This window comes from Uloborus diversus, chromosome 3 (assembly GCF_026930045.1).
Source record: "Uloborus diversus isolate 005 chromosome 3, Udiv.v.3.1, whole genome shotgun sequence".
Taxonomy (NCBI): Eukaryota; Metazoa; Arthropoda; class Arachnida; order Araneae; family Uloboridae; genus Uloborus; species Uloborus diversus.
This window is the reverse complement of record NC_072733.1, coordinates 76,404,268-76,530,028: the sequence shown is the minus strand read 5'-3', so window position 1 is coordinate 76,530,028 and position 125,761 is coordinate 76,404,268. Positions and strand designations below refer to the sequence as shown.

General features: G+C 32.8%; 1 protein-coding gene across 1 annotated transcript; it reads left to right on the top strand.

The window, feature by feature from the left end:
* Positions 1-4,933: 4,933 nt before the first annotated feature.
* Positions 4,934-122,209, top strand: LOC129219315 (steroidogenic acute regulatory protein-like; the record flags this gene model as incomplete). Its single annotated transcript, XM_054853663.1, is given in 12 exon segments — positions 4,934-5,017; positions 5,107-5,184; positions 7,717-7,770; positions 17,369-17,495; positions 20,160-20,252; positions 22,117-22,208; positions 107,257-107,406; positions 110,173-110,268; positions 112,424-112,503; positions 115,154-115,258; positions 118,171-118,264; positions 120,233-122,209. Coding segments are annotated over 12 exon segments (1,158 nt in total), but the record flags the coding sequence as incomplete, so codon positions are not given.
* Between the last annotated feature and the right edge of the window lie 3,552 nt (positions 122,210-125,761).

The window sequence follows — 125,761 nt, the reverse complement described above, 5'->3', positions numbered from 1 at the left end:
GGTGAGTAACTTTTCTCTTTCTTCTTTTTTTTTTTTTTATAAAAAGGAAGGAAAATATTACTGTCTTGGAACACACATGTTTGTTTGAAACTTTTATATACTCTTGTTTGTTTAACTACTGGGTTGTCGCATGTCTTGAGAAGGCTTTATTTGCTTTCAAAACGTTGTTTCTTGAAAATGACTTTTTTTTAACTTTAAATCCCTAAAAAGCAGCTTAAATGCTAAAGTTTTGCTCATGCTTCGAGCTTCTTAGTGCTTTACCTTCGTTTTATTTTTACTGTAGACATGTCAGTAAATCTACTGCTGAACAAGATTCTTAATTGTTGCTAAGTGTGAAATGGGGTGAAAATCTCTCCTCTTTTTTTCTCTAATGATAGACAGCCAGTGTAGTAAGAAACGCATGACATACCCCTAGGTACCATAATTTATGTATCTTGTACATATTTGAAGCTTTTTTTACTATAACAACAGAATTGTCATCTAGCCCAGTTTTTAGTGGGAGACTAATCTGTGCGCTTTGAAATTGTTCATTCTAGTTGTCTTACTATGGGGTTGGTGTGAGTTGATGGGATCTAGCGCATAAAAGACACAGGATGTGTGAAAAGGACCTCTGATTTTTGAAACATAACTGTAACATAAATGTAATTAAATTGGTCCTGTTTTGTTACACAACTATTTGGTTATTTTTCAGAAAGCAGCAGTTACTTTTAGCCTATTGATGAAAAGGCTTTACTTTTTATTGCTTTTTGTACATCAAAGAAGGATATCTCGTAATAGTCCAGCAGTGTTTGGCGAGCATTCACTCAGCTCAATGACCCTGATATCTGTGATCCATTGCAGAGACATATCAGTCAAACCTTTTTCCATGCTCATTGCTCACAGCTCCATAGTTTTTAGGAAAAATATCCTAGAGCGGTGAAGGAAATAAGAGTTTTAGAGACGTGCATAACATCAATCGTCACAGAATTTCTGCAGGAGTTATTTGACCAACTGTTTTTAGTTCTTGTATTCTGCTGCTTATAAATACTTGTAACACACTCTTAAAGGCTCCCTTGGTTCTTCCCTTTCATTTTTTTTTTTTCAAAATAATTTTTCATAATTGTACATATTTGTTTTTTTTTTCCATCATTTATTCATTTGTCTTTTGAACATTTGAACTCTTACATGAAAATTTTGACAAATTTTACATTGATAGAATTAAGAGTGCAGTTACAAAGCGTGGGTTTTACCACATTCATTAAGAATTTTAGAAAATAGAAGCCATGCCGAAAACCTTCCTCTTTGGAATACAATGTATTCAGATGAAAGAATATGAATTCTTTGGTTTTTTCTTAGAAACTTTTGATGGAAAAGTTGATTAAACATGATAGAAACATTACATGGAGCAGATTTGAGCGTCTGAAACATCTTTAACGAATATTTGATGTTTAGTTTCTTTATCAATTGAATGCAACAAAGAGCTATTGCACATCTCTCATAATGTGCCGAAAATGCGTAGAAAGAGCAATTGCGCTGTCGTTTATTGCTACGATTTTCACACTGCATAGGCTACAATTTACATCAAGCTTTATTGTTGAAACAGAGAAAAATGGCTAGCAACTAAAAATGGCTAGCAACAGAAAGAATGAAAAAATAAATTACTTTAGAAAACTTTCCTGGGTGAAGCTTCCTCGAGTGTGAAGTTCGCAGCAAAAAAAAAAAAAAAACAGAATTTAACCATACAACCTTAATTTACGCTGTCTGTAAAAAATCAATTCATGAAATTCAAGTTTCTCTTGTAATAAGCGAGTTGAAAAATACTTCTGTTGGTAAAACAGAGGTCTGTCCAGGATTTTTCACAGTCTTTTTTTTTTTTTTTTGTGAAAAATGAAATAATTTTGCAATTTTTTTTTTTGTAAAAAACGAAATTTTAGGATCTTGAGATGGCACTAACTGCATCATTGGCACTTAAAGTTGAGTGTTTTCCCTCTTTTCTGTTGAGAATATCATTTTTGAGTGTTTTTCTAGTATTGGGGGGGGGGGGGGGGGGGGCATCGCTCTGGGAGATGGGCACTTATCAAGTATCAATATTTATCAACCATTCTACATTATGTTAAATTATACTAGAAATGTTATATGTATTATAGTATTTAAAATAATTGTAAGAAAAAAAAATCCGGCAGGGGTTCAGCATTTAACTTTTTGACCCAAGACACTGTTAAAGAGCACAGAATTTCATTTAAAACTTATGAATTTGGTGATTTTTACAAAAAAAAAATATTTGTTTACCTCTTAACAAAGCATACTAAACATCGAAAATTCAAAAAATCCGATTCCCACAGCAGATGCAAAAAGATCGCAATCATCAAAATGAAGGCATCAAAAGTATAAAATCGGCTTCTAAAAGAAATATTTTTGATAAAATCATTTTAGAATTGCATTTTACTGTCATGATAAACATATCAATAATATCTGGAGACAGTTGAAGCAAAAAAAAAAAAAAAAAAAAATGATTCAGCATTTAAAGTTTTGACTCATATAAGAAAATGGAATTTTGCTTTAAAAACTTGAAATAAGCGTTGTTACAAAAATAAAGAGCTTTTCATTTAGTTGTATCCTAATAAAGTTAAGTTAGCTTGAAAAAAGAATAAAATATAATTCTCATATCGGATGTAAAAAGATTGCATTTTTCAAAATTTAGACATCTAAAGAAAAAAAAAGGAAAATAAGAGTTTATTTTTAGTTAATTATCCTCTTTAGCATCGAAAAATCAAACCCATATAACTTTCTCCCAAAATAACAGTTAAACATCACACCACCAGACGCTAAGTGGTGATAAGTTTGAAGTTGGTAACTTTATCTGAAGCGATCACGTTTCCCCCCCCCCCACCCTTACTATCCTTTCCAGTTCTAAGTTCTTCATTTTGTTGTATATTATTGCTTATTAAATCATGAGCGGGGAGAAAAATGCTTACGACACCCTTTCAGAGAAGGTTGATGCTTTTTCAGAGAAGTTTACAAATGCAGACCCAAACCAACCAAACAGACTTTCAGCTGTTAATTTCTTTCAAAGAAACAAACAACAAGCATTATATTTGTTTGGCTGTAATAATTTGTCGCTTGCAGGAGCATCACAAGAGTGCCCTTTTTTTTTTTTTTGCAAAATTAGCAGATTTTGTACAAGCTGATCCCTCTCATTTAACTTTAAAAAAGGTTCCAAAAATTATTGTTTTTATTCACGGAAACATGCATTATTTTGATTTGAGAATTGCTCTTTCAATAAACAATTTGTGAAAGATACGTTTTTGTTTATCAGAGTTTTGTGAAGGGTCCGTTTGGATAATCGGATTTTTGTGAAGGATCTGTTAATGGACCCAAATTTCCTCTGGCCAGACCCCTGTAAAAATTACCTTTTGTGAAATAATTATAGTTCAGTTATAGGCATTTATATTACTTTTTAATATACACATTTTATTCCCCGCATTTAGTACAAAAACATGGAAATTCTTCGGCCCTCAAACGATTAATGTACTCAGTATATCCATCTCGAACAGCTGGACTCGTAGTCTTTTTAAAGAAGAGATAAATTTAATTTCTACTTTTCCAGAAGAAAAAAAAAAACCTTTAGTTATTCTGAGAAAGTTTTTTGTAAGGTATTTTTATAGATCATTCTTTATTTGACTTCTGATTGACTGTTATGCGCATAAATAAAACTGAAACAGTCAGATATTTTAGCAAAAGTTTGAACTTTTTTTGATCCACTAATCCCATTTAAAGAGTTTTTTAAATATTGACTGAAGCTCAACAAAAATTATCAGTTCATTTTTTTTTTTTTTTTTGAATTTGATATGCATTTATTTTTTACCCATCATTTTAGTTTGTAGCGATGTTTGTACTTCTATTTTTTGCAATTTTGTTTTTGTTCCTGTTATGAACTAATGAGTAACATCCAACTTTAAGAAAATCATACACACACATGCACAAAATTTATTATGCATGTGTGTACATGAGTAAAATGCATAGTAAAATTTGTGTTTGTGTGTATGATGGCACGTGTTTTTACTTGTTACTTATCACTTACTGCACAATGGGTTCGCCAGCTTTTTCGAATTTTCGAAGAGGTTTGCAAAGGGAAAAAGGTTGGGATTTGCTGGTTTAGAAGAAGACACTTCATACTTCAAATAACTATTATTTTAGGCTACAGAAACGAACCAGTAAATCTAACATGATACTGAATGTTTTGCACATTTTGCAGTGTTTGAGAACAAATAAGTTAAAAGTAGCATTATGTAAAACCTTGGTTTTCTCCTATGCTGCCCTTGTGTCACTTCTGCTTATAATATTATTTAAAAAACAATTGCTGTTGAAAAATGCTTGAATTTTGTATGCATGTAATATAACAAAAAGAGAAAAAAAAAATTCCTCTCTACTACAAAATTTCTAATCAAAAGTGTCCTTTTAATTGTATTAAAATGCCCTTTTATATGGAAGGCTATTTTTTGGTATGGGGGCTGTTATATATTTCTAAACTGTATTGAAAGTTTTTAAACTGGAAAAATCTTTTTTTTTTTTTGTATTCGAATCACAAAATGTGGCCAAGATATTTCTTCAAATATACACTTGTGTGAAGAAACAGATGGCTCAAGGAAACAAACTCCTTTTATGAGCTGTGAGTTTGTTCAAAAAAAAAAAGTATAATTTGTAAAAAGGGCATGGAAAAAAATTGGTATAGAATCCTGGATGCAGAGAAGTTTTAGGTAATTTGAGAGTTTTTGTGCCGGAACTCGAAATCTTTCCATTATATTTTAATTAATAGAAATTTTTTACAAAAGAAAGAAAAACATAATTTTCACATTTTAAACCATTTACCAGTAATCATAGTTTAAATGATCCTATTTCATATTAAATAGTGAATAATAAATTAAAAAAAAATAAAATGACTTATCTTTTCCAGATTTCTGGAGAAAATACAATCAGTATAGCTTTCAAAAACGAAGTTTTAGACTATCAGATACAATCTTCAATGTTTGATGTTGTTGTAAGTATTATTAAAAAAGTTTTAATCTTTGTTACATATGTGCTTTGAAATATTTTTTTATATTGAAAATAACTTTTTCTTTTTTATAGGTTTTAGCTGTAGCAAGACTTTTTCTGATACTACTTTTTTATGTGTTTATTAGACTATCTCATTGGTGGGTTGTTGCAGTAAGTTATTTTTCAGTACATGAGCATTTTAACTATTTAGTTTTGCATTTATGTAAATGGTACTCAGAGGAACTGTTACTTAATTTGCTCATAGTCTTGAAAAGGAAATTACTGTCCAGAAGTTTATTTGCTCAGGTTATGGTACACATTATTATACTTAAAATTATTTTTCTTTTCCATGATATATTTTTTTTTAAATAAGAGGTTACAAGTTATAATTTGTGCTTAATGAATCGAAAGTATACCTCTGGCTGTGTAGGATTTTTTGTCTAAAAATATGCGCTTCTGTGATTTAAAATTGTAAGTAGCACATACATGTGATTTTTCCACTAATTAGCAATATTCCATGTATTTAATTCTTCAGAAATGTGGAATTCCTGCGATATTTTCATGCTTTTCTCTTTTTGTTGAGATTAAGAGAAGTAGTGGAATTTAACAAATTGTCAGACTCTTGTGGCACAAAAAAAATTGACTGGGTGCAATTTTTCGAAGTATTGTTGTGGGAAATGTCACTTTCAAGCAATTATTAATACTTCACTTTATTTTGTAAATTTGCGTGGAATAGATTAATAAAGTTACTATTTCAATAAGGACATTAAAAAAATGTAAAAAATAACTTGACATTTTTGCTCAGACTTTTTTCTTCTGCTTAAGAAAAATTAATATAGATAACTAACAGTAGATACGTGAAAAGTGCTTCTCATGTGCAACAATGCTTTAAAATTGCAAGTAATATTCAACTGCAAGCAAATATATGTACTTATAGTGCAGTCTTTCTGCATTACTTGCAAGAATCTTTATATTTTCAGTATGGGAGTCCAATATGGAATGTTTGGGACCGCGACTTTTCCGGATTTTGGATTCTGACTCAAAAAATCGTAAAAACTCTCTTGTCGTGAGGTCACATTTTTCCTGGTTTCACTAATGTTGCGCTTGATTTCCTTTATTGTTTTGATCAATATAAATGAAAGTATACTATATACTGCTAAAACAAAAGACTGAGACAATTTGCAGCTGGCCATTCCACGGCCTTTGTGCGGGACAATCAGAAGCTGAAATTTCACCAAATTTTTGTCATTTCTCTTACTATTTTAATTAAACAGGAGTAAGCACATTTTTTAATCTTTGTATTTGATACAAAGATGCTCCTGATATATTTTTATTACATAATTTTTGTTACTTGAAATTTAATTTATTTGCATGCGGGACATCCAAAGTCGACCTCTTGCAACTTGCTGTTATGAATTAGTGAATATTTTTGATCTATTAATTTAGCAATGACAAAATAAATTGTAGGTTTTGAAAGCAAAGGTTCCAATGTAGAAGAAACATATATTGTTTGTTGAGAAACAATATTTTAAACCATTAAAAAAAAAGTAATAGTCTCTTTGTCCCATACATGATAGTGCATAAACGTAATAATTTTAAAAGGTAATGTCGAAATCTTTTTGCTTTAGGAATCACACATACATTTTTAATTTGCTAAGCAACAAAATTTTGTTCATAACCCTTTTAAATTATTACTTTTAATGAAATATATGAGGCATTATGTGTGGGACAAAATTGCTATTTTTTGTAAATTGCCCCCGTGGCGTATAAGGCTAATGTTACTTTTTATTACTATGCAATGACCTGATTGACGCAATAAATAAATCATATTTTTACTAAAAATAATTTTGTTCTTTTGTTCAGTGGGCTTTGTATTGCATACTTATGAGAGGAAAAAAACCCAAAAGCAGACGTTAAAAGATTGCTGTACAATTACAACTCATTGCTTATTTGCGCATAACATGTGGCAGCAAAAAAAAAAACATTTTTAAAAAAGGCTGAGCTGAAAGTACTGTGTTTTCAACAAGCAATTTCTGAACGTCAATTTTTGACCTTTAATGCTGGAAAAAAAATGAAATAATAATAACATTTAAGGAGAAAAGTACTGGTTTCTGGATCTTTCCAATTTCGGGATTCTGAAATTGGGTTATTTAAAAAATATAGATTTGAAGATACAATTGTACAATAACCTATGTTTAGTCATTTAATTATTTCAGCTACTGTTAATAAAAATAATGCTAGTGAAATCAGCTCCTCAATACTTACGCAACATACCAAATGTTCCAATGCCATTTGGGTTTTCAACATGCTCGTCATTTTGCATTGCAAAGAAATAGTGAATGTTGCCATTCGAAAATTTAAAAATTTGGTCCCTGTAGTTCTAACAGTTGATTGTACTGTTTAAAATCATCACAATCTCCAGCACTAAACTGTAAACAATCATGTGTGAAACTTATGTTCGTTTACTTCATTGGATAGCCCGTTAGAGTTTCATCTACAAAAAAAGTTTCTGTCGAACCACCCTGTATGTTTGTGCGTGTCTTAGCAAATTGTATATTGTAAATTTTTGTAAGCAATATTCCTCTTGGGACTACAAATAACAAATTATATTCTTTTGGAAAAGTATTTTTTCATGTTGTATTTCATATAATACATTTGTTTTACACAATAAATTACATTCACAATGTATTTTTTCTCTTTTAGGTCACTACTGCTGGGACTTCAGCATTCATAATTGCTAAGGTGTTTTTGTATTCAGTGAGTATAAAGTACTATGTTTTTATTTTATTATTTTTTGTCTTTTTTGCTAAATTGCATATTGAATTTATGTAGCTTCAAATGTTATACATAAGAAGTGAATCTTGGAGTCATTCTTGCTTAAGATGTTTCATAAAAAAACTTTTTTTTAATGTTGTGGATGAAGTCATTTCATATACTGAGTGACCGCAGTGTGCCCTCCTTTCACATTTCCTTTCTATGCAATTATGCATGACTTTAGCTACACAATTTTGAAATATGTGCAATTTTTGTACAGTCCTATGGATATATTAATTTCTATCAAACCTTAATGCTAAATACCATTTTAATTCTGTTCCTTTTTTATACGTTACATACCTTAATTATTGGTTGTAAAATTATTTTCCTTCATGTAGTAATGAAGCCCTCATCCGACTGTTCAAAAAACAAAGCAATTTTTGGACTAGAATTTTTTGAATTCTTCTTTTGGCAAGGAGAAAAAATTATATATATATATATATATATATATATATATATATATGGAACAAAATTATGAAATGAAGCAGCTGTGGATAAATTTCGTTAGCCATACCTTATTTTTGTCATGCCGTTTTATCTTATACATTTTTATTATTTAATATTGGAGAGTTATTTTACCCAAAGTGATGCATACAATCACTCTAGAAAAATCTAGAATAAAAATAACAATGATACAGGCCCTAGAGTAGACTAGAATTTTGTTGACAATGCCTCAATTTATTTTCTCCTGATTGTGGAAAACTGAAAGTATCATTTCTTTCAGTATGATTCACAGAAAGTAACTTTTTAAATCTAAAATGTTTTGAAATAAATTTACTTCAGAGATTGTTTTTTAGTAAATATACAATTGCTACTTCATTTAGTGGTTTGAAATAGAGTATTTCATGCTAAACAGAGATGTGCTATTAATTTTTTGGAGATCTATTTTTTTATTCAAGGCAGAAAATCTATTTTGATTATCAGCATTTTTTTTCCCTGAGCATCAATTGATTTTTTTTTTTTTTTTTTTTTTTGAGCCACATGAACCTAACAGTTACTTTCAGATGTCACAACATGGGAATTGACAAAATTATTCGTCTTTCTTCGATAATATTTCTAAATTCAGCTGTAAATGAGCTTTTCAGGTTCAAACAAACCTACAGCTACAAAAGAAAAACGAAAGACTTTTTAAGTATGTGCCTGTACAACAATTATTTTATAGTACAGTTTGCAACATTTTTTGATTAATTTTATTAGGCCACTCACCAGTGGCGTATATATGTTTTTATTTTGGAGGAGGCCATATAACCAAGATTAGCTCCCCCCCCCTGCACTTTTTTTGCAATTCCAATTTTTTTTGAGGGGGAGCAACAGTGCCATGATTTTTTTTTTCGAGGTGAGGGAAGGACTTCATACTATCACCCGTTGGTGCAACAAATAGTGTTAAGAGGGCACTCTTAAAAATTCTCACTTTCGGTTTAAGGTGGTGGAGGGAAGTCCTTTGGTGTTCTCCCCCAGAAATTTTTGTGGAATTATAGTCTTAAGAACACAGTTTTAGATGGTTTTGGTAATGCTAAGGAGAAGAAAAATTTGGGGGGGGGGGGGGGGGGGCCTTCTGCAGAAATTTTTAGAAATTGAAATCTTTAAAACACCAATTATAGGCTATATTTTTTGATGTTAGTGTAATGAAAGGAATGGGGGCTTTTTGAAGTTGCCCTCGATTGATTTTTTTTAAAAAATAGAGCAAAATCCATCACCCCTCTGCCCAACTTTTCGAAATGGAAGTTCTAAAAACGCAGTTTCGGAATAACTTCATTAATGTTACGGGCTGGGCGGTTCTGGGGCTCTCCCTAAAAACTATTTTGAAATTAAAGTCCTAAAAAACGAAGTTTTAAAGAGATATTCAGTGATACTAGGTGGAGGGATTAAAACGCTCTTCACCTTAAATTTTTCGAAACTAGTTTTTTTCGCTTTCAGATATCATACAGGAGCAGTGGGACCCTCCATCCAAAATTTTTTCATAATTGAAGTCTTAAAACCGCGATTGTGGACCATATTTGGTAACGTTATAGGGGTTCGGCTATTTTTCAAAATTGAAGCTCCATAAAAACAATCTTAAACGACTTTCGATGCTTTCAGAAGGCAAGGTTTTTGGTATTGTCCCCTGAAAATTTTTTGACATTGAAGCCCTGAAAACGAGGTTTGAGAAGCTCTTTAATGGTTTTGGTGGGTGGAGGGGGCTTGCAAAGTGTAGCATTTTGAAGACTTTCCTATTTTTAGAACGACTAGGGAAAAGAAAAAATAAATAAAAGTGGGGCAAGGGGGGGGGGGAGTGAAAGAGATGAAGTGTTGGACGAAATAACACGATAAATAGTCAGTAACTTATATATATATATATATATATATATTTAAGGTTCTTCTCTTCAAGAATCCTTCTCTGAAAGGTAAAACGCAATTTCAGGTCATCTTTGGAGACGTTTGTAGGAAAGGAGAGGTTTAAGGGATCTCTTCCTCCGAAACTTTTCAAAATTGAAATCTTATAGGCACAATTTCAGACTATTTTTTGTAATAACCTTAGGGAAGAGGTGCTGGTTTGGGGACCCTCCTCCAGAAAAGTTTTGAAATTGATGTCTGAAAAACGCCTAAATGTTTCTTTAGGACGTTACTTTCCATCATTACTCCAACTGAATAACTGAAAATTATTTTCAACTTCTTGCAGGAGACACAAGTAAAGGAGAGAAACATTTTGAAGACCCTTTTTGTCAGACAGACTAAGGAAAAAAAAAGAGGGAGGAGGGAGAAAGAGAGGGGAACTTAATTTGCTAAGCAATAAGCTGCATCTGTTTAAAAAAAATTAAATTTCAAGATTTCTTCTTGGAAGAATTGAGATCTTTTCCCCCAACATAATTTGCTTTTCTTTTTATTGAAACAACCTCGCTTTCCCAAGACACGTTCTTTTCTTGATTAAAGGGTACAGATCCAATGACCCCTTTTGAACACCATTGCCTAGTAGCAACCCAGCTAACACAAGGTTCTCAAACTTTAATGATTCACGCGACACTCTTTGAAGAATTAGAATTTTCTCACAGCATCCTATAGTCTGGTTATATTATTGTTACCGGAAATCTCTGATCTAACTTTTTATTATTTTTACGATCACTATCATAATTATTTCTTCTTTTTTTTTTGGAGCTAAAAGTATGGAAGTTCTTTGTGAGCAACTAAAGCCAAGAATACCTTTGGCAAAAAAAAAAAACCTGACTTTGGAAGGGGCCCGGGCCCCCTCAGCCCCTCCCTTATATACGCCCTTTCCACTCACAAAAGCTAAAACGGCAGCAGGTTGAGTATTTGCTGTGCTTTGTAATTATTGTATCCATCTCTTTGTTTTCATAAAGCTAAATTTAAATAATTTGATTTTGGTGGCACCAAAAGCCAAAGTTTTTGGTTTCAAAGAGCCAAATATACTACATATTTAGTTCTTGCTTTCTCCCCCCCCCCCCCGAGCTCACTAAAGTTTTGCTGTCAAATTAATTTATTTCAGATTTTTGGTTAGTTTTCATTGTTATGAACATAATTAGTTTTTGTATTAGTTACAAGTATACAGCTTAAATTAGTTAAGATACAAGTATAAAAATGAACAATATAATGAATCATTTTTCCCCCTTAAAAAATGTCCTTTTATTTAGAATGTGTAAAAAAATTTCTCAAGTTCTTGTTTCATTCTCTGAAGTAAAATTTCTCTGTATTTTTACAGGGAAATTTTACTTAATTTTTTTTCAGGGAAATTTTTTGCATATAAAGTATAAACATCAATTTGCTTTATTTTTAGTACTTTCATATATATTTTTTTTTTTTTTTGTGTGATGCATAAAGACATTTAAAATGTTTTATAAAAATGTTCAGTGCAACTACTACATTTGCTAGTCTGAATGTGTTAAATGTTAATTATATTGTAAAATTATAAAACATGATGTTAGTAAAGTTTTATTTATTTTGAAGTGTAATGCAAAGAACCCTCTTCCTTCTTTTAAATACCTATCGAACAGAATTTCTCTGCAGTAATTTTTTGCTAACTTGTCCTCGATTAAGTAATTACTCCAAATAGCCTCCTTAATAAACCGGCCACCTTTCTTCTTGCAAAAATTTCTTGATTTTTGTCACTTTGCAATCAAATTGGTTGTTATAATTGCAAAAGCTGTGCATGGTACATTATTAGTTTGTTGTTAAGCAGACTATTACCCTCAGAAACCCATGCACTACCATGCTGGTCATTTTCCAAGAAATTTCTCTTAAATGTTTTTGATCACAAATATTTCATCTCTGCTGTTCTACTAGTTTCTTGAGTGTTCAAAGTCCATGTTTTGGAGCCATATGGTAAGGTTGGCACAACCATACCTTTATAGATCTTCAGTTGTGTTTCCTTCCTCGTTTTTCCTTTTTGGGCTCTTATAAGGGTTCTACATAAGTGTTGAAACCTATGTAGTTAGTTTTGGACATCATTGTCATGGTCAAAGATGATGTCACATCCTAGGTAGTTGAAGTGCTTCACCTGTTCAATAATTCTATTATCAATAACAATTTTACTTCTAATTGGATCTTTCTCCCTAAATGCCATAGTTTTAGTTTTCAGGATTGAGATCTTCACATTATATTCTTGGCATATCTTATGGAGTATATAGGTGGATCTGAAGATTGTCTTCATTTGATTGGATAATAATCTGGTCGTCAGCAAAGAGTAATGTATTAACATAAGTTGACACATTCAGGTTAATACTAGCATTAACTAATGCTTTCCAAGTACACATGATATCATCAATATAAATATTGAAAAGGGTTGGGGATAAACCACAGCCTTGACGTACTCATTGATTAGTTTTGATTTTCTCTGTATCAATGAGTGTCTGTATTTTGATAGAGACTGACAGGCCTGGATTAGATGTTTAGGAACGCCTCTTTTTTCCATTATAGACCACAGTTTCTCTCTATCTGCACGATCAAAAACCTTTTTATAATCAATAAAAATCATATGAGTATCTAGATTAAATTCTCGATGCTTCTCAACTATTTGTTTTACTACAAACACATTATCCATACATGATCTGCCTTGCCTGAAACACAAGTTTTTTGATTCAATATATTCTTAAACTTTTCAAAATTGTTAAAGTAAAAATTACTTTTCGTTACTTAAATGCCATATCAAACATGTTAGGAAGAGAAGTAATATTGTTAAATTTATGTCTATTAAATTAAAAAAAAATTGGATAACCTCTAAAACACCTCTAAAAGTTTGAAAATTTGGTTGCAAAACCTGGAAATATCAAAGAATGGGCATTTATTTCATTTTTGACCATTTTACATTACATGTTCAAGCATGAAATAATTGCAAAAGCTTAGTCTTGCATTGCACACAAGTATGACGCAAAATTTTCACATTTATGAAGTTTTTGAGAGCAATTGTTGTTGAAGCATTTAAAATTAAATTCTCAGTGAGCTAGTTGAATGTCTACTACAGGATGAATGCTGAGGAAGAAAGGAGATTTTCTAATTTTGTGTAAAAGGTAACAAAATGCCAGTAATTATGCAAATTCAAATGGTGTAACTAGGGATCATCTCTGAAATGTGTTTGCTGCAATGTTAAATAGGGTGTCTAAAACATAATCAAGCACTTTGTCTTGAGCTAAAAAGATAAAGTTTCTGAAATTGCTATAAAGCTTAAGGGTTGGGTATCAAAATATAAGAAAGAATCTATGTGGTTCAATAAATCATATTTGTAGCATACTGTACAGATGGCTGCTGAGTTTTTCAGAGACAATGTGATAACATGACTTGGTGGTGCATCACCCTTAAAGTACTTTAAACTGCCACATATTTGGGGTCAAATCTGCCATTGAAGAACTGCAATGTTAAAGGCATTTTGAAGTGAGATCTATATAAAGTATCTTTTTTCATTCTTTTTAAGCCCTGACATTGTTCATCATTATATGCCTTGATATCATTTTATTCAACTGTCATCAGCGGGCTCAGATCTACAATTTTTGTGCCCTGCACTGCAGGGTCTGCAAGTCTATAGATCTGAGCCTGGTTATCAGGCTTTGTAACTGATTTTTTTATTGATACACCTGAAAAAGAGTTAATACATCTTGAAAAAAAAGTTAAATGTACACGGAAAAAAAAAAAAGATAATATGCGAGAACATTAATGAAAGATATAATAAATCAGATTTTTACTTAAAATGTCATATTTTTAATATTATACTAATTTATGGCAACTCTTATGACATTTCATTCCTTTTGTGGTGACAACTTTATATGTAAAATAGCTCTTATGATTCAAAGTTTAAAATTCGACTTCTGTTGGAGATGTAAGGAAAATACTCTCTTAAATAAAAGTTTCTTATCTTTCTTTTTACTTTTTTTTTTGAGTAGTTTTAAGAGGAATTACCCAGTTTATTATGTTGTAAAGATGAATAAATTAAGTTGTAGAAAAGGTAAATATAATGTATGTAAACAAGAAGTTCATTTAAAACCAAACCTTACAAATACAAAACCAAGAAGGAAACTAGCAAAGTATGAGCAAAATATTAAAAAATAAACGTTGACTGTTCGTAAATAATAATAAATGTAGCATATTGTTATTGTTACCTTAAATAATGAAGTTTCAGCATTTCGCTTTGATATTATAATTCTGACTTTTCTGCAGCTGAAACTAAATAAAAGGTTTAAAGTAGCTCAAAAATGCTGCTTCAGTATAAAATTTCAATGTGCACCACTGTTAGAAAAGTATCCAACCTTATTTTTGTGTAAAACTTGATGGATATGAATCAAGAATGCTTACATGTGCCAACTTGAAACCTCTCTGTGCATGTGTGATTTTTTTCCCCGTCTTTCAATACTATCAGTCACTAGCAAACAGTTTGACGGAAAATGCAGTGCCCTCTTCAGGTTTTATAATTGCAAGTACAATGATAAAGCAGTCCTTGCAACACTAATCACTCAATTGCTTATTGAGTTTGTGGAACAGCCAGAAGTTGCAAAGGGCCATATCAAGAGAGTAAGTGTCCTCTTTAGCTATAGTAGTTTGTTTGTTTATTTGCCGAAAAGTTGAAATCAAGTGTGAGAAATGTGCTAGGAAACGTTACTGCCTGCTCTTAAAAGATGCAGAATCTTTATTCAAAAGATGCAGATTCAAAAACCTTCTGCTTCTTTTGAATGGTTTCTACTTGGTTGTGGTCCATTTTCCAAAAACTTGTTGTAGGGTTACTACTCTCATTACTCAGTCTTTTTTTTTTAAACAAAAAATTCCCATGAGATTATTGCACTCTAACTCAGTCAAACTCTGCTTGCCAGTGACTGACACAATTGACAGTTGAGAAAAAAATCCTGCATTTGCATTAAGGTTCAATATCAGCTCATGCAAGCATGCTTGATTCATAGCCATCTGGTTTTCATGAAAAAAAAAAATAAATAAATAAATTCAAAAAAATAAATGGTTGAATACTTTTCTCACAGGGGATGTATATTCTAAAACATTGGAGGCTTCTATACAAACAATTGATTTACACAAATTTTGCAATAGTGAAGTATCAGGGTTCGTGCTTCCTTAAAAAACCCTGAAATTCATCAAGCAAAATTAAGTTCCCAAAAAACCCTTAAAAAGTCCATAATTTTCTAAAAATTTCCTTAATTTTTTAAAAACTATATCAATTTTGGTCCCTGTTTTCTTATTTTTTCTATTGTTACCCCCCCCCCCCCCCGCCGCCCCGCAAATCTTCATCCTCCTCAATATCTGCCAAAAAAGTATGTTTGGGAGACATACTAATGATGTCAAACTCTTGTTTTGCCTAAAATTGCATTCCATGTTTGATATTTCAATGTTTTTGCATCTTGCAATTATTTTAATCATTTTAAATGTTGGAAGGTTTTTTCACCATGTGCTACTTTATAGCTGTTTATTGTATTATTTATTTGAATAATATTTTAATTTCTTAAATTTATTTTTTCAAAAAAGACAAAAGAGAATTTTAAAGTGGTCCAACTCCTAGTCTCGGGGGGGGGGGGGGGTTGTGGCATGGTTATTTTTTTTTTATTTTTTTAATGTATTTAAGAAAGCGTTCAAAATAATTATGGTGAACCTTTAACGGTTTAGGTTAGGCTTTACTGCCTTTAAAATTATTTGGAATTTCCTGATTTAATGAAGCAACTTCAAATTGGTTTTTTGATTCTTAAATAGTATTATGAAGTTTTTAAAACCAAATTATGAGTTCCAATGCAAGAAAAAAGGATAACCAATTATACATTTATTTATTTTCAGTTTTCGCTGTGAATAGTATATTCTACCACATAAGGAAAACTCAGATTTTTCACTCTGTTGTAAAGTTTTACAAACAAACCTAATTTTAAAATTTACGTTCTCATTTTCGATACCTTAAATTAAAATGTTTTTAATTAAAAATTATTAAAAATTGATATTGAGTGATGCTGCTAAGATTGAACTCTGGCTCCCCCAACCCTTTATTAGAAGATTCAGGGATTAGAAATTGCTGCCTTTCTTTCAAAATTTAAATTTATATAGAAATAAAGAAGCTTGCAAGAAATGGTGCAATATAACAAATTTGTACAAAATGGGATTTTAGTAACAATAGCAAATGAAAAGCAATAATAACAAAACCATAGTTTTAACATCTTGATGATAAGAGATTTTAGTTCTTATCTTTTAATTTGCCTCTCACTCCAATAATGTATGCTAAAAAAATAACGCTTTAATATACTACTAATTTTCTACAGCTATCCCCATTTTCCTGATCTTTTTTTTATAACTGAAATTTGAGAAATAAGTACTATACTTTACGAACAATATGTGCCACATATTGTATTAATTGCTACCCAATCATTTCTAGCATATTAATAGGTAAAAAAAATTCTCATTATCTTTGAAACTGGTTAATTAGCCATTTTTTGTTGAATTTCGGAATGTCATGGACTCTGGGGCTATTTTGATCTTATCCCTTTTCTGCTTGATTTTAAGAATTCTTTTTTTTTTTTTTCTTTTTTTTTTTGCTCTTTGACCACACTCATCCCTGTGATGTATGAAATTTTGAAATTTCATTTACTCATAATGGGACATCCTAGTCAATTTTGCCTCTCCCTGCTTTTTGGAAACAATGTTATGCATTTGTGTATGTGTATATATAGTATGCATCCAGTACTTTGCCACCCCCTCCCCCGGAAAACTTTGAAATGGTGTACTTAAAGTTATCTAATCATTTCCTATAAGTCCTGAAAAAATTTTGAGAGTTCTTAAAAAGTCCTTAATTTTCACTTTTAAAAATGAGTATGAACCCTGAATATGTATTTATTTGTACACTGATTTTTCAATGGCTACAAAAAAGGGAGGGGATTCTCATGGCTCTATTTACATACCTTTTACATTTCTTGGTTATGTCTAGTGAGATTTATGTGTGTTGTGAAGAAAGGATTAAAAATGAAGTTAATGAAATTTAATTTGTGCTGCGGTTAAACTTCTCTTTTGTAATGTATGTGAAAATGATTTTTTTTTGTTTGTTTTCTTTTGTTTTTAATGTGGTCCATTTTCTTTTATTTAGTGGGCTAATTCAAACAAGACTGCAGCTGTTGTTTTATTATTATGTTCTTTTGTTTTGTCTTGGGGTGAAGCATGGTTTCTGGACTTCAGAGTTCTTCCAAGTGAATCTAAAGCATTATCATTTTTAGGTATGATTTAAGTACATATGTATTTTCGTTTCCGCATGAATTTACTTTGATACTTATGATATCCTAAACTTTCAGAACTCTCATCAAATTAATAATTTGTTTTACCTTATAAATTATCAGGTTTTAAATATAGAATATTAATTATTGAAACTTTATAGCATGTTGTTCTTCAGGCAGCAGCTGTGCATTATCCCTAATCACTTCTTAATCTTCTCTTTACAATGCCTATTTACACAAACTTGACATTTAAATGATGAAAAAGTTTGAAAATTTTAAAATTAAGTATAGAACTTGGATTTCCGATTCTTTTGTTTGCTTTTAAAAATAATCTTACATCTGCTTTGTTATCTTATACCTCTTCCTTTCATTATAAAAAACAATAAGCAATTAGCTAATTTTTTTAGCAAAAAAAAATAAATGAATGAATCCTGTGATAATATTTTCATGGTAATCATATTAGCAATTGTAATGAATAATGCAATCATAGATCAGCGCCACAATTGCAACCCTATCACAAAGTATACAATCTTAGCACAACAACTAAAAGTCTGTACAAACAATTTGAATCTGCAGGACAGCTGACTGTTTTCTAGATGTCCATTGCTTTGTTTGCCATAGGCCTTATCTCATTGGGCTTGCATTTGCAATGGTGTACTAAAAAGCAGTAAGGAAAATGTTTTTGAATGAATCTCGCTTCTGCCATCAGATGTTCAAGTTAGAGTTTGGAGACACTGTAGAAACACTATTGTGTTAGGCATAACCATAATGGTTCTGCAATTAATTTTATGTCACAAAGTGGTAGGCATTACTGGTAAACTTATTAGCCAGCATTATATCTCTGAGTTTTTTCTACATGTTCTTTTTCCTTACCTTCACAGCTTGCTTGCTGCTAAGTTTCAGCAAGATAATTCATAACCACATGTTGCATGTAATGGTTGAGCTTTTTTCTTAACCCACCATATTGTATTGTTTCCTTGGTGAGTAAGATTTTTAGATATACCGCCCATCATATAAATCTGGTCAATGGTTGGATGACACCTAACCCAGCATGCCGCTCTTAAGTGTACACGAGAAGTACTTAAACTACATGTGAAGGTAACATGGACTGCCTTTCCCCAACAGCACCAGGGTTGCTGACTGCTCTGCATTTTTGCAGATTCGCTCCGCCAAATCGGCAAAACGCTGTGTCTCTTCAAAGAATTAATTTTGCGCCACATTTCCTGGCCAAGCTTTTTCAAATGATCGCACGAATATCCCTTTACCTCCCTCCTGCCACAATCTTCCCGTTAGGATTTTTGCTGACTGTGTCCCCCATGCAGGAACTTCATTTCGTAGGTAGGGAAGGGGAAAGGCTTGAGAGTGACGGAGCACGATGGCATTTACGCATTTCGAAATCAGATTGCATCCACTTTCGTAACACTGGCGTATTTTTGTCTACTATGCCATCCTACCACTTAGACCTTAACTTCTTGTAGTGTTTTTAACTCTTCTTACATTTAGTTTTTTGTTAAATAATTGTATGCTTGTTGTCACACCAAGCACATTTCTTGCCCAAGAGTTTTAAAATGATTGCACGAATACCCTCTCACCTCCCTTCTTCTCATCCGTGTTTTGCTGACATAGATTTTCTTTCTTGGTTAGGAATGAAAAAATGAACTTCTTTCTGTTGGTGGTGAGGGTTAAATAACAGTGGAGAGGGTTTTTTATGCATTTTGAAATCCCATTGCATCCACTTCAATAACTCTCTCATTGTTGTCGACTATGCTATTCTACCACTCAGATATTAATACCTTTTTGTAGACTGATATTTTCAACCCTTCTTACATTTAATTTTTTGCTGAAGACTACTACCTCCACTCAAAAATGTCATCCAGTTCCCAAGTTGATTTTAGCCAACACAATTTGTCAAATTTAAGTCTTATTGCTTACCAAAGTTATGACTCATGAAGCTTTTAACAAAATTAAATTAATTTTGGTTATATATTTTGCTTTTTTATCATGACAAACATGTAAATATGGGAAGTTAAAAATGCTTGTTACCAGTGATTATGAATTTGTACTTAAAGCGGTTTTATTAATTAAAAAAAAACTTTTTATACTTGTGCTTAAAATAATTTTTAAAGCTCAAAAAACAATTTTAGACAAGTCGTTTTAGTTATTTTTCCTGATTTTTACAAAATGCCAAACTGTTCCGAAAAATTTTACATTGCTCCTCAAAATCACCACTGATGCTCCTCAAATTGTTCCTCCAAGGTTGGCAAACCTGAAGCACGTCCAAAAGTTTTGTAACTCAATACCACTGCTTGCAGGAGCAGATATAGAAATACATACAGGCAAAACTAATTACTGATTTTCTTGTCCTCCCCATTTCAAAGAATGCAGTACTTTTAATAATTTCTCATTGTTACTGTATGTAATTTGTTAAATAAATTTGGCTTTGATATCTCATCTGCTTCTTCGTGGTAAGTTTTTGTATTGCCAGCAGTAAGGGGTTTGTTTCCAATTGTTGTTTGTTTATGAACATTTATCTTATTTTAATTTTTTTCATTCTTTTATGAAAGGTAGCCTCAATTTGAGGTGTTAATGCACATAACTATAATAGCTTTAAATATGTCGGAATTTCATTTGTTTTTTCGCAATTTATGTGAAAATTTGATATTGCAGCAAAACAAGACATTGAAAGAGTGCCTGTATTGTCACATCCTGCATTATCTCGATCTCAAAGTGATGAAGGAAGTGCTTTTTATTCACCACCTGGTAATATTTTCTCACATTTTTTTTAGCTTATTAGAAATTTAGCAGTACTTTTCAATCTGATTTTTTAAAAAAAGATTGTTCTTTAAAATTTTATGATAGGATGAAATATATGGTTTTATAAATTTACTTAAACTTTCATTAATTGATTGTCTTCATGAGCAAAATGTTGAAAGTTAGCATGAAAAAATGCATGTATAAAATTTCCTAAATAGAATGGACGTGTTTTTGTTCAATTCCAGAATAGTTAACCCACACAACAAAACTTTATACATGAAAGTATTTTTTTTAATTATTATGTGGACTTAGAATATGTATTGAGAATTTAAAGGATAAAATTTTTTAATGACTAATCACAAGTTTCCTGAATTCCATCAAGCGAACCTAATCCCATCAGTTCATTTAAGCATTTTTTGAAACTTTAATTTTATATTTTAGCCACGTTTTTATGCCTTTAATAAACCTTGATTTGATTTTATATAAAACAAAATTCATCTGTGCAGGTAACAGCTACAAAGGGTATCAAAATATATCTGCAGGAAGTAGAACTTTTAGTGTCCTGCTTAAAAACAGCATATAAAAATATTTTCCTTAAGACTTTCCTAATTTTTAAACAAAAAATAGATATTATTTTCCCTTTGAGTAATATAATTTAAAATATTGTACATTTTTAAAAATACTGTTTTCATTATGTCTGATTCATTATTACTGAAATCATTTATGAAAATGTAAGTAAGACTATATTTGTCGCCTTGCCCAGCTTTTGACCAAACATGAGCGTAAATTTCCTCCCTCTCTCGTTATGTATGTATTTATTAAATATAATATAAGTATTGATTTTGTACTTTTTTGCATCCCTTTCCCTCCTAATTTTTTTTAAATGTATCATGGCTGGATGTTCCTTCTACTACATGCTCATGCAGTACTACCACGTAACATGTTTCCAGAAGCAATATACATACCAATGCCTGAACATATAAAAGCAGCAAATAAACCCTTGATGCATTAATTATTCTGTTAAAATGAACAAAATTAAAAATATATTTGAAAAGCTTATTAGCAATTGAATTTTAGCAACTCATGTCATACTCACTCCTTAGTATTCTTTGTTTGCAATATTTATTGAATGCAAGCATTTTAAATTTGCCCAGGCAAACTGTAGTAGAAATTGTGATGCATTAATTTTATTCAACCCAATAGGGAAGTTGCAACCTATTAAATGTTCATATTTTGACTATTGGATATTGTTCATTGACCCTCAAAACTAAAAAATTCACCATCGCTGAATTTTAAAGCATCGTGATTGATTTTTAATGAATTTTTAAAAATCCACGCGCAAAAGTTCGCTCTTCTGAAACATCACAGGGCATTAATGGGCAGTCTTCCACCGAAGATCCCTTGTTCTCGCTAGGGACATTTTGCTGGGTGTCTTTACATCTAGAAGCTCACACCTTTGAATTGAAAAAGAGGTTCCTTGAAACCTCGAAACACGTGTATTCTGAAATCTGTTTATTTGTGCTAAACAACGTTGGATATTTCCTGTTATCAATGATGATATTCGAATATTTCCGAGAAGATGAGAGGTTTAGTGTTCCAGAAACACGAGGAGTTAAATGCGAGGAGATAAGCCTTTTACATTTCGTCTTCGAAGTCGACTTCGAAGCACTTCCTTCAGCTTCTCCCATATCGGAAGAGCTCATGACATCACTTCCTATGCTATTTGACGTCACAAGCGCTTGAACTTTAAAAATTAATTTTAAAAATACTACTTATCGTATCGCAAAAAATTTTTTCTCCTATGATGTTCATACATGTTACTCTATCATATAAAAATAAAATTGAAAAATCGAAAACTTCCCTATTATAGGCTCTGATGCAGAAGACAATGGAAAAGAAAATGATGGCAGCACAGTTTCTGAAGTTGAATGGTTGTCTCCCAAAAATAGCAAAGAGCTTCCTGTGAGTAATGTTTTTTAATTATTTGATTTCATATTGTATATTTGTTTGTAAAATTTGCATTGCGGTTTTTTATTATTTCTTGTGCAAAATTTTTCGGAGCATCAGTTACTCAATTTTTAAGCAGTTCCAATCATATTATGAATGACAGCATTATTTTTAAGTAGCATTTCTGTTGTCCTAAAAGCTTATTTTTTTTAATATGCATTTGATAAGGGATTAAATACATTGTTTTCTAAGATAAAAATATATTGTTTGAATTTTTTGCTAAAATAAATAAAAATGGCTTGGAAATGAGAATTATTAAATAACAATATGGGAAATGTCTCTAGAGGGTTTCTCATCTGGTATCACGTGTAAAAATAAAACAATCAGCTTAGACAAGTTTGATACATGCTGTTCATATTCATGAAACGAAGATGCAATAGCTGAGCCAAGAATGATATAGAACATATCATTTAAAATTTTGTCATGACATAAACTTTTAGTCAACATAAAAAAAATTATATCTACTAAATTACAAAAAATACGTAATATCCCATCACGAAATATTTGAAAATTCTGTGGGAGAATCATTTTTCTGCATTATCATCAGACTTAGGATTTGTGTTTGCAGAAAGCTTTTCATTTTATCTAACTGAAAAATTTTCTGCAAATAATTATTTTGCCTAATTCACGCTTAATTTATAATAAAATATGAAAAAAGTTTTTTCAAAAAAAGTTAAAAATTTAAATCACTTAAAATTTTTTTTGCACTAACATATAATTTACGCTTACTTTTCATCAACTGAAGAAAACTGCCTTAACTATTATTTTTTGCTCAATATCAATCACATGATCATTGTTATTATTTTCATTTCATAGTGAAAAAGTTTATGTAGATCTGATAAAACATGAGCCACCTGTGTGCTTTTTACTTGAAAATTTTATGAAGATATTTGATTTTGTAAACAAATCAGCAAAAAACTACTTATTTGTTTAAAACTAATTATTTCTGCAAAAAAAATATATTCCTGCATATTATCTGTTTAAAAAGTTTAAAATTAATGAGGTGTGGATTATACTCTGCCCTGGATCATCTGTGTCTTTTTCTCTCTCTCTCTCAACACATTGAAAGTCAATTACAGCAGGATTCACCAATAGAGACTGTTCCATAGACTGTAAAGTTGTTTATTTTACATTTCTTGAATTTTCCTCTTACGCGATTCAGGCTGCGTAAAATAAAAACCATACAGTCATAGTAGAAGCAGTCTCCATTTGCAACCCTTTACTCCTTTGTCTTTAAGTAATTAGCGTACTAAGATCACGATTTCAAGAAGAAATCATCATTTTTTAGTTTAATTTTGCACAAGATTCCGAAGAATCAGAAATAGTTTAAGGGTTTTTTTGTTTTTTTTTTTTTTTTTAAATCAATGTTAGTAGATAAAAAAAAAATTCTACAGAGCCAAAAATTTTCTGCGAACGCCATTCACGTGTTCGTCTATATTATGCAAGACATATTATCATTAGGTTGTGCTATTATATTTGTCTATTATCTTTTTATTATAATGTACCACCATTTTTGTTTATGACAAAGCAAAGATATGTGTGACAAATGTATTATAGCTACTAAATAAAATATAGCTGAAGAAAATTTAATAAATGAAAAGAAAATAATTGCATATTTTAAAGGGTAAAAAAAACTGTTGATTCATATTACTTATTTTTTTCTTCCTTGTGTGTGTAGCAGGCTGCACTTACTATGCTTTCTGTGATATTGCATATTGGTTGAAACAGTACATCCATATGTACTTGTAATATAAAAACAGTACAAGTTTTTGTGGCCAACCCTGTATATATATATTCCCGAATGCTCATCGCTATCCCCGAGATTTGAATTTTCCCATTTTACTAGATCAATACAAAAATTTTGTTGCCGATTGTGTATAATGCTCAAATTACAATATTAAATAGCAATGCAATTTCATACTAAATTTCTGGAATCATAAGCTATCAAATACAGTATTTATAAAGAGAATGTACGATACCTTTTTTGATATTTCGAAAAAAGTGTGTGTGCTTTTTTTAAATGGGTGATAAATGCATTTTTTTTCCTTTATGGTAGAAAAACTAAGCAAGCATTTTTATAGTTGTCTGAACATTGGACAAAAGGTTCAGTGCTATATATATAGGGTGTCTCAGTTAAATGTTTCAGAACTCCTAACAAGGGTAGGATGCATCCTGACTACTCAAAATAATACAGCAATAGGGCGTCAGAAATGATTTCCCTACCCAAGACATGTTTGAGATGCTGGGAGTATTCCAGACTGTTCAAAGATCCATGCGCTAAATATTTGCAGTTGCCGGTGGAAAAGCTTCGAACACTTACTTTGACCCTTGTACCCTTTGCTTTTTATTTTCTTCTATATCTAACAAACAGAAGAAAGTATTGGTTTCATGCAAAATTTGGTCAAATTGGACAGGTTCAAACGTTTTGAGGTGTATTGTGTCCATTTCGACTATTTTTGCAAAATGTCTGTCTGTATGTGTGTGACTGGTTTTTTGTGGCCGCTCTACTGCAAAAACTACTACATGAAATCTTGCGAAATTTGGTACACATATGCTCATGTGAACTTTTGCCCATTAGTTTTTAGCACAAATTCCTCCAAGGAGGTGGAGCAATCAGACGTTTCTTCAGTTATGCATGCCTGCTATTCCACAAGAAGTAACTGACAGAATCGAACAAAATTTGATCCATATGTTGCCCATAATAAGTACAGGGACTGATTCAATTGTGGTGCCAATAGCTTAAAGCGGGGTTCAGCAATCAAATGTTTTTTCTCAATACCTGTGACTGCTATTTCTCTAGAAATAATTAAAGGAACCAAACAAAAATTTATTTACAAAATAGACCTTAGAGGGTACAAGACTTGATTTGATTTTAGTGCCAATATCTGAAAAGGAGGTGGTGAAGTAAAACTTTCTTTCTTATTCATTGGTGAGCTATATCTTGAGAGGCAATGCTACATTTTGATGAAATTTGGGATAAATATGAACCTCCACGTAAACAAACGTTGGTTTAATTTTGGTGTCAATTGCTTCAAGGGGGGCTGATTTCTGCAATTTTTGTCAAATAAAAATAGCTTTATTAAAGCAACAATAAGAGAGGTATATTGCAATAGATTGTCGTTTGCGTATTCCACGTGATTTTAGTTGTTGGAAAATCTCAATGGCTCAAAATTCTTAACTGTTGCCATCAAGTATTGAATATATATATATGTATTTTAATTTCTTGTGTTTACTAACAAATAAAATATTTTTGATTAATTTAAGCAAGGATTTTAAAATAACTTGCAATTTTTGCTCTTTGCTTTGCTTTTGTGATAATTAGGAAATTGGAATGGCGGTCAAGCTTTGTGTGTATGTGTGTGGGTTTTTTTTTGGGGGGGGATATTGATTTCTTGGCAGGCATGGGGATAATTAGAATTCATAAGATGTAGAAGAAAGTTTCATGATGGGGACAGCATTCTTGTTTACATGTAAAATTAAAAAGATTTTTCACTTACACACCCTTTCTTTATGATGCTTCTTTGTACATTACCACTTCAGGAAAGCATTTCTGACCCCGCATTGCTATATAATTTAAAGTCATCAGATGCCACCTACCTCTCTTGGGAGTTCTAAAACGTTTAACTCAGACATCCAGTTTTTGTGATGGAAAATGGGGTACGTGTGAATATTTTTTTCATTCTCTTATTTTCCATTTGTGTAAAGAAGAAACCCTTGGAAACACTAATTTATGCTTTCAGTCATAGATTCCAAAGGAAATACATCAGATTCTGCCTATCTAATAATGTTCTGAAAAAATAATTTTGACTTGTCATGTGAGCTGAAATTTTGATGTGCACCATGGGGATAGTGTGTGAACTATTTTACTATTAAATAGTAATCTGTGAGAATTAGTTAAATGATTAGAAAGGTTTTTTTTTTCACATTTTTAAGCTTCTATGGAGAAAGCAGTTAAATAGATAACTGCAGACACAAGTTTTGTAATTAAGTTTTTATAAAATACTTTACTAACATACTTTACTAACTCACTTTTTCTAGTTAAATACTGTCTGAAACATCAGTATTTAACTAGAAAAAGTGAATTGTATTTTCCATTCCAATTTTTTAAGAAAAAATTTTGTATTCAAGGTTGTAGATAAATATACGTTAAATAAAATCAACAAGAATATTATTGTACAAATTGCCAAGAAATATGCTGTAAACATGTTTCATGGTTAGAAGAATCGCTTTTAATCAATTTCACTCCCCCCCCCAACCAAAAAAAAATGTTTTCGAATATTTTCACTTTGTTAAAAAAAATTTTGACATCTTATCTCTTTATTTTTTCAGTAGTTCATTTTTTCGTAACATATTCATTTTTTGATTTTGCTTCAAATTTGTAGTCATAGCTTTTTTTTATATGGGTGAAATTTCATAGAATTCCAATCAATATTATTATCTTTTGCTAAGTATAAACAATGAATTTCATCTTTCAGGTACATTTTTCTTTCATTTGTCGGGGCTGTTAACTAATGTGTTAAATATGTTTCATAACATCTTAAAATATTCTTATTTAAAAATGCTCCATTTAGCAAAGTAATATTCTTCATAAAAGTTTAATTATACTTACACACTCTAAAATCTAAGAATTTCTGAAACTATTATGCACCTTAAACGAATCCAAGTACTGTTACATAATCGATATTTTATCCATTTTTAAATCTTGTATAAACCTTGCCTTGGTATCTAATTTTCATGTGGTCCATTGTGACGTGCATATAAAATAGGCATATTTAATTACCCTGACATCTTTATACATTCAAAAAATACTTTTATTTTATTTTATTTTTTTTTTTTAATTTTTTTTTTTATTTATTTATTTTTTTTTTTTGTGGTTTACCTGTTCAATTAATAGAACATGCTTTACTGTAGCTAAAAATTTCATTCTTAAGAGTTCATTAATCCTGCCAGTTATTATAATTATTTGTCACAATCAAACATAACTATTTTTACGTCATAATGTTTCGTAAAAATGTTGAAGCGGTTGCGCTGCTTTCAATATAAATAGCTCAAATATACTGTGTTCTTGAGCTTTGCTTAAAAAGAGTCATAGCTTCAAAGTAATTATAGATTTTAAGGTTTTGCATTTCGAAAGCAGTTTACTGGAGTTCATGATCCTGGATACATGTTATCAGCATCATGAAGTATAGCATTAAATGCATAAAAACATCATTAAGTCAACCCTTTGAAATCAAACTGTATTTCCTCTTTTACTTTGAAAAAGTCTTTCAATCTTTGTATTAGCTGAAGCGAATTTTATGTTCAAAACTGTAAAATTTTATTTGCAATGCTGAGAGCACTTTCAATGATATTTAACTTAATATTTTTATGCACTGCATTCCTTGACTCCTAATGTTCTTTTATTCATTGTTATAGTTAAAGCCTTTTGTAGATTTGCTTTTAAAAATAAATTTTACTTGCATTTTTCAGTTCAAATTTCTGGCTATTTGTCTATCAATGATTTTGTCTACAAATTAATTTCTGGTTGTGTAATTCTTTAATCACTATTCTTTGTAAAATTCAAAATGCTTTAAGAGCCTTAAAATCAGGTTATACATGAAGTTTTTCTTTATTAAAGTGAACAATTGCTTCCACAAGAATCATGAAACACAAGGCCTTAGTGGAATTGAGACAGACTTATTATTGTAAAGAAGAGATGAAGCATTCTAAAGATCTAACGATGTTTTGTAAAGAAATGCTTTACAATTACAGCAGCAGTTTGAGTATTGGATTTTCATATCAAATATTGTGTGAATCAAGATATTTATTGAGTGAATAGTTCAAATTCATGCAGTTTATAAACTACATATCTTTCTACCTAAGATAGATTTGAGAAATTGTAATAGGAATATCATCAGCTTGACTATTGTAGAAGATTGATGAACCTTCCTTTTGCTAAGTTTTCATGGAAAACTCCTGTTAAAGATTCTGCATGTTTTGAACTATGTTGAATGCAAATCAAGGTAGGCTGGACACTTTGTGATTCAGTTATTGTTCACCACATTTGCAAATGTGTCTGCTTGCAACTATTTAAACTTTATTTAGTTGACAGTTTTGACAGCTCCTTAAGTAAGGTTTGTTTCTTCCCTTTTCTGCACTTAGTCATTCATCTTTAATTTAACTACTATTTTTTTCAATACATTGCTGTTATAATGTAGAGAATTTCTCTAATGTTTTGAAAGTCTGCTTTAGAAGTGCCTTGTTAAACATCTTAAATATTTAGAACAAAAGTAACTTTAGCTTTTGTTTCAACTTCAGTCTCACTCTTTCTTCTTTGCAAAGTTTAAATCAATGTGATTCTAACTTATTTCATCTACTTAATACTAATGCAGTTTTTATGTAACTAGTTCATAATGTTAACAAAGAAATTCCCTCCTACATTCTTAACCTTTTTGCATTAATGATCTTGCTTTTCATTAAAACTTTACCTACATTTTATTAGGTGCTTTACATTCAAAGGAAAAATATGTCCATTGTATTCCGAGGCTCGCTCATTGCATCATTCTGTGATTTCTTTATTTTATAAACAGGTCATGAACAATGTTTTAGCAGTCATCTGATTTTCCATGTCTGTTTAGATTCATCTTATGCCCTTGTATGTATTTTGTATAAATATTAAGGAAGTATATTTTATTTGAAAGTTTCTTGGTTATGATTTTTATGTTAATTTGTTTTTAATTAAGTAAAGCACATTCCAGAAAGAGTATTTGCATTTTGCAATACAATCTGTTTTGTTCTTATTTTGTAGTAGCATAAAATATTGTCTATATGAGTTGACATTTTTATGAGAGTCATTTGCATTCAAACTTCATTATTAGCAATTCGTTGAAGCAATCATGTTGAGTATATACGAAAGTATATGTAATGTTAAACTTACTGTCACTATGTGCAATTACACTTGTTAAATTTGCTACGGTTGCGACATTATTGAACTTTCCTTTTTCACTGTGTTGAAGTATGTGCCTTAATGACTATAATTGTGTCTGAACTATGCAAATTAGATGCAGTTTTGTATAATTTCATTTATAGCTAAAATTAATTTGAAGTATAATGCTCTTGCTTATATTTGGACTTCTGCTTATCTTTTTATGCTCTTACTTAGCATTGTGTATCCTAGGAGCTTTCTTTTTTATCTTTTCCTATGTTTACTTACTTTTCTATTATGAATAATTTTACCTTCAGTATTTGAAATTATATTAGAATATTAGAACTTACTTAAGTGCATTCCATGTTTATGCTAATTAAATAACTTTTTAACAGCCTTTTTTTCCTTCAAAATACGGAAAATAAATTTTATTTTTTAACTCTAGTTGTTGAAAAAGTGCTCGTACATTGTTTTGGCAGCTGAAGTTAAGAATTAACAATTCAACTTGTGGACAATTTAATCATTTTAATTTTTTCATGATAATATATAGTATAACTTTAATATAAACTTAAATGGTTTTAAAGAATCTTATAGATAAGCATTCAAATAATGATTTCCTTTTCAAAATTTTCTCTTAAGCTTAAAAGGCATATTTATGTTTTATTTAGGAAAAGTATTAAACTATCTTTAATTTTCAAAATTATCATATTTTGTGCCACTTTATATTCTGCTAGTGAGTATCAACAAGTAGATTTAAAACTTTTTTTCAAACTATGTAATTTTGTTTCCATGTTTTTGTGTGTTGTGTTTTATGGTGTATATCAACAAAATTGCTTATCATTTACTGCATTTCAAAATTATATTAGTTATACTTTGTTTTCTGTTTTACTTATTTTTCCATTTTACTGATAAAAAATTCAACTTTTTTTATGCCTAATTTTGTACCTGCTCTACTCTGTATATTTTTCTTGTTATGAAGGAAGAATAATTACTTGTGTGATATATAGACTTTACAGTTTGGTAAATAGCCTTGTATTAAAAGTAATTAAAATATTTATGTATATTTACAATATATATTATGCATTTCGTCTTATTTTCACTGTTTTGCACTTAATCTAGAACGTTCAAAATACTTTAAGTTGGTTTTAATATATTGCATATTTTATAGCCTAAATGTCAACCAGGCAAGGTAAAATTTTCTTAAATGAAATTTTTTTTTTAAATTTTTACACCGCAATTTTAAATCACTGTTTCTCCGCTTGCTACTTACCAGTATTTCTAAAACATTTATTTATGCAGAATAAAAATCTTTCAACTGTCAATCTCAATGTGGCATCAATTGAATATATATATTTTTTAAGTTTGCTTTTTATACATGGCTAACAAAAGTTATATTACAATTTGCTATTACCGCTCAAGATCCTAATTTTGAACTATTTTAGAAAATTTTGATTAATGATCAAATAGTTAATAAATGTTTCTTAAATTAAATTTAAAAGATAAAATCGTTTTCTTTGGAACTTTAATGCATCCTAAAAAATAATCATTTATGTATAATGTGAGTAAAATTGAGTACTTGTAACATATTTTGTAAGTCCCTTTTTTAAAAATAATAAAAAGTGACTTTTCAGTAATCATGGAGGGGTATTTGAGTGCAAAAAAAATGGGGGATGTGAGTAAAACCGAATGCTTGTAACACGTAATTCATAAGTCTCATTGTTTTAAAAAAGAAACTTTTCAGTCATAATAGAGGCATATTTTAGTACAAAAAAGGAGCGGGAGAAATTTTCTGAGTTTATCATCACAGTTAAAAGATTAAGCAGAACTAAAGAAATTCAAAATGCTCAAAAATACACTTGTGGTAATTGGTTGACCTAGAATGTGAGGTTATAGACTAAATGTCAGATTGAGGAATGAAATTTACTTATTTATGATCATTACCTCTTAGTGCAAGCGGTGAATTTTGAAACTTAATTATTCTTGTATGTAAAGTGTGCAAACAAGAAATAATTAAAAAACTAAAAAGCCTAGACATGGGGATCAACAATAACCACACACAAATAACTTTTTTTAATGAATTTACCGTATTACCCCGCATTATCCGGCATGCCGGAAAAAAGCATGGTTGACCAGCATGACGGGAAATTCGACTTTTCCAGCATGCCGGATAATTCCAAGTTTATTTTGCAACAAAACAAATTTACCTATTCAGTTCCAGTCAGAAAACAAACCACTGTAAGAAAAAAAATACATACATTCTGAAAGTAACCTTCTTTTAAAATAATTGTGTATTGCATATAATATGTGCTTGTTATTTATGGTAGGTCATTATTAACGGATTTAATTATATGCCAATAAAGTAATCAATTTAGAAACAATCATTGTTACTGCAATTTGTTCATAATTTTTTTAACTGAATTATTTTAGGTTCCTTTTAGAGAGGCAAGTTTAATTTTTATGTATTGAAGAACTTAGGTAAATTCTTTAGCACTGGTTTAGAGGCGGGTAACTTACTGCTTAAATGTTTGCTTAGTTTTAATTTATTTTTTATAAAATGATCCGTTATTAAATAATATTTTTCTTGTTAAAATAACAAATGACATTGTTAGTAAATATTTTCACAAAATTAAACTGTTTTATTAATACTAATAAGATATGTGTAAGAACTTACATTAATTTTTTTTTTCCTAACCTTGGTTTTTCTGGCATGCCGGTAAGTGTTACTGAAAATCTGGTGACCCCCGAATTTTGCGGCATGCCGAATAATACAGGGTAATAAGGTAATTGTTTCAGAACCCATTAGAGTTACTAGAAGTATCAGTAAATCATTCGTAAAATGACACAATAAAAGTACATGAACAATTCAGCAATTAGTCGAATAATTCTGAGCGGATGATTCTAATATCCATCTGGGCACACATTACTAGTCATTGAAAACAATGAATTGTGAATGCTAGTTGTTAGTTTCTACTAGAACTAAAGTTTAAAAAATGAATTGAGTTTCTCTTGCTACTTTCATATTTGGAAAGGTCAATTGCAGCGGGCTGGTGATCAAAACCTCTCTCAGAATCCTTAGTAGATTGAGAATCCTAACATGGTTATTTATGTACTTGTAAGGACTGTTATGACCCCCTCCCCAAAGTAAATTCTGGTTGTGCATGTGGTCAACCAGTGGCGCCTGAGCCCCCTCGATATTTTTCAGGGGGCAGAGCCCCTCCAATAAATCAAGAAAATTATTAGTTATATTAAGCTTTCTAAACTCACTAATTTATCTTTTATTTTCCTTGTTTGAAGATAGTTTACCTCGTAAAATATGTTCAGTAATCAGTTAAAACAAATTATTACAGTAGTAAGCAGGTTAACTGAAAACGAAGTGGTGTGAATAATGATAGTGTTACAGGTGCTGCAAGCACACTTGTCACAGAAATTAGAATTTGCCACAGTGTGCAAATTTACGGGTTAAGTCTGTTGCCAGTGGGCAGTAGCGATGAGTTCGGGCTCATTTTTGAGAGCCCGGGCCTCAAAATTTGTAAATAAGCCCATGTGATATTGTCTCGGACCAAAATCCGAGCGGGAAGGAAACTTTTTTTCTATCGAAAACGAGCCTTCTACAGTCTGACATGATCTCTCTGTTAATGAAAACTGTTATGTCAAATGTTCTTCCTTAACAGAAGTTTCTAAAATTTCTCAAAATGCTCCACTTCAAATGTATTACTGTATGACATACAGTCGAGTCTCAACTTACGCGAGGGATGTGTTCCAAGACTCCTCACGTAAGTCGAAATTTCACGTTGTGGAAAAATGTAGATACATTTTTTTTAGAAGCATACCAAATTCTTTTAGACACTTACAAACACCCCTCAGACTGCTTTAAAACATTCCTCAACTGTAAATTACAGTTTCTTAATTAAAGAACGAAACTTTTACTGCATTTGAAAAACTAAAAAGAGCTGTTTTATTCAACATGAAATACTTTAAGGTGCAGAAAATGAATGATCAAAGACTTAAACAAAACAACACGGTGCGCACAGTGGATTAGTTATAATAATTATGAGTAAAAAATGAAGATGATGATGATGATTTATGCTCCATGATCAGATTATTATCTAATACATTTTAAAATATGATTGCTTTGCTTTTTCTTTAATACGTTTTTATTTATGGCAACAGTACATCTTCCTATTATCTTTAAACCACAATACAAGAGCAGCTTCCATTTTCATAATATTTTCTTTGCTTAGACATTACTCTGCAAGCTTCAATATTGAAACTAAGTTCTGAACTTTTACTGACATCTTTTTGTTTCGACTTTTTAATTGTATGTATGGTGGATTCACTCATATTTGTGTCGTGCTACTGCTCCCATCTTCACAAACTTTAGATGCGCGTACTAAGATACCATTATATTGTTGGAAAAAATAATTCCTTTCCTGAACTTTCCCAACGTTCTAAACCCATGTAGCAGTTGTTTTTGAAAGAAAAACTAATATTTAAAAACTCGTCGTTCATTTGAACACTCAATCATAACTATTTGCAGGAAAATAAAATAAAAACAGAATCGCTTAAAAACAAAAACGATCTCCATCTATCAAATTGATAGTCACCCTCACTCACTCATTCATTCCAAACAACACCTCATTCCTTCTCAATGCACGTGTCTTATGCACGTCGACTCGGCACTCGCCGATTGGCGATGACGTCAATCGCGTCAGCCCGCACCCAGCCGACGTGCAAGAACAAATTTGCATGGGAATCAATAACTTTTTCAATAGCCAACATCGGCCCCCTTCCCGTGCAAATCACTCTTCAAACATACTATCACTTTCACAACATCAATTGCAAATGTAACTAACATTTCAAAAACACAATACATAAATATCACCAGTATTAAATCAAAAAAAAATTGAAATTTGAAGAAAATCTAATATGCAAAAAGTTCAGCATAACTAAAGTTCAATAAGTTCACTTTGAAATAAAGTCAAAAAGTTCAAAGTCAGTGCATCTCAAAAAGTCACACAGCATCTCGCTGGTCAAAAACTTGAAGTCCGGAAAAGTCATTCTTTCCAAAAGAAAGCACATTCAAACAAATACTTTATCACAAAATTTCTTTAACTCCAATCTAGTAGGTGGCTTCGTAAACAAATCTGCAACATTTTCTTTCCCAGAAACAAATTTCAAACTAAAAATTTCATCATTTACTAAATTGCGAATAAAATGGTATCTAACGTCTATGTTTCGTTCGCGCATTTTCTACACTTGATTTCGTGAAATCAATTGCCGATTTGTTGTCGCAAAATAAAGTACAATCTCCAAGACCGAAGTTCAAATTTTTATCCGCTAGTACATTTTTCAGCCACACAGACTCTTTCGCCGCGTCAGCTAATGCGATATATTCGGATTCCATCGAGGACAAACTCACACATTTTTGCTTTGCTGTTTTCCACACGATAGGAACTTCGTCGATAAAAATTATCATTCCTCCCAATGAAACTCTGTCGTCCCTACTTGCAGCGGAGTCGGCATCTGAAAAACTTTTCATTTCGATGTTTCGTACTTTGGACAAGTTCAGCTTATATTCTTTGGTAGACCTAACGTAACCTAGAAGCTTAAGTAGTATTTCCCAGTGTTTGATTCCGGGATTTTCCTGCACTTGCGATATAACATTTACTGCGTAGGTTATGTCGGGGCGAGTGCGGTTTGCTAAAAATGCTAAACTCCCGAGCAAACTTCGATAGGGAATTCTTTCCATTTCTCCTATTTCGCATTTCGAACTTGGGCAATCTAATTTTGAAATAACAGGGTAAAGAAGTTATCGGGATTTTATATTCTTTATATTTTTTACAAATTTCTTCTATGTAACTTTGTTGATGCAAATACAAATTTTTATGATCTTGACAAACTTCGATCCCTAACAATTTTCTCGTTTCTCCGAGGACTTTCAGATCGAAAATTTTTCGCAGACTCTTTATAACCTCATCTATATATCGATTTTCTTTTCCGAATATTACGATATCATCTACGTAGAGTAATAGATGGTATTTCGTCCTTTAAAAACGCAATTACACCATTCTACTTTAATGAAATTAATATTTTTAATGCTTTCTCGATTTCTATATACCAGTTTCTTCCGCTTTGTTGTGATAAAAGACAAACTTTATTTTTATCTTTACAAAAACCTACGGGTTGGTGCATATAAATACTTTCCTTTAATTCGGCATATAAATAAAAGTTTTTGATGTCTACTTGACAATTTTTCCAACTATAAAAACAAACCAAAATACAAAAAAATAGTCTAATAATTGAAAAATTGACTACTGGGCAAAAAAATAGCGTCAAAATCTTCTCTCCTTTGTTGACAACCTAAAATTACCAACCTCGATTTGAATCTTGAAATTTGATTATTTACATCCCTTTTTACGCTGTACACCCATCTATTTCCTAGTATAGTTTTGTTCGGCGGTCTCTCAACTAACTCAAAAACTTTTCTTTTTTTCATCGTATTTAACTCGTCGTTCATGGATTCGATCCAATCTTGATCATTTTCGGATTCTATAGCGTCCTTGAAACTTGTCGGAATTTTCACCTCAACAATGTTTGCTTCATTTTTTTCAGTTTCGCGTTCCGTATCATTTGCAAATTTAATCTTTCCCGAAAAAACATTCTTCGAACGCCTATAGAGAGATTTCAAAGGTAGTTGGCGTTAGTATTGCACCTGTGAGCCGAATTATAAAACAAAATAGAAAAACAGGATCCATATTTAAAAAATGGAGAGGGAAATGAGGCCGAAAATCGAAATTAACACCAAGAAATAACTCTTTTCTACTTATTCATAACCTCGAAAGACTCTAGCGCAGCATTTAATAGAGATTCAAAAGGGAATGGAATAAATATTAGCCCTTCTACAGTTCGGAGGCGCTTTTTTTGCAGCCCATCGGCCGATGAAGAAACAGCTTCTGACCCAACGAATGAAGAAAAAGCGCTACTTGTACTAGTTAAAATATAAGAATTGGAACTGCTGAATGTTGAAGTACTGTTTAGCAACGAAAGCAATTTCACTGTCAGGCCAAAGAACTCAACAAGTGCAGAGATCTCCAGGCGAAAGAACATGAACCAATTTGTGAAACACACTCAAAAGAATATGTTTTGGGGTTGTTTCGTTTACGATGGGGTTATTTCTTTGCAGATTGTTTAGGGTGTGATGCGTTGTGAGAAATATATTACCATTCTGGAGAAAAAAAAGGTTTTACCAGAGTTGAAAAAACGGTACCTAAATGGAACGGGGATTTTCCGGTAGGATTTAGATCGTTTCCATTCTTCCAAAATCGTCAAGAAATTCATGTCTGAGAACCAAATTGAGACATTGGAATGGTCTGGGAACTTTCCTAATATCAAGCCAGTTGAAAATCTTTGGGATATAGGCAAGAATCGTCTATTACATACGAACTGTTCAACTATGGAGAAGCCAAAAACTGCTCTAATTCATGTTTGGGACAAGGACCAAGACATTAAAAATGATTGTAAAAATATGGTGGATTCCACGCCGAATCGTGTCCAAATGTTAGTAAAAAGTCCTAGACATCATATTATGCACTAAAAACTTCTGATTTTATACACATTTAAATAAAATACCATTTCTTAGTTTTCTCGATTTTTCAAGTTCGTTTCAATTAATTTGCACAAGAGTGTAATAACAAAGGTTTGAAGGATTACCAAATATTTTTTTAGTATTTATAAATGGTTAACGATCGTAACCTAACTGTTAAATGAATTTTGCTTTCATCAGTAAACATTCTGACTTTTCGAAAATGTCACTCAGGTCTCGTTTTTTAAATCAGTTTTTCAGTGCTTCCCCTTAAGGAACAAAATGGCATTTCTTTTGGATACGTTTTGCAACATCTTTTTCAGGGTAAACAAATCTGACATGAATCAGATGTGCGAAAAGTCCTTTTAAAAATTCGTTTACTTTCATGAACAATTAATGTAGTGCAAGAAACTAGATTTGATTGTAAATTTGACTGAAACAAAATGTCCATTTTCAGTTCCAGTTCGTAAGTCGTCAAAATCATATAATATTCGTCATTTGAAACGAGAAAGATTTCTCTTTCAGTTTCATTACCTAAAGATCTTATTTCCCTTTTTGTTTGCTTCTTGCCCTTCTTAATATTTTGAAGAGTTTTTTACCCCCAACTTTGGAACGGCATCTGTAAAAACCCTTGATTTTGTACGATTTCTGCCACACCAAGCCAAAATTTTCTGCAATAAAAAATGTAAGAATTTTTTTTTTTCATGATTTTTTTTTAAATCAAGTCCGTTGTTAAACAACCGCTGAAACTCAAATTAAATAGATCAGCAGAGCTTCGGAGTTTCGTGACCCACCAAAATTTGACTCGTGATCAAGCAAACTTTTCAGTTAAATTCGATAATTTGGATAGAAAAAAAAATGCTTGTACGCTCAATATTTTATATTATTCGAAAACGTTGGTTTTCCTACTTAATACGAATTTTGTTTGAAGCTTTTAAGTTAATCAGAAGTTATTATTGCTTTTGTCATACATTTTGAGGTTTCGTCGCTAGCTCAAGCTAAGTTTTTCACGCTATCATCTGTAATATCCCCATTTCCTTAACGCTCTCGATTGTGTAAGGCGCTATTTTATGTTATTTGAATCAAAGCCATTTTACCTACAAACATTATAAATTGAGGTTTCCACAGCAACACATGATTAACTATTACTTTATCGTACTGTTCACTCTGTATTTTTTAGGAAAATTCATAATTATTTCTTGGGGAAAAAAAGTAATACTTTATCTTACTTTTTTAGAGGATGTTGATCATATTGTTATGAGGATTTTGGGAGAATCATGTTGTAATGAGGGTTTTTGTCCTTGATGTTACTTTGATTTCTAGAGAGACTAATGACAATATATTTAAGAACTGTTGTCTCTGGCCGAGAGGACTATTTAAGGACTGATGTCTTCAATCTAATGCCGACTTTAAGGTACTAGTGTCTTGGTTGTGAAGGGCATTTTCGAGGGAATGTAAACCAGATTTTAGTTGAGATTTTTAGGAACTATTGACATTATTAGGAAATTGTTAATCTTTTTCTAGTGACGATGTTAAGAGACTACTGTCCTTAATTTGGTTGGGGATTTTAAAGACTTGTTATTCTTTTGGGGATTTTTGACTAAATTACCACTTATTTAGGAGAGATTTTTGGATATGTGTCACGTAGCATCATTTCATGCAATAGTTTTGACAATTTTGATGTGTTATTAAAAAAAAAAAAAAAAAAATCTGCTCTCATACAGTTGAACTATCTGTCTTATTCTATGGGGGATACTTCACTTTCCTTAACATTTTTTCCTGCCAAGAAATCATACACTATTGTCTATTCAAAGCTGCCCACTCAGCGCCTTGCAGGTCATCAAGTAATAAAGTATCTCAGCTTCTGGATGAAAGTCCCCCTGGAGCTCACATCATTTGAATTGAAAAGATGGCTCCTTCTTACCCCAAAACACGTGTATGCAATTTATATTTATTTTTTGCACTTAACTGATTTCTGAAAGAAATGATTCTGTTGCAGTAAATTCTTCTCTTTCACTCTCTGTCTCCTTTTTCTATTTATTAGTAATGGTGAATATCTCACACGAAGTATTTCTTTCCCTTCACACTTTTGCCTAGAAATAAATAAATTCATATATAAAAAGCAATTAAGCAAAATATTTGATGAATCGCTGTTATTAATGTAATCTTTGAAACAAAATCTGAACTTTTGCTTGTGAAGCATTTCTGATTAGTAAACATCGTTTTGTTGCGAAACATATTTATTTAAGTTAAGAATAGCAGGTCGTCGAGTGCAGGTCGTCGAGTGCAGAAGCTCTGATGTATTGACATCCTTTCATCCTTTATCAGACTGTCAAATTTAGCTGGTAGATAATGCGAGAGTAGTTATGATTTCGAAGCAATTAAATGGCCATTGACATTGTGATAAACGATGCGACAGAATATGTCTGAGTTCTACATTAGGTCTTAAAGAATAGAGAATTTTATTTCCAGATAATCGAGTTCCGTTTTTTTTTTCATTTATTTTTGCTATTTTTTGTTTGTTATTATTTCACTTTTGGCGTGTAAAGCTAATGTAGAAGAGGAGTTAACAGCAGTTCCTTTTTCTTTTATTAATTTATTTATTTGTAATCTGTTCCATGCGAATTTCTTGTTCCGGTGGTATGATGTTTATTATTTCTAGCGAAATTTCAAAAAAGTAGGAACACGAAACATTTAGTTTATTTAAAATTAAACGAGCTCAATGACAATGCAACTAGGAAGCTTGCCGCAAATAAAACAAACTTTTTCTTTAATGAAATAGATTGACTTAGTCCTTATATACTGTTTTATAATTTCCGAAAACAAGAGAGAAATACTAATTGCAATATACAGGGTGTTCCGTTTTAACCTGCAAGACCTTTATTTTCGCAACCATTAGTCCTTAATGCTACTTCCGATTGCAAAAATGTTCATAAATTACTTATAAATAAAAAAAAACCGTCTTCAAAAAACACAAAGGAACTAAAAAGCAAAAAATAACCGATTACACTTACATTCTATTTCCTACCCACACCTAGAAATGAAATTTATTTTACAATTCCAGTACAAAAATCAATTAAACTAATCATCCAATTATAAAATAAATACTGATTTTAATTACTATACGATGAATTATTTTAAATACCTAGCTAATTATATACGATCTCTTAATTTTTAATAATCTTTTGAAGTCGGGGCCTCCTATAAACTACTACCTAACGTAACTGACAACCCACTGATCCTGAATTAAACATTAATTTAACTGAACACGAAATTAGTCTTTAAAACTAAACCTACTCAGTTACGTTAGGTAGTAAGTTACGAAGTAAGAAAAAAAAAGTATTTATATTTTCTTTTGCTATTCAAAAATAAACGCAAATGTTATGCCATGATATGCAAAAACACACTGCAAATTCTCGAACAATTTGGAAAACCATTCTATGCACACATAATTTTAAATATTTTTTAACCGATATATTTCCCCCAAAAGGTGTTACGGTCTGGGATACAGCCTATTTTTTAATGATTTGCATTTATTTATTTATTTATTTATTTTTTATAGCAATCTTCCAGAAACCCGTGTTTACATGCTTCAAAAATACTTGCAATTTAAAAATATAAATACAAATAGATGCATTATACGAATTTAATCCTTCAGCATAGCATTATTTGTCAAAGTAAATCCTGTCATGAAAGTCGTAAAACTTCTCATCCCAAGCTGTTTGGATTTTCAGCATCCTACTACTTTTACTGCTGTTATAAATGTGATTGACTGCTTAGTTATTTCTAGAGAAACCAAATGTATAAAACGTCTCTTATTTTCTCCAATAAACATTTGCCAGAATTCTTATATCGAGTATTTTTGGTTTTATTTATTATTAAGTGTTCTTTACTTTATTCACTAAAAAACATTTTTGTAACTATAGTTAGACATACTTACGTCAAAAGTCTCTTCAAACAAATTTCCACATTTTAATGAATCTATTTTTGTCATCAATCTCTCGGAAGAAGTTAAAAATGCATACATTTGGGAATCATGTCTATTATCAAATTTGACATTTAAAGGGGGAGGGGGGATTGAAGCTGCAGTAGATCCAGAATTAAGCGTGTGAACCCTGTCTCCAGAGAGCTTTTTTATTTTTTAATGTTTCTTTTTTATTGCTTTAAATTTTAAAAAGGTATAAAAGAAATTAAACTTGAATCTCAACTCATTCTCTGCATTATTATCGTTGATTGACTGAATGTTTGTTTTACAAACTGTATTCGCCTCTATATAATCTTCGTTTGAAATTATGCTTGCGTCATTCAACTTATTTTTCTGAATTTCAGACATTAAGTGGTCATTTAATCATGCAAATACCCATTTTTTCTTTCGTGGATTTTTGCCCCCCAAAAACCGTACTTTAAAGTTTGAAATGTACCTTTGTACGTTCGAGTAGTGTCGCTATCGCTTGCTGCATTGGAAACACAAAAAAAGTTTGAAGTATCGGTAGGGTCTGGTGGGGTAAAGTGGTCATAAAATCGTAGGTTTTCAACTTAGGTGGATAATAAATACAATAAATTCTTTAAACACTTCAACTTTTTTTGTTGTTATTTTACATTTCATTATTAAGGAACCCGGTACATTGCATTTCAGGAAAAAAAATATTGAATTTAAGTAGTTTTATAACACTTTCATTTCCCTTTGTATTTATGACCACTTTACCCCATGGGATGGGGGAAAGTGGTCATAGCATGGGGTAAAGTGGTCATAGTTTAAAAAAACTGCAAAACCTTTTCAAATAACCCTAATTTTTGTATATTTCGGTTATTTTTATAGTTACAAGTATATGTACGAGTATATACGGGTATACACGAGCATACTATACGTGTCGTGTAGACATGAGTAAACATGTTCAAAAACTTGAAGTCCGGAAAAGTCATTCTTTCCAAAAGAAAGCACATTCAAACAAATACTTTATCACAAAATTTCTTTAACTCCAATCTAGTAGGTGGCTTCGTAAACAAATCTGCAACATTTTCTTTCCCAGAAACAAATTTCAAACTAAAAATTTCATCATTTACTAAATTGCGAATAAAATGGTATCTAACGTCTATGTTTCGTTCGCGCATTTTCTACACTTGATTTCGTGAAATCAATTGCCGATTTGTTGTCGCAAAATAAAGTACAATCTCCAAGACCGAAGTTCAAATTTTTATCCGCTAGTACATTTTTCAGCCACACAGACTCTTTCGCCGCGTCAGCTAATGCGATATATTCGGATTCCATCGAGGACAAACTCACACATTTTTGCTTTGCTGTTTTCCACACGATAGGAACTTCGTCGATAAAAATTATCATTCCTCCCAATGAAACTCTGTCGTCCCTACTTGCAGCGGAGTCGGCATCTGAAAAACTTTTCATTTCGATGTTTCGTACTTTGGACAAGTTCAGCTTATATTCTTTGGTAGACCTAACGTAACCTAGAAGCTTAAGTAGTATTTCCCAGTGTTTGATTCCGGGATTTTCCTGCACTTGCGATATAACATTTACTGCGTAGGTTATGTCGGGGCGAGTGCGGTTTGCTAAAAATGCTAAACTCCCGAGCAAACTTCGATAGGGAATTCTTTCCATTTCTCCTATTTCGCATTTCGAACTTGGGCAATCTAATTTTGAAATAACAGGGTAAAGAAGTTATCGGGATTTTATATTCTTTATATTTTTCACAAATTTCTTCTATGTAACTTTGTTGATGCAAATACAAATTTTTATGATCTTGACAAACTTCGATCCCTAACAATTTTCTCGTTTCTCCGAGGACTTTCAGATCGAAAATTTTTCGCAGACTCTTTATAACCTCATCTATATATCGATTTTCTTTTCCGAATATTACGATATCATCTACGTAGAGTAATAGATGGTATTTCGTCCTTTAAAAACGCAATTACACCATTCTACTTTAATGAAATTAATATTTTTAATGCTTTCTCGATTTCTATATACCAGTTTCTTCCGCTTTGATGTAATCCGTAGATTGACTTTTTCAGAAGACAAACTTTATTTTTATCTTTACAAAAACCTACGGGTTGGTGCATATAAATACTTTCCTTTAATTCGGCATATAAATAAAAGTTTTTGATGTCTACTTGACAATTTTTCCAACTATAAAAACAAACCAAAATACAAAAAAATAGTCTAATAATTGAAAAATTGACTACTGGGCAAAAAAATAGCGTCAAAATCTTCTCTCCTTTGTTGACAACCTAAAATTACCAACCTCGATTTGAATCTTGAAATTTGATTATTTACATCCCTTTTTACGCTGTACACCCATCTATTTCCTAGTATAGTTTTGTTCGGCGGTCTCTCAACTAACTCAAAAACTTTTCTTTTTTTCATCGTATTTAACTCGTCGTTCATGGATTCGATCCAATCTTGATCATTTTCGGATTCTATAGCGTCCTTGAAACTTGTCGGAATTTTCACCTCAACAATGTTTGCTTCATTTTTTTCAGTTTCGCGTTCCGTATCATTTGCAAATTTAATCTTTCCCGAAAAAACATTCTTTCCGCTAAAATCAAACAGTTGTTTTTCGAATTTTAAATTTTTACTTTTGCAATATTTTTCTATATCATTACATGATCTAAATCTTTGTTTCGTTCCCTCTAAGAAATAATAAATGTCATTTCGCGTTCCGTCTGGTCTCGGCACTGCATTTCTAACCCAATTCAATAGGGAAGTATCAACCTATCAAATATTCCAATTTTAACTATTGCACAATGTTGACAGGCTTACAAAACACAAAAATTCACCATGGCCGGATTTTTAAAACCAACGATTGATTTTTTATGAATTTTTTAAAGAGCGCTGCGCAAAAAAGAGGTGTGGCCTAAAACGTCAGCAGCTGACGTCATTTCCCTGTTCCGATCAGAGCTCCATTTCCATGCCGTGTTGCGCCTACCAGGAGGTGAATAGCACTGTCTTTTTCAGCCTTTTTAAAGCCTTTTACCAGGAGGTGAATAGCACTGTCTTTTTCAGCCTTTTTAAAGCCTTTTACCAGCATTTTTTCCATCATGGAGCTAGGATTCACGAAAGGTCAATCCAATAACCTTCCTCAAGTAAAGTCATTCATGGTGTTTGACTTTTTTCGAAAGGACGAGAGATTTAATGTCCTAGAAGTACGGGGAGTGAAACAACAAAGTTTCACCATTGTTATTCTTTAAAATTGTACGTACATATCCGTCTATGTTTGCAGTTCATATTATTCGCATTAGTTTCCCTTATCAAGATTGATCATTTCCATTTGTGTGTCGATGGTTTTTTTATTTGAATATATAAATTACAATGTAAGAGCGCTATTCCAGTTCTTACTTGGCGGCTTTTAATGAGGCGCGCATTTTGTAACAACCCTACTGCAAGTGATTCCAGTACTAAGTTTTAGAGCAGTTTTTGCATGAAAATTTTTCGCTTTGTTGGCAATAAAAGTTGATCTGCTTTTTTTTTGTGGAAAATTGTTTTAAATCCATTAATACATGTTAATTACCCTTGAGTTTTTGTGCAACTTAGCAAAAAAAGGAAAAATATATTTTTTTGCTCTTTTGATAAAAATAATAAATTTGAAAATGGTGTTCATTTCATAAAATAAGTACCTTTTTGCATGTGAGAAAGGTCTTGTATATATAGAAACGCTTCTGGTGATAAACTGAAAATGTATTTTTAAATTATCAATTTGTAATAGTTAAAATTTGAAGATAGTTTGAATGTTAAAAAGAAAGTATTAATAGTTTTTGCATTGTTATTAAAATGGAAATAGTAATGCATCTATTACTTTCTATTTAAGTTTATTGTGCAGGGTTTAAATTCCTTTCTTTACTTGCATTTTTTTAAAAATATCTCATATGCTTATTAAACATTTATTTATGAACAGTTGTGAACATATATTTCAAACTGTATTTCTCACTTGACATAGTTTTTAATTAAAATGAAGTGCAAATTTTCATTTTCAAATTTTAATTAATAAACACACTTGAAAACATTTCTTTCGAAGATCCTGCTGGGACGGAACAATAACAAATCGCTTGTGAGGAGTTTTTTTAGATGTAGATACGCATCCAGGAACGAAGCAATACTTGTAATTGATTCTACTAGCCATGACAAAGAAAATCAAATTAAAAACAATCGCAGAATGCATTAAACCCTACAGACAGCAAAGGATTTTCACTAGCCTTTTATGCGCGCTGCTGTTAGAAGGCTCTTGTTTTCCCGCGCCTTCCCCCAAAGATCGCCAAGCACTTCTTTGTCCTATCCAACCCCGCCGCCTCGCAGCGCGGTAGTGACGTCAGTCAAAGGACTTACAAGCAAATGACGTCACTCGCGCGTGAACTTAAAAAAATTATTTAAAAAAAAAGTATTACTCGTATCGTAAAAATTTTTTCGCAGATGATGTTCATGAATGTTACTCTATCATATAAAAATAAAATTAGAAAATCGAATACTTCCCTATTCTGACGCGCTTTTCGCAAATTCAGATCCGTTTTCTTCTTCGGAAACTTTCTCAGTTGAATCTTCACTAGATGTTCCACCTTCATCGCGATTTTGCGCGCTTTCTTCCTCATCTAACTCGTAATGGAATTCCGAGTATTGAGTTCATTTTTTAGGTTTTTCTATTGGGTCCAGGACTTCTTCCACTGCATTCTTATTTTCATTAAACTTAACATTACAAGTTTCAATTACTTTTTGCTCGTTAATTAACCAAATTCTATATCCTCTGGTATTTATCGCATATCCGATCATTATTCCCTCAATTGCACGCATTTCGAATTTATTTCTCCGTTGTTTTGGAACATTAACGAAAACTTTACTTCCGAAAGCTTTTAGGAATACTACAGAGGGTTTTCTGCCGAAAAACATTTCAAAAGGGGTTTTGGTTGTTTTATGACAAATTCGATTCCAAGTGAAAGTGAAACAATATAACGCTTCCGCCCACCATTCATTGTTCATTTTCGCGTCTTTTAGCATTGCTTTTATCCCGTCTAAAGCTGTCTTGTTGAAACGTTCGCAAATCCCGTTTTCCTCTGGTGTATAAGCATTTGTTCTTTGGTCTTGAATACCGTAAGAACTTAAATATCCAGCTTTTACCTGTTCAAACTCTTCATTGCAAAATTCGCCCCCGTTGTCTGTACGAATGCTAACAAGTTTTTTCCCCGTTATTCTTTCCATTTTCTAATGATAGTGGATGAATTTGCTTAAAACTTCATCTTTTCGTTTTAAAGTGTAAACTCACAAAAGGACTAAAATCATCAATTATCGAAAGAAAATATCTACTCCCACTTTTTGATGGCATTGATAGAGGACCACAAACGTCCATAAAAAGTAACTGTAGTGCAAAATTTGAGATCTTAGGATTTGTTTTAAAAGAAATCCTAGTTGACTTAGCTAGAATACAAACTTCACATTTTTCGTCTGGTTTTTCTATTCTTGGAAGACCATTCACGCTTTGATGTCTACTAGTATCTCGGATGTAATCATAATTTATATGACAAAATCTCCTATGCCAAAGGTTAGAGAGTTGATTTTGTTTAACAGTTCCAGCATTTACGTTAAATCCGACTTCCGTTTGTTTATTTTCTACAATTTGCGTTTGTTTAACAGTACCGGCATTTGCGTTGAATCCGCTTTCTACTTGTTTATTTTCTGCAGTATCGTACGCAAACGGTTCTACATAGTATAAACCCTCTTCTCTCCGTGCATAAAATAGCTTTCGCCAATTATTAAAGAACACGCAAATTTTTCCTTTACTTCCAACAAAATGTGCACCGGCTGCTTCTGAACGTGCACCGGAGATTACATTTCTTCTCATGTTTGGGTTGTATAAAACGTTAGTTAACTCTATCCAATTAACTTTCCCGTTCATTTTTACAGCAAATCTCACAGTTCCTCTTCCCAAAACTTTACTATTAGCATTTCCCACTGCCAAAACCATATTTACATCGGAAATTTCTTCGAAATTTTTCATTAAGTTCTTGTTATTACAAAAATGCGTTGTTGCCGCACAGTCAAAAATCCAGTGAAACTGATTTCTATTACAATCTTTACCAGCTCCTGATTCAGAGATCGAAATGTAACTCTCAACTAACATCGAATATTTATCATTGAAGTTCGAAAAGTTATTACGATTTACGTTACTTTTACATTGCGCGATCAAAAATGTCCGTATTGATGACATCTATGACACGGTCCTATTAACTTTCTATCCTTCGTATTTTTAACAAATTTAGCATTTCCTTTGTTTTCTACTACTTTTCCTGTCTTCTTGCTTCTATTAGTAATATTGAAAGCACTCACCTCAGGTTTTTCATTGTCATCTTTTACCTGTTTCAGTCTACTTTCTTCTTTCACCAGCTCCTCAGCAATCTTGTTGATGTCAAAATCTTCATCACTCCAACGGTAAATTAGTTGGATTATACCGGTATATTCCGGCGGTAGATGCCTAATAACTTGGAAGCCTTGAAAAAGCGAATCTAAACTATGGCCCGCGTCATACAATTTCTTCACAGCTAATTTAACTCTAGCTGTAAAAAGACCCATTTCTTCGTTATCTTTATAACGGATGTTAAAGAATTCATCCAAAAGTTGTATAACTCTCGCTCGCGTTTTTGGTTCAAACTGAGCTTGTAGAATCTCCCATGCTTTCTTGCCATCTGCAGTGTCCTGAATAAGTGGTCTGAACTCAGGCTTTGTAGCATAATAAAGTGTGGTGTAAGCGCGATCCTGCAACAGGAGAAATTCGCTACGCTCACGACTAGTTGCCTTTTCATCTAAAGCGACTACTTTCCCTTCAATAAATTTCCAACATCCTTTATCGAGAAGTAAGACTTTAACATCTATTTTCCATCTATCCCAGTTCTTTTTGCTGAGCAGTTCAAAATCTTCGGGGAGCAAAGCCATGGCTGTAAAGCAATGTTCAAAATTTCTAACTTAAACTTGAAAGTCTTCAGACTCTAAAAAGCTCATAAGATTTTTCAATCCTTACGGCCCCCGAAGCCGATATATCTCTCAAAATGAAATAGTGCAACATGGGCATGGCCCATAACCCTTCTGTTGGAAAAAATAATTCCTTTCCTGAACTTTCCCAACGCTCTAAACCCATGTAGCAGTTGTTTTTGAAAGAAAAACTAATGTTTAAAAACTCGTCGTTTATTTGAACACTCAATCATAACTATTTACAGGAAAATAAAATAAAAACAGAATCGCTTAAAAACAAAAACGATCTCCATCTATCAAATTGATAGTCACCCTCACTCACTCATTCATTCCGAACAACACCTCATTCCTTCTCAATGCACGTGTCTTATGCACGTCGACTCGGCACGTGCCGATCGCCGATTGGCGATGACGTCAATCGCGTCAGCCCGCACCCAGCCGACGTGCAAGAACGAATTTGCATGGGAATCAATAACTTTTTCAATAGCCAACATATATTTTATCAACTTTAATATTTAGAATGAAAAAAAGATAAATGAAAGATACTGAGTAGTTATTTGATGCACCAACAGCCAGAGTTGGGCAAATTTTAATTGCATGGACAATTAAAGATTAACAATTAATCAATTGTAATTGTGAAAAATTACAATTAACAATTGATGAATTGTAATTGTGAAAAATTACAATTATCAATTAATTAATTGTTAATTGTAGTTTACTACAGTTAACAATTAATTGTCAATTGTAGTTTACTACAATTAATAATTAATTAATTGTTAATTGTAATTTTTCACAATTACAATTGATCAATTGTTAATCTACAGTTAACAATTAATTAATTGTTAATTGTAATTGTAGTTAACTACAATTTTCAATTGTTTTGTGAATTTTAATTAAAACTAACTTTTAAAAAAATTACTGGTTTTGTATCATATATATATATATATATATATATATATATATATATATATATATATATATATATATATATATATATATAAATATTGTACAGGCGACAGGTCTACCTGGGATGTGGACGCTGGACAGATACCATATTACTATCTAACTATGTGACTACACATTTTAGCAACAAATAAAAGATCAATGAAAATAAATTATCAGTAACTTTAATGAAACTTATTAAAATCGAATTACAACAGTAACTAACTTTAATGAAGCATATTAGATAGACAATGACAATTTATAATTTCTTGTAATAATTTAAGTTACATTTTAATACTACTCTCTTCTCGAACATGCTGTCTGACAATCTGTGACTCTTTGGCATATTTGTCATTGTAGCGAAAGAAAAAAGGCGTTCAACTGCAGCTGACGATGGTAAAGGTGTGTTGTATTTAATAAAAACACTTTTTATCTCAGGATATCTATTGAGCAGTTGCAAATCTTGGCTTTCCTCTGCAAAAAAATGCAGCATCAAAAGTTCTGCTTTAGTCATTGGTGCATCAGAGGAGGGTTTTTTTTTCTGAGAACGAAATATCGGAGTCAGAGTCAGAATCAAAATTGAAAAATAAGTTGTCGTGATTACTTTTTGTTGTTGCTACAGTTGCTACTACATTGTCACTCATTTCTTTGGAAGTGCAGGTCTTGAAAACTTTTAGAACCTTAGTACGATTCGCGGGCTAGAGACAAGTCAACCATTTATTTTTGAATCTTGGGTAAGATAACGCTGCCATAGCCGCATTTTCCGCTTCAAGAGTGGCGAAGTCAAACATTTTTTCAAATCTCTTACCCACACTTTCTCTGTATGTTTTGATCAACGGGCTGCAAAAGGAAAAGTTTTTTTCTTTTCAATTTTTAGCAATTTTTTTCTCAGCGCAAGAAGGCAAGGCAGAGCTATCCCATAATACGCGTTACTCTCACTCTGCATTATGTCGAGGGCTTCTGCCACTGACGAAGTACACGTCAAATACTCTTATGTAATCGAATTCGTTGTCTTTGATAGAATTTTTTGTGTTTAATGATCTATGTAAAAGTAAGCTTTTTTCTTTTATGTTGAAAATTTGCTGGAGGGCATCAAACAAACTATTCCATCTGGTCTCACCAGGTCGGCTTAACGTATGTCCCAACACATCCTGCATTATTTCAGCACTCTTGGGTCGTCCTGCAGCCTTCCACAAAACATTACATTTCTTCATAATTGCAGCATGCATTTGCGACAGTGGTGTGTCTTACTCGCTTAAAAGTTTGTTCGCGTCCGTAGTTGCGCAAAGGCTTAACGTATGTGCACAGCATCGTAAATGAGCAGGAAGGAAATAATTATGTTTAGAATCTTCTAAATTTGATGATTCTTCATCTTCAACATCTGATTCAGAAAAGGCTTCTGTCGGCTGAGAGTCTAGCACAACTGCATCTGTAATATTTATATTGGTCAATTTGACACCGAATATTTTGAAAGCCTTTACAAAATTACTGCCATTATCAGTCACCGATGCAACAATTTTATTCGTATTGAGGCCGAAATCACCGTTAATTTCTTTAATTATATCTGATAGTCGATCGTAGCTGTGGACACCTTTGAATCGTTGACAAGCTAACGCCACAGAAACTCTGCGTAGATCATTTGTGATCCAGTGTGCTGTAACTCCGATGAAACTTCTTTTTTTACTGAACCAAATATCGATTGTTGTGCACACATAGGGAACTTCCTGTAGTTCCGACTTTATCTTAGCTGCTTGCGTTTCGTAGTGTTTTCATATACGACGTCCTAGTGCACGTAGACTCATTACAGTTAGCCCCATTTCTGATATTTTCAAGTCCATAAACATTTTAGAAAAATATGGATCTTCCACTGCACGTAATGGAATCATAGAATGTATAAAATATTTTAAAATATTTTCATCGAATTGTTCTTGTGTAATTGTATTCTTATTTGACTTATTAGTTTTTCCAGTTTTTATTTTAACAATAGTATAATTTTTTTCCCGTACCTCACTTCTCTGTTTTTTTGAATATGTTTTGTACTCTTCGATGCATTCTTGCCCATGTTTTCGCTTCAGGTGACCCATAAAGTTTGACGTGCAATTATGATAACCTTTAACTTTAGTTAATACATCTCTTGGACATTTCATACAAAGCGCTGCGATTTTACCAGTAGACTCTTCGGGCAAGAACTTAAAAAATGCTCCATCAAGTAGGAGAAGTCGCTCAGGCGAAGATGATGAACACTCGGCGGTGTCGGTTGGTGGACTTGGTGGCACTGGCGAAGTTATTTCTAATGACTCATTATTGTCCGAAAACCCGAAAAGTCACTGACATGTTACTGTCTTCGTCCATTTCGTTTATCGACGCCATTTTATTTTATAACTTTAACCCGCAACAGGGGAGAAGACACGTGCGGTCTCACACACCGCTCAAAAGCTTATCCTACCACCCCTATTTCATTTTCAGTCCGATTGAATGGTTTCTCCCAATAGCTTTTTCTTTTTGCTTATCAGCATCTTTTTGTAAAAGCTTCTAGTTTAAATTTCAATTGCATTCTTTAGGCTGTGAGTCCTCACCTCCCCATTCCCTTCAGTGCTACAATTTCCGGCAGTGGTAAACATAGCTTTTAACGTTGGGATGCGGAATAGATGCAAAATTTTCTAGATGAGGTTGAGAGTTGTTCGAAAAGTTCGCACAAAAATTACGCAATGAATGTTCTAAGGACATTTAGGCCGAATGTTTTCCGGAAATACGACGCTATACACTACAAGTTAAGATGCTGTCAAAATTTTCCCTTAATGTGATATAATTAATTGTTGTTGCCGTGAGCCATTTAAGGTGGCAATTTTGGATGCGCTGCTTCACTTTTTCAAAGTCCGACTTCCATAGTACACACATGCAGGGCCTAATTACGTAAAAGGAATTTTCAGAGGCCCTAACATGACTGAAAATATATGCTTAACAATACCAGCTTCTGTGTTTAACAGCAGTTTTAAAGAGATTGCTAACATCAGAGCTTGCCCAAATAAAGATCTTTGGAAGAATTATATAATTAAAAAAGATATATATTTAATTTCATACATTTAAAGACACATTTAATAAAATGTGGTCACAAGTTAAATTTTCAAATGTGGAATTTGGTTCAACTCTGTTTCAATGTATATTTATGCCACTTAGTTTCTTTTGTGAAGTGTTAAATTTGATTCAATTTCTTACTGCCCTTATTCGGCGAGAATTGCAGTACAACAACTGGGGGGGGGGGGGGCGAAATGAGACCGAGCTCCCCCTAATTTCAAAGGTTAATCGGACCCTGCATACATGCCATAAGGACCCGTTTATAGGGTAGGCAACCATTTACAGCACAGAAACACATTCACACAAAGAAAGGACAAGGACAAGAGAGAGAAAGTACATCCATGCCCAAACCGAGATTCAAACCCGGGGCTTCCCAGTCGCAGTCAGACTCCTTTGACCACTAGACAGGACAGGCGACGATAATATCAGTTTTCTAGAATTAAAATGTTCTGTATACATTAAATACCTAAAATAAAATAGTTAATATACAATAGGTTCGGCTTTATTACGAGCAATAAATTATTTACTGCAGCATATGACTTTTCTGAAAAAATCTTATGGCTCCAGCAAAATTTCCTCAGAAAAGGTATAATTCAATTAAAAAAATTTTTTTTCCGTACTAATAAAACTCCAAAGAACATCTGACAGAAGTTACAGAAATGTATTTTAATTACATGATTTTTAAAAAAATGTAAAACAGAGCGGCCTCTGTGACCTCACGTCCCATGATATGTCCTTCTTTCTCACCTCTTCTGTTACGGGTTAAACTAAAAAAACGATTTTTACAAACTTAAAACACTTAATTAAAACAGATACATTTACGTGTGGAAAAAGCTTGCCCAGACGAGACTAGTTCACGCGGCGAGCGAGCAATCAGCACTGAACGAAAATATGAAATTGAATAATACTTGGGACTCTGTACGCTGCACTGTACCTATTGATACATAAAGTTAATTGTTAGTTTTAATTGTTTCATAAAACAATTAAAAAATCAATTGCAATTATTTTAATTGTGAGAAACGATTAACGTACGTTAATTCAATTAAATTAATTGCAAAGTGCAATTAATAGTTTAATTGCAATTAATTTAATTGCAATTAAATTAATTGCAATTAAATTAATTGCAATTAAATTAATTGCAATTAATTTAATTGCAATTACTTTTTTAATCAATTAACTAGGCAATTGAAAAAATAATTGATTAATGCCCAACACTGCCAACAGCGCGATGTGTAGACTTGTTTGGTGTGGGAACTTTCGCTGTGATGCTAAACGTATGTAATAATATTCACGAAATCAGTATTTAGTAGCCGATACTTCCTTCGAAAATTATTCGTGTTGTGGATGAGGAATTCGCGTTAGCTATAAATTCAAAAAATTCGCGTTATAGCCATTTCGCGTAGGTCGAATCGCGTTGTAGCGGGAGTCGACTGTATTGCAATAGTAATTGCAAAAAAAAAAAAACACTATAAATAAGCGTTAATTTCTTTTTCTTTTTTTTTGGTTAAATTTTCACATTGATTGAACTGATTTAAATGTTCCTTTCATTTTCTCACAGTACACAGTAGGAAAATGTTTATTTGCATTGAATTTGTTTGGAGATTGACGATTGAATATTTTTGCTTGAGTCCGAGCCCGCACGAGTCGAAACCTATTTTCAGTTCTAGAGCCCAAGCCCGCTACGGGCTGTTGGGCCCGGGCTGAGCCTGTCTCATCTCTCGTGGGCAGTGCTGGGGCACGCTCATCTAAGTGTTGCTGATCTGGAAAAAATATATGAGGGTTTAATTTGTATATTAAATGGGAGGCGTGATAGTTTTGAATACTTTTGGGGATTGTGTTTAACAGAAAAACTTTCATAAAATGATGATCCTTTGCTTCCTCAGAATCGACATATACCAAAGAGGTATGAAAACAACGAAGCCAGCTCACCGCATACTTTCAAAATCCCAAAGGAATACTACAAGGCACTTTACATTGAGGTTTGTGAAATAGTGTAATCTTGCATTATTGGGCGGTTTACATCAACTGGACTCATACAGGTCATTGCAGTTGAACAAGAATGCTTGCTTTTATTAAAGAGAGGTGAAACAAATTTTGAAAAATCAACTGAGTTTTTCAAAAATGACCTAGACATTGAGAGACTGCGTTTACACTTGAATGTGTTAGCTGATATCAGTAATGAAAAACATGTGTAAATTAAATATCTTTTTACAAAAATACTGTGCATGTTTGTATTTATTTTTTCCTTTTTTCAAAGCCAAAAAATATGTGTCAGGCTTGTCGAATTTTCGTAGTTCTAATGTTGATTATATGACTTTAAAATGCTTAAAAAACTTAAAAACTCACTTTTTTTCATCTCAAATTTAGAAAATTACCTGCGGCAAGATCCCCTCTCCCGGTATATCCTCCCATATATATATATATATATATATATATATATATATATATATATATATATATATATATTAAGTCGGCATCTCTGGAAGTGCTCTGCCTTATATCAATGCCTAGCTACGCACTGCACGGCTCCCCATACTTACTAAGACAAGTGACATGATCTAGTTGTACCAGAAAATTTGTATATACCAATTTTTAGATTGTTTTACTTCGAAAATGCCATGTCACATACTTTTTGTGTTATACACATAAGAAAATGACATTTTCAAGGTACAAAAAATCTGACCTTTATTTGGGGGAAGGGTCCTCCGTGGGATTACATAACCCCCTAACCCCCCGGTGATTTCTGTCGCCTCCCCCCCCCCCCAATAATTTTTGCAAGTCGGCGCCCCTGTAGTCAACAACATTGTTAACTCAGTTCCTCATGAACTCACTAAACAGAATCTAAAAAGTGAACTGAAAGGTTCACTTCTCTGCAATCCTAGGTCAGAAAAGTTTCATTTTTTGAACAGAACTGTGAGCGTTGCTGGAAAATAGATTTTGTACAATTGGATGCAGATGAAGTTGACCCTTCAACATGTCAAAATTAATTCTTCATCCGAAGATGAATGTGACTGTGGGATGAAAAATTCAGACGAGGTATACCTCGTATTATCCTCTTTGCAGTACTAAGTAGATTCACTACTCTTCAAAAACAAAGTATTTTGACATTCAGCATGATTCAGTTCACCCAAAGTTATGGGTTGGAATTAGTGAATAAAAATGAGCTTTTACTGCCCCAAAGATAGTAGGAGACAGCTAATTTGTAAAACAATTCAAAAAATATGTAGTGCCAGCACAAGATTTTTCTCTTGCTTTGCATTCTCTAAAGCAGACTTTTCTGGACCTTTTCGCTGATATGGAACTCCCTTGAATGTCCAAGTTCTAGGGAAGAAATAATAGCTGACTTACGTGTACTATTATTTCTTCACTTTTTTTTTAGAGTTAATACTTATTCTTAAAAATGAGTTCCAAAAATGATCTCGAAACAGTTAGAAAATAGTGTAAGGGTGTCAAAATTCAGGAAAGTATTGGAGTTTAATTAGTTCCCTCATGATTGAATCAATAGTAAGTGTCTCAAATGTGCACAAATAACTGATGAAATCTAACAGTTTTTTTTTTTTTTTAATACCATATCGTCGCCTCAGAGCAACAGTAGTATATCTTAGTGTTATTTCTGGGATTAGATGTCTTAGTGTTGCTCTGAGGCGACGATATGGAAATATAAAAAAGATGCCGAATTATTAACCCCAATGAAAGTTGCCTATGATATTATTTTTTGCTTGGGACTGTTAGTACAGTCAAGACTCTTGATTTCTTGCGGAACACTCGTTGTTATTTTTATTATAGAATGGTGGGATTTGGGGAAATTCTGGTTGAGAAATGCTAGCTACCTTAGAGACTTTTTAAATAGTACTTTAACAGGGAAGAGATTTATTAATGTAAAAGTTGTCAACAATATCCTGTAGCTCTAAAATCTAATGCCTAAGACAGTTCTATATAATTCACTGGCTTAAATCATCTGGTTTCTTAATAAGAGAAATACTGTCGGCCTGCTTAAAAGAATATCGTTCCAAAAAATTTTATTCCATTATGTGGGGGATTTGATTAAGCGGGGAAGTTTTTACCTTTCTAAATTAACAACATTTGTCTTAAATCGTAATAATAATAAATCACTAGCTATAAAAAGGAAATGATTAATGTTATTGGCAAAAAGTTTTTGAAATAAGGTGAATTGAACAACAAAAAAGTTTAATAACACTGTTCGGCAAAAAAAAAAAAAACCTTCAAAATGCTTCAAAAAGTTTTTTGCTGCACAGTGTGTTTGGAGGAGGGGTGCCCCCATGTTTTCCTTTTTGCTACATATGCACAAGATTTTGAGCTTTGCACAGCTCTAGTCATTCAGAATGATGTTTACGGTTATTGTAATGGTCTTTTCCCCCTCCAAATAAAAAAAAGGCTCTGAATCAGAGGAGGGGATGGGTTCTAAAAAGGGGGCGTAATGTGGGAACAGGTGGTCGTATTTGGAAACAAGTGGTCATTTTACATAAGAATCAGTCAGAATGTCTTTTGAATGAAGACCAGCGATTCAACTTGTAGTTTTTTTTTAATTTTTTTTACATCGCGAAAATTTTTTTGGACATAGGAGTCATAGAAGCAAGTCTGATACTCTCATTCTGCACCGAATTTTTTTTTACAAACATCTTTTTTAAAGAAGCAGAATAAAAAGCTCGTTTTTCGTGATTTTTCTAATATTTGGGGGGGGGGGATACCCCCAAGTCCCTATTTTTGCAATCAGTGTCCATGATCTTGCACTTTGAACCTCTCTTGCATACCAAAACTATGTTAGCAGTTAATATAAAGCTCCTTTCACGTCGGAAAAAAAAATAATAATAACTCTAAAACTAAGAAAAATTGAAAAAAAAAAAAAAAAACGTGGGGGCCTTTAAAAAAAATGGTATGCATAGGGGGAAAACGGAGGTCATATTCGGATTCAGGGGGTCATTTTACATAAGAATCAGCCGACAAAGTGTCAGAAGCATTTTGAAGGGATTTTTTTTTTGCCGTACAGTAATTAGTTTATACAGGGTGTTCCGCAAGACCTTTATTTTCGCAACAGCAATAAGTTGCAGCAATAGATTCTAAGGGTATATTTCTAGAATATTAAGAACAATAAAGCTGATGTCCAAACATGTGTCCCACAAGTGACAGAGATACTTTGTTAAAAAAATGACGATCTTGAAAAAAAGGAAATGATTTTTTGATTAACATACTACACAAGTCAAATTCTTTTACCAGGTCAACAAATTTTTAATTTTCAGCCCTCATTATTTTTGAAACAAGGTGTTCCATTTCAACCTGAAAAAAAACCTCTATTTTCGCAACCGTTAGTCCTAGATGCATACTTCTAATTGTAAAATTGTTCAAAATCAGATGCAGAGTTAAAATATTGAAAGTTTGAAGAGAAAATAAAAATGAATCACAAAATACAAAATTTAACTTTTTATACGGGTCCTAGGTCCCCTAACTTATATTTAGGGAAATAATCTCCATTGAAAATTAATACTAACACAAAAGGTTTGACATTAACACAACCAACACTCACCGAGATATGAAACGCAGCGTTTTGTGACTTTAACATTCGCCGTTAATAACTCCTTTTGGGAGAAAATAGAGCTGTTAAGAAGGGATCGAGTATGGTTTTCAAATTTTTCGAGGTTCTGCAATGTGTTTTTGCGTATCATAGCATAGCATTTGCGTCAATTTTTCAATTGCATTGAAAAATGTTAATGCTTTCTTTTATTCCTTCAATAACCTTTCATTGTTCCGAAAGGGCGAAAAAGTCTATCTCATCTTCTGTAGTCCCTTAAAACTTTGAACTCGAATATCTCCTTGAGTTTCGGTCACATAAATGTCGCACAGTTTTTTGTCTTAGTAATATTTTTCAATGGAAATTATTTCCCTAATTCTCAGTTATGGGACTTAAGGCACGTATAAAATGTTAAATTTTGTATTTTTTGACTCATTTTTAATTTTGCTTCAAACTTTCAATATCTTAACAATGCATCTAATTTTAAAACACTTTTGCTATTGGAAGTATGCATCAAGTACTAACGGTTGCCAAAATAGAGGTCTTGCAGGTTGAACCGAAACACCATGCATACAGTAGAACTTCGTTGTAGGTTCCACAAAAAGACCAGCTACATTAAGACCCAATATTAAGGTTAAAATAGGGGTTAGGTTCCATAGGTTAAACAGACTCGAGCGATAGATAAATGTGTAACGCACTGAATGCAATTATTTCATATAGAGTTACTCTTAAAAGTGTATGTGTGTGTACACTTTAAAAATATGTAGTAAATCCAAAATAAAGTGGAACTGAATTCGAATATGAAGTCCAATATTTTTACACATCATCTCTAAGTCAATCTAAACAAAACCCAGTTGGTTTTTCAAAATATTGACCGATTTCCTTCTTTAAATGGGTGAAAAAACGAAGAGATTGAGAAAAAACATGCCACAAAAGTCATTGTACACTGAAATATTTTCGGATAAATTCATGATTAAAACTCATATGCTGTTTTATTATTATTTTTGCATTGTAATGACTCGTAAAAAGTATTAAGCTTAAATTTTTTGTTTATTTACTCAGAAATATTCTGATTACACTAGTCAACAATAAAGAACTTTTGGTCTGCATCCTGGTTTTAAATAGTCAATTTCTACTACTTTTGGGTCGAAAAAAACGAATATGGTACTGGATTTGTTTAATTAAGCTTTTGTTTTCAAGATACATAAAAACCCACTGGAGAAAGATGCACAGCAACTACACATTGATTTAAAGGTAATGTTAAAAAGGAAAAAAAAAAAAAAAAAAATCCGGCGCAATAAATGTTATTAAATAGGTCTTGTTTTATTAAACAATTTATTTTTCGGAAAGCAGTGGTTGCTTTTGGCTTATTGCTGTAAACACTTCATTTTGATTGCTTTTTGTACGTCAAAGAAGGACCATCTCTTATAATAGTTCAGCAGCATTTGTTGAGCATCAATTCATCCCAATGACCCTGATATCCGCGTCCCATTGTAAATATATGTTGCGAAACCTTTTCTCATGCTCACTGCTCATAGCTTTAGTTTTTAAACAAAATATCCTGGAAGAAGTGAACAAAATCGAGTTTCAGATCCACGTCATTCATCAATGATCACAGAACTTCCATAGGGATTGTTTGATCAACTGTTTTTAGTTCTCGTCTTCTCTGTTGCTTAAAAATACTTGTAATACACCGCTGAAGGCTTCTTGTGTGCTTTTTTCACCCCTCGCATTTTTTTTTTTTCAAAAACAGTAATTTTCATAACAGCGCGCATTTGAAGTGCTGTTAAAAATTCTCTCCTTAACCTTAGCAACCTTAGCTTTAATATATCTTGGAAATTTCCCTCTAAGTTATTGGAAAATGGTCTTCGTACAAAGCTTTCACAAAGTTCTTCATCATTATTCCCAGCAGAATGAGCATAAGTGGAATCAGAAATGGGTGGATCTACTAGAGGCTCATTTTGGGCAAATATCGGAAATGGCTATTTTTGAGCCGGATGTATTTTTGGTGTTGACTAATGTTATTATTTTTAAATGTCTGGTATTAATTTAAAAAAAAACCAACAAACACTACTCAAAATATGATTTTTTTTTAAAAAATCATAGTGGCGGTAAATCGGCTAGAAATATCACAACATTACTTAAATTACACCATTCTATAGTGCAGTGCGTGGTAAAATGCTTTAAAGGGGGAAAAAACGGATCTAAAACAAGGTAAGAAACAGTCAACCGACAAAGTTAACAAAACTGAATCAGAGATTTACAATAAGAAAATTTATGAAAAATCACATTTGAGTGCTGTAAAAGTTTCTGCAGAGTTTAATGAAAAATTTTGCGTTTTTATTTCACCTGAAACTGTTTTACGAGTTCTCTGAGGAGCTGGATTGAATGGGAACTCTTCCTGCAGAATTTTTTTTTGTTCAATCGAAAAACTAAAAACTTTGACTTTTTCCTGGCAAAATCAATAATAAAAAAAAAAAAAAAAAAACCCGAAGCGTTTTGGAGTAACGTCTTATTTGAAGATGAAAAGAAATTCAACGGGACATGATTCAGTTGTTTAAATTTATTGAAATGTTACGGGGCTGAAGTTTAGCACTGAAAACAGGACAAGGGGTCATTGTTTTAAGCTATTTAAATTTCAGGCTTACATGGATATTAGGAAAAATTATTATTTTAGCAGGGTAGTGGAACCTTGGAACAGCTAACCGGAAGAGGTGGTAATGAGCAAGGGAGTAAATAGTTTTAAGAGGGCCATTGATCTTCACTGGGGATTGTAAATTGACTAGGACCAGTCTAGCTGGGCCCGGAGTTTGTTGCTGGTCGTCACTTTTGTATTTGTATATTTGGTTTCGATGTTGTGTAATTGTAAGGAGATGAAAAGATGAGGAATTTAATACTTACGTTGGATTGGTCCGAAAATCAGGCGGTGAAGGTGTTCTTTTGTGAGGGTGGAGGGTGCATATCGGCATCAGGATTTAGTAGTTAGGAGTTTATTGATGAAGTAATAAACGATGCTGTTAATTTAAACATTTTAAACTATTAGCCGAAAATTTGGTTGTTGGAAACAATTTTATGTTTTATCAGCCTTGAGTAGATATCCCCCACCCCCAAAAATATATTTGTTTCTTCAAAACCGATTTCGGCCTAAAAACAGAGTAAAGGACTCACTCCTATGAGCCCCATTTCCGAAAAAAAAAATCATGTTGTAAAAGAAAATAATAATAAATTAATATTGGAAGCATTGGCATTTTGCACAGTCAAGAGTCACATCGGCAATCTTCAGTAAAGAACCTTCCCTTATTAGTCAACTTACATTTCCAGATGTAATTAAGATGAAAATGAACTTAAGTATGTTTGTAGTACAGCAACAATGTATATTTATATTTCTGGGGATGCACAGCCTCCATTGTTTTTCACTATATCAGGAAATGATAAACAATGATGCCGGTACATTCCTAAGTATAAATATATACATTAATGCTACTATACAAGCATATCTAAGTTCATTTTTAATCATAATTACATCTGGGTATGTATATCGAATAATATGAAAAGGTTCTTTACATAAGATCTACGATGCAAATACGATGCTTCCAATATACTTTTCTCTTTTTATAACGTGAAAATATTTTCGGACATAGGGCTCATTGAAGTGAGTTCTGTACTCTGGTTTTATGCGGAAAATTAAGTGAAGAAATTGTAAATCAAACCCCTCGGGAAAAAGATTGGTTTTAATGATTTAAAAAATATTTTATGGAAAACACATTCATGAATCTTCCAACTTGCTCCAAATGTTCATGCTTTTGAACTGTGTACCGCTCTAACTCCTCAGAAGGGTGTTAATTGCTAATACATTGCTCTCTTCCCCTTCAAATAAAACTGATGACTATGAAATTGAAAAAAAAATGGACGGGGGGGGGGGCTTCATTTCCAAAAGGTTGAACGTGGTGGGGAAAACGGTGATCATATTTGGATTCTTGATGTCATTTTGCATAAGAATCGGCGAGAATTATGTCAGAAGCTTTTGAAGGTACTTTTTTGCCACGCAGTGGTATTCATTTTTTTTAGTTTAAGAAGAGTGATTGAATAAAATTGCTTTATATTATAATAAATAATTTATATTGCACTAGCCCCAATTGATGGCAAGTGGAGTGGGGCAACTTCCCCCTCACTTTTAAGATTGAATCGACCTTGCCCCTCCACTTTTCAAAGTTCATTATTAACAATCGTTCAAAAAGTGATAGTGTTGATCGATTCACTTATTTAACGAAAGGAGAATTGGCTTAATGAGTGTATGTTTTAAGGTTTTTTTCACGTTTATTTCATAAAAATTATGATTTAACTTTGAATCTGTGGTCATTCGTCCCAAGTTTTAGAGAATGTCATTTATCCAATAATAACGTTAACATCCAATAATATATATAGCTCAATTTCACAAAAAAAAAAAAAAAAAACTTTGGGGGTGCCGCTCACCCAACCTACCCCTCCTCCCTCCCCACCTCTCCTTTGCCCCCACATTTTTTTTATTTATTTTTTATTCTCCATAATATGAGGTGATGATATTATTAGGGTTTTGGGGTGAATTAGAACTATCGACATTCAGGTTTTCGTTCAAAAAGGCGCGTATCCAAAATTAAAGTGGCTATATATCCTTGATTTTTATACGAAAATTTCTTACTCTGAGACATAAAGGTATTGTAAACAAAAGAATATTTTACTGTAATTTTTTTTTCCCTGTAACAAATCCTGTAACTTGAACTGAGGCTGAACTTTCTCCTGGGCCCTACCCAACTGGTAAACCACATCTGTAGTAAGTACGTGGGACCCTAGGGTGTAATGTAATGTAATGTAATGCTTTTGTGCTTAATAATGTACTCAGAAAATGTGATAAAACTATATATTCCTGTTAAACTAATTTGTTTTTTTCACCTCCCATATTAGCAAGGTTAATAATTCTTTTTAAATGGTTTTAGTAACAATTATTTCTTAATTAGGGATAATTGCACATTACTTCAAAGGAGTTTTTCTTTTGTTTTATGGCAATAGATGCAACAATACTGTTAGAATCATCGTGGTACAGTTGAAAGTCGATAAAATGAGGGGCAAAGTTACCCTAAATGAATGTATTTGAAAGTTTTCTTTCATTTTCACTTCAGCTTATCTTCTTGAAGTTAAGAATGATTACTATAGTCTACTAGTATTTTAGTGATAACTTCAAAATGACCTTTATAGTCCGGGAGCAAGGTACAAATTTGTCAATCATTTCCTCTCGAACGATAATTGGTGAGAGGCATCAGGGAGTGGTATCAAAACGCCCCGTGAAAGCCAGCTACTTGTCCGTGGGTGGGATGGGTAGCGGTAGAATCCCAATCACGTAAAAAAAAAAAAAAAAAAAAAAAAAAAAAAAAAAAAAAAAAAGATTAAAAAGTCAATCATTTCCTCCCGGCTGAAACTTCGTCAAATTATAGTTAAGACAATATCTCGAAGGAAAATAAAAAGTCAGCTGGCGTAACGCGGTGAGTTATGAGTCAGCTGGTAGGTCGAACATGTAAAAAAAAAGCTTATATGCAACTATAAATAAATACACAAGTCAGCTGGCTGTACCCCGGTGGAAAAATGGTCAGCTGGCACATAGAAAGTTGAATCAATTACTTCAGAAAGGGCGTAAGTCCAATGGATTCCCGTAGACCTTACGCCCTTTCTGAAATAATCGATTCAGTTATGACGCAGGAGTTAAAGCGGGAGCATCTATCGCCTACTAGAATGCATCAGCTGACGAGTTTTCCCTCGACTTACTGCCAGCTGACTTTATTTATTATTTAGAGAAGTATATTAATAATTAGCTTACAAATTTTCATCTGGGAGGAAGGGACATGTTAAATTATTTTCGTTATTTCTATAGATTGAAAGTAACACATGTTAGCATAGCATGCAATAGTGTTATACAACCTACTGCCTGTAGGCCACATCCGTCCCGTGAATGGATTTGGTCCGGCCAGCGTGAAGCTTACAAACCAAATGACCGTCCTTTAGTTGATAATATATTTTCTTGTTGCTTTCTTTAGAGAAAACTAAGCCCAAAAAATCTCAAAAACCGCACTATTGATCGCTAAATAAGAAACTTTCGAGGGCATACGGCGAGGACCAGGGGTATCACTGATTAGACCAAGGGGTCCCAACCTTTCAGGCTACGGGCCCCCCTTTGAACACTGATGTGAATTCACGCACCTCTCCCCCTACGTACATTACCATAATCGGAATTAGAAACTAACGCTGATTATTAAACGAACATGCGGATAAGTTTGTGCACACAATTTAATATTACAGCACACAATTTAATTTTGTGCATATGACTATAACAGCAATTCAAAAAACTAAACAAATTAATTTGAGGTAATCTAGGGTTCGGTGTGGTTGGCATTTAAGGTTACTTTCATAATATTTAATGGGAGGGGGGATTCATGAATTCACATCAGTGTTCAGAGGGCGCTGAAAGGTTGTGACCCTCTGGTCTAGTCAGTGGTACCCGTGGTCCTCGCCGCACGCCCACGAAATTTTCTTATTTAAGCGATCAATAGTACTATTTTTGAGATTTTTTAGACTTAGTTTTCTCTAAAGAATGCAAAAAGAAAATATATTATCAACTAAAGACCGATCATTTGGTTTGTAAGCTTGCTGCTGGCCAGATCTAATCCATTCACGGGACGAGTGTGACGCTCAGACAGTAGGTTGTTTAAGACTATTGCATGCTATGCTAGCGTGTGTTGCTTCATTCTATATAAATAACGAAAATAATTTAACATCTGTCACTTCCTCTCAGATGAAAATTTGTAAGCTAATTGTTAATATACTTCTCTAAATAATAAATAAAGTCAGCTGGCAGTAAGTCGAGGGAAAACTCGTCAGCTGGTGCATTCTAGTAAGGGGTTAAATGCTCCCGCTTAACTCTTACGCTATAACTGAATCGATTATTTCCGAAAGGGCGTGAGTTATACTGGAATCCATTGGACTTACGCCCTTTCTGAAGTAATCGATTCAACTTTCAATGTACCAGCTGACCATTTTTCCACTGGGGTACAGCCAGCTGACTTGTGTATTTATTCATAGTTGTATATAAGCTGTCATCAGGCAAATGCTTAGCTGAGAGGAAATCATTGATATTTTTTTTTTTACATGTTCGACCTACCAGCTGAGTCATAACCCACCGCGTTACGCCAGCTGACTTTTTATTTTCCTTTGAAATATTGTCTTAACTATAATTTGACAAAATTTCAGCCGGGAGGAAATGACTGACTTTTTAATTTTTTTACATGATTGGAAGGTTACCGCTGCCCATCCCACCCACGGACACGCAGCTGGCTTTCACGGGGCGCTTTGATACCACTCCCTGATGCCTCTCACCAATTATCGTTCGAGAGGAAATGATTGACTAAATTTGTACATGGCTCCCGGACTATTAGTATGTAATCCGAACACGTTTCTTCAAATGTGTCAAGATCGCGGAATGCTGAAACCTTCTGCAGATACTGCGCTTTACCTTCCCACGGTCGAATAGGACTGCTGAATATTTTACAAACCTAGTTAATTTCTTCTTAGTGTATTTCCCAGGGACTAACCTCCATTCTTTCATGTGTACCACTATCGGCGGAGAAAAAATTGCGGGAAATAAAAATTTTTTTTGATTTTTAAAAAAAAAGGTTCTCTCCCCTCTTTCTCCATTTTAAACTTAAAACTAATGTGTTCTATAATCCCAGTGTTTGTTGAGAAACATAAAGTTTTTAAGTTAAATAAAACCTTTAAGTGAAGCTTTATAAAGAGAAAAGAATGAGAAAGTTCCACTTACCTTTAATGTTTTTTTCCATGCTAACGTCTTGAGCATATTTGCTTTGTTTAATGTTTGAATACACTCCTGTTTGTGAAAATTGCCACTCCACGAAGGACTTACGCGAGTGAGCTGAAAATTGCAGGGAATGTAAAGTAGGGCATGATATGCAAATGATTAGCATTGCAGACCGGTAGCGCATGCATATGCTGAGCAGCGCCCTCTGGACGGCGGATCGAATCGAATATAAATAGACGGCTGTAGCGAGGCGTGTATGATTATATGTGGCTATATGCTAGAGTAAACGTTAACTGAATCTTTAACATGCCTCTTCCACGAAAGAAAGCGAAATTTGAACAAATTTCGGAGTTTGAAAGGGGCAAAATCGTCGACCTTCGTGAAGCTGGATTGTCTTATCGTGCAGTAGCCGCTCGTGTGCAGCGTAACAGCAGCACAATCATGCGTGTTTGGAAGCAGGGGACGGACGAGGGTCGGACACAACTCGGAAATCAGAGAGTTGACCCTGAAATGTGACGTCAGCTCGTGATTACAGACACCTGGTGCGTATGGCGCTGACGGACCGCACAGGTTCTTCTAAACAATTGTCAGCACAGTGATCAACAGCTACAGGTGTTCCATTGTGTGCTTCATCAATTCGGAGACGTCTGCTGCAGCGTGGGCTGCGCGCAAGGATTCCTTTATACAGGATTCCTGGCACGCAAAACCATCGCCGACTGCGGCTACAATGGGCCAATGTGCATAGGAGCTGGCGTGCTGATTGGCAGCAAGTCGTCTTTTCTGACGAATAATCCCGCTTCAATTTGTGGCACCATGATGGCCGAATTCGTGTCAGGCGCTATGCTGGTGAACGGCACGTTCCGGAGTGAATTATCGAACGTCACAGTGGACGAACACCCGAACACCGAAACAATGGTTCGGTTCATAAACCGAACCATTGTTTCGGGCACTCGTCTGTTCAGTGCTAATTCTACACTAGCTACCAGTTTGTTTGGCACTCTAGGCTTCCTTAAGTGGTTTTCCACCTCCAGTTCAGTCACTCCTATGCCGTGAAACTGATGTCCTCGGCTGGAATTGACTGAGCTGGCGGTGTATTTCATGCATTTCTGCCTTAACCCTGGCTATAGGGCGGTAACTTACTGAATATAGGAGTGTATATTGCTACGACGAGACATCTCAGCACTCCTACATTCATACTTACTTTCGTATTTACTAGACGATTTCGTATTTTTTATGAAATTCATAGGCCATTTTTAGAAATTTCTATCTTAACTCGTTATTGTAGAGTTCCTAAGTTCATAAAAGGGAGTTAATAGTTTTAGGATTCTATATTACCTTGCCGTAGTAAGCGAGAAGTAAGTACATATCGCACCCCGGCTAGGAAAGTAACAACTCAAAGTTTTGGGGAAAACGTACAAAATTTAATGTTCTTTTTTGCCATAAAACTCTCACAAAGTCAGCTTACATAACTTATGCATGGTGGCAAAAAAACGATAAAACATCAATAGTGAAACATCATTAAAATTTTATAATTTAGAAGAAAAATTTTTGAACTAAGTACGCATCATTAATTTAGACAACAAAAACTAACGAGCAAACATCACTATATATTCTTTTTGAGCGTATTGTAATACTTGAGACTAAATCGCTTAAAACAATTGCAAAAAACCTTCATTTACTCCAATGCTATGTTTTTGAGTTTTGTCACTTTTCTTGCCGGGGTGCAATAGGAAATGAATATGTTTTTTTTTTAATTCGATTCTTTGTATCTGTGTAGCTGTAAGTTAAAGGACACTATGTCCTTTTTTTTCTTCTCAGTTAGGATGTAAGTACTAAGTTACTCAACTTTTTATACACTGTTCACAGTTATCATATTTAGTCCCATTCCTAATAATAAACATAATAGACAATGGAAAACAGTACTCGCTGGTAAAGCTTGACCACGAAGAGATGGCGACTGACCTTGAAGCAGAAAAATCATCTGCATCACTTGTAATGAGTAGAATCAGCCAGAAAGCGCCGAGAAGTAAGAGGGGCGTTCTCGCTGATCCTATCTTACAAAATAATTACAAACAACCTATTATAAATCATACAAATGATGTTACCGCTTCAAGGTCATCCGCCATTTCTCCGTGGTCAAGCTATATTTCTCGTATGCTGGTTTTGAGGTAAAAGGACGCTAAACACACCTGTTAGAAACCTGTTTTTGTGACATAGTGTTATTTACATCTCAAGTACAGATATATTTGATTTAAATTGGAATTTGTTAACTTGTACGAAATTCACAAAAGAACATCAATATTTACGAAGTTTATAATAGGTGAAATAATTTTGCCTTTTTCCCCCCTTCGAATTCGTTAGTTGGAAAAAAAAGTCTGGCTTGAATTTTGAAAAACTGGAATAACTGTTCGCTGAAGGAAAAAAAAGTGCATCATTATTTAACACTCTAATATTTTTTCTCCAACTCATAAGATAGAACTTAAATTTTTGTAATACCGTGGAAATTTATTTCCAAATTTTTCATTTTCCTTGCATTTTTGTCATCTATTGTACTTAATCCTTATTCTATAAGCTTTGCTCATTTGGTTTCCGCTAAAAATAAAGCTCGGAAAAAATGTCGAATTCGAGCATTTCTATATTGATAGTATGAATCCAAAACGTGTTTCTTCAAATATCTCAAAAACTCAGCCCCCGCCCCCAAACTTCATAAGTATGGGGAGAGGAGGTTAAAAAAATTCATTGAACTGTGAAAACAATGCTACATATTATAATATACACTAATAATATCCATTAACATTGCAATAAAATAATTATTTATCAAAAAAACGACTGGAGAAATTAAATGTTTCTAAATTTATGACATTTTCTACGCTACGGCTAATGTTAAATTAAGGGGTCATTGAGCACCCTCTTAAAATTTGAGTAAAAAGCTAAAACTTTTACAGCATAATACTATTAGTAAGTCTAAAAAATAAAAAAAAAATTTAAAAAAAAGCAAAAAAAAAAACAAATAGGAAGTGCCCTAGCTCTAGCTGAAAGTTTTTTCGAATCACCTTAGTGTTGATATTGTTCATAGTTCATCTGAAATTTCCCTGTTATGATATGAATCAGAAAAGTCGTAGATGACCACTTATATTTTTCTCAGTGATGAATGTAAATTGAGTGAATGCTTATATTGTGCGTTCATGAGGAGAAGAGACTTCGGAACGCCTTCCCGAAAGCAAAGCTAAGTTTAGCGCGGGGGTGATCGCTACCGCTTTCAATTGAGACAACCCTAAATTTGGCGGGCATTTAAATCTGTAAAAATGTCTTTGTGTTCTTTCCTTTCGTTTCTAGCTTCGCGTAATTATCGTCTACGGGGAATCTATACTTTTTAAACTGAAAATTTCAGAACAAAAATATTGTATTTACAAAAAAAAGTAAATCATTTTGTTTTCCGAATGAAACATTTCTATTAAGGATAGGCTTTCTGAATTTTGAACGATATCCTTTTAAACACTAACGTCCTATATTCGAAATTGCAAGTGCGCTGATGAAAAAAAAAAAGGGGGGGGGACAGGAAAACTTCATTGCCACACAGACTGTGGCATTGAAATGCTTAAGGGTTGCGTTCGTTTTGAAGACTGAATATCTCTCTCCATTTCCCTCTCCCTTTTCTTGAGGGGGGGGGGGGGTGACTCAGTAGCTCTTACGGGTTGGGTCTTTTTGATGCATCTGTATGGATTGTACAAAATTTCAGATCATATAGAGCGGATATACAGTCAGTAGATCTACAGTAGCAGTTATTTTTGAAAAATGATGAAAACATTATTCGAACAAAAGTTGCCCCCCCTCCCCCCCCAAAAAAAAAACTTGGTTGAACCAAAGGCGGGGACTGGGCAATTGTTCCAGAAAGGATTTACATGTGAGAAATAAAGGTAAATGCGAAAACAATAAAAAATCAATCTGAAATATTTAACTCAATTGACTATTAAAATCAAGGCTATTTCTCTAAGTATTGCATGAATATTAATGTTTAGAAATATGTAATATTTTGCGATGCGTTATAAAAAGTGTCTTTCGTTTGAATACTGTTTTAAAATTATAGGTTCATCGGTTGGGCCGGCTTAAGAGATGACGACTACCCCCAGGGCGAGTATTTTCAAGGCGGGGGGGGGGGGGGGGGGAGATAACCAACTTCGTTTCTGGGGGGGGGGCAGAAACGAATTTAGTTATAACACTTCAGTACACAGTAGCCTAATGTAAACACGGATTGTCCATAAAGGACGTTACACTTCACCTTAGCCTCTCCCCTCGTCACATCTCACGCAATGTTCGATGAACATATTGCTATAACGAACCTCTTTTATTTGGACCAAAATATGTGAAGTCATATTTCTTATAATCCCCTCCTTCCCCCTTGAGACTAACTGTCCGAAGTTCATGAACCCCGAACCCTCTCTCCCTACCCCTTTCAAGCGTGACATCATTTGTGAACGACGCCTTAGGTTTGCTCTAAGTCGCCAAAATCGCAGTAACAATTGTTTTAAGGGAAAAGATCGGCTCCCCCCCCCCCCTCCTTCCTGGATAGCTCTAGTCACAATTTGTTTATGATCATGTATGTTTTTAATAAAGAATCATATCGCACTCCGGCAAGAAAAGTGACACAATTCAAAATCTGAGAAAACCGTACCGGCTATTGATTTAAAATCTAAATTTAGTGCTTTTTCTCGACACAAAAACCGCAAAGTTAGCTCACCTAAATGGTGCGGAGGGGGGGGGGGGCGTAGAAACGATTTCATCAATAATGACACATCATTAAAATTTCATAATTTGGAAGAATATTTTTCGAGCTTAAAGTATGCATTATATGTATCTATACTTCAAAAACTAATTAATAAACATCTCATAATAAGTTGACTGCGCATATTGTAATGTTTGAGACTAAATCACTTAAAATTACTATTGCGTCAAACCTTAATTTTCTCCATTGCTGTTTTTTTTCTTGTGGTTGAGTCAGTTTCCTTGCCAGTGTGGGATATGTTGAACAACTGAATAGGTTGACTATAGCAACGTTTCTTGATAAAAATAACGCACTTTACATTCAGAGCCAAGGACGGATCCAGAAACTATTCAAGGAGGGGGCGATTGATTTCACACCCTTACCCTTTTATAAATTCGCAAACCTCCGCCCCCCCCCCCCTTTCCAAACACCATGAAAGATCGTCTCATTTCAGTTATTTTGGGAAGGGGAGGGACTTCCTTTTCTACAAAATTGCGGAGGAGTGTACCAAACCCCATCCCTTACCTTAACGCCATCAAAGGTGTCCCATTAAAGTTTCTCTTTTTTTTTGGGGGGGGGGGACTTCAATTTTCCAAACTTTCCTGAGAAGAGCCCTTGAGCCCTATAACCCTATTTAATATCATCTAAAATCTTCTAAAATTGAGTTTTTGGAACTTTGAAATACTTCCTATACAAAGTTCAGATCTCTATCAGTAATGTGTTAAGAATAAGATATGTGCTACACATTCATTTTCCAGACAGCAAGAGCTTCGTCAAACTATTGAAGATAGGCTAAAACAATTTCCAACTTCAGTATCAAAGACATGCCGTGGAAGAGTTCTGCATCTCGATTCAAGGAAGGGGCGGTCGCCCCTTCCTCCCCCCTCCCTTCCCCCCAGATCCCTTGTTCGGATCTGTATTAGAATACGGGCAACAAACTTTTGCCTATTTTATGATCCCCACACGTAACGCTGTTCTGTAAAAGTACTGGAAGAACTGAATTACTTTTAGAGTAATCGAAAAAACTTGAATAAAAAAAGCATGTATATTTTTTCGTATTTACAAAAAAAAATAGGTTAAAACAATAACATAAAACGTTGTTTCAGGCACTTATTCAATTATTCTGTAGATAATCATATTGGCATGGGAAAAGCTTTAATTTTTGTTTTGTTCCTTTTTTCATTTCTGAAGAATAAAAGCCATGTTGGAAAAAAAAATAGTACTAAAGTATTGAAATGTGTCACACAGAGTGCAACTTACCTACTGAGGCTTCCAAAATTGTTCGTTGGCTTTAAATGTGTATGGTTAAAAATGAAGTGCCTAGGAATCGAACTAGTAGTTCAATACTTTTTCATACTGTCTCTACATGATTACATCAATTCAACATTTTTTTTAACAAAATATTGATTGTTTGAAATGGGCCAAAAATGAGGTGACAGAGAAATATTTTCAGAAAAATTCGAAATTAAAGTTATCGTCTGTCGTTTTTTTTTTTTTTTTTTTTTTTGTTAATTTTTCAATGCGGTGATAGTTAAAAACTCTTTTGGCATTAATTTTTGCTTGTTCACTTTACAAATCTACGTATTATTTTAAAAATGACTCGTATTCGCAAAGTAACAACAAACAAAATTCGAAAACGCATTATTTCTTCATTATATTCGAAGTAAAACAGTTCGAAATATTGCAAAAATAGTTCATTTATCCCTAAGCACTGTGTAATATTTAATAAACGCTTTAAAAAAGAAAATCGGATCGAAAATAAGGTGAGAAATGGTTGACCAGCAAAGTTGACAATATGCGATTAGAGATTTATAATTAGAATACCTATGAAAAACCCACGTTTGAGAGCTGTGAAAGTTTCAGCAGAATAGAAGGAAAAAATTTCCTTCCAATTTCACCTGCAACTGTTCACCGTGTTTTCAGAAAATGTTTACTTAGCGTGAAAGACAGAAAGTTTAGGATTTCCTTCGCAAAATCAATGATAAATTAACCCAAAACGTATAGAAATACACTGCAAATCTTAAAATACTTTTAGTCGAACAAATGTCTTAGTAGCACACCTTTTTTTCGGGAAAGAAGGTGGGAGGTAATTTCTTAGAAAATTATAGAACACTTGTCTTCTTACAGCGCGATAACAATGGCCAATTGCAACCTTTCTCAGTGTTGGTCTGAAGCCTCATCCCCAAAAGACGCATATAGAATCTTCCGATACCACGTGTTGGGGGCGTGGCCAAGTCTCAACTAGTGAAAAACGGACAATAGATTTAAGCCATGGCGGAAATAAAGAACCTTGACGAAAATAAAGAACGACGTACTTTTAGGAAAAATTGTCCTTGAGATTAATCTGAGACCAAGTAGAGGAAAAAGTAATTTTTTTTTTCTATAAAGAAATGTTTGAAACGGAAATCTCGATCTGTCTTACAAATTGGCATAAACCCAGTTTTTCAGAGATACTTTTTACATGGTCCTTGAGCTGTCGTAAGGTCCCTTAAGTTGAGAAAATTTTAATGTGTATTTATCAAAAAAAAAATAATAATAATATATAAATTTATGCACAGAGGTGTAGGTAGGGTTTTTTTTTTCTATACGTTAAAAGTACTCGAGATTGAAAGGAACATTCATTTTGGAAGAATGAATTGTTCGAAATCATTGAAGACAATAGTTATTAATTTCATTCGAGATTTTTGAAGAATGAGATGGTACAGGACAGAGAAAGAAGACAAGATATGACCAAGCGATGCCAGGTGTTGCTGGGGATAAATCTTGTTGCCCTCAGAAAATGTTGGTCCTTTCCATTATAGAGATACATGCACACATGTAGATACATATCAGGCTGTTTTTTTTTTATTTTAGCTATAGAAATCCTGGTAACATTGACCATTACATATGCTAAGGGGATCCGCCCCCTGCTCGATTCGCTTGCCATGTAATGGCTCAATTTCGTTTGTGGCAGGTGATAATTTATGAGTTTATTTCTTTAACCCCTGGATGTCTGGCCCTTTATCTCCGGCTCATTAAGGTTTAGAGGAGGAAACCGAGTAGTTTTCCCTGGATATCCTGCATCCAACAGTATTAATATTGACCTGGTAGACATTGCCAGTTCGGAGGAGATAAGGTTACAGTCACACACCACAGGTTTTAATAGTATATATATATATATATATATATATATATATATATATATATATAGCTGAATGTTCAAAGTGTTTTAATTTCTTCATGTTACTCTCGGAATATTTTTTATTAATAAGATTTTAATTTTTACAAATAACCTGTACACTGAAATGTATTAATAGAGGAAAAGGTGTAAATATGGGCGTCATCTTTTGTTTTGAATTTAGAGGTACTTTCAATTCAAAAAATTCTTGATTTTTTGTCTTTTATTAACAATTAGAAGAAGTATTCTAAATGTGGGAAGGCAAAGCAATGATTAATATCAGTTATTTCATTTCAAAAACTACGATTTACAAAAGGCTTTTTAAAAAGCAGCAGAGAAAAATGGGGTGTAAGTATGCGCCCTCTTCAAAAAAGTCACCGAAAAAACAGGAAAAAATACTATACAAAATAGTAGAGTATTTATGTATAACAGGAAGAATATATATTTACAGAAATCGCTCACATAACTAGCTCTTTCAGCCTCGTGTGGACCCAAACACATTTCAAACACACCTCTCCCAGAGTGTCTTCAGAAAACTTTCTATCACAAAAGATGCCGGTTGCATCGCTTGAGAAATAGTAAAAAAATAGAGCTGGTATAGTTATGCAATAATAATAATTAATAAAAATCAGAAAAATAGACTGAATGAGATGCTGTCTTGTTTTGCTCCCCCCCCCCTCCACACTCACATACACACAAATTATCTTGTCAAAAGAATGCTTTTGTTTACGTAGCAAGATCAAATAGAATTGAGGCAGTGAGAAGCTAAGAGATGTAAGAAGTTTCAAGTGAAAAGTCAAGTACAGATCCTTAGGTAGGCTTTCATTGAATTATTTTTCTAAATCATGCTATACAGCAGCACCCACCACAACTAGTACTAGTACGCTCTATCTCCATGAAACGGAGGAGAGGTTCGTCTACCATTTGTGCTGATTTTCTCAAAATTTTTAATTTTGGCACTTACATCCCTTTGCTTGTCACTGCCTCAATTGTAATTTCAAATTTGACTTTGCGCCTAAATAACAACCTTAATGCCAAAGCACATAAAACAAAAAAAGAGTTCCTTCACATGTTTAAATTAACGCTTATAATATAAAATTGAATCACAAATGCAACCTAAAACTGAATGTAGTCGATTCGGCTGTAGACAGTTGTCAATGGAAAATAAACGCCTTCAGGAAGCCGGAACAGGCTGATAGCCTAATCCATGAAGATGATGCATTCAAATGTTTGCTAAAAACATTTTTAACTATGCACACAAAGTAATCATGATGACCTTCGAGAAAGGGATTTTTTTTCTTTCCAATGGGGCTGTATAAGAGACCTACCTCAAGAGGCGTCTGGGCCATAACCAGACGTAGTGCGCTCCCCAACAACGCATCAGTTCCTTCGTGTGTACCAATAAGGCGCTGATGCATGACACAGTGTTTTTGACGCCCAATTTCCACCAGATGGAGGCACCTGAGCTGTCATTTGATGCGAAATTGCACTAGGAATTTAATTTAGCCGAGGGATATTCTAAGCCAACCGAATACCCAAGGGATCTTTTACATGCCGCATAATCATACGACATGGGCGCCGAAGATTTTCTGCTTCTCGAAAATCCACCGACTGGCCACCCAGGCCCGAACCTGGGTTCCAGGCGTAGAAGACCAGCGCCTAACCATCACGCCACCAGTCGGCTCGAGAAAGAAATTCATCTTTCCCTCTCTTTTACTTCGTGCTCCGAACCAAGGCGTGTACGGGGGGGGGGACACCTGTTGGCCCGGGCCCGAGCCTGAAGGAGGCCCAATACTTTTAAAACTAGGCGTGAAATATAGGGGTAAACAATATGGAGGGGGGATCGGAAAAGTCATTTGTGACGGGCCCCAAAATTTCTGTGCACGCCCTTGCTCCGAACTCGCCATATAACAATCCTTAAAACTATTCCAACTCCTAGCAAAATAAAAAATGTGTCAATCAATAACTTGGGGTGTCGTACCACTCTCGACGTGGGTCATCTTCTTCTATGAAAAGTAAAAACATAAGGTAACGCGGATGAGACTTCGAAAAAATGAGGGGTGACATAGGAGATTTGACCCACCTTTTATAAAAAGATTTTCCTTTAAACTTAATAAAATATCGATGTGGGTACTATTTGTTTGCCAATGTGTTGGGAATCATTTTACACTTTCTTTTCTTTTTTTTTAAACTTATAAACTGCTCGTTTCATCAGTATAAACTGGGTCAAACGTATATTTTTGTGAGAGGTGTGATCCAACAGAAATTTGAAGTTGTAAAACTGAAACAGCTAAAATGAAGTCCAGGCAATAACGACGTAGTTGATCGTTTTTCATATACACCCTTGTGCAAATTAATTGGAACGATATATTTTTTCCATTGATTTTAAAATCATTCCAGGTATTATTCACCAATCAAACTAAAATTTATAAAAATATTTATAGGATGAATAAATCCTTTACCTGGCATCAATTTACCCCAATCATGGGAGTTCTGAGAGCGCATGCGCAGGAATTTCTGACGAAGAAAGCTGCAGCTATAATCACTTCAGTTGAGTTTTCACTATCTTCTGCGATGGATGTGACACCGAAAGAGCATGCAAAGATTGTTACTCTTTTCGAACGCCTATAGAGAGATTTCAAAGGTAGTTGGCGTTAGTATTGCACCTGTGAGCCGAATTATAAAACAAAATAGAAAAACAGGATCCATATTTAAAAAATGGAGAGGGAAATGAGGCCGAAAATCGAAATTAACACCAAGAAATAACTCTTTTCTACTTATTCATAACCTCGAAAGACTCTAGCGCAGCATTTAATAGAGATTCAAAAGGGAATGGAATAAATATTAGCCCTTCTACAGTTCGGAGGCGCTTTTTTTGCAGCCCATCGGCCGATGAAGAAACAGCTTCTGACCCAACGAATGAAGAAAAAGCGCTACTTGTACTAGTTAAAATATAAGAATTGGAACTGCTGAATGTTGAAGTACTGTTTAGCAACGAAAGCAATTTCACTGTCAGGCCAAAGAACTCAACAAGTGCAGAGATCTCCAGGCGAAAGAACATGAACCAATTTGTGAAACACACTCAAAAGAATATGTTTTGGGGTTGTTTCGTTTACGATGGGGTTATTTCTTTGCAGATTGTTTAGGGTGTGATGCGTTGTGAGAAATATATTACCATTCTGGAGAAAAAAAAGGTTTTACCAGAGTTGAAAAAACGGTACCTAAATGGAACGGGGATTTTCCGGTAGGATTTAGATCGTTTCCATTCTTCCAAAATCGTCAAGAAATTCATGTCTGAGAACCAAATTGAGACATTGGAATGGTCTGGGAACTTTCCTAATATCAAGCCAGTTGAAAATCTTTGGGATATAGGCAAGAATCGTCTATTACATACGAACTGTTCAACTATGGAGAAGCCAAAAACTGCTCTAATTCATGTTTGGGACAAGGACCAAGACATTAAAAATGATTGTAAAAATATGGTGGATTCCACGCCGAATCGTGTCCAAATGTTAGTAAAAAGTCCTAGACATCATATTATGCACTAAAAACTTCTGATTTTATACACATTTAAATAAAATACCATTTCTTAGTTTTCTCGATTTTTCAAGTTCGTTTCAATTAATTTGCACAAGAGTGTAATAACAAAGGTTTGAAGGATTACCAAATATTTTTTTAGTATTTATAAATGGTTAACGATCGTAACCTAACTGTTAAATGAATTTTGCTTTCATCAGTAAACATTCTGACTTTTCGAAAATGTCACTCAGGTCTCGTTTTTTAAATCAGTTTTTCAGTGCTTCCCCTTAAGGAACAAAATGGCATTTCTTTTGGATACGTTTTGCAACATCTTTTTCAGGGTAAACAAATCTGACATGAATCAGATGTGCGAAAAGTCCTTTTAAAAATTCGTTTACTTTCATGAACAATTAATGTAGTGCAAGAAACTAGATTTGATTGTAAATTTGACTGAAACAAAATGTCCATTTTCAGTTCCAGTTCGTAAGTCGTCAAAATCATATAATATTCGTCACTTGAAATGAGAAAGATTTCTCTTTCAGTTTCATTACCTAAAGATCTTATTTCCCTTTTTGTTTGCTTCTTGCCCTTCTTAATATTTTGAAGAGTTTTTTACCCCCAACTTTGGAACGGCATCTGTAAAAACCCTTGATTTTGTACGATTTCTGCCACACCAAGCCAAAATTTTCTGCAATAAAAAATGTAAGAATTTTTTTTTTTTCATGATTTTTTTTTAAATCAAGTCCGTTGTTAAACAACCGCTGAAACTCAAATTAAATAGATCAGCAGAGCTTCGGAGTTTCGTGACCCACCAAAATTTGACTCGTGATCAAGCAAACTTTTCAGTTAAATTCGATAATTTGGATAGAAAAAAAAATGCTTGTACGCTCAATATTTTATATTATTCGAAAACGTTGGTTTTCCTACTTAATACGAATTTTGTTTGAAGCTTTTAAGTTAATCAGAAGTTATTATTGCTTTTGTCATACATTTTGAGGTTTCGTCGCTAGCTCAAGCTAAGTTTTTCACGCTATCATCTGTAATATCCCCATTTCCTTAACGCTCTCGATTGTGTAAGGCGCTATTTTATGTTATTTGAATCAAAGCCATTTTACCTACAAACATTATAAATTGAGGTTTCCACAGCAACACATGATTAACTATTACTTTATCGTACTGTTCACTCTGTATTTTTTAGGAAAATTCATAATTATTTCTTGGGGAAAAAAAGTAATACTTTATCTTACTTTTTTAGAGGATGTTGATCATATTGTTATGAGGATTTTGGGAGAATCATGTTGTAATGAGGGTTTTTGTCCTTGATGTTACTTTGATTTCTAGAGAGACTAATGACAATATATTTAAGAACTGTTGTCTCTGGCCGAGAGGACTATTTAAGGACTGATGTCTTCAATCTAATGCCGACTTTAAGGTACTAGTGTCTTGGTTGTGAAGGGCATTTTCGAGGGAATGTAAACCAGATTTTAGTTGAGATTTTTAGGAACTATTGACATTATTAGGAAATTGTTAATCTTTTTCTAGTGACGATGTTAAGAGACTACTGTCCTTAATTTGGTTGGGGATTTTAAAGACTTGTTATTCTTTTGGGGATTTTTGACTAAATTACCACTTATTTAGGAGAGATTTTTGGATATGTGTCACGTAGCATCATTTCATGCAATAGTTTTGACAATTTTGATGTGTTATTAAAAAAAAAATAAAAAAATCTGCTCTCATACAGTTGAACTATCTGTCTTATTCTATGGGGGATACTTCACTTTCCTTAACATTTTTTCCTGCCAAGAAATCATACACTATTGTCTATTCAAAGCTGCCCACTCAGCGCCTTGCAGGTCATCAAGTAATAAAGTATCTCAGCTTCTGGATGAAAGTCCCCCTGGAGCTCACATCATTTGAATTGAAAAGATGGCTCCTTCTTACCCCAAAACACGTGTATGCAATTTATATTTATTTTTTGCACTTAACTGATTTCTGAAAGAAATGATTCTGTTGCAGTAAATTCTTTCTCTTTCACTCTCTGTCTCCTTTTTCTATTTATTAGTAATGGTGAATATCTCACACGAAGTATTTCTTTCCCTTCACACTTTTGCCTAGAAATAAATAAATTCATATATAAAAAGCAATTTAAGCAAAATATTTGATGAATCGCTGTTATTAATGTAATCTTTGAAACAAAATCTGAACTTTTGCTTGTGAAGCATTTCTGATTAGTAAACATCGTTTTGTTGCGAAACATATTTATTTAAGTTAAGAATAGCAGGTCGTCGAGTGCAGAAGCTCTGATGTATTGACATCCTTTCATCCTTTATCAGACTGTCAAATTTAGCTGGTAGATAATGCGAGAGTAGTTATGATTTCGAAGCAATTAAATGGCCATTGACATTGTGATAAACGATGCGACAGAATATGTCTGAGTTCTACATTAGGTCTTAAAGAATAGAGAATTTTATTTCCAGATAATCGAGTTCCGTTTTTTTTTTTCATTTATTTTTGCTATTTTTTGTTTGTTATTATTTCACTTTTGGCGTGTAAAGCTAATGTAGAAGAGGAGTTAACAGCAGTTCCTTTTTCTTTTATTAATTTATTTATTTGTAATCTGTTCCATGCGAATTTCTTGTTCCGGTGGTATGATGTTTATTATTTCTAGCGAAATTTCAAAAAAGTAGGAACACGAAACATTTAGTTTATTTAAAATTAAACGAGCTCAATGACAATGCAACTAGGAAGCTTGCCGCAAATAAAACAAACTTTTTCTTTAATGAAATAGATTGACTTAGTCCTTATATACTGTTTTATAATTTCCGAAAACAAGAGAGAAATACTAATTGCAATATACAGGGTGTTCCGTTTTAAACCTGCAAGACCTTTATTTTCGCAACCATTAGTCCTTAATGCTACTTCCGATTGCAAAAATGTTCATAAATTACTTATAAATAAAAAAAAACCGTCTTCAAAAAACACAAAGGAACTAAAAAGCAAAAAATAACCGATTACACTTACATTCTATTTCCTACCCACACCTAGAAATGAAATTTATTTTACAATTCCAGTACAAAAATCAATTAAACTAATCATCCAATTATAAAATAAATACTGATTTTAATTACTATACGATGAATTATTTTAAATACCTAGCTAATTATATACGATCTCTTAATTTTTAATAATCTTTTGAAGTCGGGGCCTCCTATAAACTACTACCTAACGTAACTGACAACCCACTGATCCTGAATTAAACATTAATTTAACTGAACACGAAATTAGTCTTTAAAACTAAACCTACTCAGTTACGTTAGGTAGTAAGTTACGAAGTAAGAAAAAAAAAGTATTTATATTTTCTTTTGCTATTCAAAAATAAACGCAAATGTTATGCCATGATATGCAAAAACACACTGCAAATTCTCGAACAATTTGGAAAACCATTCTATGCACACATAATTTTAAATATTTTTTAACCGATATATTTCCCCCAAAAGGTGTTACGGTCTGGGATACAGCCTATTTTTTAATGATTTGCATTTATTTATTTATTTATTTATTTTTTATAGCAATCTTCCAGAAACCCGTGTTTACATGCTTCAAAAATACTTGCAATTTAAAAATATAAATACAAATAGATGCATTATACGAATTTAATCCTTCAGCATAGCATTATTTGTCAAAGTAAATCCTGTCATGAAAGTCGTAAAACTTCTCATCCCAAGCTGTTTGGATTTTCAGCATCCTACTACTTTTACTGCTGTTATAAATGTGATTGACTGCTTAGTTATTTCTAGAGAAACCAAATGTATAAAACGTCTCTTATTTTCTCCAATAAACATTTGCCAGAATTCTTATATCGAGTATTTTTGGTTTTATTTATTATTAAGTGTTCTTTACTTTATTCACTAAAAAACATTTTTGTAACTATAGTTAGACATACTTACGTCAAAAGTCTCTTCAAACAAATTTCCACATTTTAATGAATCTATTTTTGTCATCAATCTCTCGGAAGAAGTTAAAAATGCATACATTTGGGAATCATGTCTATTATCAAATTTGACATTTAAAGGGGGAGGGGGGATTGAAGCTGCAGTAGATCCAGAATTAAGCGTGTGAACCCTGTCTCCAGAGAGCTTTTTTATTTTTTAATGTTTCTTTTTTATTGCTTTAAATTTTAAAAAGGTATAAAAGAAATTAAACTTGAATCTCAACTCATTCTCTGCATTATTATCGTTGATTGACTGAATGTTTGTTTTACAAACTGTATTCGCCTCTATATAATCTTCGTTTGAAATTATGCTTGCGTCATTCAACTTATTTTTCTGAATTTCAGACATTAAGTGGTCATTTAATCATGCAAATACCCATTTTTTCTTTCGTGGATTTTTGCCCCCCAAAAACCGTACTTTAAAGTTTGAAATGTACCTTTGTACGTTCGAGTAGTGTCGCTATCGCTTGCTGCATTGGAAACACAAAAAAAGTTTGAAGTATCGGTAGGGTCTGGTGGGGTAAAGTGGTCATAAAATCGTAGGTTTTCAACTTAGGTGGATAATAAATACAATAAATTCTTTAAACACTTCAACTTTTTTTGTTGTTATTTTACATTTCATTATTAAGGAACCCGGTACATTGCATTTCAGGAAAAAAAATATTGAATTTAAGTAGTTTTATAACACTTTCATTTCCCTTTGTATTTATGACCACTTTACCCCATGGGATGGGGGAAAGTGGTCATAGCATGGGGTAAAGTGGTCATAGTTTAAAAAAACTGCAAAACCTTTTCAAATAACCCTAATTTTTGTATATTTCGGTTATTTTTATAGTTACAAGTATATGTACGAGTATATACGGGTATACACGAGCATACTATACGTGTCGTGTAGACATGAGTAAACATGTTCATTTATGAACAGATACATGTATACATCAGATACATGCATGCACGTGCCTACTCAAGTATATACGTGTATACACGAGTGTATAAGCATGTATACGTGATTACCTACAGGCGTGTATACGTGTATATGCGAGTATATACGCGAATAGACGAACATCATATGCGTGTTTTGCACATGAATCTCGAGTATATGAGTGCATACATGCGTATAAACGAACATCATATGCGTGTTTTGCACTTGTATCTCGAGTATATGCGTGCATACCTGAGTATATACGTGTACAGTCGACGTATTATACGTGTACATACATACTTATACTAGTATACACGAGTTAATTCGTGGATATATCGTGCGTGTTTGTACGTGTCTGCTGCACGAGTATATACGTATGTTTACGTATATTATATACCTGTTTCCACAAGTATATCCGCTAATATAAATGTATGCTTGCAGAATGAATCCAAGATCTTTTGCAAAATCTAAGTGGTGTGAAAGGGGATGATAAGAAGCAAAGAATCATAAGGAACTTATGGTCGCTGACGCGCTACATGCACAAAAGTTCAGAAACTGATGTTAGGAAAACAGATCACAAATTTGTTACACAAAGATGATTTTACCTGACATTTTATTTTTTAAGAAATATTTAGAGCAGTTGTTAAAAGTTGCGGCCTGTCGTAGCTCTAATACAAGTATCGCAACAAAGGCGCAGCGACTGATGAAAGTTTTTCAAAAGTCTCGTAATTTCAACACAGTGATTGCAATGCATGTTTACAGCTGCCTGCCGCAAATTTCATCAATAACTTTAAAACTTTCTTAAAATTTAAAATGTTGCGTAAAATTGTCTTTGTGTAGTAAATTTGTGACCTGTTTTGCATCCATTAGTTTCTGGCTTTGCGTGCATGTAGTGCGTCAGCCTCGAGTTTGATTCCATATGTTTTTTATGATTCTTGCTTCTTATCCTCCCGTCTAACACCTTTTAACAATTTGCTCAAGAGTTTAGACTCACCCTGTATACATGTATATCATATGCTTGTATGCAAGTGTCTACTCGAGTACGTACGCGTATATACGTGTCTCCCTGAGTATATAATTGTTCGTATATATACGAGCATAAGAGCATAAGCGGGAATATTCGTGTATAGTCGAATGCATATCTGTATAGATAAAAAATACTTACACATACCCAAATATGTGTTTATTGGTGCATTTATGTGAATACGTATATATAGGTATGCATACGCATATACTCGTATATTTAACCCTGTTTATTCTAAAAACAATACACATTAAGTGAAATTAATATTTAATTTATATCTGCCTTATACTTTAAGATTAAGTGACTTTAGAAGAACAATATTCGTTTAAGCCTAATATTATGACCACTTTACCCCATCTTACTTAAAGTGTTCTAACAAATTATTCAAAATAGATTCAGCTAACTGCTAATGAGTAAGAGTTCTTAAGACATGTAGGAAGCTTCCTTTGCAGTCAATCTGTTCATAATTCTAACAAACAAAATTTCCCAAAGAAGTTAAAAGAGGTGTTTTGATTTTTAAAATTTTCATATTTACACAAAATATTTATTTTTTTGCTAAATAAAATTTTGCCAGTTCTGAAATTTTGTATTCAAAATGTAGTTTCTAACTCCCCGAACCTAAAATAAAATTTTCACATTCATTCGAACATTTATTTCCAAGCTATAGTCATTTATTTGAATTATGACCACTTTACCCCATTGACCACTTTCCGACACCAGACCCTATACTTTTATTTTATTTAATAAAACTAAAAAGATAAGAGCATTCAGTATAGTTTTTATAATAACATCTGAGGAGCTAGTTTTATGTCAATAGAAATGCTTTTTTAGCTTTCGCATCTATGCAGTAATTTCTTTTAAACGTGAATTTTAATATTAATATTATTGGTACAACTTTTAATACAACAACTATTTACTACAATTAGAGTTGATACTTACCAAGGAACCACATGAATAGAGTAATAATGAAAAAAGTTCTAATAGGTAGCAATTGTAAGAGTACATTGAGACATTTTTGACTCAGAAATAAATTGCCCTCGTACCCTCGTTATCGAGATGTAAGGTCTAAAATTCTGCCGAATTTAAAGACTTGTCGAGAAGTTAAAGGTGCCACGTGATTTAACCGTCTGCTCTACATGTGACATATGACAGGCCATTTATCTGCAAAGCGTGTGGAAAAAATATTTTTCTTTTGTCACCGCAACTCGCTGAATTTGTGTGACTTTTCTTAAAACTTCTACACACTTTAGGACCTCATATTTCGATAACGGGGACACGGGGGAAAATTATTTATCCGTCCAAAGACATGGTTTAACTATACTCTTTTGATTGCTACTTATTTGAGGTTTTTTTCATAATCGCATTTTCGTATGATTTTCCTGTTTAGAATCTTTATAAAACTGAAAAAAAAGTACATGAATGAAAACAACAATGAATTAGTTCTGTATTATTTACTTTCATTTAATTCAATTCATTTCATTAAATATAAGTTATGCAGTGAATAATGTATTTATAAAAACAATTTATGAAATGAAAAAATATAATTTTAAACAAATAGATGCATTTTTAGTGTAAAAAGCCACATATCGCTCACAAGTGACAATAGTGGCACATCTAAAAAAATTGAATTAACATTATATAGCTATTGGTTTCAAATCTATTTAGTGCTCTTTCTTGCCACAATACTGACACAAAGCTGGTTTACGTAACTAGTATGAAGAAGCCTTTTAACGATAACAATAGTCCCAAATTAATAAAATTACACAGCTTAGAAATTGTTTCAATATTATAATTACTTATTCTTCTTTCTGAATTCCTCTGATGATAACTCGATTGAAGGGAGGAAACTAGTCCAGTCAATGAACACATTGTAGCGTGCATAGAATATGCGATAATTTTTGACTTTAGAATATTGTTAGGGGTAGTTAGTAAGTAAATATACTAAAAGGTGGGAGGGAGGGGGGAAGAAAATTTTGGGTTTTTCAAGAAAATATCGGAAACGGTAGAAGAAAGCGCTTAAAATAAAAATTCAAGCTAAATAAACTTACTATGAAACTGTTTCTACACATATTTGTCAAATTTCCAATAATTTTCTGGATATATGTTATGAAAAATGGATGATTTTCGGAAAAATCCTTTCTTTTTGTCAAACATTTGCTCCTAGTGCCTCCCAGGATCAGTATTCATGAAAATTGTCAATTACGCAGTTTTAGAGCTTTAAATTACCTTCAATTTGATATGCTACTTTGTTATATTTTATTCAACCAAACAAAAGTTGCAGAATTTCAAACACGCATTTTCATGGCAAAAAATTGAACATTTGCTATTTACAAATTTCAAACTGACTCGAAAGGATCGCGCACTTCCTCTTTCTTTAATGTATTCGACAATCCTGATGGACAATAAAGAAGTATTTGTGTGTTACTACAACAAAAAAGATGTTAAAGATGTGTGGGGGGAGGGGGGTCGTGAAATTGCGACTTTGTGACAAGGGGGAAGGAAAAAGTAAGAAGTGTGACATGAAGTTTTTTTTTAATACGAATATGTTTATGAAAAGTAGCTTGTAAAACGAAATTTGTGACAAAAGGAAGGGAGGGGGGGGAGGTAGAGGGTTTAAAATGTTGAAAATAAGTGTGACATTATTTATGGACAGCCCTTTACCAAGGAATCGGGCGAAGATTTGCAAAATTACGTATATGCAGTATGAATTGGTGGACTGAAGACGTGCAGAAAGTCAGCACTATACATACTGTTTAAGGAAATTGATGACGACATTGATTTAAATAAATTTGAATTTGTTGTTACTGAGGATACCTATAGTCTACAAAACTGTTAGGCAAAAAGAGATGACTGTATAAATCATATGGACATCGACGTCAGTTAGTCAATTGAAGCGACAGTCAGACAAGAAGGTTTCTGTCAAACTTTCATAATTACAGTCAGCTGACAAATTAGCAAATGATGAAGCTGTTGAAAAATGAGACAAATAACGCTCCGAGCTTTAGGTGATGTTGACGTTGATATTACGAAGACGGATAAGATGGCAAAATTCTTCTGCAGCTATCAATTGAGAGGAAGTCCTCCTGGTTGTCCTCTTGGCAGCCAAATCCCCAACTGATCACAACATTCTGCCAGAAATCTAAAATCATACATCATGTATCTAAGGTACATATCAACAGTTCTTCTTCCCCTGAATCAATTGAGGCTGCTGGGGTCATATGTATATCTCATGGTATGGTGCTCCAGCGACAGAAAAGTCCCTCAATGAGTTCCGTTACAGATCATTTATCAAAGTAGCTGCTAACATCAAGACTGATCTCTAACTCTGCCGTACCACCAAGTTAACCTGTAGCTAGGAACATAATGGTGAAATACCGGATTGGGGGTTTGGGAAAGGAGGAATGACCAACTCGTGCTGAAACTCTCGGAATCGGATGTTGCTCCTGACGGAATCTTGAAGATGATTTTGACAGATTGCTTTTCTACAAGTGAGCAGGAGGTCACTTGTAGAAAATCATTGTTAGACTACCCTATCGCAAGCTTGGATTGCAAGGGCAGTTGCAACAACGGAATCAATATATTTATCCAGGACGAAGGAAACGACGATAACATCAATACATTACCAATTTCTAAGAACACCTTTTCCACTTATGGTAATATGAGCCTTCCGCCTCCGAATAGAACCAAGATGTCACCTTAAAGATGATATTTTCATTTTCTAATTACTGTCAGTTCATATTCCATATAAACACTTTCAAAATATGATTAGTAATAATGTAATAAAAACTATAATTACAAAAAGGTGCTGCCGGTCAGCTACATTTACCTTATTTCTATTATTAAAATTTTCATTATCCTGCTATAGCGTCACGTATTCATTTCAGTAAGAGTAACGAAATTGACTACATGCTAGAACTTCATAGTTTTTGATTGCTTGTCAGCTGGGTGTCGCTCATAGGCTTCGTATTTCTTTGGTATCAGGTTTGAATCTGCAGTTTAAGTGTTCAGCCGGTGGATTTTCAAGACACATAAAACTGTCAGGGTAAATGTCACATGATTGTTGCACAAAATCCCTTGAGCGCCTGCTTGGCACAGACGCTCTGCGACAAAAAGAAGGAGATTTTTTTTTTTCCCGAAAAGTATTGGTTTTCAAGAACGCGTACCTAAAATAACACTGGAAATGTGACATATATGTAGGAAAACAATTTCACAATAAATTTAGCTAACTTTTACTTTTATTCGGAACACATTTTTTCCTGGCGTTTCCGAGATATAATCGAAAACCACAAAATTTGGGTTCCCCTTCCCACCTTTAACTCTACCCCCCCCCCCAGGGTCGGGGACTTTCAGTATATTTACTAATTAATTACTTTTAACAAATTTCTTAATGAGGAAGTGCTGGCTTTCTCCACTTCCTCAATTCATTTTCGGTAAATAATGCAATGGGTATGGAGCTAATTCATACTACATATACGTAGTTGTGCAAATCTCGGTAAGGGGCTGTCCATAAATGATGTTTTTAACATTTTTGACCCCCTCCCCAATTGTCACAAAGTACTTTTCATAAACTTATATAAACATATTCTTATTAAAAAATGCTTGATGTCACACTTCTTAATCTTTCCCTCCCCTTGTCACAAAGTCACAATTTCACGAATCCCCTCCCCCCCCACACACACACCTTAAAGATCTTTTGTGTTGTAGTAACCCACAAATACTTCTTTATTTTCCATCAGGATTGTCGAATTCATTGAAGAAAGATGAAGTGCGCGATCCTTTCGACTCAATTTGAAATTTGTGAATGGCAAGTGTTCTATTTTTTGCCATGAAAGTGCGTGTTTGAAATTCTGTAACTTTTGATTGGTTGAATAAAATATAACAAAGTAGCATATCAAACAGAAGGAAATTTAAAGCTCTACAACTTTGTCATTGACAATTTTCATGAATACTGATCCTGGGAGGCACTAGGAGCAAATGTTTGACAAAAAGAGAGAATTTTTCCGAAAATCATCGATTTTTCATAACATATACCGGGAAAATTATTGGAAAGTTGACAAATATGTGTAGAAACAGTTTTATAGTAAGTTTATTTAGCTTGAATTTTTTTTTTAAACGCATTTTTTCCACCGTTTCCGACATTTCTCGAAAAACCCAAAATTTCCTTCCCCCCTCCCTCCCACCTTTAGCTCACCCCCCAGGGTTGGGGACTTTTAGTATGTTACTTACTAACTATCCCTAACAATATTCTGAAGTCAAAAATTATCGCATATTCCATGCACGCTACACCCCTGTTTTGAGCACTCATTGACTGGACTAAACACTGGCTGAAATTTACGTGACTGAATGACAATACAGTCGTCCCTCGCTACTTCGCGCTTCGACTTTCGCGGCTTCACTACATCGCGGTTTTTTCTAAGTTTTTTTTTTTTTTTTTTCAAATATAGTAATTGGCCTTTTTACTGCGCTCGTGTTAGCTTTTTTCTACAAAAGAATAACAAAGTATATGCCTTTTAAGTAATGTAAGCTTTTAAGTAAGGTCTGAGGGGCTAGTTGTACTAGTTGAGGGAGTGGAGGTATAAAATCGTCGAAGAAAGTAGGGAATCGCAATCTCATTTTAACCGTTAAGCACTAACTGGAAAGTATAAATCACTGTATTATTACTAGGGGATAAATACATCTGTAAATGGTATTTAACAATGTACTAGCTTTTTAAGTTGTATACGAAAATGTAGAGGAAGAACGGGGGTACCTACGGTCACTAACGGGCAATTGATTCATCATCGAATAAGTTGAGGGTTTTTCATAGATTAGTAGTAGTGTGCAGGAACTGCGTGTGTGTGTAGTTTATTCCTCAATAATTAACAATTTGATATCGATTACGTCTAACATATCTAATTTTCTCATATTTTGTGCAATACATTAAGTAATACAAATGTAATGGTGGCTAAGGGTGCTGTTTCATGTCTAGGGGGCTCTAACTATGATAAAAACCTATTTTAAATTGCCGTAAGTAAGTTTTATGGGCTCTAATTAGAAAAATATGTACAGAAGCCTACTTCGCGGAAATTCAGCTATCACGGTAAAGTCTGGAACAAATTAACCGCGATAAACGAGGGATGACTGTAGTGTACTTTTAAAAGACGTTAATAGTCAAAGTAAATCCACCCAGATTCATAGGGTGACTGTGCTCGACCATTTTCATTTATTTTGATTCTCCAATCCTTTATAGCCACGCACGAAAAATGATCAAAACAACTTTTATTCTTTCTTTGCTATTGACCTTTATAGATGTCATCAAATTCGTTCTTGTTATCAAAAATGGGATTGTTAGACTTTTACATTTTGGTAAAAACACATGTACTGCCGTGGGAAGGTAAAGCGCAGTATCTGCACATTCTGCATTTTTTGCATTTGTGTCACCTATTGTACTGTAGCTGTGTTGTACAAGCTTGCTTATTTGTTCCCCGTTGAAAATAAAGCTCGGGGGGGGGGAGAAAAAAATTAAATTACAGCGTTTCCCTATTGTTCAAGTGGAATCCGAAACACGTTTCTTCAAATTCTGCAAATCCTTATTTTTGCAGATACTGCGCGTTACCTTCCCACGGCAGTATGATGTGTCTCACAAGCTAAGTTATATTAATTTAACTAAATAAGTAAAATAAGGGCAACAGGTCAAACTTCCGAAGTTAAAATCAAATTTTTACTTATTACAATAATTGACAACTCTCCTAGGGGACGAAAGCATAAAATAAGATTTCACAAAAGTTAATCATTGTAATCACAATAAGAAAAAAAAAATCTGTAAAATTGTGATTTTTAATCCCTCACATTTCTCAGCCTCTGGAAATAGGAAAAAAAAAGTTGTTAAAAATAAAATTTTTAGACCCCTTTAAAATAAAAGGGGATGAGATTTATATACTGAAAAGACATTTTGATCTCAAAAAAAGGTGTCTATTAAGTCTTGCACTGATAAAGAAACTTCATGAAAACAAACAACTTCAGAGTTAAGCATAATTATTTTTTATTTTGATCGTTATCGCGAAAAATCCTTTACCAAAAATTAATACACTTCTACATGTGTACTTTTCGTAGTTCTTTGAAGATTTAGACGATTTTCAATTTCCGCACCCGACACTAGATCATCCAGAGTTTACCTTTTTCTGAGGGTTTGATCATAACAAGCTAAACGTGGATATTAACTATCCTATTGGTATTGGCAATATGTGTGAAAACCAAAGGTTCTGGGGTGGTTGAACCTCACCTCCCCCTCACAGAGGCCATGGAAGTATTTCTTTCTTAGACGCCATTTTCAGTTTTCTATGTTCGCCCCCCCCCCCTACTTGCCTTTAGCTGAAGCTGTTCCAATGGTGGGGGGGGGGGGGGTACTTGATGAGGTAAGGAGCAAACTATTTTTTAAAAAGGGATAAATCATAAATTATGTTTATTATTATTATTATTATTATTTATGGAATTTGTTCAAGACTTAATAAACACCACGTTGTTTGTATAAAAATTAATGATTTAACTGTAAAAATCTTTTTAATTTCAGTATAAAATTTATAATTTGAATGCATGTAATATGAATTGAAATACATGTAGTTGGACTTGAAATAATTAATAGTTCATAATTATTTTGTAGTTAAGACTAGACTAAAAGCATGTACCGAACATAACAATTTACACAATATGCTAACATATTTTTTATAATAATCAATATAATTTTTGTTTTTTACATAATTTATATTCTATCCTTGTAATAAATTACGAAAATATGTCAAGCTAGCTGTGCATGAACCATTTTACTATATAAGAATGTGCAAGGATTTTTTTCATACTTATTCTCTCTGTTTCAGCATGTGTGAGCTAACTAACAAAATTGCAAATTTCAAGCAACTCTATTTTTTTACTGGTGAGTAGTGCAAAATAATTCAAACAATGTACATAATACTTAAATAGCATAGTAAATTGGCATTTTTTAAAAAATTCCATTCCCTGTTCGTTTAAAGGGCTATAAAAAATATCAAATTTGTAACTTTTCTGATTTTCGAGAAGTTATATAACTCTGAAAGATCAAGGTTAAGAATCACACAACTAGTTAAATTTTCTCCTTTGTGTGATTCTAATGATTATTATTAGGTGTTTTTTTTTTTTTTTTTTTTTTTTTGACATCTCATTTTGTAATTTGGAGGGTTATCAATCGTTGAAATTAGTAAAAATTTGATATCTCACCATGAACTTTGGCCTGTTGCCATTATTTTAACTATTAAGTTACAATAGTATAGCTTAGCATGTGAGACCATTACCTTATGTACTTTGTAAATGTACTTTGTATGAGAGTAAAATGTAAAATTAGCACCAGTTAAGGTATTTCGAATAGATTAGAGCCAAAATGTAACTGTTGAATAATCCCATTTATTAATTGTGAGAACCATATTAGATTTTTTAACTTTAGATTATGTAGTCAATTTTCTTCTTATGCACATAGTTTACAGCAATAAACGCTAAGGAGCCACCTGTTATTCTAGAATTTAAAAAATAGGATAACTTAATAAAATGAAGCATGTGAAATAGCGTACTGCTTGTAGTTAACACGCTGTGTATGTGGTTAAAAATGGTTGATGCATGAATCATTTTGATACTTTCAAGAATCTAAACGGGAAGGGTTCATGCACAATTTTTTTTTTTTCGAAAAAAATTTATTTTTTCAATACACTCATTTCAGATGTATCTTGAATAATGTAGGGGAATGTGGGAAAAGTGAAATGGTTAGGATGACTGAGTTTTTTCAAAATGAACAAATCGGAAATTTGTTTTGAAAATTAGAGTACACAAAGAAAGAACATTGTATTTTATAATAAAACTTGTTTTAAAACAGCAATTTCATTTTTGGCAGTTAATTTGAATCTTCAAAAGAAAAAAAATGGAAAATATTCACTTATTTTTTCATGAGGCAAAGTGAAAAATGAAATATTTTTCTAATGAAATATTTTCGATTCGATTTTAAAACCTATTTTTGAATAAAAAAAATTAGTTAATAAAAGGTCGAATGAATAAATGAAAAGATAATGAAACAATAAACGAATAATTAAATGCATAAATCAATTAATATGTGAAGAAAAAAAATGAGCGAGTAAAAGAATGAATGAATAAGAAAATAAGTGAATAAATGAATAAATAAGTGAATTACTAAATGAAGGAATGTAAATGAATTAATAAATGAATAATACGTGATTTATATTAAATGACTAATGGCCCGTCCCAATCTTGTTCTGGTTAAAAAAAAAAACTAAATAAACTTAAATAAGTATTATGCATGAACTTTTTAGTTTAAAATTTAATAATAAGCAACTATTTTTATTGCGTTTTCACAATATTTGAAACAAATTTATTTACCTCATTTCCTGATCAAGAGAGATGAATATAGAATCCCCAGTGAACAATACAATATATCGTATAGTTGTCGTTTGAACTTCAGATTTGATGATGGTGATGGCATAAGAAATTTTTATTGGAAATTGTGTTCACTTAAATTGGGAAATTAATTATGCAGGGACCATGGAAATGTAAGGAAAATGAGCTAACTCATCTGCTGTAGGGGCTGTAAGAACAATAATCTCAATCATATTATTCCAGTAGTGATTTGAATTGGGGTTCGATTCCATTACGTAGATTATGCAAATTAAAGACGCAAAAAAAATGTATTTGGCTATCGCCTTTAATTTTAATAGCATGAAGAGAAGTGCTGAGGAGTTAATAGAGTTAAGGAATTCATGTGCATAATACAAAACGTTGTTATATCATGCACACAACTTACAATTAAATATTACAATATGAGTACCATTTTTTAAAATTGGTCTACATTACCAAATGCTTTAATTGTCGGTGCTATTTTTTCCCTGACAGGAATAGACAACATATGGTACTACATAGTTAAAATAATATTAGATAGATGGAGCTAAAAGCACAGTAAATATTTCACCATTTCAACTTTTCCCCGCTATTTCACTTTGCCCCATGTTCCCCTACTTTCGACAGATTATAAAATATATAATTCGTTTAAATATTTTCTTTCTTTTGTGTTTTAACGTGAATTATTTGCATTACATTTAAAGTTTTAGTTAAATTAGTTAAATATTAAAAAAATCATTTCATATGAAACGTTTAACTAGGATTGAAGTTATCGAGAACAACAATTTATAGAATTTTTTTTTTCGTGCTTTGTTCGTTGTTTTCAATGCTATTTTTACGCCTTTTGCCTAGTATAAAAATCACTGGGATTTTTAAAAAGATAATAATGATAAACTAAAAAAGATCCCTTTAAAAATAATTTAAATCAATCTCTTAAACGAAGAAGCGAAGTTCGTAAAAAAAGTCAATACAGCTTCGACTCTTATTTCGCCTTTTTGGATAACTCTTATAATTCACCATTTATGTGCCAAAGTATAACAATAACAAATATTAAAATGATTACCAATGTGCAGGGAAAAAATGAATGACAAAATCAATGTAATTAAAGTAGAGAATTTGAAAAATTATTGCATGCAGATATTTCGGGGCGAAAGGAACGCTTTTGATTTTATCATTTATGTTCATTAAAATATGTACCACAAAATACCGGAATAAATTTCTCGCAAAAAAATTATAAATCATATAAATTTCAATTATCAAACAGCAACATATTTATTTTAAAGCCTGTGGTGCCTAACTGTGCGCTGCTGCTGTATGGGAAGTCTTCATTCAACTCATGCGCTGCGAAATTTTGCGATACACCAAGAATTAGAAACTTTTCTCATCAAAGTTTTGCAATATTTTGCGGCACCCCTGCATTTAAAATTAGGGTTATGCAATGTAGATATATTTCATTTTTTCCCCCACTGTTTGTTTTTATTATTCATACTTTTAAACAGGGAAGGATGTCGTGTGAAAATCTTGAAATTCCCAAAAAGGCGCCTGGGGTCAAAAAAAAGTCTAAGAACCACTGGTTAAAGCTGTTTATTAAAAAAATCGTAGGCCTTAACTGTTTTGAAATGCCTTTCCCGTTCACAGATCTAAATTAATTTTATGTAAAAGGAGCGTTTAAAACTTATTTTAATTGTAAATAAATATTTTAGTACTTTTTTTTCTAACAATGCCTAATTTGGGTTCTCGTGTGGAAAGGGTTTACATTAATATACTTACGTTAATATACTTACGTGTTGCAGTTGCAGAAAATTATCTTTCAACGAAGAAGTAGCTCACTCAATCGCAGTCGTCTGTCTTGCTCGGTAGCTTAGAGGGAAAAAACGGTGAATTTTAGCTATGCAGGAAGAGTCCGCAAGTTACCAAACAAGTAGCACCTGTAATAAGCATCACGAAACTTGCATTTCCTTGTTCTGTTGACTGCTTAAACAAAACACAATGCTTCACGACAAAAGTTTTTTTCCGCTCAATGCCGCTTCAAAATTTACAAATTTCAATTTTCGTTTTCTCCAAAATAGATTTCCAGCTCTTTTTGTTTTCGTTCGATATCTTAAAATCGTATCTCTCTTCGTCGAGTTCGATCATTTTATTTCTTCAGGCGATAGAACTCGTTTGAATACTCTTAATAGGCCTCACAGAGTCACTATCAGTGTAACTCTCGAGACGCGCGCAAAGTTCGGCTTAGAATCAAGCGAAAACATTGAAAACTATGCTCACCTTATCAAAATGGAGAATAGCATTTAAACCACCTAGAGAGGCTGTTATTTTCCAAGTAAGATTTTAATTTTTTTCTAAGAATATTACTTAAATTTCATTTTTAATTAAATTGAATAACATATTTCGAATATATTCCGATACCGGTAAAATATGAATTTTTAAATTTTGATTATTAGTTTTAAAAAATAAATGATTAGTTTCTCATTTTGTTTAAATATCGTGGTGCGCTGCTTATCACCGTTTTTCATCTTAATCAAACTATACAAAATACATTAATCGTTATATTGTTTGATGCAAAATGTTTTAATTGTGGGTTTTCTCTGGACTGCGACAGAGAAGTTATTTCCAGGGCGTTTTTCGGAAAAAGAGAATTTGTCAACAATTTGCCCTATGGTAAATTCTGTACCTCAGAGCCAGAAGGACGTAGGTCCAAAAATTGCCCTTTTCTGTTTATAAGTGCATTGTATGTGGAAGCCTATTCCGCATCGAGCCATGCGAACAGATTTCTTTTTAAAAAAATCTTTCTCAATTTTTTACCAGGGTTAAAAGCGTGCGTCCCATCCTTTGCATGGGACAGAAGAAAGTTTTTTCCTCTCTACTGTAAAATTATCATAATGTGACTTACGTTCCTCTAGCTCTGAGGTACAGAATTATTAACAATATGATGCTGAAAATTCTATGACCTTTCAGTTGCTTAAAATACTTTCATATTTCCTTTCTTACTTAGTACATTAGTGTAAAACCTTCATTGTTATAAAAAGAAATATTATTTTCAATCGCTTAAGCTCTCAAATAATAATAAACACAATAATAAAACTGTAATAAACAAAAAAGAAGGAAAGTGGCAGAAAAGACCTTCACTGACTACATGAAAGCTGAAGATAACTACCCCCTTTATACAAATTCAAAAATATGAATTTTGCACCTAATAGTGAAATCACATATTGGGTCAAATTTTTAGCAAAAAGTTTAGAAGGAAGAAAACGATGGGAAACCTATAAGCACTGAAAATGTGCAGGAAAAGAAACCGATTCGTCAATTCTGTGCTAAGCTATGTCGCAAAATCGAAAACAGCTTATAAAAAGCCATATAGTACGTATATGTCCTTACAAAAAAAAATTTTAAAAGGAGAAAAATGGAAGTGCGTACTTGTAACTTAGAAAATGTATCCACATACATATAAATAGATTTAAAAACAAAATAAAATTTTAGTGAAAAATATTTTTTTTTATTCGTAAAAAATAGTTTTTCTAATTTTAAAGCAATGAATAAAAAATCAATGGAAAAAAATATCAGACTCAGTAGATTGAAAAAAAAAAAAAAAATACACAATCCTCGGTAGCTTAGTAAAAATGAAATTTGTAAGAGCTACATTTGCTTCCTACGCTCTGCAAAAATACAGATCGTCACTTAAAGTTCCATTTTTTTCTTTAAAACAAATGTAATGTATATTTAATTACTGTAGTTGTTTTTTGCCCATTGTTTCATATGCATACCGAAGTTCACATGTACTTATCAAATTTAAAATTTATCATTGATAAAAACATGCATGCACCAAGTTATGACAGTTAAAAGCTTATACTTTTGTGGAAATACGAACAATCAACAAAATTTTCCTCAAAATTATTACTTGAGCGCACTGCATAATGCTCCATTGTTCATTCGATGAAAAGAAGTACCAAAATGTTTGTGTAAATTATAACAGATAAATACCTTTGTGCTACAAAGTACACTATAAAAAAACAACGTCAACGTTGTAAAAAAGCAAGAAAATTTTGCAAAAAATAAAAAAAGAAACAGACGAGGGAGAGGAGAGAGAGCTACAAGAGATCCCTTTCTTCAGTACACAGAAATGAATTGATGGATGAAAAAAACATACGATTAAGTCTTTGAAATACATTGACAAGAGCTTATAAGACCGAAACACGGGTCTGCAAAATGTTTTGCAAAGTGTGTCCTTTTATACAATGTTTATATTTATTTCTATTGACATTCAAAAATATTTAAGTATTTTCCTTTTAGTGCTCGTTTGAAAAGGTTTTATTCATTTAAAAACGACGACTGTCATGTAATTATTTCCTATTTCAATTGAATTACTCCATTATTTCTTCATTCTTTCAACACCCTATCATTTCTTTGTCAATGCGTTATCACGCAACGTTATTATTGCGAGTAGTGAAATTGTTGACCGAAAACACTAATTCCAGTCTGAACTGAATGTCCTTTAATTTCGTGATTTCTTTGAATGTGATTGTTTTTATGGTCACATACATCGAGATTTAAAGAAGTTCAAAAACATTAATTTCTGTTGCGATTCGATTAATGTGCCGGGTCTATTTTTAGTATTAAAAATAAACTTTACCCTTTTATGTACTACGAGGTAGTTATAGTTAAATTATGATTTTGAAGCGATATAAGACCACCACTCATTAGATAAACCCAAAACCGGTCATGTAGTTAGTTAATGAAGAAATGGCAAAAATAATTTAGTTATTCGGTGGAATGTCAGTGCGGGTTTCGTTATCTCAAATCTTACAATAGAAGTCACAAGCGTGAAAAAAATCTCATGTGTACTTGGAATAACGGTGGTAACAACGGTGGTATACAGTGGTAACAATGAATAAACTTGTTAAACTACTATGCCCTGTTCTGGCCTAGGCAGATCAATGGCATTGAGAAGAGATAAAATGGAGGGAGTGAAGACTTTCATTCGTAAGGCAAAAATCCCTAGTCACGTGATAGATTTTAAAACAACGCATTGGAAGAAATCAGGTTTCTTTAGCTAGTTTCACGCGAAACATGTCAACCATTCGTCGTTGTTGAGTCAAATGACTTGGCGTCTTTGCCTCAGCTTTTGCTGTCAATGATTGAACTTTGATTTTTTTCCACTTTAAAGAATAATTATTATTCAACCTTCATACGGCTTTATGCAGCTAAATTAAGACTTTTTCATGTATCTTGCGTTACAATATGAGACAGAAATAAAGACTATTTTCAGGTTATATAAAGCAAATAGTTTTCCTTCCGACACCAAACCTTACTTTAGGTGAATCTGTTCCATTAAAAATATGTTTTCGTTCACCCGTTATCTTATTGTTCGTTCGATGACTCGAGGACTAGCACAGAAATTTTGAACCCTTCACAAACAAATTTTTCGAGGACTATTGTTTTTATCAACTAATTTTCTAAAATTTTGGTTCTTTTCAAACTCCGGTCTTGGAAAAATAATAACATTTGCAACAAGATTCCTCCCTCCCTTCCCCCCTGAATTGAATTTCTTAAAACAACAAAATTTGGAATTTACTTTGTTATGGAACTAAACGGAGCTTACAAACAAAACTGCTGAAGAAAAAGTGTACATGCAAGACTATTCATCTAAATATCTTTGATATTTGGCACAAAACTACTTCGAAATATGATGCGAAGCTCTTTGAAATAATTTTCCCTTGTAATTTTGATTTTATGTGTTTTTTTTTTTTTTTCCAAATAAATTCACTTACGGGTGAAGATTTTGCATTTAAAACTATTTTCCCCATTTTTAAGTTTTTAGGATGCTATGCCAGAGACTCAGGGGGGAAAGGGGAATTAAGCACCCTCACCTCGTTTTAAGCCGTAGTGACAGTTCTAAAATGGTAATATCGCTGTATACAATAACTTATAAGTGCAGGAAACAACTCCCCCTGGGGAAAATTCTGGTTGCTCCCTTGTTCAAATCATAATTGAATTTGCTTTTATATCCTAAAACTTGAAAATGATACTTCCTACTCCCTTGAAAAGCATATCACCCCCCCCCCCTCTTAAAAATTGATTTTACAACACCATCTCTGAAAACTGATTTTACAACATTCCCCCTTCCGGCGTTATTATGCATAAAAAAATTTGTACAGCCTTAACCAATATTTTGTGGAATGTTTTGCACTTTACCAATCTTACATTATGCTGCTGGGCAATTCCACGAAAAGTGGTCCTGACCCACCAAATTTTTTTTTTTCATTTAATATAGAAACAAACCTTTTTTTTTTTTTTTTTTGACAACATATCTGCATTTCTCAATTCTAGCATCAATTTTGAGTTTAAAATATTTTTATATCAGATCTTTGCCTTATTTGATAACATTTATACGAAGTAAAAAAACGCATTGTTAGAGAAATAAATGTAAGGGCCATTTTTTTATTTAATCATTCGTTTTTTTGTGAAAAATTATCAAATATCATGAACACAGATGCTTTTTTTTTTATAATTATGTCTCATTTTTTATTAATAAAGATTTTTGATAAGTTTTTAACCCCCCAAAATATGCAGGTCACTTTTCATTGGTCACACACGTAACGCAAAAGGAACAAAAGTTTTCCTCCAAGGTCAAATTGGGGGACTAGAAGAAAAATATCTCGTATCATAAATTAACTTGATACATAATACCTGTAGCCAGACTTTCATCTTCAAACATTCGATAGAAAATTTTTAACGAGGCTTTTTGAAATATGTCACAAACGTAAAGCTCCTGAATGGTTTTCATTATAAAAACATTTTCTCGTACCATTTTTACGGAAAAAAGTACTTTACATAATTCAACTAAAAATATTGTGTGTTAGCACTGAAACAAAGACTCAATGAGTTTTAAAAAATAATTAATAATAATAATATTAATAAAAATAAATTAATAAGCAAGAATTGCTTATTTCATACCCAAAGAGCAATTTAAACTAAGTATTCGCAATCTACATACGTTAAAATCAAAAGTACAATGTTCTATTTACTTTAAATTGTATTAATATGTTTTGATAATTTTTGGTTTTTGAGAAGAGAAGTGAATAAATTCTACAGATGATTTAAAACATTCCAAATAGTTTTAAACCACATAAGTAAGTGTTAGAAGTTCGTGATAGGTTATAAGCTTGACATTACCATTTAATTCGTATACAAATAAAAATTAATTTCATTTCATTCTTTGTTTTGTGAGTATATCCTTTCAGTTTAAGTATTTACTGGCGTCGTTGCCCGGCGTTGCACGGTCCACCTCGAAAACAAGAGTTGTGTCAATTGACGCATTTTCAATGTATAGAAAAGAGCAATTCTATGCCTCGAAATTTAAATTCAGACATCTTAGGCTTTTTTTTTTTCAAAAAATGATATTGTTAATAATAGGCTTAACTATCCCTTTTCACGGATTTTCAGGCAAAAAACCCTAAGGGGGTTCGAATCCTCCCATAGGGGGGGGGGGGCAAAAATACTCCTATGTGAATTCTTGAGCATCAAAGAACCTCTGTGCCAAATTAGGTAAAGATCCGATGTTAACTAAATTTGAATTAGGAAAACCCCCGTTGGGGGAGTCACAACCTGCCTATCCCCAGGCGAACAAAAATCTCCATGTGAGTTCTTGAGCACCAAAGAACTTCTGTGCGCAATTTGGCAAAGATCCGACGTAAACTGGATTTTTATTGGGAAATCCCATTCAACTTCTGCACGTAGTCACACGTAACGCTCTAATGTCACACACGTAATGCTAACAAAATATTTTTTATTGCTATTGTACGAGCTTTAGAAAAAAATATTTATGGAGTACTTACTTGGTTTACTTAGACATATGCACAAAAAATACTGATTCATTTACCTTTCAAAACTTCACAAGAAATTACAAAATAATGTGAGGTACAGCTTATTTTCAGATTTTCTGAGTCACACACGTAACGCTGCATTTAAAAGTCTATAAAAAAATTTAATTATCCTAGGAAAAAAACACTGCCACCTAAAAACTCTTACTTATGTTCTGTAACTCCAATATAAACTATTAAGAGATATTTAAAAAATATTATATTGGTTTTTATTGTTTTTTGTTAAGAAATGGTGTCAAAAAGCCACACACGTAACGCTGGAATGGCCCTGCACTTGATTTAATGTACGTTATCTACGCATCCTTATATATTATTTCTGTAGCCTGTTTTTGGTTTCTACGCCAGATTTTCCTCAATTCTTGATCGATTTCTTTGATTTACGCCTTATTTTAAAGCTTATGGTGCTGGCTACTGACGAAAAATAGACCCACGGTCTAAAAACTGTTTTTTTTCAGCCGAAAAACCTGTTTTAAAGAACCAGAATGAGGTTTTCGGTTAAACTTATAGCTTTAATTTGCGCTATGACCGACAGAGCTGAATAGCTTGATCGGCAGAGCGTTATCTTCGTAACCAGGAGAATGCGTGTTCGGGCCCACGTCCGGACAATCTACAACAAAAGATTAGAGAAATATCGCGCATTACATGAACACTTAATTAAGTGAATAACAACTATGAAGGAATAGAATAAATGAGAAGGAAACGCTCCTTGCTGATATGAAAACTTGAAGTGACTTTGTGCTAAATTACTTCGGAATTGTACGTTTTTTTTTTTTTTTCTTTTTAAGCTTTGGCTCTGGTAAGAAAATTAAAGCATAATGTAAGCGAAAATATAAGTAACAGGTTTAAGATTTCAGACTACAATAGACTTGTTTTTTGTTCAGAAAAAAATAATAAATCGTATATTGAAATATATATTCTTCTAATGAGTTTTTGACTCTTTGTACAAATAAAAAAATTACTACCTCAATTTGAAGGGTAAAATATATATTTTTTCTTCTTTTTGCAAAAAAAACAAATAGCTTATCACATTTTTACTACATTCCAAAACCTACGCTTAAAAAAGAGCATAGTTCAATAAATTTTGTATTTTAACCGTGCTGTTAAATGATGAACACGTGCTGCCATCTAAGTCATAACGGTTCAAGCAGCCTGCGGTAACAAATTGTAAAAACTTTCAAGAATAAAAAAATGTTTCTTCAATATCTTATCTTATATATTATTCCCTTCTCATTTTAAAACTTATCAGGCCGGCTAATGAAGAAAAATAGACTTACGGTCGAAAAATCAAGTTTTCGAAAACGCCCCTTGCTGTTTCAAAACCTTGATGCTGCCTGTAGTTCTTATGCATTTTTTAAAAGCAAAGTTCTAATGCAGTTTTCCATTTTTTACGTCGCTTTCGGCAAAAAAAAAATAGCCTGTGTGTGTATTCATATTTTAATAAAGCTTAAAAGCACTGGATTTAGTTGTTCGGTTAAATTGATAAGCTTTTTTCGGTAGAGCATTCGGCTATAAACTATCTTAACTGCGGGCAAGTTGGGCTGTCCGATACAATATCAAATTTATATTAGTATTACGCATTACATGTACTAATAACATACAAACGTAATAAAATTAATGCAGTGGGAATGCTACTTGGTGTTTCGACTCCTTTATGCAGGCTACAGTTATCATTCGGATAAGTTGACTGTGAATCGAAGAGTGTTCTTCCTTTTTTTTAAGTTTTGACTACATCCAGACCACTCAGCATAATGTAAGCATAAAAAAGTATTAGATTTACTTAAAGGAAATCCTTTTTGTGCAGAAAAACATTATCATTGTATGCTGAAATGTAGATGTTTCTAATAGCAGTGTTCGACCTTTTGTACAAATGAAAAAATACTACGCCAAATTAAAACTACGAGTTTCACCCAGTAAACCTTTAATTTTTTATTCGCGCGAATACTATATAAAGCATTAAAATTATTATCAACTTCATTAGCAAGAAATCATTTTCTACTCCTCTGCTTTCTGCTGAAAAAAAAAAACATTTTGTCTACGTTCGAAAAATTACACTTAAAAAACGGACTCAGTTCAACTGGTTTTGGTTTTGAATTTTAAGTGTTCGATTAAAAGAGAAACATGTGCGGGCATTTAAGACGTAACTGTTAAAACAACCTTCTATGTGAAATAGTTCAATATTCAAAGATAAAAACACTTATTTTCATTCTAATTTATTTTTTCTCTAGAATGTTCGTTTCAATCGCTCATGAGATCTTCGTCATTCTTTAATCAAATTCCATGCTTTTCGAATAATTTTAAATCGTATCATGCTGGTTAATGACAAAACATAGAAGCATGATCTTATTATTATTATTTTTATTTTTTTGGCGAAAAGCTTTTTTGCTGTTTTTTACTACGCATTCCTTCAATGAATAGCTTTCGAAAAGGAAGGCGCAATTGCTAAGTTTGTTGGGGTGTCGGGCTGTTAATCAGAATGGCGCCAATTCGAATCCGTGCCAATAAATATCTCTTTATTGTTTCTTTTTTTCCCGTCAGATGCTCACATGGGCAGGACTGTATTTGCCACAACCTGTTTTTTTACATGCACAATTATTGCTTTTTCAAGAGTCACTACTCAGCCACACTTTTAATGATATTTATGTTTGCATTGAAAATATGTACGACCAAAAGGTGAGCGATGATCAAATTATCACAACGTTGTATTTAACGAGGTTTTGTTACTGATGTCTTTAAATTACATGCCTTCTCTTCTGCGCTCACTTTTTTTCGGTTCTTCTTCATAATGTTCTTCCTTTGAAATTCTTAAAGAGCGAAATACCTTATGAAACGATTCGAAGCACAGTGCGGAGTTCCGTACGGGTCGACTAGTTTCATTTATTTATTTGAAATATTCTACCAGTAAAATCCTCGCTCAGTATTTTTCTACACATTCCAAATTCAAGAATGTTGAACAAGCTTCAAACGTTTGATTCAAGAACTTCCTTAACGTTTAAAACAATTATAAGAAAAATTACATTTAGCTTACTTTGCTACATTATTAATCTTTAAAATGTAACTAGTTATCTTTTTCATCAAAATAAGTAGTGTTCTCTAAATAAAAGTCTTGCCAAATCCGACTTGATTACGGACCCTTGAATAATTATTTCTTAATTAGTATTCTCATTCTTGAATTCTTATCACCCAGGTCAAGATTCCATTTCTTACGTTAGCTTTAATTGTCAGCACTGCAAGATGAGAATATTTGATTAATGTAAAAGTAGAGCGTCATCCTTCTCGTTTACCTTGAAATCGGAAACGTAATAGACTTTTACAACCTCAGGTTCAACGTTTTTTCCCTCTAAATCCCCCATTGATGACAATTTTACAATCAATACTAAATCATGAGTTTAAAACTGGTTCATGGGTTTAATTATTGGCCACTTATTCATGCTAGAATATGATTTAATAATTTCAAAAGTATGTGTTTTGTTTGCCCTGTTTCTTTAATTACAGTCAAGGGTACATATTTGGGACAGTCGGTGTTTCGACATTTTGTTTTGAGAACTAGTACACCGGTTTTTATTCTACAAGTAAGAAATTAACGGTGTAACGGGATATAATAGTTATATTTTTTGATAATGTGAGTTAAATTTTAATGCTTCAGCTTTTGGGTAAGTTTAATTACTTTGAAAATTTCGACAAAATATTAGATTCTGAAGTATGGAAATAACTTTATTTACCTTCCTTAACTATGAGCAGTGTTCCAAGTTTGGGTACAAAGACAAAGAAAAAAGTGTCTACGAGAAATATTGAGTAAACACATTGCATAATTGGATTGAGAACAAAATCTAGTTAAAATATTTGTTAAATGACGACTATTCTTATGACCAATAAATGTTTCATACCATTGTAGAACAGAAAATTTTTCATTGGTAAAAAAAGCGAAATCTATCGATGAACAAAAGACGTTTTACCGAAGTATTACGAATGTTAGTTCTACAAATGAAAATGAGTCTCAAAGTATAGATGAGACCAATTTATTCGTTGTAAATTTCATGTATTATGAAGGAATAAAAATGAATGAGATAAACAGAGGAACATAGAGGTGTAAGATTAAGTCGTATGAGGAATTACTTGGGGTCTTTAAATACTTTTGTGCTTCCAAATGTAGAGGGGAACACGGAAAGATTTTATTCAAAAGAGTTAAGAAGGCTGAGGAGACAATCAATATTTTCAGAGTCAAGTATAGATTCTGAAATATGTAAAAGTTTAAAAGACGGTGTTATTTCTAGTTAATGTTCTTCTTCCTTAATGTAGTTGTAAAATAAACTTCTTTAACATGGTAAGTGGTGTTTCAAGCTGTTTTCTACTATGGCTAGAATGCATAAAAGGAAAATCAAGATGCTAAGTGTCTCAAGTTAGGGAGCCGGATCCCTCAATTGAGAAACTGAATATATTTTGTTTTATTTGTTAAGGGACATGTACCTTATCCTGAGCTAAAGTTCTATCGTTCTTCCAAAAAAATGGAATATTTTTTTTCAACTTGCAAACATATGAGTAATATGCCACTAAAGGTTCAAGTTCAAAACTGTCCCAAGTATGGGCACTTGACTCTTTTGTTGACTTATATATCTTTGATATTTTCATTTATTTCTTACATTATGGATGGAACATCATTTTTGTGATTGAAATAAGAGTCAAAAATGAAAATCTAACTATAGTTATTCCATTGTTCTCCGTGACTATATACTTTAAAGAAAGAAATGTATCTCAAACAGGGTTTTTCTTTTTGGTTATAGGCATTTAAAAACTTGTGTAGCGCTACTTTAGTTTTTTATTTACTTATTTGTTTAATTATTTCACATCTTCCATTAACTGTTTTTTTGTATCAATTTATACTTCCATTATATTCTTATATACAGAAAATGTAATGGGTTTAGTACTATATTGCAAGAAGTCCTTCTTTTTCCCTTCGTAGAAAGGGCGGAGTATGGTGTAGTCTACAATAATGACAATTCACGACATTAAAAATAGTCGTTCTGTTGGACTTTTACAGAAACTCGCTGACGCTTCATTTCACCATTCTGACTAATGCTCTGTTTATTTATTTATTTATTTATTATTTTTTTCTTAAACTATTGTATTCAAACGTTGTGTAATGTTTATATGGCTTAATATATTATGTATATGCAAGTCACTTACAGTACTGGTTCAGTTGTATTTATAGTTGAAACAATAAAGCAAAAACCGTTGGAAATGTTCATACTTTAATTCGCTAAATTTAATAGAATGCACAAGAGGCCGAGGTACAGTGGCGCAGGGAGGGGGAGGTTTTGGGGTCAAAATCTCACCCAGAACCCTTGGTTTTAACTTATATTGCCAATTCTAATACAGCAGTTCATATACATTTAAGAAAGGTTATGATCAAAACCCGACCCAAAAGGTAATTTCTGTTTGCGTTACTGCACATTTAGCCCATGTAAGGTTTAAACTTTTATAAAATGCAATGCGCTACCTCTGAATATAATTTTGGAGTTACACGCACCTTATCACACTACTTATTTTACGAAAAAAAACCTTCATCAATTGAGGGTTAATAAGAAATAATTAAGAAATATGGTAGTCTGAGACAAATAAAAACAATATTTTTTTAAAGTACTCTTTTACAGTTCAAAATCAAGTGTTTTTTTCTTTAAATTCATGCGAGAATGTTACTTCAGTGTATTCCAGCCAGATTTGTTTCTAGTTTATAATTTTCATTTTCTCTTATTTGCCATTTGTCTTAAAGGGTTAATGTAAGGTAGCCCCTTTTGCCATCCGATATACTTTTGCTGTAAAATTGCAGCAAATTACTGGGATACTTCATCTATTGATTGTAATTCTAGTTTTAATTTTATCTCAGTTCTTTCCGCATTCTTTACCGAATGAAACTTGAGTACTAAATAAATCGTATTTGTTTCGTCATCTCGATTTAACAGAGTCAAATGTTAGGGAGGACAATGCTTACAGTTTTCAACAATTCTGTTTGTATTTGTCTGCAAAATATATATTTCACGGAAAACTTCAAAAATAATTGTTTTGTATGAAACGCATGGCTGTAAAAGTAGGTATATCTTTTAAACATTTTTTCATGAAAAATTCAAATGCCTGTCGCTGCAAAATGAATAACAATAACTTTTCTTATTATATCGAAGCCATTTGGAAGACCATTTTGAAAATCTTAGGAAACCATTTTGAAACTTGGAAACCTGACTGTTTCAAGTTGCTGGCCTAAGTATTCACTAAAAAAACTTTGAAATAGAAAACATTTTTAAAAAAACTCATTTTGCGGAAAAATTGAAATTGGAGATACCTACTTTTGCAGCTACACGTTTCATATTTTCATGCACTTTCTTTGTGTTTCTGAAGCACATTTGCGTTTAAAATTTTTACTGTAAATGTCTGGTTTATTTTACTCGCGTAAATCCTCCCTAAGCATTAGTATGAACATTTAACCTTTTTCACACTAACCCTTTTCAAACTTTTGCATGTAACCTTTAAATATTTACATTTTTGGCATTTTAGTTCACCAGAACAATTCGAAACTTTCTATTTGTTATGATTTTTTTCTTTTTAATTAATTGAATTGTTTATTTCAGAAACCAGTCAAACGCCAAAATTTTTAATTTCGAGAAAAAATCCTTACCATTATAATTAGCTGCTCAACAGGGATTACAACGTTTTTTACTTAATGAAGTATATCTAAATGTGAGCCTTTTCTTTTTAAAATGTTGTAATTTTTATCGAAAATAATGTTAATAATGACGGTACAAAAGTGTTTTCGAAATTTTAGAACTTTGCTGTTTACTGTTTTCTGAAATAAACAGTAACTAAACGATTGTGTGTGTGTAATTCGACGACTATTCTGTGCACCATGCTGGTATACTGCCGTGTGCAGGTAAACGGCGGTATCTGCAGAAATGAGTTTTCGAGATATTTGAAGAAATGTGTGGTGGATGCAATACTAACAGTAGGAAAATGTTGGAATTAGACATTTTTTTCGCGCTTTTTTTTCAGCGGAAACCAAATAAGTGAGCTTACACAATAAAGATAACGTACAATAGATGACAAAAATGCAAAATGAAAAATTTGCAGTTACTGCCCTTTACCTGCACACGGCAGTATACTTAATACGAAGGCTTTTTTTTTCCTCCGTTTCTTTTTAAAAAGCAAGATTGTAGTAGTCAAATCGATGCAAAAGAAGAAAAAACGAGGAAAATGCAAGAAAACAATTTGATAATTTTGTTTTCCTTGTTTTTATTCTCGAAATTGATAATTTAGCTATCTTTGTTTAACATTTTAATCGTGTATTCTTTAATCTGTGACACAAATCATTTAGAAGCAAATGTCACCGTATGATAAAGATAGTCACGTGCACACTAACTAAGACGCTTGTTTATTTGTTTTATTTTTAAGAATGCTGAGTAGTATTATAACTTATTTGTGGAGACGAGATAAAAAATTTGAAGAATGTGCCGTTTCTTTACAGGAACAGGAGTACCGAAAATTAGCGGAAGAGGCATTGCAAAATGCTATTTCCATCATTGAATCTAATGGATGGAAGAAAGAAAGATGTGATGGCGATGACATAATCTATTCCAAGACGGTGCCAGTATATGGAAAAGTTTTTAAATTTGAAGTGAGTTGCATTTTGTATTAATTCTGTTAAGTAACACTCAAAAGCAAGGTTTCTTTTCAAGAAATACTAAGTTTTAGGTTAAAATTTTAATCGCGCACTTTGATTTAATTTTTTTTTAGGTTACTTCGTTTCTAAGCCCTGAAGAAAAAAATTGCCCTGATTAACGCGGGGGCCGACTTGGCATATGCCCTGGTACCCCTAAAGTTGAAGTTTGGGACCCGAAAATTTTGTTCGTTTTTTTTTTTTTTAGCTCTGTTTATACTTTTCATTAGTATTTAAAAGTTATTTGACGAATATGTTATGTTTTGTTGTCTAACAAAATAATCATAAAACTTATAATTTCCCTCAATTTTTAATTACCGCACTCCAATTGCAAAGGACATATAGACGAATCCAAGACAAACATATTTAGACCAATCACATCCTTTAAAGCAACCTGCCCTGAGTACGTTTACTGAGTTATTAAAATGTTTCCCTGTAAAACAAAAGCTTCACTTCTATCATGTGTTTTTATTGACAATTTGCAGTTTTTTTAATGACTTAACTCAGTATCTATCTTTCCTTCAAAGCAATAAATTGGACATAAAAAATTTCTCGGTATTTAACTAAGCTTACGTTTTATGAGATGCCTCCTTGTTTGCTTTAAAAAAATATATGAATAAATAAAATTTGATGAACAAACCTGAAGAAAGATAGCAGTTTCAAACCTTGACTCCGCTTCTAAAAAAAATTTAAGATTGTACTTCCCTCTCCAATAACTTCAGATTGCGAAAAGGGTTTTGTGGAGGGGACAATAAGCTTATTCATATTGGCCCCCTCTAAAGTTAAAACATTATATCCGCCACTATCGTTTAGTATCAAAACCAGCTCACTCTATTTTTAAAAATTTTACAAGAGAAACAAAACTATTTCACGCTCTGTCCATTTAATGTTTCCTTTTTTATTTTTTATTTATTTTATTTTTTTTTGTCTGAATAACATTCGGTGTGTGACTTAATTTTTGTTCTTTTTTTTTTAACTCAGCAGTATTTTCTAGTTATTTACGGAGTAAAATGATTGCTTTGAGCTAATCTTGAAGTAAATCGGCCTCTTTTTAAAGACAAAATTCCTTTCAAACTTCAATTAAATTCGTGTAGTATCTTAATTTTACGTCACGTACTAGCCTGTACAATAGGGTGGTTCAAAAATACATGTAAATAAAAAGGTTTCTCCTAGCTACCAAGACACCCTTCAGTATTTTTGGACTTGTGGATAGCAGTATACTGGAAGAATTTTAGCATCCTATTTTAACTGAAAGAGGGTGCTCAACCCCTTCCCCCAAACTTTAAACGTATGGGGAGGAAGGTTAAAAAATACATTGAACTGAAAAAACAATGATACATATTATCACATACACTAATAATACGCATTTACATTGCAATAAAATAATTATTTACAAAAAAAAAAAAAAAAAAAAAACAGCTGGGTAAATTAAATATTCCTTAAATTTTGGCATTTCCTATGCTACGGTTAATGTTAAATTGAGGGGTTATTGAGCACCCTCTTAAATTTTAAGTAAGAAGCTGAAACTTTTGCAGCATAATGCTATTAGTAAGTTTAAAACAAATAGGGGAGGGGGGGGGGGTCCCTGAACTCCAGCCGAAAAAAAGTTTTTTTGAACCACCCTACTGTCTAATAAAAAATGCGAGCTGATTAAGCGCTTTATTGTAATAAATAATGTTGTTGATGTTACCCTTACATTGTTTAGGTACTATTGAGCTGCTTTTGAAGTAAAACCGGTTTTTGGCACCAGTTTTTGACCCGATTGAGAGCGATTCGTTAAAAATTGTGTTGTGGCGTGATAGTATAGACAACGTATCAAAATATAAGAAAGGAAAAAAAATAATTCTGAAAATTCATGGATTGAACCGGTTCTGGTTTTGATCCTTAACTCCTAAATTCTAACATATGAAGAAATAACTACTGAGGATATTTCAGTCTGAAATTAGTGGTACGATACGGATACAAATGAAGTGAACAATCGAAGCGTATAGCTGCAAAAGTAGGTGTGTCCAATTCCAATTTTTGCGCAAATGTATTTTTCAGTTTTTTGAGGGCAATACATAGATAAGCCAGCAACCTGAGACAGTCAGAGGGTGCCGAAATAGTTCCCTAAATGGTCTAGACAAAACAGAAAAACTTATTGTTACTCATATATTTTTGTCGCTACGGATACACGCACATTAATTTTTCCTTTAAAAATATATTTTGGGAGATACCTACTTTTGCAGCTATACGCTTCAATTGAAACACAGGTTAATATTATCGTGAGGTGTTTAATGATCATGAATGTGCGGTGTGTAGAAAGAGGGGAGAAAGGGAGGCCCGCACGAAACTTCAGACCCACGGTCCGAACATGCCCTGATCGAACCCTGTGTATTTATACAATATCGACTGAATACTTCAATCTTAAATGAAATTTTATGCCTGAAATATGCAATGTAATTCCCGTCGTCCAAAAAACATCTAATTCTTGAAAAACTACAAATATAATTTACCCTCACTCATAAAAGTAAATTAAATATTTTTAACTTGGAATTATTGTAGGTACTTCCGTTCTTGTAGCGTTTTTGATTAAAAAACAATTTTAAATCTAATCTATCTTTTCTTTTTTGATAGGGGAGACAAATTTACTCTACGTTAAAGTAGCATTTTTCAGGAACGAATTATTTTTGATCATAAGTAGCCGTTTATTTATTAGTATATTACTTCTTATAATATTTTTAGGGTACCATTCATTTTCCCCCAGAAAAAATTCTAGATGAATTGTATTTCAAAGGAGAAGAAATGCACAAATGGAATCCTACTGTAAAGAAAGTTAAGGTATAATTATTGATTTTTTTCCCGTAGCACTTATGCTTTTCATTAAAATTCAAGAGTTAAAAAATTCCAAGACGACCTAAAAATACAAAAATCGCTCACTCCTTTCAAGAACGTTACATCTCAAAAATTAGCAATTTTGAATTATGCCTGTTTTTAAACTGCCATGATTGAGTTGCATCTCTCTGCAAGACGTGCATTTCTAGAACTCAATATTTTGCCATCAGAGAGCAAAAGCTACCTTTTCAGATAAACGCAGCTTTTTTAAACTTGCGCTTTTTACATTTCTTCTTTTGAAACCGAGAAAAAACATTAGATTTTCTTGAAAAACCTTATGCATTGAATAATGTTCAATTAGTGGCTTCATCCATTGTTTTGCTACATGATTTATTACTTTTAAACTTTAAAATCGCTCTCCTGAATAGTCACGTTTTTTGAGATATGACGTTCTTGAAAGGAGTGAGCGAAATAGTAATGGACATGTACTGCAAAAGCTTTTCTGTAATGCCTTTATGCCATGAGCTCATTTCTTTTGCAATGAAAAAAGGGTTCCTTGTGACCCTGAAACACGTGTCTACAACTCTTATAAATATTTGTACATTTTGATGTAAGTTGAATAAATATCTTTGTGCATGAAAAGTAAAATAAGAAACAACTTCAAATACTAGCACGAATTACAGATTACTGTAATTTTTGCTGTTTGACGTTTTTATTTTTATGTAGTTTGAGTTTTTTTTTTTTATGGGCCACATTACTGTAAGCATTTTGTTCTTCAAATGTTGCATTAGTTAATTTTTAACTTTGTTTCGCTGTACTAAGTCACCAGTCTCTTTACCTTGTTGATATCACAATTATAACTTCTTAGCGTTCATAGGTTTAAAGTAATCAAACCATGTTCTAATTTTTATACTGCTCACTACTTTTTCTATGATGAGGGTTAAGAATGATAGTGACACGCTACGGAAAATGTCTGGACTTGAACGGTAGCTATCTAGAGTACCGTTCCTGGATGTATACCTACCTGTACAAGTACCTGGATGATATATTTAACTATTCCAAATGAAACAGTTTTCATTTTCACTATGGTCATTTTGCTACAAATTAAACCTTAAAAAATTAGCCTTAGTACCAAATTTCATTTCTGCAAGTATGCAAGTAGTACAGATTCTAAAACAGAATTCTAAAGGAAATTGTACTGTTCGGCATTGAGTCTTTTTCCACGTTAAGAAGGTTTGCCGGCTGCCTTGTCTAGGGGTCAGAGAAGTCTGCTACAATGGAGAGGTCCTGGGTTTGAATCCCAGCTCGAGCATGGAAGTACTTTCCCTTTCCTGTCCAAGTCCTTTCTTTGTGTGAATGTGTTGTGCTGTGAATGGTTGCCCACCCTATAAACGGGTCCTTGTGACATGTTTGTACTGTGGAAGTCGGACTTCACACCAAATTATGGTGCAGTTGGAAAAAAGAAGCAGCGCACCTCAAATTGCCAGTCTGGCTAGCACATGACGACAACAACAACATTAAGAAGGTTTTCAATAGTAAATTCACAAATGCTCCAACCAATGCAGCTTGAAAATGGAATTAAATTTTGAAATTCAAGTTGCGAAGTGCAACGTCACGTCTTTCATACCAAATTTCATGGCTGCAATGAGACAGAATCGCAGACTAACACATAAGGCTCACATTGCCTTTCATAATATCTGTAGCTCAAAGCCAGACTGACGTAAGTCCAAAAATTACGATTTTCCTTTTATTAGTGATGTATTTTATTAGTATGTAGAAGACTATTCCGCATCGAGCCATGTAAACGTAATTCTTTAAAAAAAATCTTTTCAATTTTTTACCAGGGTTAAAAGAGCGCGCGTCCCATCCTTTGCATGCGTCAGAAAAATGTTTCTAATCTCTCCTGCACTATTACCATAACGTGACTTACGTTCTTCTGGCTCTGAGGTACAGATTTATAGATTAAAATTTCAATAATTTATGATGTATGATCAAAAACATTTACAATGTGTATTGATTAGTCGAGCTATCACCTTCATCCTCACTCTTTGTGGCTTTCTGGGCGGTTTTCCCCATTTGCCCCGCTGTTCTGAAGGCCTTGAAAGATGATAGACAAGAACGTGCCATATCTTATGATTGCTGATGTATCTTTAATTTTCAGGTTGTTCAAAAGATTGATGATCATATTGATATCACCCATGTTATTGCTACGGAAGGTGCTGCTGGGCTTGTATCTTCCAGGTATTTTCTTTTCTACTTGAAAGCCTAAAAATAATATATATGAATACCAAACTTCCCATTACCCTGAAATAAACTTTGAAGAAAACTGCCGAGTTTTATATCGCTTCTTGCATTTACGAATATATATACGAGATGTGGCTATCGAATAACGAGATTTTTATTTTAACTTTTAACAAGAATGTTTTCGTCATACTCTTTAATTTAATGTAAGTTGTTTCTGGGACATTCCATGCGAAATGAGCAAATCAGCTGTGGCTGACATGTCACAGATTTCAATGAAAATTTTTATTTAGGTAAACCATACATATCTGTGAGGGAATGCAAAGTATGGAAGTTTGAAAACTGTTTGTTGCTTTGTTATTGAAATTAGAAGTTGATGCTTATGCTAAGCCTAAATTTTCAGAGTTCATTGCTGCCAGTTTGTGAAGAGCAAAGTAAAATTTACTCGGATCTTTTTTTGAATCTGAGATATTAACAAAGATTGAAATTTTGCCAATTTACTTCAGATTTTAAATCACTCTTCTAGCTCTTTTAATGAAAAAATAAGTCAAAATGATTCAGATTGAAAAACCATCTATAAGTAACTATCTGCTCTAATTTAGTAACTGTTTATGAATTTCTTGATGACGAAATTGTACTTAAAAAAATCGAAAATTTCCAAAAATTTCATTTTTTCCTCAGATGTTTTTTTGAAAATGAGGGAATGCTCTAAATTTGCTCCATTTTTTTTACATAATATATCGAAGTGTCTTTTAGATGCTACTAAATTTTAATCATTGGTCTCAGCGTATTTTTGTTACTAGAGTAACTTGAACTAAGGGAAAATTTCATTAGTTATTTCTTTTTATTTTGTAAGTTTAGCAAAACTAACCATTTTTTTCGTGTTTCATTTTCTCAAAAGCATGTTTATGAAGTACATGCTGAAATCTACATTTTTTTAAATTGAAATAAATGTCAGTTTTACTTGCTTTTGTATCATTTAGTCGTTTATCAAGTTCTTTGAATTCTCGTTATTTCACATAAGGGTCAATCCATACAGGTTCCACACAGTATAAACTTCTCATTCATGTCCAAATATTTCTAAGATAAAGATATCAAATTAAAATAATTATTTTGAAAATTACAATATGTTTTTTCAGTATAATGTATTATATAGGGCACAATATACGTAATTTAAGAAGGTGCCATGAAGTTTTTACACTTTTCATTTCTGTTTTAGTGTGTGAATTGACTAGCGAAATTGCTTAATTTCAAAGACCTGCATCTTTTTTACAAACCAAATAAAAAAACAATATGTATAACATGTATAGTACTTGAATGGAATATTCAATTGGCCAGGAAATTTTATTTTTAATTCAATCCTCTTTTGATTTAGGGGGGGGGTCTAAAAATGTCATTTTTGTCATTTTTCCGAAATTTGAGGGGCTGTAATCTATAAAGGGTACACAAACACACAGCAACAGTTACATACTCTTTTTAGCATGGTTCCAGTGATTAGTTTTTGCCGTATTTCATTTTGTGTTTCCGTCCCCTACGTGAGTTATCCCCCTTTGAAATGAGTAAAATTTTTACATTTGGTCTTTTACTAACCTGTTGCCATTATTTTAATTATTAACGTACAGCTACGTAACTCAGCATGTAAGACTATCAACTTATGCACTTTAACATTAAAGCGTTAAATTAACTGTCATAAATGTAATTCAAATAGATTTTGGCCAAAATGCAAAGGTCTAAAAATCCCCATTTTTGACTACGAAAAACACTTTTAATGACCTCCAAAAAATCAAAGTTGAGAGAAAAAATAAAAGAGGTTTTTAACATCTTTCATATGCAGCTTTTAGGGATATGAATTTCAAAAAAATTAAAAATGGTCGAGCGCAATCATCCGTCGAACCTGTATGCATTGACCCATAAAACAGAAAGAAAATGCTATTTTTTTAAATTTTATTTTACATTTGGAAGTCAAAAACCAATTTCGAGTTTCTTCAAGCATATAGTAGAAACACAGCTCTATATTCTTGAAAAATTTTAAAGTTGTCTGAATTTTCCCTCATTTGAATTTTTGTGTGTACGTGAAGGGGAAAATCATCATGTTACAAAATGTCACTAAGTTTAAAACTGATTTTGAAGACAAATGAGTTAAAATACAACTTCAAAAGTAAGGTATTTCTTTTATGATACTTAGCACATTATTGGGTATTAATTTCATCAAAGCTAATGCATTCCTTAAAGATTGAGATAAAAAAATAAAATGCTTAATTATGAGAAAATTGAAATATTTTCAGTTTTTGAGACTCGGTTAAAAGTTAACTATAATAACTTTGAAAATTTTACTGATATCAGATTGATTACCCTACTCCATAGATTGCAAAAACATAACTTTTATGTTTTCATTTAATAGTTAACAAGATACAAGCCTTCAAAAGTGCAACATTTAGCATTTATGAAAATGCTGTTCAATTGGACCAATTTTCAATCGCAAGTAACTATTTAAATAAAAAAAAATTAAGCAAAAATATTTTAGATATTTTTATATAGGCATAAAAGGAACCTGTATACAAAATTTCATAAAAATCTGTTACCATGCGGCCACCACTTTTTGCGAATTTTGCTGATTTCGCATGGAATGACCCTTCTCCTTCATTTTCAGAGACTTTGTGAATTTAAGGATATGGAAAAAACAGAATTCCGGTTTTACTCATGGATCGATAGCAATAACTCATCCTGATGTTCCAGTCGTTACAAAATATGTCAGGTCTGTGATCATTTTGTTTTTCAGAATATAATTATTTTCAAAAAACCAAAGATTTGGTTCATGTGTGGGGTAGCAGTATTTACGTTCAATGGACTTCGTATAAAACTTCGTTTAAAAATAATGTTTCTAAATAATATTTGAGAATTAGAAATATACAATTTAGAAAAAGACAAATAAAAAAATTATATGTTTAATTAGTTCTAGGTATGTAACAAACAGTATCTATACTGAGTCCGAATATTCAGACAATGTCTTAGATCGACGGTATGAAATGCGTTTGGATAGTGTCTTCTATCTTCAAAATCTTTTTCTAGCTGTACCAATAAGTTAATACTGAAATAGAAGCGAAGTTAATACTAGTAAGCTTTACAACTAAGAGAGCAAAGAAAGCAGCATATGCTTGGTGACTTAAGTTTAATAAAAGTCAATACTTGCAGAGTTTTGTAACTCTGTCTGTAAAACAGCTTGCAGTCAGAATAACCATTTTTTTTAGGTCGAAACTGCTCTGCTATTTATATTTCGCTACCGGCGGTGTAAATGGTGTTGGCAGCAGCAATTTCAAACTTCTGTATTCTCATCGTCAACTTTCTGTGACTCGGGTGTACCCGTCAGCAGAAATCCATGGCAAAGATGGTGCTATTGAACTTTTTAGAGAAGAGTGATTTGAGAAAATTTTTGATCTAGTTTTTGGGGGGACTCTCATTCTGCGGGATGCTCCGAAGCTTCTGAGAAGGGTCTGTCATCGTCATCGTCATTGTAGAGTGTGTGCACCCCTGTTGAAATCTAACGAATGCGTTGTAATCCCGTTGTCAAATCCGTGCTATGTACTTACTAGCCACTTACGGCGACTCGTACAACCTGCCTGCGAAGTTTTAGTGTTCACCGCCGAATGCGTGCACTTCAGGTGCTTCGCCCCCTTCTTACCGCCTACCCCACTGCAGCGGTTTTCTGTACCACTGCGTTCCTCGGAAGTACCGGAGAACGCCGTCTTTGGCGGTGTACTTCGGGGGTTTCGCCCTTGCTTGCAGTCTGAGGCAACGTAAGTTAGCAAAAGAAATTTAATTAACGCTTTTTGAACGTAAATTGCATTCCTTCAAAGGAAAAGAGAAGCAGGAACAACTGGTAGTGATTTGCTTTTTAGCGGCGGAAGGAGTTGGAGGCCGTGAAATGTATTAACGGATGAAAGCTGTGTATGGAGAGTACAGTCTGAGTCGTTCATCTGTTGCGGAATGGCGCAAAAGATACGCATGAATGACGGTGAAGACCACATTGTAGCAGTTTCGGTTGGAAACGCTGGAACATCCACCGTACAATCCAAACCGCAGATCCCACCTTCACCGTGTAACTTTCATGTTTTTGGATCTCTAAAACAAAAGCTATTTGCGGTCTTCAATCCACAATGGACGACGAAGTGTGTGACTGGGTCCAAGCTTGGATCGGACAGCAGCCTACTAGCTTCTTCAAAGATGGAATCGACCGACTAGTGTCGCAATGGGATAAGTGTGCCAACAGTTTTGGCGACTATTTTTGAGTTAATAAAATCGTTACCGTTACTCTACACTAATGACCGGGTTTCATTTGAATTCCCTTCATAATAAACGTTACACGTTGTTTCGTGTGCCTTTAATGTAGCAGAACGACATTAAAATAATTATACAAAGATTTTCAGAAAAACCAAAAGTGCAATTATTTAGATTATTACTTTTAAATTTTTTAATTTCAGGATTATCGGTATTGGTTGAAAAAAATATAAAACGTTTTAGTTAGATTCTTCAAGAATTGAAGTTATAATACGAAATAGGGAAGTTTTCGATTTTTCAATTTTATATTTATATGATAAGAGTAACTTGTATGAACATCATAGGTGAAAAAAATTTTACGATACGATAAGTAGTTTTTTTAAATTAATTTTTAAAGTTGAAGCATTGTGACGTCAAATGGAAGTGACGTCATGCGCTCTTCCGCCACGGGAGAAGCCGAAGGACGTGCAGTTGGCTTCGAAGACGAAACGTAAGGCTTATCTCCTCGCATTTAACTCCTCACGTTTCTGGAACATTAAACCTCTCATCCTCTTGGAAATATTCAAATACCATCATTGATGTTACTCGAGGAAGATTATTAGATTGTGCTTTAACGAATCCAGCCCCCATAGTGTGTTCAAAAGGATTATTGAATTTCTAAAAAATAAAAATATCAGCGCGCTCAAAATGTCCCTAGCAAAAAACAAGGGATCTTCGGCAAAAGGCTGCCCATTAGTGCCCTGTGACGTAAACTCGTGACGTTTCAGAAAAGCGCACTTTTGCGCGTGGATTTTTAAAAATTCATTAAAAACCAATCACGGTGTTTTAAAATTCGGCGATGGTGAATTTTTTAGTTTTGAGGGTCAATTAACAATATCCAATAGTCAAAATATGAACATTTAATAGGTTGCAACTTCCCTATTGATTTGAAACATGAGAATTTCTTAGTCGTGTAACCAGCTAAAAATTTCATATATTTTTTGATGTGTTCCTTTCCCTCTTGTTTCTAACTTTTATAGTTTAATTCTAAACTTTCTCAAGTCACGAATACGAAAATAATTTAATTATACAAGTATTGCGTAGAAGTTGGTAATTTTTTAGCTTAGTTCCTGAAAGTAACGTGTGCTGCTTGTACTAGAGGTTCTATAAAAAGGTAGTTGTCACATGATAAATTGAGGTTTTGGCAAAAATGGTTTGCAACTTTTACTATGCAAAAGGGATTTTTGCAATTTTTAGAAATATTATTGCGAACAGTCATGGGTTTGTCAGACAAAAAAAAACCTGGCAAATTCATTTCCAATGCTTAATAGTGTTATATTTAGTCATTAAAATATTCTTTAGAATTTCCATAATTAAACTATTTTACTTTTAACCTGTCATGTTCTGTTGCAGAGGTGAACAAGGGCCTTGTGGTTACATATTAACTGCCGCTGGAGAGAATTCTGAACATTGCAAGCTTCAGTGGCTTCTAAATACAAATTTAAAGGTAAATTATGATTTTTTTAATGTAGAATGTATTTTGAGATGTAAAATGTATTTTTAAAACCACTTATAAATATGATTACTTTTCCCTCAAAATATTTTCAACACACTTTTTTTGTGAATGTGTGTAAAAACTTCTTCGGAATGTATAAAGTGAATTAATACTAGTTTGTAGAATACCTAAAATCTACCCTTCTTAGATCTTAAAAAAGACAAAATTTGATGAACACTGAAAAAAAACGAGCTGATGTGTGCATCACATGACTTCATTTTACTCCAATTTAATGTCATTTCCTCATTATTGGCATTTTTAATGTGATTCAATAGTTTACTCACTAAATATCACCAACAGTGGCCAAATTGAAACCAGATTAAAAAAAAATAAAATACAATATTTCTCGCAAAAAAAATTCACTCAAAAATCGGCCTTAATTTCTATTTTTCTCACCCCCGAATGAATGTTGATTTTTTTTTTTCGACTCGACCACACGTGGATAAGTGCCGAAGAACGTATAGACACTCGAAATATCCATTTTGACGATTCCCCGAGTTAATTGCAACGAGTTTTCTCGTGACGTCTGTATGTCGCATAACTCAAGAACGGTATGTCCTAGAAAGAAGAAATTTGGTACGTAGACTTCTAGTGGGATCTTAGTTGTGCACCTTCCCTTTTGGTGGCATTCGGATGTTCCTAAGGGGGTCTTTTGCCCCTTTTTGGGGGGGGGGGGGAATCATTGTTAATTTCGATTTAAACTGAAGTTGTGTAATAATTTGTCGGACACTTGGCGATATATCGCCAGTCTTTTGGTCGCCAAGTTTTGTCGCCAACTTGGCGAAAAATTTGGCGATTTTTTTTTTTTTAATTTGGTTTCAATTTGGCCACTCTTGGTGATATTTAGAGAGTAAACAATTGAATTACATTAAAATTGCCAATAATGGGGAAATGACATTAAATTGGAGTAAAAGGAAGTCATGTGATGCACACATCAGCTCGTTGTAAAAGGAAGTGAAAATGGAGAACAAACAATTAATTTTGTGTGGGTAATTCTAAATTCATTCATGTTGCAGTAGCGCAAGAGAAATTCGGCATGGTGTTCACACAAAATCAGGTTGCAAAATCAAGCATCTGAATGCAAAAGTTATTTACAAAATTTCATGGTTGAATTTTCTGACGTTATTTACTTGGCTATTAAACTATGTTTTACTAGTAGGATATTAAATGGTAATTAAGGAAATGAGTTAACTAGGGTCAAACTCACTATGATGTTAGCTACAAAATAAATTATTCATAGTTATTATTTATAGTGTTTTTACAATTTGCTGCTTGATGAAATGTAGAAGCTCCATAAAACTTATTAATACTTTAATTGCTTGAATTTATCTAATATATAAAATTTCGATTAGCCGAACTGCCATGTAAATCGAGCAGTCGTTTTAATTAATAGTAGATCACTCTGCACCACACTTCTGAACTAAATACAAATAGCCAACTTGGTTAACCCACCGAACTGTAGCTTGGTTCTGATAACTGTGTGCTTGACCTTAAACGAGTTCATTTTTGTTGGGGTTGAAAAAGAAATTCAGATTGACAACGCCAACAATTGTTATCGCAATGCACACAAAAACTGACTTTCGTCTCCTCACCTCTTTTGTGACAAATAGAATTGTTTAAGCCCAAGCAGATTGGAAGTCAACTTGTCAGAACCAAACTGTATAGTTAACCAACTTTCCGCGACGTTATGAGCAGTATTGTTTTTGAAAATGGGTTCCTTCAATTTATGTTATATAATGCATTATGCATATTTACCATCCTTAACTTTAATTATCAAACAAACTTTCTATTTTTAAAGACCTTCGATACCATTGTTTAATTCTGAAACTTTTTTTATGCGAGGAGTGTTGGTTCATTAAATTTCTCTATGTTTCATAGTTTAAATGTTTAAAAAATATATCTTTTATTTTTGTCTTTCAGGGATGGTTACCTCAGTATCTCATAGACCAAACTTTGTCATCTGTAATGATTGAATATATAGCATCACTAAGAAAGCGTGCTTCTGAACTAAAGTCGTGTGTATGATGGTTAAGCATCAACTGTACATATGCTTAAGTTGTACAAACTCAACTAGTCAGAGTATTTTTCTACGATGAGGGCCTTTTCTTTAAAGGCATAAATATTTTGTTGGCCCAAAGTAATATTTGATATACCTTTTCAAGTCATTTACTGAATCATTTTTGTGCTGTTAATGAGAAAATTAAGTCTTTATTTCAGAGAATGAATTGAGTAGAAAATTCTAAAATTTTGTTGCGGGGGAATTGTGTGTATCTCATAGAAAATTATATTTTGAAGAATCGAAAGGGAATTTGAAAGTACAGTATAACATCGATTTAGCGATTGTCAAGGGACTGGAAAAAGTTATCGTTAAATCAAGGATATCGTTAAATCAAGGAGCATAGACATTCAATGCAGCCAAGTCCAGACGAGTGAAATGTATCATTATATTGAGGAAATCGTTAAATCGAAGTTAAACTACTTGAAACGATGCAAATCACGTAAAGTTCATGAAGTACTTTCCAAAGCACTTCATTAGCTGTATGCAATTACAGGATAACTTCGATTTAACGATTTTCTCAATTCAATGACATATTTTACTGGTACGGATTTGACTGTACTGAATATCGATGCTCCTCGATTTAACGATATCCTTGATTTTACGATAACTTTTTCCAGTCCCTTGACAATCGTTAAATCGAGGTTATACTGTATAACTTTATACGCACAGAATTAATAACTATTGTTACTTCACGAAAGTTAATTCTTTGAGAAACGGTGACTTTCGTTTGAAGCCACCATTTCTCTTTTTATTTTCAGTCAATTGACAGTGTCTTCAACTATTGACTGAAAAGAGGCATAATTTGTGGCCCGAAACGTAGTCACCGTGCCTCAAAGGGTTGATAGGGATTGCTGAAATAGAATTGTACGTTCAATGTCTCATGTGTGTGTGTGTTCATTTTGTATGCAGAACATTTTTTCATAGTTTACAATTTTAAAATTTTTACAAAACATTCCCCAACACATTTTGTGATACATAACATTACCTACATTTGTAGAATTTAACTATCAAGACTTAGCCATACATTCGTAGTTTTAGTCTATTTCTCTATTCAAGAAATCTGCTCAGTTTTTTAGTTACTTTTTAGGTGTGCGTGTAATATGAGATGCTTGTACATTTTGTGTTGTGAAAACTTATTTAATTATAAATATTTGAGCAGTGTTACTTTTTTCTTAAGACAGAAAAACTTTCAATATGAGTTATGGAGATCAGTTGTAATAGCTTAATAATTGTCACGACATTTTTTATGGCCAACTTTCTCTTTAACGTTAATTTTGAAGTATTAACATTTTTTCGGAAACATTGACTTCACAGTAGTAGTCGTCCAACATTTCTTCAATATGATTAGCGAAGAATATGCTGACTTAAAACGTGCTTTCAAAAAGTTAAATTTCATAAAAACTACAGTACTTATTTTTTTAAAAATGAAATTTCTGCGTAATAAAAAAAGTATTTTCAGTGTTTTAGCTATGCATTTTGTACATATAACTTACGTGCCTCATTTGCACTACCGTCCTTAGCCAGATATGCAAGATACAACATGTTTAATAAAAACAGACCATTTCAACAACACTTCTATGCCCATCTCTGTTCCTTGAAACATCAACTTCAACTCTTTTCTATTTTATTCATATATATATATATTACTAATTTCAATTCTTCAATATAATTGAGAAATCCAACTCGTTTGATCATATACAACCATATTTTTGTTTTTATTGTTTTACTCAAATGAAAAGTTTATCAAATTTTAGACAAGGCGTTTTATGAAAAAGTTTGATAGTAATTGTCTGTTTGTTATTTTTGAAATTTACGATTGATAATAAATTGAGTTTTTAGAAAGAATTGACCTCTTTTTCTTTTTGCTACTGTTGTTGTTTAAAACAGTAGTGAGTGCTGTACGTTTGTTTTCTATGTTTTTTTTTAATTTTTTTATTATTATTACTATTTTTAATCACTGCTTTCTTTGTAGCTTAAACACGTCTGAGCTTTTGTATTTGGTTTACATGCACCGTTTGCTTTGTGAACACATTTTCTCAAGTACACCAGAAATTTAAGTTGCTAAGACATTAAATTAGAGCTAAAGAAGCTATGAACTACATTAGGTTTTGATTAAAAACTTCGGATTACATTGAAACAAAAGTTACCGTTAGTAGAATGTACTTCTGTACTATTATAGTAGATACACTTATGATTATATTAATCGTACAGATACTGCTATGACTTTAAAAACAAACCATTTGTTACCAGATATTCAAAACATTCATCGTAGCTGAAAGCAAATTATTTATGACATCTGATATTGATAATATAAGAATGCCTGTAAACTTTTACTATCTAACGTGTTTAAGTTGCACTTTTCATCAAAGTACCACAAATGCCGACAGCTGCTTTAGACAGTCTTGTTTAAGACATGTATTAAAAATGGCTGGAAGCTTATAGTTTGCTATAAAATGTCTTAGTCAATGAACACAATCTTGAATTATGTCATTCCACGGAAATCAGACGTTTTTTCATGAACGTGACAGCTCAAAAGTAATATTCAAAACGTGTAATAAACTATTTTATTTGCTAAGAAATCGCTATGTGATTTCTCCTGGGGACTTTTTTTCTTTTGTTCCCCATTTTAAATACACGAGTGTCACCTTTTTGAAAAGAAAGAAAAGGCTGTTACGTGCGAGATTGATGAAGGGATCGCGTGTAGGACGTTTGATTTTCCGTGGAATGCCCCTCTGTTTCTTTTTTAAACAAGCATTAAAAAATAGTTAGTACGAAAGTTAAGTATATATTTGAAAAAAATTCGACGAAAGATTCGGAGAATTTTCTTCTTGAACTGAGAAATGAAAAACGTATGTCCAAATTTTTAACTGTTCATCCTAAATAATTTGTATGCACTTAAAATTTTAGCAAACAGTTACTCAAATTTGTCCCACAGTTGACGGTAGAATTACCCACAATGAAACACTTTGTTTTTGCCAGGCTAGTTTCAAATTTGAAGTAGAAAAGGAAGAAAACCAATGTAAATATTTTTATTTGATTAAACTAAAAATAATCATCCGAACAAAAGACTAAACCTCTCTGCCAATAAGCTCGCTCTTTGAAGCGGTTGATTTCTTTCAACTTATCTTCTTTCGTCACAAGGAAAGTAAACAGTTCATTTCCTAAGTGTTTTTCACCGTAATCTTTACCAATTTCACCTAATAGTGCAACATTTTCTCCTCTGATCATCATTGCACCTTGTAAAACGTCTGCATAATGATTACCTATTTGCAATCGCTCAAACGCATTATACAATACCAAATTTGCAAACTGGTCAACGCTTCGTAAGTAACCAACGTACATTTTGCCATCTCTTAACCACACAAAAATTTTCTTATCAATATGTTCAAGTAGACTGGCTGCTCCAGGAAACACCTAAAAATTCAAAGATCTGTCTAAGTATATGAATCATTTAGGAAACCAAAATAAAATCTGTGGTTAAATTAGAAAGTATGATTTCTCCTTTGTTACATCAGATTTCAGTAGGAACAGAGATTATACCGAAAATTTCACGTCACTGTACTAAGTACAGTGTACTTGATAATTGAATATACAAGGTGTTCCCCTCTAACCTGCAAAACCTCTTTTTTCGCAACCGTTAGTCCTAGATGCATATTTCCAATTTCAAAAGTATTCAAAATCAGACGCATTGTTAAGATATTGAATGTTTGAAGCAAAAATATAAATGAGTCAAAAAATACAAAATTTAACTTTTTATACGAACCCTAGGTCCCCTATCTTTTCTTTTGGGAAATAATCTCCATTGAAAAATATTACTAACACAAAAAACCATACAGAAGATGAGAATGTAACTTATCGCCCTTTCAGAAGGACAACTAGTCGAATTAAAAAAAAACAAAGCATTCATATTTTTCACTGTTGTTCAGCAATAAATGTTATGACATGATACTCAAAAACAAACTACAAAACCTCGAAGAATTTGAAAAACCACATTCTATGCACACAAATAATTTTAAACTCTTGTTAACCGCTATATTTTCCCCCAAAAGGTGCTATTGGTAACGAGAGTAAAATGGTGTAAGTCGCAAAACGCTGCGTTTTATATCTCGGTGAATATTGGTCGTACTAATGTCAAACTTTTTGTGTTGGAATTATTTTTCAATGGAGCGTATTTGCCTAAATATAAGTTAGAAGACCTAGAGCCCGTATAAAAAGTTAAATTTTGTATTTTTTGACTCATTTTTATTTTCTATCTTAACTCTGCATCTGATTTTTAACATTTTTGCAGTTGGAAGTATGCATCTAGGACTAACGGTTGCGAAAATAGAGGTCTTTGCAGATTAAACCGGAACACCCTGTATGGTGTACTTTGTACTAGTTGTCAACTTTTTATATTCCCATAAGAGTTGAATTGTGCATTGTCGTTTATTAGTAAAGGCCAATAAAACTGAAAATAAAACCAATCTGCTCAGAATGCCTCTGATAACTAGACTCGACCTTGGATCGAGTAAGAGTTTATTCCTGCTTGGAAAGAAAGAGGGGCGACTCCTATATTGGTACAAGTCAATAAATATGGCTGTGCGTTATTAGTGAAGCAGATTGGTTTTCATCATCCTGATACTAACAAATGGGATCTGTTACTTCTTCATCGATCCGAGTTTTAAGTTATCAGAGCCAACCTATACGACAGTGCATTTGTTTACTATGATTTGCTAAAGACAGACTTGACTTGAGACTCACAGACTTGATTTGAGATAAAAGGTATAAAGCTTAACAGCGCAGATATGGCGGCGGGTGAACTGGAAGTGAAAACGGAATACTTCATTTTGTAATAGGTAGAATCAGCGAGAACGCGCAACTAGTTAAGTCTCATGTTCTTGCTGATCCTACCTATTACAAAATGAAGTGGTCGTTCCCATTTCGAGTTCACGCGCATCTCTCCGTGGTCAAGTTATACCACCTGCCCATAGACCAGGGATAAGCTGAGACTCCGTGTTCCATCGTATGCAAGGGAGAAACCGGCTTCAAGTTGTTGTTGGCTGGTTTGTTTGATTTTACTGGCACAAGAGCCCATGTTGGCTATACTGCGCCAAACGATTTCTCCTATTAAATTTTTATTTAATTAAGTATAAAGACAGGAAATGTTAAAAGTAAATATATTTTTAAGTAAAAAGGCATAAAACTTCAAATAGCTAAAATGAAAGTGGTGAAATGCATGAAATCATTAAATGAAATATTTACACATAAGCCATAAATAATTAGACAAAGACAACAACACATAATGACGACAAACACTAAATTAAAAAGGAGAAGCCAATCTCCTGGAGGAAGAAGAATAAATTGAGATGGGGTGAGTTCCCCAGCAATCCCTTCAAAGATGGATTAAAATC